Source organism: Fundulus heteroclitus, chromosome 18 (assembly GCF_011125445.2).
Source record: "Fundulus heteroclitus isolate FHET01 chromosome 18, MU-UCD_Fhet_4.1, whole genome shotgun sequence".
Taxonomy (NCBI): domain Eukaryota; kingdom Metazoa; phylum Chordata; class Actinopteri; order Cyprinodontiformes; family Fundulidae; genus Fundulus; species Fundulus heteroclitus.
Window position 1 is genome coordinate 27,632,081 of NC_046378.1, and position 144,179 is coordinate 27,776,259.

Genomic DNA, 144,179 nt, shown 5'->3' on the forward strand with positions numbered 1-144,179 from the left:
CTGTTCGAATCTGTGTTAGCGCAAAACAAAAAAGGGTATCACGTTTTTTGTTATGTCTTTTTAAGTGTGGATGGTCTGGGCATCTGACAAATGTTACAATATATTGGGCAGTTCTATCCACACACCCCATATTTGCCAGATTGAACACCACCTGTTGCCCCCTGCCTAACGTTGTGTAGATCTTCGCTAACAACCTTGCCCGTTCAGCACTGTGAACAAACGAACAGATTTTTTTATTTATTTTTTTCATATTACTGTGGAACATCAAAGATCACATTATTGCTTTACTAGAATGAACCTTCAGGATATTTGGCATTCAGCCTTGTTCTGTTTTTGTTATTAGACAAAAATAATGTCATGTGTAAGGGACACCAGCCTCTAGTAGGAGACAGACGGAAACAGTTTGCCATCTGTCTACTGCAAAAATGCCTTTGTCCCAAAAGAAAATATCAGAATTTTATAGGGAAAAGATATACACATGGAAATGAGACAACAATCTGTAAGGAAACATCAAAATTACCTAAAATGATCACACATGTTTTTGTGTTAACATACAGTAAAGCAGCAATAAGCTGTGTACAATATGAAAACTAATCACATATACATACATATAAAGTTAATCAAACTTGATAATATCTATATCAATTCTGAAAATCAGGTGATTAAAAGAAATATGGTCCATTTTCCATCAAAGTGAGAGAGTTTGAAAGTAAGGCTACATTTTTCTTTTTCCTTCACAGAAAGTTGTCTCTTTAATATTCACTCAATTTTTAATTGTACAACTTTGTTTTCGCTTTGACAAGTAAAAAAAAAACAAAAGTCTACCTGTGTTTATCTGAAACTGAAAGGTCAACACATTGAAAGACTGAAAAAGGGCATCCTTTATTTGTACTTATGTATGCAACAGGGCTAAAATCAGGTTTAAAATAACAATTATTTTTACATTGCCATATAGTGGAGGCCTTGAAATATCCGTCTCTAAATAAAGCATTGATTTTGTAAAGGATTGTTCCACAGTGACCAATAACGCTCATCTTACAAACCAGAGACTGCTCTGCAAAAATAAATTATAGATCCAACCTTATTTATAATTGGGTTAGGAAAATACCAGATTAAAATCTATTGTTTGTGTGAACATTTGAATGTAACTTCTAAGTTAGATATTTTGTATAAATTCAAATAGTGTCTGCTCATCCTCTGCTTTCCTGCAAGGCCATATTTATGATAGAGCCTGTTTTTAGTGTACCACTTAGAGCCTGGGAGGTTTACTGTGAAGGTTGGTAGGTTCTTAGATCCAAGGGTTAAATCTCTAATGTTATGTTAGTTTAATTAATAAGAGCCAAACTGAATATTTCCAGGCCTTTTGCTTTCCTTGTTTTATTGCTGGTTGAGGGAAAATCACAATCTCCTTTTTTTACTTGAGAAGCTGAGATTTTTTTTTTTTAAACTCAACTATGATTTGGTACTAAAAGTCAGCAATACAGAAAAACTGTGTTCTGTGAATCACTCTAAACAATGAATGGCAAATAACCAGCAATCCAGGTCAATTCTGCTACATATATTTCATGAAAATACCAAATTCCTTTGCATTTCTTGTCATTGTTGGTTGTAGGAGGAGGAGGGCCCAAGAGCAGAGAATAGTTGTGGCAAAAAGGAAGTTTTAAAAATAGTTAAAAGGAAAAAAAAAAAACGTAGAAAGTAGTCACAGGTGGAACAGGTGATGAAACAGTCAGGATCATGGCAGGTAAATACTATCCAAAGCAGAAAAACAGAAGAAACCAGCAGAGAACAGTGATAACTCAAAGACTTAAATATTGAGGAAGGGGTGGAGAAATGGTCAATTAAACCAGCTGATGGTGGAAGACAGATTAACACAGAATAGAGATGAACATATGCTGCATATGCTGCGGATGCGTCAGAGCGTCCGCCATGTTGAATGTGGCAAATCTGCAGTTAGACTCAGTCACCTAAATAGTATCAGAGGGACTTTAATCTCAGAATATACTTTATATTCATGATATTTTTATTTTTGTAATATTACAAGTTTATTTTCGTATCCTTTGGCTTCATTCTCCTGACTTTATTCTCATAAAGAATAAAAATAATTATAAGAATCTAACTTGGCCCTATTACTCCAGGACTAAGATAGTTCTGCAAACTGTGACTATTCTGGAAATGTTCCCCCTTAATTGTCATAATATGACATTTTTATCATAATATTACCACCTTTGTATTTTTTTTTACTTTATTCTCCTATGACATTTTTCTCAATAATTTTATCTCTTTAATACTCAAAAAGTCTGTTGCTAATCTGTGTCTATACCAGATTTTAAAAGGTTCACACGGTATGTATATATATATATATATATATATATTTCTCTCTTTCTTTCTCTGTCTCTCTCTCTCATATTATATATATATATATATATATATATATATATATATATATATATATATATATATATATATATATATATATATATATATATATATATATATACATCTATAATCTGGACATTTACTTATATATAAACACAGACCTATTTATTTAGAATACTGCAAAATCTATATATGCACATCGATCAAAAGCCAATCTGGCTGCCAGTCTCTATCAAATAATCTCTATATTTTTTTTACGAGTATATGTAAGCTCCATCTATATCTTTCTATTTTCTAAAAGATAGATTTAGATAGAAGATAGATTTTATAGAACATATACACAGGCAACATAGACGTTCGCTACTTTCTGCCACATACAATATGGTGGTGACGTCGACGTGCAAACCTGCGCCAAATGAGGTGTCTCATATATATGTCTGTGCTCCCAACACATGAATGTTGACATTACAGTTTAACTTGGAGTAATTAAATAAGAAACAGAGACACATTTTGTACGATGGATATAAGTCTAAAAGAACTTTTTTTTTTTTGCTTACATCATTTATGTTTATGTATGCATATCCATCCATTGATTAATTCCACTTAAGCTTCAGTCTCAAACAGGAGGTAAAGTGGTCCATCTGCAAATGTTGTCGTACTCTCATTTAAATGCACTGCGGATGTGGAAGAGGCTGGCTGGAGGTTAAACACCCACCTGAAAATAAATTTCCACTCATCTCAGCAGGTAAGGTTTTATTTGCTTGCATTTAGAAATGTTCTAGACCGTGGACTCACTTTTCAACAGAAAAACACAGAGTCAGTAACACCTTTTTATTCTTCCCCCGCTTCCTCCATTTTATTTCCATCCCCGTGTCATATACTTATGATTTATTTCCCACTTCTGTGGCCTAAAATCCAGAAAGCTTTAGAAACCTGTCCTACCTTTGCACATACAGCCAACAGTCAGGAGGAGAAAATTATTGGATGCAGATGGGCTGCTTGAAAGACAACTCAATATGCAAAAATTATGATAACTGTTATATCTTTCAATCTATACAGCTGTAACTTCTATTTATCTGAGCAATCAGCTTTGGTAAAATGAACCTAGGCCACCATTTAGCTTGAGCATCTCAAACTGACACATTTTTATTAAATAGGCACGCTAACACTGTCACAGTCCTCTCAGTGGTAAAATATGGTTCCGTCAGTCAGCGGCTACCCTTTAGCTACAAAGTGTCAGGCTAATGCAAGCTGCTTCTGAAAGCTACCCCTGGCTAATAACTGTGCATGTTGCAGGCTGATAGAGGCCATTTGTCCTACAATATTGTAATCTCATAGAGCAGGCAAAACGTCAATGCATCCCTGTTCTTTTCAGATCACCTCGGTATATTTTCTAGCTATATAGGAAAGTGTGTTATTTGCTTTTAAACAACAATAAATTCATTGGAAAGATGAAAGTTAGATTTTATGTATTTTCAAAGCAAAAAACATCAAACATGACATCAGAATTTAACCTATCCTAAAGGAATGGAAAAACAACTGAAAAATAAAATCTAATGGCAGGACTTTGACATGGAAACAAGGGAGAATATTATAGTGTTAGCACATTTCAAGAATATTATCTGTGCTGGACTGTATGTGACTGCATCTGAACTTAACCACATTGCTTAATTGGATTTGAATGAATTAAATTAATTTGAATTCAATATGAGCAGAACTGTATTCTCCATAATTGAATATTAATTGGATCTGCTTGTTTTGTAAAATGTCATGAGATGACATTTGTTGAGAACGCTGTCAAGTGGAAATTCACCTAAAATGATGCCACTGACAGAGTCGCTTAACCAACGAGATTCTTAAAAATAAAAGAATAACAGGCGGTCAGATCCTTCATCTTTGACACGTGGGTCATAAATGGAAAAAGTGGGATTGCTCTGACATCTCAGGCAGCACAAAAGACACCACACAATGTCAAACCTTGTGGGCAGCTTTCAAAAAATAAGAAAAATGTGAAAAATACTTTAAAACACACAATAACAGTTGAAACAAGTTGAAATATTTTTTTATGTTTATAATGCCTCAGTTTTAATCATTATGATAATTATTGCATCATCTACATATACTAGTAGAGGGGTGGGATTAGCATGATGTGGAATTGCATGGATTTAACTCTACTGTAGTAAGGAGTTGGGATACACCCATGAGCTCAGCACCAGCTCATGAGTGTATTCCAACCTGGGTTAGTCCCTCAAGTTTGCATTCATTTCTGGATCCATGTGCAAGTATTCAGTAACTTTCAAAAGCATCCACACCCTTGACATTTTTCATATTGCGATACATGCATAAAGCTCAATGTATGTTATTAAGCTTTTCCGTTGGATGACCAATACAAAACAGTTGTAGCTGTGAGTCTTTTGGGGCATGTCTCTATTAGCTCTGCACATCTCAAGACAAGTTTTTGCTCATTCTTCTTCACAAGGTCAAGCTAAATCAGATTGAATAAAGATATTTGTGAACAGCAGTTTCCAAATTTTGTCATAGATTATCAGTTGAATTTATATGTCTGGACTTCAGTTCAATAAAAAAATTATCTATTAATCCCAAAGGGAAATGAAATTCTGGTGTAACACATAGGGGTTTCTTCAACCAGTTGTAGATGGTGATGGCTGCAGGCACGATGGATTTCCTGGATCTGGAGTAGGCTCTGACTGAAGACACTCTGTTGTTGTAGGACAGTATGATGACGAGAATGCTTGGGGTTGTTGATAATGTTCTTCGTTTTATGAAGAATCCTTCTTTGCAAAGTCATCTGCAGGAGTTCAAGAAGGGTCCCCAGAACAGAGCTGGCCTTCTTAAAAGCTTGTTGAGCTTCTTTAAGTCAGTAGCTCTAATGCTGCTGCCCCAACAGATGATGGCACAGGAGATCACACTCTCCACAACAGACTTATAGAAGATCTGCAGCAACTTGCTGCAAACCCTGAAGGACATAAGCTTCCTCAGGAAGTATAGTATGCTCTGTCCTTTTGTTGACAGGTTCACAGTTGCATCTCTTATCCAGTTTGTAGTCCAGGTGAACACTTAAATATTTATACTCCGCCACCACCTCCATGTCTTCACCCAGTATGGTAATAGCGTTATTCCTTACTATTCCGGTTTCTCCTGAAATCTACAATCATCTCCTATGTTTTATCCACATTCAGAATAAAATGATTGTTTTCATACCATGCCATAAAACAGCTCCCTGTACTAAGCTTCCTGTCCATCTCTGACACACCCAACGACTGCAGGGTCATCTGAGTATTCCTGCAGATGACAGGAATCTGTATTGTATTGGAGGTCTGTGGTGTAAACAGTGAAAAGGAATGGCGAGAGTACAGTCCCCTGTGGTTTTCCTGTCCTGCTGACAACTTGGTTAGACACACAACCCTTCAATCTCACAAATTATGGTCTGTTTGTCAGGTAGTCGCTGATCTAGGTGATTGTTGAGGCCTCAACCCGAGGCTTCTGAAGTTTCTGACAAAGCAAATCAGGCTGAAATGTACGGAGCCCTCTAAGGGACATGGGGAATTTATTTATTTATTTGCGTTACCTCGCAATACTTTAGCATTCCCTCGCAAAAACTTTTGCGTTCCCTCGCAAAAGTTTGTGCGTTCCCTCGCAAAGTGCATGTTTCCGAAAAGTGCATGCCTACCGAGATATGTATCCCCTGTCGCGGGAGCGCGCTTCGCTCTGTACAACTGAATATCGACGAGGAAAACGGATTCAAATTTGACCAACGCAGTTACTTGATCTTAAAAAAATTATATCAAAACGTTTTAATATGCCTCTTGTGGAAAGAAACTGTGCTTATTTGGCAGATTCATTTACAAAATTATGGGTGTTATGAACAATATTAAATCCAAAGATTTTATCTGAGGTACGGCTAATTTATAAATTGTTGTCTCTTGTCATTCACACACAACAATAAACCGTGAGAGCCGACGTGAGTTTTGAAACTGCAAAGGTTTCTCTTAAGCGGAAGATCAAACTTGCATCTACACAGAACAGCGCACAGACCAGTGTGATGCATTCACGAGCGTCAGAAAGCTATGGTGCTGCTTTATTCTGAGCAGTGAAAAAACAGATTGTGATTGGATTTGCCAAGATGAAGTCTTGCCTAAGAGATGTATTAGTCTTTGTCATTTTCATTAAAAAAAAGACCAGAGTTTTGTTTTTTGTATAGTAGAGCAGGTGACAAAATGTTGAAAAGTTGGAAGTGTAGCAGGGAGTGAGGCATGATTAAGATCACCAGATACCGTATTGCCAGAAAAGCTTTTGAATGTTGTATTTGTAGCTTATCCACAACTGTGTCGGTAATAGCTGATGGTGGAATGTAGACAGTTGCCAAAATAGCACTGCCGAACTCTCTGGGTAAATAATATGGATGAAAGCTCACTGCTAACACTTCAATATCTAGGCTGCAGAGACGAAACTTCACAGTGACATATTCTGGATGACACCATCTGTTTTTCACCAGCACCACCAATCCACTACCTTTGCTCTTTCTGCCCTTCTTTAAATCTCTGTCAACTCATATGGTCAGAAAACCTGGCAGAGAGACGCTGGAGTCGGGGATATGATCCTGCAGTCATGTTTTAGTGCAACACATAATACTGCATTCCCAATACTCTGGCTAGATCCTTATTAAGGCTTGAAGTTCCTCCAACTTGTTTTCCCAAAGATTTCACATTGCCCATAATAACTGATAGAAGAGATGGCTTAAAGCTCCTGCTTTGAATCCTTGGCGCCTCATTTTCAACTCATCTGGGATTTAGGGATGTAGTTGAACTATTATTCCAGCTTTTGAAATGTTAATCAGCTGCTCCCAGTTGTACAAAACCGACTGGTTCATATGGTTATATATAATAAAAAATGTTCAATAAATGAGAAAACCCCAACAAAAATCCTTCAAGCAGCACGACATTCAACACCAGTCAAGAAAAACATCAAAAAATGTCCACATATATATGGTAGATTAACCCCATCTAACATATAAATATATTTCAAACTAAATCATTCCATTATAGAATTGGCTGTATGATTAAGGGTTGTTGTCCTGATGGAATGTAAATATCTCCCTCAGTATCAAGTCTTTTGCAGACTTTGCAGACTGGCTTTCTTCCAGAACTGCACCATAGTTAGCTACATCCATTTTCGCATTATTTCTGAATAGGTGCTGCAGAAAAGTATCCTAACAGCATGATACTGTCCCCATCATGTTTTACAATGGGCAGGATGTGTTCCAGGTGATGTGCAATGTTAGTTTTGTAGTCTTAAAAGCTTTCCTTACCGGTCAGCTTAGGTGATACTAATATGTTTGCTACAGTCTTTCAATTTCCAGGTGATGACTTGAACAGGGATCTGACAAATACTTATAGTATAGGAAATTGTTTCATCATATAATTGTGTTTTAAACCTGTCTATGACTTCCCATTGTGATGTCTTATTTGTACTTCAGGATGCTGTTTGTTCTATAAGAAATGTTTAGAGAACTGTTTGTGGAAGGTGCTTGGTTGCACAGGATTTTGTTTGGGGGTATTAGAGTAAAACAGACTTACAACAAATGCAAGGCACCCTTTAGATTATTTAGAAGAAAAAAACAATCCAAAAAGAAACCCATGTTTTATTTTCCTTCTACTTTACAATTATGCACCGCATTGTGTTGACCTGTCATATGAAAATAAAATACATTGTTTGTGGTTGGAACGTAACATAACGTGCCAAGCTCTGCACAATCAGAGCTCTTGTGAACTAAATAACTACTGTGGGATAAATTGAGGATTCCTCATGATCCAATTTATATTCTGACTTAGAAAAAAAAGAAATGCTTTGAGGTACATTTTCTTTTTAAGCCGTGAGATGTTGAAGGACAAAATCACCAAGCACATGATGATGTTTTCTGCAAAACCAGAGCTCAGAGAAGGTGTTATTGGTAATACAGCACTCTGGTAAATAGGGTACTTTTCTGTAGGAGTAGAAATACCAATGCTAAACTAAACTAAAAAAAAAAAACAGATGAAAAAGAGAACTGCAGTAGCTCTACTGCATCATAACTACAGTAGAAGAAAAAGTAATAAATAGCCAACAGTACATATTTCTTATTTTCCTCTTTGTTCCCTTAATGGCAAGAGCACAATAGCTGCTCTGTGCCAGGAACATGTGTTGTCCATTAGTTATGCCAGGACACGGATATAAGAAATTGGCAGCTGAGTTGAACACACTGTGAGCCAGAAACACACCATCATGCTGACCAATAATGGAATCAGATTTGCCTTTCCTTTGCTTTGCCACGCCTATTCTTTATCAACAATGTGCATCTGTCTACATCATTTCTGCCATTTAGATACCATATCAGCCTTATTCTTAAAGCACTTTAGACACCAACAGGACCAAGGTATCGTAAACAGAACAAATGACACAGCAGTCACATGACACAATAATTAAATCAAAGAGCTACAAATAAATAAAACATCCTGTATTCTAAAACCTGTATTACAACATTAAAACAATGAAACAATCAGAATTAGGTAAAATGGAATTGAAATAAAAAAAATAATAATTAAATGTATTAATTTCATCAACATCTCAGATGGTGTCAGAGGCCAGGGAGAAGAGATGGGTTGTAAGAAGGGATTTAAAAACAAACAGGGAAAACACTTGTCTGATGTTCAAGGGATGGTCCGTCCATATTTCAGGAGTTGTGACAGCAAAAGCACGGTCGTTAAGTTTGTCTTCAGTACACTCAGGGAACAAAACAAAAATACAGTCAGGCAGGTGACCTGGGGGTTAGCAAGGCGAATAGTGGACTCTGGTGCTCGGAGGCAACGAGAAGCAGGGAGCGGTCAGCCAGACCCCCCCAGAGATTGAATGGAGTCATTGGCCAGATCCCTCCCAGAGTCCTTCAGGGTTACCTTTGGCCTCTGTGCCGACTCTGATTAATGCCATCCTTGCCTGGTCTGTGAATTTTGGTGTGGGGGCCCCTATTGGCAGCTTTGGCGCGGCACCATGTGCTTTCAATTTGAAGATGATGGATTTGATGGTGCTTTGGGGGAACATCAATATTTTTATATCCCCATTCTGAGTTGTACTTCTCAACATCTTTGTCCCTGACTTATTTGGAGAACTCCTTGGTCTTCATCGTGTAATGCCTCAAGCCTAGTGGTGCTGCAGCCTCTGGGGCCTTTCAGAAAAGGTCTGTTTATATGTGACACTTATTGTAGATTGCACATAGGTGGACTTCCTTTCACTAAGTATTTTAAATTTGAAGATAATTAGTTGTACCAAAAGTTTTGAGGAGCTTCATTGCAAAAGGAGTGGATACATACAGTATGCACATACCACTTTTCTGTATTTTTATCATTCTTTTTATGTATATGTTTATTTCTCTTGTCACTTCATGTACTTTGTAAACAGTTGTATGGTTCTAGACCAGGGGTGTCAAACTCATTTTGATTGAGGGGCCGCATACAGCTTAATCTGATCTCAAGAGGGCCACACGAGTAAACTCATTGCAAGATTAAATAGAACTAATAAAAGTGGACTTGTTGTTGATTTTTATATTAAATCAATTTCACTTTTACACAATATATTATGAATTACCTCAGCGTTTTTAAGAAAAGTATGTGCAATTTCAACAATACTTTTACTCAGTTAAACATTTACTTAAGGGCATTATGCATAAGAACTGATCACAGTGATTGTACAATGTTGAAAAACATTTATTCCCATTTTTTTGGAACTTAAAAACCCTGTCCTGCATGACAAAATACATCAAACAGATAAAAATTAAGAAATTATTTAATTTTTTCCACACCTGAAGCTTAATCTGCTAATTAAAACGCAGCGCCCCTCGTGGACAATATAGGAACTGCAGATTTTCAATTTAACGAAGTACATGTTTTTTTCAATAATTGTTTTATCATTCTCTTCCTTTTATCTCCTCTTTTTTTCACCTTTTCCTTTTTTCTTCTTGTTCTTCCTTTCCTCTCCTACTTTCCCATTGTAGTGTCCAAATTATTTGAGATATTCCCCGCATTAATCATAATAAAACTATTCACATTCATTAATCAAGCGGAGCACTATGGCAAAAGCTGACTGCTCCACTTGTGAAAGTCAAATCTGATGAGCTCTTCTTGGCATTAAGACAACAATTCCTATTGCCACATTGCCAGGCAGGACTCTGGATAAAAAAAAAAAAGAAAAAAAGAATTTTCTTTTTATAATGATGATGCATTTAGCCACCGGGCCGGACTAAATTGTTCGGCGGGCCAGATCCGGCCCGCGGGCCGTATGTTTGACACCCCTGTTCTAGACAGACAGAAATTATGGCCATTGTAAGTTGGGTAGTTGGTGTTTTTTTATAATGTAGGCTATTTATTTCTGTAAAAAACAATGTGTGGTGTAAATGTCTTTTTTAATTGATGTGCCAATAATATTTTAGGCTGTTTTAACCGGCTGCTGTGGGGACATTTCTTTTGCTATACCTGCAGACTGCAGTGAAGGACAGACACATTGAACCTGTTCCACTAAGGAATGAGGAAAGTAAAAGGCTGCTGGCTCTTTTTAATGGCTGCAGCTCCAAAAAAAAGGTCATCACAAATAAAATGAAGCTTTGCTGCAACATGAAACGCACAGTTTAGGAAAGCAGTGTCTGATTTATTGTTTTCAATAACGTGAAGACAAAGTTAATGTCTCTGCAGTGCTCTGCAGAGCTCAAACTCTGCAGGCGATCCCATCACTGTTGATGTTATCGTAATTCTAAATACTAAATCAGAACCGGCCAACAGAACAGGTTCTGTTTCAAGGATAGGACCAAACAATTTAAAGTATGAGTGATGTCTTTGGTGGATGTTTTTTAATGGTGATAAAGAATTAAATGGGTTGGCTTACTTTACTGAGAAGATATCATAAAACTGTTCAGCGTGTCGGAGCTCTTGCTAACAACGGGGAGTAAGAACCATGGGGGGAAAAAAATCTATCCTGAGACGATAATGTTTTGTAGCTGCATCTTAGGGCAGATTTAAAACACATTCTTGCCTGAATTATTGCCAGCATGGCATTTCAAACACTGTCAGAACATCTTCACAATTAATTTTGAGTCAAATAAACTTTGTGTAAAGACAAGCCCAAGTAAACCCTACTAAGCAGTGATAAAAAAAAAATTACATCAATAACTGTTCATAAACATATCCGGGTATTTTATGTTTCCCATGTCTATTTCAGGGACCATAAAGCTGGTCTAATGTACTCAGGAAATTAATGGTGTTAAACTGGCAGTTCATGCTCAAAAATCGCCCTATACTGTAAAAAAAAAGAGTGGGACACAATTCCTCCACAGCGACGTAAAAGACTCATTTCTAGTTATTGCTAATGTTCAGTGGCAGGTGTTGCTGCCAAGGATGGCAGGTTGAGGGGGCAGTTACTTCTTCACACTCGCCCAGGTTGGTTTGGATCTATTTTACTTTTAATAAATTAAATCCTCATATCCTGCCAGGTTGTCAAATAGATACAGCTCCTTTTGTATTTACTGTTTCCTATAGCAAGGATGTTTACAATCTCAAAATAAAGATGTCTTTTATCATCGCAGTGTAATTTCAAACATTTTCTGTAGTTTTCTGTAGGTGTGCTTTGAATTTGTTTTTTTTAACCCCCAAAACTATCCAGATTAGTATGTGTTTTAGAAAAAAAAAAATAGGCTTGAGTCCTAATCCAGCCTTATTGGTCACAGCTACAGCTGTTTTAACTTCTTTAATCATCACTTTGACAAGAGATATGGGCAAGTTTTGAAAGTAGCTGTTTTTGTAGCCATTTTCTGTCCTATGAAGATCAATACACAGCTGCCTTCCTTAAATGGTATGCTCTCTCATCTCTCTCTTTTTAAAGACTGGCTAAGAAAAATGGGTCCCTGTGTCATGTCACATTTACACCCCATAGAAACAGGAAGTTGTGGATTGCTAGTAATAAGTTCCTAGAAACTCTGACCATCATAATTTATTAATTTTAAAGAAATTAACGTGCACCAAATATTCTGACACTGTTCATTTAGCAAAATCATTAAAAAAAATCTTAGTTGGCATTAACAGAAGAAATTTGATAGACAGTCACTAGACGGCAGCCACAGATGTAGAAAAATTATGGCCAATCTGGACGACATATCTTGGCAGATCAGGCAGTGACTTCTCATAAATACTTCACAAACGGATACTTTAATGACATGAATCGGAGGCTCTCTGTATTTACTGAGCCAGTGTCAAAAAGCAACAACTTTCAACACCCGAGTGCTCACTGGAGTGTGGTACAAATCAAAGGTGAATGTGAGAACAGGTCTGGAACTGAGAGAAGAAACGAAATGCCAACAAACAAACAAACCAAGTTAGCATTACTGGGGTCATTTCTGCTCATCCTCACGGTAAAATTGGAGCTGCAGTTTCCATAACGATTCAGTGGCAAAGGTCAGCTGTTTTTCGCATTATATTTGGAAAGCATTTGTCTTTATGTTGTCTTTACAAAACTGCAGACCCCAAGTAGTTCTAAGAGAATCCACTTCAGCTTGAACATGCAAGTTGCAGCTTCTTAATTTAGATTGTTTAAACACTACTTGTCTCTTGCTAACTGCTCCTCATGAAGTCTTCACACCTTTAAATTAGCTGCAGAGATCAAACTTGCAACCAATCAAGGGTGGTTTCCACAATCTTTAACAAAGCATACAAAGAGTAAAGTAAAAATAGCAGATATTGACTCATTTACATGTTAAACATTTTTCAACCGTGTAAAGAACAAAGCCATTCACACAGGACAATGTTGATTTAAATGTAGCTTGATCATCTGGAACAAAATCTAAAGGAAAAAGAATAGAATAACAATAAAACAGCAGATGTGCTGAGTCATAGACAACTATTCCAGATATAAGACAAATACAGCATTGCAAAAATATTGATAGTACTTGGACCTTTTCGCATTCTGTAAGATTATAACCAAAAATTTCAATTCAATAAATTTTTTAGTGATCTTATGTAAAAGATCAACCCAAAGTACCGTAGTGCATAATAGTGTGTGTGTGTGTGTGTGTGTGGGGGGGGGGGGGGGGGGGGGGGTGGAGCAGCTGTAACTGCACTGAATGATCACCCTACAAAGTTTTAAATCATCCGTTGCGAAAACAAAGGCATGCCTTACTTTTCAATTTCATTTTGTATTTGTTCAAGGCTGTGCATTATATTCCTTCCACTACATTATCATACACAGTTTTGTGTATAATAAAGTATTTAAATCCTGTTAAATACTTTGAAGTTTTTGCCCAGTTTTGGTCCGCGAGGCAGACAGCTTGTCTACTTTTAAGACTAATCTTAAAACTTTCCTTTTTGAAAAAGCTTATAGTTAGAGTGGTTCATGTTACCCTGAGCTATCTCTATAGTTATACTGCTATAGGTTTAGGCTGCTGGAGGACATCAGGGCCTATTTTTCTCACTCTACTGATTTCTACTGTTCTCCAGTTTTGCATTGCATTACATTGAAATGACTGTTGTCATTTCTGCTTTAACTTTTTGCTCTCTCTCTTTTTTCTTCCTAGTAGGTACACCTGGTCTGGCGTTCTGTTAGCTGTGACATCATCCAGAGAAGACCGATCACCCGCTACTACCATCTAATGTAGAACAGATTACTGGATCAATGAGTGCTTCTGTGCTTTTTTGTCTCTCTTGTTGTGTCTCTGCTCTGTCTTCTGTAACCCCAGTCGGTCGAGGCAGATGAACGTTCATACTGAGCCTGGTTCTGCTGGAGGTTTTTCCTTCCCGTTAATGTGGAATTTTTCTTTCCACTGTCACTCCATGCTTGCTCAGTATGAGGGATTGCTGCAAAGCCATGTACAATGCAGACGACTCTCCCTGTAGCTCTACGCTTCTCCAGGAGTGAATGCTGCTTGTCGGGACTTTGAAGCAATCAACTGGTTTCCTTATATAGGACATTTTTGACCAATCTGTATAATCTGACCCAATCTGTATAATATGATTTAATTTGACTTTGTAAAGTGCCTTGAGATGACATATTTCATGAATTGGTGCTATATAAATAAAATTGAATTGAAGTTTCATAATGTGAAAAAGAATGTGGAACAGTTAAAAAGTATTAATATTTTTCCAGGGCACTGTAGACTAAAAAAAAAAAAGAGCAGCAAGTGAAGCAAAGACAGAAAAAAGCAGCAGAACAATTGAGGTAACATTTATTTCAGACTCAGACTCAGACTCAGACATACTTTAATTGATTTAATTGATTTGTCAGTCTGTGATCTATTAAAAATGTATATACAATTAATTCAGTCTATTCAGCCCATTCTGCTTAACTGAGATCAGTACACATAAAGCAACATGGCAAGGAGGAAACACACTCCAACTCCCCATAGATACTGCCCAGCTCATTCTGGTAGGTCCCAAAATGTTCCCAGGCTCGAAGAAATATGTAGTTCCCCCGGTGACTTCTGGGTGGACACCAGGACCTCCACCAGTTGGATATGCCTTGAAAACCTTTAAAGAGAGGCACCCTGATGAGACACCAGGGCCTTCACAGATGAATCCTTTTGGTGCGGAGGAGCAGCTGCTTTACTTTACTGATGCAAGATCTGGTTGTTTCGATGATCTACATCTCACGACAATAGGGTAGGGTGAAATTGTTGATGAACCCCCTCATTCTTTACCTTGACAAACTGAAGTAGCACTAATGTCACTGAAGACGAGGCCTCATTCCATCTCCATCCTCCAAGCACAGAAGACTCACCCTGTTAATTCAGATGCCGCTGAAATGAATGGTGTGTCTGAACCAGTAATCCCAAAAAACATGCAAAGGGCTCTGGTAGAAACAGAGCTTTTGGGCATACCTTATTTGCGGTGTGAGAAAAACACCCTAATTTGACACATTTTAGCTGTCCGGTAAGCAAACTCTAATTACAGTTGAAACAGCATGCTGATGACCGATAACACACAGAATTCAGCACACATACTGCAGCTTCACATTTCAGTCAAATCAACTGAGAAAACGCAAAATGTAACCAAGCTTGGGCAATCAATAACCACATATGAAGTGCTGATCTACAAACCAAATTCAGTTGCACTCTGCCATGAGTAGCAAAATAAAATATTACTTCAGAAAGTGCTTACTTTCTCCTCAGAATATTAGGCAGACTTTGCTAAAGGGGGTCAAGAACATCTTAGTGGACTTGTGTTTGTCTTACTCGCTGTCATTATTTAAATAGTCCATTTAGAAGTGTGCAGTGTTCTCTGTGTGCTGAATGTTTCTTTTTGAGTGGCATCAGTGGTGTTTTCTCGCCATCTCCGTTGCTCATATCCCTGAAAGTGTGAGGTTTGTCTGAAATTTCAGTCCGTTACATATATCGAAGTAGAAAATGTCTTTTCTCCCGTCGTCTGCCACAGCTGCTCTGCAGTTTTACGCCTTCAGAATAATAAGCATTTGGACATTAACTATTTAACATCCTCTGTTTGCGTTTAGCCAGGAGCAGGTGTATGTCTTGTTTCGCTTTGCTCCATGAGTAACTCAAAAATCAGATTTTTTTTGTTGGTTGTTGTCCTCTGTTTTAAAATGCATCTGGCAGGTTTTCACTTCATGCACTTTCCCAAATGGAACTAAGCTGTTCATTTAGAACGATAATTAAAAAATAAATATATATTACACATTTCCGAACTCCAGCAGAGCGTCCTTTGACCGCTTCTGCTGTTATGAAAACAGGCACTTCAAAGGAACCCTCCTTCAAGCAGATTTTTTGAACCATGCCTGGAGGGAGACTTAAGTACATCTCCTTTAAATTTCACATATATCTACAGTTTTGGGGTATACTTCGTTTTTCAAAAACCTTCCATTTTGGCTTTTTGACAAAAAAAAAGTTACAAAATCCGATTTGTGAGGCATTGTTTGTACATGAGAGGTTAGAGCAAACCCACAGAATAGTCAGAGGATATACTTTGTTTTCAACCAGCATTACATTTATAAGAGCTGTGATAATTCAATTAATCAATAGGAATTGAAAAGCTGTCCACACTAAATCATATAGGGGTTATTTCCTTAGCGGTTATTGGCTGTTTCACTGCCAGGCCTCCAGTAATGCTTATGCAGTTAAATAAATATATAACTATGAGTGAAATTCTCTTTTAGCTGTATGTATATTGCCAATTTTTCCATTCCCACTTCCTTTGTGGACATGTAAACTAAAACATATACTCAAATCAGTACGTAATCAGTTTATTGTTTTAGGAGTTAAATATTTTCACAACTTAGAGAAATAAATAACCATAAAATGTTCAGATCCATGACATCTGAATTTGATTGTATATTATTTGCTGAAAATGTTGTATTACACCACCTTGCAAATGCCTCTGATTCACATCCATTTTTTGTGCTGGTTGACTTCATTGAAGTATGATTATATCCCTGATCAAACCAGAATGACTCTAAGCAACCTCAGGCTGATCAATGTTATTAAACGGAGACAGCATAACCAGCTTTGCTTTCAATAAAACTATGAGGAGATGATCAAAAATTGGCATAAATCATTTCCTTGTCAAGCAGGTCAGGCATCCCAAGAGTAATCATGAGTTGTGGTCGGTATAAAACGCCCTGGAGGGAAAAGACCAAGACTGAAAAAGTATGAATTATAAAGATGCAAAATGACTAACACCCACTTGGGAAAACTCTCCCCAAGTCCCGTTTTGAAAAACTGTGAGTGCGCAAGACCGTCTTACCTTGCACTTCTGGAGAACACGTGAAAAAAAATCTCCCAAATCCACTCTGGTCTTATTGCTTTCTACTGAGGCCTTCCTCTTGTGAGAGCAGCAGAGTTACAATGAGCGGCTAACACCGAAGCTAACCGCTAAGCTAACTGGATACATAAACACCAGAAGTGCGCATGTGCAGCCTGCAAGCAGAAACTAACAAGGAACGTTCACGCACTTTAACATTATGTGAGCGCGTGATTGGCATTTGGGACAACCAGTAGATAAGGCGACACCCCGGAACTTGAGGGACAGAGGGGAGTAATGATTATTTTTTGCTTGATGCATGTAGATTCCACACAGAAATGAGATGTGTGGACACAATGTCTGCAGCATTTATGCTACATGCGACTCTTCTTCAGCTTGTCCGACCAGCCGGGAAATGTGACGTCATTTAGGAAATGTGAAATCAAGGTTTATCAATCATATCAGTCTATATTCAGACTAGTAAACTCAATGCTTCATCAGATACCCTGACTTCAAAATCCAATATGGCTGTTGCATCGTGTCAGCCCGGCAACAGTTCTACAAGTGCCCTTAAATGAACCAAATCACTTTAGTGGCTGACTACGATTAACTTTTGGGTGGGAGGGGAAGACTGATGTAATGCATTCAGGAGCATTAGGAAAACTAAGCTCTTGATGAATTAGATGCAGAGGGGTAAAGATTGCTCTGGAAATTTGTATCCATATTGGAAAAAGGGTCCTTTCATTTTTCACCTGAAATCTCAATACACTGTATTGTGTCTATCCTCAAGTTCTAATTGCATGTAGTTGCAGGTACAAATAGTCTCCGCAGAGATATGAGAACAAAAGCAGTGTTGTCAAAAGCATTATCTTAGCTCACAGGTTAAAACTTACAAGTACTTTTCAATTTCAATCTTTTATGATCACTGCAAAACTAATTATCACTTATGTACCAAAAGCTAAGCAAGCAACATGGGATTCTGTTAGTCTTTACAAATAAAGTTTATAACTGCTTTACAAAATTAAAGGTTTGACTGTTAATTTTTGTATTTTTGCAAAGGTAGGTTTCATATTCTTGATGGGCTTTTAAAACCAAACTCAAGAGCAAAATCTTTATCATGGTTCCAGGGCAGTCCATGCCATCTAGTAGCTACCATTCAAATTTCTTCAGGAATTTATCAGATTCATCATTTATTTTATCCATTAAAATAATTTCATAATTTAGACATTTGTTTAAAAGAAAAGTCCCTTTTTCTTTTTGCTCTTTAGCAGGGTCATCCAAAGCTACTGATAAGAAGAGTTAAAAGTTGGACATGTTTATATTTAGCTATTAGGAAAACCGCTGTGCATTTCATATAACCGTCAATACAAACTGTCAGATACATCTTGAAGGTTATATAAATACAACTACCGAATTCAAACTGTCAAGTCAGGCACAACAAATCCTTATTAGTTCTTATCATGTTTGTTCTGACAGCGTTATTAAGGTAGTCTATGCTTGACTGGAATCCGTGGAGGTAGTTGCTACGGATGAGCGATCTTTCCATATTGGAAACATTTTCTATTGCCTCTGTGTCTTATTTAAGTTCCCCGTGCATTTTGTTTTTGTTTGTTTTTACATGTAAGCATTTATAGTTCTACACTTAAATTTCAACATAAAAATCCAAGTTAGCGGTGTGATGCCTACTTGTTTCACTGGCACACATGCTTGCTGCCTCTGTATCTAAACCTAAATGAAAGACTTGTTAATTAGATTCAGACTTGTGGTCACTTTTCTTCTGCAGACCTGAGCCCCACAGCAAGCTCATTCATATTCTTTTGGACAATAATTCTGTGGAAAACAGCAAGGTCTTGTTATTGGCTGTTATTTTCCACAAGGAGACGTTAACCTGCAGAGAAAATAAAGGTAAATCAGTCCATTATTACTGAAGCATTCAGACCCTCAAAATAAATCATTTTGTATGTCTTTCTTTATCCACTTAAATTAGCATATTTTGCTTTATGGCTCATTATATGAGCTAATTTATTTCCAAGACAACTGATTTAAACAGAAAATATGCACCCTAGCTGTTTTGAATGCAACATAACTTTTACATAATTTAGATGTCTGATTTCAGCCCATGTGTTTCCTTCTAATTAAACTTGTCCACTCTCTGACAGCGGTTAAAATGACCGAAATGAAAATATAAAATATTTTCTTTGTTTGAAAGGCACCCACTTGGAGTTAGGACTCCTACAAGCACCAGCTGAGGGGGTCTACACATTCCTGCTGTCTCTATGAGCTGCGCAGCAGCCTAATTAGCCGCTGAGAAGTTGGTACACAAGGTAATGTATCATTCATGCAATTAATTTATTTATTTTTTTTGCTGCACCTTTTCATCAATGATACATGGGCCGTTTTTGTTTTGCTGTAATTGTGAAGCCTCATTATGATTAACAATTGTTCTCAGAACAAACAATGCTTATCTGTAATTATAACTGGGTATCCATTACAGTCTGTTTGTGCAAACACATTATCTTACACATTAGAACTTAATTTCATTGTCAAATGATACAATTTGTTTAGTTGCATAGCTTCCTCAACAATCAACTTGTCCACTTAATCTTTGAACATGTCCTGTTTGATTGGTTCATCTAAAGGTTAATATATATAATAATGTATAGGGTTGTGGTGCTTAATTTACAAGGACTTACCAAAGTATTAATGGCCTTTCAACCTTTTAAATTTTGCATCCAAACTCTATTATGCGTGAGATTTTATGTAAGAGATCTACAGAAAGCAGAGAATCGTTTTGAAATGAAAGGGAAAAAACGTGTTTCTTTTATTCTTTACAAATAAGAATTGAAGACGTTCGCCGTACATTTTCAGACGGGGGCAAAGAGGCCATGCTCTGAGGGGGCGGCAGACATCCACGGCTCAGGTGGGAAAATATGTCAACAGTTGTGCACCTCATTATTGCTGCCTTCAGAGCAAGTTAAAAAAAAAAAAAAAAAAGCTTGTTAAAAGAAATCCATAAAAAGTCCTATTTGCAGTTTACCACAAGTCATACAGAAGACCCAGAAATGAAAGAAGGTGGTAAGATAAGACTGAACTTTGAGGCCTACATGCAAAACACTATGAATGGTGGAAAAATAACACTTCACATTAAAGGTGGTGGTGGCAACATCATGCTGCAAATAGAATGAAGCTTAATAGAAGGTAAATGTGGAAGAAAACCTGTTAGAGGCTTCAAAAGACTTAACACTAGGGTGAAGGTTCACCTTTCAGTATAACAAGGACCAAAACCGTACAGGCAGAGCTACAACAGAATGATTTAGATTTAGACATGCATGTGTGAGAATGGCACAGTCAAAGAGCAGGTCTAAATGTAACTGCAAATCTATGACAAGACGTAGCAGTTCTCAGGCAACATCCATTCAGTTTGGCTGAGCTTGAGCTACATTGTAAAAAAAAAAAAAAAAAAAGTGTAAGTGTACATAGCTGGTAGAGACACGCTGTACTCTAAATGACTTGCAGGTGCAGTTACAGCAATAGGGGACAGGGGACTGAATACAAATGCACGCCACACAGATTTTTACTTGCCAATATAATTGAAAACCATGTATCATTTTACTTCAGTATCCCAAATATGTGCCACTTTGTCTTTATCTATCACATAAAACTCGAAAACATACAGTTCAATATGTGGTTAAAACAGAACAAATAGAGCAAGATTTCAAAGGCTGTGAGTTATTTTGCACGGCGTTGTACAAGTCAGCATCACTGACCTGTGTTTGTGTCTGTTGGCTGTGTTGCCACCGTTCTTTTTCTCTTCTAACAGCCTGCCGCCAAAAGGAATAAGGGGAAAATGTAGTCGACAAGAGGTGTAAGCAGTAAGAACACAAGCAGGTCCAAATTAGAATACTGGGGTTGCAGTGCCTCGCATGAGCGCCCCCATGCCTGGGAGAACCTGGAGAGTAGATTTAAAATAGGTGGCAAAGCAAACACTGTGGCTTATTTTAAGCGGAGCAAGCTTTAATCACTACAATGTCACTGACTGTGCACCTCCTGAAGGGAATTGTGAGACTTTCAAGAACTGATATAACTCAAACTATGCCTCTTACCTGCTTCTGACAAAGAAGAGCTTCAGTCGTTGAAAAGCGATTGAAAAGTTAAAATGTTCCGATTCATGTGCAAGGTTGTTATCCAGCTGGATTCGTTTTCAAACGGAAAAAAAATCTATTTCTCCCCCCCCTCCTTCTGCTTTTTGCTCTTCAAAGAAACACATTCCTCCTGTCTGGGTGGATAAGAAGAAACATGTCTGGCTGTATGCATGCTGAAGGAATTTGAAATCAGTTTGACACACCCTCCGTGGAGTTAATGGCCCAGATACACACGGCATCTCATGGTAACTGAGTTCCCAATCTATATGGGTCTACCGGCAACTCCCCAAATGCACACAGGCCTGCAGAATAGACGGCAGGGCGGTGGATGGCTTCAGTCACAAATAACCCAAGTCTGTCCAATAACAAACCTTCTTGAGGCATTTTATAGCTTATGACGGGCAGATTACAGTATTCGGGAAAGTAATTGTCCACAAGTGTTAGGAACATGCAAAGCTCATTTTCCACCCCTGGTGATTCTCAACTGTAGAGATTAGGCTCAGGGGGGAATCTTCTCCCTTGATGGAGTGAAGGGGTAAAAAGAGGTCCAGACGGACTCAAACGCACTAAGTATGTGTAGCCAATCAGCTTTCGGCTTTTCCTGTGAGTATCCTGTTCCTCTGGGCCTTTTGATGCGGGAAAATAAAAGTCTCTCCTTTTTCCCCCGGGTCCTGTAATACCTGCGTGATGAGTGCCAGGAAGCAAACTCCATCCCACCATGTGAATGCCCCCACACAGAGAATCCATGGGCGAGACCAGCCAACACTGAAGCTCTTTAGAGCCCCCTGCTGTGCTAATGCAACACAGCGTTTACTAAATCCTGCATATCAGATAAAAAAAAGAGAAGAAAATTAAGCTGTATAACCAGTGGGACGCTTTTTGCAAATTCTAATTTTTTTTAACAAATTTGTAATATCTATTTGGGACTGTGACTAGGAAGAATACAGAATTTCAATAACTGCAATTCATTAAAACACAGAGAATACTGCAGTATTTTGTTTGTATTTAGATTGGTGAGTTAAATGTATCTTTTATCTTAAAGTCAGTATTCAGGGGTGTTTCTTTTTGTCTAACAAAAGCAAAATGGCAGTAAAAACACTATTTAATATAAACGCTACTTTTTTAATGTGTGATAGAAATAAAACAGCTTATTCTGCTGTATGTACTTGCATCATCCTAAGAAGCAGAAGAATAAGTTGATCTGTTAGTATGGGTAAACAGCATTGCGAAGGCGCATCTTGAGACAGACCTCAATATAGACCACAATACAGATACTTCAACATACACTGACAGGAAAAACGTTATTACCACTGACAGGTGGAGAGAAAAATCATGCCATGACTCCTGTCAGGGGGTGAAACGTACACACAGGTAAAATAGGTAAGCTTAACGATTTAAGAAAGTTTGAAAAACCGAGTATGGTTCTGAACAAATTATGACTGCTAGATCTCTTGCTGAGAACATGTCCAAAAACTGCAGTTCCTTTTGGAGTGTACCCGGTCAGCATCGATTAAAGTGGTCCGACAGAGGAACAGCGGTGAACCAACAACAGAGCCAAGGCACAGAGAGACTGACGGCCTGGCCAAATCGGCAGACTAGATTGCCGAAGACGTTGATGCTGGTTCTGATTAAATCAAAGGTCAGTCTCATTTTGTCGTGTATGGGGCTGCTCAGCTGCAGAGCGGCCAGGCTGCCCAGGTTAGTCATGATATTTTGGCTGCTTTTCAGTTACAGTGATTCAACCTTAGATGTTCAAGCCAGAGTTTTGCTCTGATCACCCTCAAGTTGTGATGATATGCTTGCAGATAGCTACGGTAAAACAAACAGTGACAATGACAATGTTATCTTCAGAGCTTCAAAGGTAACTGATATTTTCATTTTCCTATTTTAATTTCTCTGTCAGATTGGTTTCCATGCACGCTCATCCTTTACAGCCCGGGTAAATGTTGGATTCTGCTTGGATCAGTCGCGCTGCATTCAGTTTTACTCTCCTACTTTAACTTTTGTCTTTCTGCCTGCAGAGCAACGGGAAGGTTATTCCCTGTGGCTATACTGCAGGGGCATCCAAGATGGGGCTGACTGGTCAAATTGGACTCATTACAGGTCTGATCATCGTTGTAGTAGAGTCGGAAGCTGATGCATTTCTGCAGAGCCAGCACCTTAATAGAAGGCATCAACCAGACAACTTTTTTTCGGCTCCAAGTAATTGCTGAAGATCAATCTAGAGTCCCTTGTTCCTCTTAAAGACTGCTATCAGTTTTACTGTGTTCCTGAACTTTATACACATAGAGTCCTCACCTCAGGTTCTAGTAGATTTTTATTTTCTTAAGCAATAACTTTCAATAAAATAGCTGAACTAATAGAATATCCAACAGTGGTGTATCGTTCTATGGGTGAGAAAACTATATTTAGCGTGTTTTTGGTTTGTTTTACAGAAAAAATCCAGCTAATAGCTTCAAAAACAAATTTCTTGTTTTCAAGCATTGCGATAGGAGATCACTCAAAGTATTAACTGCAAACCACCAGCTACAGACACCACTATCATGATGCACAAAGCTTTGTTCCAACATTCATACATAAATTTACTGCTATGCTAAATGTTATGTTGCTGCAAGATTTCCACCTGAAGAAGCATAATGATAGATTTGTGCATTGTTTTTTGAAAAAATCTAACACAGAGGCTTCGCGCTGCCAACAGGTTAGAATTGCTTGTGTAGTAGGGTCAGAGTATGATCCGCTTGTGTATGCACGACAGGTCAAATGCCATCCATAACTGCAAATCTCATTTTATAGTTGGTCTTTTATAGTGACTTAATTAGGAATACAAAGGCCACAGATCCTGACTTTGCATTTTGAACGCAGACTTTAATGGTGTCTTGGAACTGCTGTTTAAATCAAAGCTGCTTCTTTATTGGATGAGTGCTTGTCACGGATGATTTACATCCTGCATGCCAAATCAGCCGTCTAAAGGGAAAAACGGCCTCACAGTTGTTCAAAAGATGATCAAGGACAGATTCTGTGAGCCAGTTATGAAATGGAGGGGAGGGGGAGCCTTTATTAATGCAGCCACCAGTCAGCAGTTGTGCTTTCTGTTCAGATTGTCAAAATGATTATACACAATTTGCTGGTTTAAAAACAAGGATTCATTTTTGTTGTCCCATAAGGGTTTGTGGGATATACAAATAATTTTTAATACTTTATTCATTTGCAAATCTTTGTCATATAATATACAACTTCCTATGTTGAGACAAAAAAAGAAAGATGTAATTTCAATAAATTACAATATCATTATTTCAGTTAGTAAATATCTTTTACGCCGAAGTGATATAAGTATTTCAGGTGTTTGTTTCTGTTTATTTGGATTATTGTGCGTATGACAGCAAGTGAAAACCTAAAATTCTGTTAAACAAAAAATTGCAATATTACATAGGACAAGCAAAGGATTGAATGCAGAAATGTTTACTTCCTGAAAGGTATGTCAGTGTACTGTAAAATATAAACCCACTAGTCATAGTTTGTGTGAGTTTTGCATTAGTTACTGCATCAATGCAGAATGCCATGAATGTAATGGCATAGCTAGAGTGGATCCTAGGCTGCTTTAAAAAGAGCCTTAAACTAATCTGCAGTGCTGTGAGTAGTGTCTCATCTTCCTCTTGGTTCAAAACAATGGTTACAATGGTCATTAAATGAAGCATTGATAAATAGCTTGTCATCAGAGGGATGCATGAAGGGCTCTAAAATTTCCTGATCTTGTTTATGGATTCAGGATGGCTTACACATGTAGCCCAGGATAGTGGCTCTTGGAAGCACTGACTGCCGAACAGCCCCAGTCTACACAGTCCAAGCTTTGTGAATCTCCTCCAAACTATTGGTTATGCTTTGCTTCATAATCATATGAACAATGTGGTTATCCCTGTGGCTTGTGCACTATTTTGTATTGCAGTTTTTCCTTCCACTCAACTTTTAGCTAATCTGCTTGGATACAGCTTTTTTTTTTTTTTTACGTGTCCTGTCTGGCAGTGTAACACTCAGAATGGCTTTCTTAGAGCCAAAGAGAGCCCAACAGATTTACTTTCACAAGTGAAGCATTACTGCCATCGCTATAGTGCGCCGCTTGATACTCGTGCAAAAAAAAAACTTTATTGGACATTATTTTGGGATTATTTTAAATTTAATGGACACAGACGTGGCAAGGCAAAAGAGAAAAAAAAGAAGGGAAAAGGAGGGGGAACATGTCAAGAGGGAGAGAAGGTGAGAAAAATAAAGAAAAAATAGAATACAAGAGACTCAATCATAAGCATTATTTTTAAAATTCAGAATTATCCAAAATAATTACTTAAAGTACTTCTGTATGTAGTAAATCTATATGACTTTGATTTTTTAATTAAATTACTGACATAAATGTACTTTTTGCTGCTGTTTTGATTTTTGACATGCACCTCCATGTTAGTCCCCTATTATTCATAAAATAAGTCTCACTTTTCTGGGGGGGTATTTTAAATAACATTTGTGCTCAGTTGCTGGGGTAATGCTCTTCTAGGTATTTGTGTTTTATTTTTGCCTGTCATTAGTGCTTTGTTTTTTATTTAAATACCTGGACTGATTTCTCTTTGGAGAGCTTTTCAAAGCTCTAATATTTTTGTCTCCATGACAACTAATGTGTCAGACTCCATAAAAAGCTCAAAACATATTCATTCTCCCTTCGTTTCTGGAGATTCACCTGAGCCAATTCATTATGGTAATTTTAGTCATTAAAACGGGAGTGGGAGATTAGAGTAGAGACACCCTACCTTTTCCAAACAGCAGGAAAGATAGTCTCATGATTTTTTTTTTTTTTTTTTTTTTTTTTCCTCTGGAAGGACCTGGCGTTTTACATCTTAATTAGAAAGAACGGCAGACCGATCCTCTGGACTAATGAAACCAGGCAGCACAACAGTCAGACTTTGCATTCTGATAATACAACTGCATCACTGGTGACAAGTTCATAAAGGCCACTTTTGAGCCTCTTCTTAAAAATTAATGAGGACAGTTGGCACAGGCTCCATGCAATTTAACCTCATAGGGGAGCCCACAGATGGCTGTGTGACGTGGGCTGAAAGCAAAGAAGAACGATGTAGAATTCAAGACATTTAGGACCATTTCTGAAACACCACACTTTTAAACACTAGCTTACCGGCAGGCTGTGCATTATTAGCCTGAAGTGTAGACATCTGTCTACATGTGGTCATATCGCTGGTAGCAGCTGGATGTGGCGTGCTTTGCTGTACCAGTAATAACACCTGCAGTGACATCAAGAGCTCTTGAAATACGGCAAAATAGTAAGAAGTCGAAGCGAAGGCAGCCAATGCATTGTGTGAGTTACTGTACATCAGTGCAACAAAAAGAGAAATTCAAAAACAATTTGTATCTTAACTCATTTTCTTACAAAAATGTATAAACCAGCATACAAATTCCACCAACTGATTTGTGTCCAGAGGCCCATTTTAAAAATCTTTAAAGGGACCTATTATGCACACTTTTGAGCCCTTAAATCATTTAGTTGCACAGAAAATTTTAATCAAACCTGTCCAGGTGCTGCATAAATATCTTTATATTAGTTTGGATCGTATTGTTTAAGCCATTCAGTTTACTCTTACATTTTTCTGAACAATTACATCACAATATTTGCGGTGGAGCTGCTATACAAGGTCGTGGAATTACGGCTTACCATTTTTGCAGATCCACCAATTATTTCCCCACAATTTTGTAGTCCAGGTTTAAGGAGGCCGAAGTTACACATGGATAAGTGAAAATGTTCAGTTGTTGGCTGCATTAACCCACACAATTTAATACATCGTCCCCCAGCATACTACAAAAGTGGCCGAGTGGGGTGGAGTGGAACGCTTTGCGGACTGGATGGGGCGGGGTGTGAAGAGCCTCTTTTAGATTTAAAGAGACGGCACCAAAATTAGTTGCTCTCAAGCACACTTCAGAAACTTGGCAAAAGAGGGGCTGTGGGGCAACAAAACGAGGAAATAAGACCAACATATTGTAGTTCTACTTTATATATATATATAGACCACAACTGAATGACTTCAATTTGAAAAGGCATTAAAAAGCATTATATGTCCCCTTTAAACCATTGGACATCCACAGTGCATTTTAGAAAGACACATTACAAGCAAACTTTGGTTTAGTTAGTTAAATTTGATGGGACAAAAATGTATAATTGTGAAGTAGAAGGAAGAGTATACACATTTAGCACATAATTTCTTGCGATTTAATCTCAGTCTGATTGTCAAATCAAGTTTATTCGTATAGCACATTTCAGCAGCAAGGCAGTTCAAAGTGCTTTACATAATAAAAGCATAAAAAACATCATAAACACATCAAAACAGTCACTGATTATGAGACCAGTAACAAACATTAAATTGCATCAAGTGAAAACTTCAACACACATCAAATATGTTGATCAATGGTCTTGTTATTATGGGCCGAAAGCAACTCTAAACAGGTGTGTTTTCAGTCTTGATTTAAAGGATCTCAGTCTTTTGGCTGAAAAACAGTTTTCTGGAAGTTGTTCCAGATCTGTGGAGCATAGGAACTAAACGCTGCTTCTCAATGCTTAGTTCTGGTTCTGCGTATGCAGAGTAGGGGTCGTGGACGTCAACATCTGAGTGGTCTGGAGGTTTGATACAGCTAATCCATACAGCAACAAAGGGTCTTTAATGTATTTTGGTGCTAATCCATTCAGTGATTTTTAAAAAACTAACAGTAGTATTTCAAAGTCTATTCTCTGAGCTACATAGAGCCAGTGTAAGGACTTTATAACTGGGGTGATGTGGTCTACATTCCTAGTTTTTAGTGAGAATGCGAGCAGCAGCATTCTGGATCAGCTGCAGTTGTCTGACGGATTTCTTTTGGGCAGACCCTTGAAGACACCGCTGCAGTGATCAATTAAACTAAAGATAAACGCATGGATGAGTTTCTCTAAATGTTGTTGGTACATCAGTCCTTTAATCTTGGAAATGTTCTTCAGGTGGTAGAAGGCTGACTTTGTGACTGTCCTTGTGTCCTTGAAGGTTCAGGTCTGAGTTCATCACTACACCTAGATTTCAAGCCTGATCACTGGTTTGTAGTTGTAATAACTGAAGCTGCGTGCTGACTCTAGTTCGTTCCTCTTTAGGTCCAAAGATAATAACTTCAGTTTTGTTTTTGTTCAGCTGGAGAAAGCTTTGGCACATCCATTCATTGATTTGTTCTAAGCATCCGTTCAGTCCATGGATGGGTTCATGGGTTCGTAATGTAGAGCTGTGTATCATCTGCGTAGTTATGATAACTGATATTATTTCTTGTTAAAACCTCAGCCAGTGGGAGCATATAGATATTGAATAGAAGGGGTCCCAGGATTGAACCTTGGGGTACACCACATATGACTTTTGTCCGCTCTGATAAGTTACCTATTGACATAAAAAAGTCCCTGTTCTTTAGGCAGGATTTGAACCAACTGAGGGCTGTACCAGAGCGTCTGACACAGCTCTCCAGTCGGTTTAATAATATGTCATCAACAAAAGTTAAATTTAATGGGACAAATGTAACTTTTTGGTCCAACAGAACCTCAGCGCAGCACTGTGGGTCTTCCACAGCCTGCATTTATGTGGATGTCATTGAACATTTTGATGAGGGCCGTCTCAGTACTGTGGTGAGCACGGAAACCTGACGGAAAAACGTCAAAGCGGTTGGTCATTGGAAGGAAGCTATTAACTCTTGAAACCCAGATTTTTCAATAACTTTACTGATAAATGGCAGGTTGGAGATTGGCCTGTAAATCAGCACATGTGATTTATCCAGATTTGTTTTTTTATCAGTGGTTTAATAACTGCAGTTTTTAAAGCCTGGGAGAAAACACCTGATGGGAGGGACGAATTTACTATTTGAATCAGGGCAGATGCAATGACAGGTTGGACTTTTTTAAGCAAGGTTGTATGTAGGATATCAAGACAACAGGAGGAGGAGCTTAACTGATTTATGAGATCTTTATGTTTAGAGTTGTTGTTCTGCTGAAAGGGGACCATTTGCCCCGCCTGTCTTTTTCAGGCACTAAAAGGTTTTCTTCCAGGTTTGCCCTGTATTTAGCTCTAACCAACTTCAATGTCTTTGTTGAATGAAAGCATTCCCATGAAACCTCTGCCTCTTTTTACTCTGGGTACCAGGTAATTAGAGCGATGTGCAGCGTTACTTGCTTTGGGTTGGTCTCACAGAGAATACATATAGGTTTGTAGTTGTAATGTGACATAATGTGGAAACAAAATCAAAGGCATTTATATGCACAGCACTGCATATAAATGTCCTAAGTCTAACTCACAGCTGCAGTTGAATTTTACAGGTAATTAACTATGCAATTGAAATCAAAAGTGATCCAATGGGGGAGCCCCAAAAATGTAATTTTTGCCATTATCATCCGCTCTCTATCGCACAAGTTCGAAACTAAGCATCAGAAAGTACAACATAAAGGTAAGAAAACTATTGTAAACTGTAAGAAAACAAATTTATGGATGGATGATGAACAGGTTGATAGACGCAACACTGATTACCACCTGTTAACTATTTTGGGGTGTGAGATTAGGAGGTTCATCCTTATTATCACCTGCCTTCTTAGGTGTGTGAACATGAGTGCGTCTGCAGTTCGTCAGCAAAATAAAAACTATGGCAAAAGGACAAAACTTCTAAACTACTGAGATGGTAGACAAAGAAAAGACTAACAAATAAATAGTAAGTAAATAGACCAGATGTATAATCTGCTTTTCTAGTCATATTAACCACTAAATGACTTTACACTAGAGCCACATTGACCAACTCACAAACACACCTTTCTACAGCTTAAGTTTAGGGCATTTGAAGACTGTTTTTAAAGATAAGCTTAAGACTGAGATGAAATGGTAAGAATAGTTAAAGTAAATTAGCTCAACAATTTAGGAAAGTTAAATTTAAATCCCTTATTGAAAATTAGCAAGGAGAGGGAAATGCACATTTCTGACAACTAAACAAATTGATGCAACTAAGGCAATAATACTCAATGAATGAACAAGCAAACAAGTTTAATTAAAACGTAAATTAAACTTAATATTGAAGGCCAAAAGTGCTACTGTCAAGTATTCTTTTTAAATCAAGAATTATGTTAAATAAATATGTCAGGATTTAAATTCAGTATTTATTTTATTATTGCATATTTCCCATACTGAAGTCATCATGAAATTAGTTAAACTGTCACTATTGCCCAGCATATAAACCCAAGCTTCTGATTGGTTATTTCATCAACTGCAGACCATTTCTCCCTCCAGCGTGCTGATTGGTTGGTAAACGAACAGATTACACAGGTTTGTGATATGTTGCAAAGATGCCTATGAAATAATCATTTTAGTTTAATGAATTTAGTTTAATATAATGAACAAAATGATTCACTAATTTTACATTTCATTATTTATTCTTTTTATTAAATGACTGAAACGTAAATGTTTATGGATAAAATATTTATTCATTAATATGTTTCCAATCTTATTAAAATTACATAATCATTAAATGCTATTATATTTTTGGCTCTTGTTACATTAAGACCTAGGAACGTTTAAAAAAACTTTTTTAAGTTTAATTAAGTTTAATTATCTTAAGGGTTAAGATAATTAAGTCTCTCTAACATCTGGAGCCATTTATTTTGAGATGCCTGTGAAATTCTCATTGCAACAGCAAACAGGCTTGAATCGGAGGCAACCAGATGAATTCGCTCAGTTTCTTTCTGAAAACCTTTGGACAACTATCCAGGAGTCTTTGTCAGGATTTTAAATATTCTTCATATAGGCAATGAGAGCAGAATTAATGTTGGGAAATAAAAATATATTTCCAAAACTCCTTTTCTTTTTTCCATACATTTTCAGACCTGGCCAAACTCGACTTTAATTCAAGACTGCATGCTGTAATATAATGCTAGTCATGAGACTGGCTGGGAATTTACCCATAATTCTTCCTGCGCTACAAATGATGAAATTGTGGATTCAATGTGGCACTAAGCATCTTGAAATTATAAAAGACCAGAGCAGTGGCGACTAGTGATAAAATCAGAGATTCCCACACTAAATTCTACTTTAACATAAATCAAACCAGGATCACTTGCCTGCTGATGTTTTTTAAGTCTGGTTGACCTGATCAAAACCCCGTTATCCGTTTTTGTGACTTTATTTTGTAAATAACCACATTTTCTTTCACTGTGCCCGTCTTTCCTGTCATTGTCTGACTACTGTGTTTGCTGATGCAATATTCACGTCTGAGCATCTAAGCTGCCTGGGGTGTGACTTTGTGTGTGAGTATTGTGAATCAATCACAGGCCACAGGCACAGAGGTCGGCCCTCAGGAGAATCTTTAAGCAACCAATTAGAAACCAGCATAAAGTCACATGGAAGCCATAAGTGTTAGGCTGTACATACACACCCATTTGTATATTGGTATATCTGTATATTATGCTATTGTACATATCTGTAAAACTCTATTTATAGTAATATCCACCTGTATATTATATTTGGTACATATCCAGCTGTAAATTTAATAATAATACTAGTTATCTATATATTATATTCATATGACAAATCTATCAGTAAAATTCTGTTTATAATAGTATCCATCTTTATATTTATTCAGTAAAAACCCATGTCCTGTACTTATGGAACCATTGTTTATCCTGCACTTGCTGCTATTGCACTTCTGGTTAGACCTAAACTGCATTTCGTTGCCTTGTACCTGTACCTGTGTAATGACAATAAAGTTGAATCTAATCTAATTTGTCCGGCACCCCTTGCATCAAAGCAAGAATTTGGAGGCCGACACTAAACATAGACCCAAAATGGAATGGGAATGCTGAACTCTAAGAGTCAAGACACATTTTATGAGAACAGATGTGAGAATTACTTTTTATTTTTGTAAATTATGTTTACACTTTTTCCTGCAATTTTGATGGGGGTGGCACCCTAGCGCCCCCTATTGAGCACTTATATTGACCTAAAACTAAAACTCTCATTGCCTAACAATGCATATAATCCACAACATAGTGCATTAGCTTTCTCACGCAAATAATCTAAAAAAAAAAAAAAAAAAAAAGTGTGGCATGCATTTGTATTCTGCCCCTTAGCTTGTAGAGTCAGCGCTTTAAACAATGTTAGCTGCAGCTCTTCTGGGGTCCCATCTACCAGCTTTGCACATCTGGAGATTCTTTGTAACCATTCTTGTCAAACTGGACTGATAACATCTGCGGTTCAGATCTCGGGCCATTTTACCACATTAATGCTTTGATCCAAACCAGTCCACTAAATCCTTGGATTACCCTGTTTTTTTGTTGTTGTTTTTTAGCTCCATCCACCTTTCCATCAACTCTGAGTAACTTTCCTTTCCCTACCCCCCTCAAAACAGCATCCCCACAGCATAATACTGCCACCACCATTTTTAAAGGCGTGCCAAACTCTTTTCTAATTTAGTTTTAGTCTAATCTGGTCAGAAAGACTTTATTTTCCAGTGCTTGGGCACCGGAAAATAAGTTTGATAAGTTTAATAACCTAAACCTGCTTTAAAATTCTCCACAACTTTATTCCTGACCTGATCTGGTCAGTTCCTTTGTCATCATATTGAAATTGTTTCAGTAATATTATCCAACAAACATTTGAGCTCTTAACAGAGCAGCTACACCTACACGCAGTTTAATTACACCCAGACCAATAACTGGTAAGGTATAAATAATGGCACTGGACCTTATTTAGGGTTATCAGGCTAAAGGGGCTGAATGCAAAAGCACACCAGACTTTTTTAGATATAAAATCTTTTTAAAACAATCCATCTTTTTTCTTTACGCTTCAAAATTATCTATTATTTGTGTTGGTCCAAAACCAAAAAAAAAAAAAAAAAAAAAGTAGTAAAATCTGTGTTTGTTTTTTTTACACATCAAAATGTGAAAAAGTTCAAGGAGTATAAAGACTTCTGCACAGCACTGTAGCGCTGCAACACCTCTCTGTGACGATCGCAGCACGGATGTGTTTCAGCTTCTCAGTGTGTGATCGATGAGCTGTTCCATTATAATCATCTTGATTCATTCCCTCATCATCGGATAATTAAGATGATTTAGTCACACTCGAAGACACAGACGAGACGCAGTCCTCCGAGCAGCGTGAATCTGAAATCCGTTTGTTTAATTCGAGCTCAACATCACTCCGAATGTGCAAGAATCGGTGAGATTAAACGTCGCTTCATCAGTGTGGTTTAGTACAATTGTTATGACATACAGCAGAAATAAAATAAATAAATACAGTGTCGCGTGAGTTTCTACACAGGGCTGTATTTGGTGGTGTCCTCGTGTCCGTTTTTAACCTCGCTTCTCATTCCCACCACGTGTCCATCCGCCGTACTCGCACCTTCTGCTTGTAGTGGTATTCCTTCAAGTGTTTTTTCAGCGCGTTTGGAATGGGGAGCACGTTGATGCCGTCGTACGTGGCGCAGCTGCTTATGACGGCTCTGCAGATGTGCTGCAGGCTGAAGGGGTGCGTGCGGTGGATGGGGTTGGACAGGAGGGGCTCGAAGAACATGCAAGAGTTGGGGTCCTTGTAGTGCTCCAGCAGCCCCGTCACCGTGGGCGCGTGGAAGACGCTGGGGTCGTGGACGTCAAAGCTGAAGTTGTGGTTCCACTGCTCGATGCGCGCGTGCAGGGAGCGGCCGTAGCGGCGGAAGCTGACGGAGAAGAGGTAGTCCTCCTGGGCGGAGTCGCGCAGCAGGAAGGTGCCCTCGGGCTTTCCTTCCAGCAGCGTCTCCGCCTCGTAGCGGTCCATGACGCCCCAGTAGCACGGCAGGTTGGTGATCTGCAGCAGGTCGGGGACCAGGCAGTGAATGTAGTCGATCTGGGTGTGGAAGCGGTAGCCTTCGTGGGATTTCTCCTGCTCGGGCCGAGGCAGTGCCGCCCTGGAGGTGAGGCTGTTCGCCGTCGCCTCCGGGTCCGCCGGCGGCTCCGAGGGCGCCGCGTCGGCGGCGTGGAGGGCGGCGGACGCCGAGGCGGCGACTTCGTCCAGAGTGTCCAGGCAGCTCTGCAGCAGGAGCTGGTGCTGCCGCTGGAGAAGAAGCTGCTGCTGCTGATGGGCGGAGGCGCCGTCGGTCCCGGCCAGCTCGTTCATGCCGTGCGCCAGCTTGGGGCCGTGCTTGTACAGCGGGTTGATCTGAGCCGTCACCTCGAACGTGTGGATCTCGGCGTTGGGAGGGGGCTCCACGCCTTGCTCGATGCTGATGCGCCGGCGCTCCCGCAGCCTGTCGTCCACGTCCTCCACGGCGGCCAGCGCCGAGGTCGGGGCGCTGCACACCACTGCCGTCTCCAGCAGCGGAGGCTGAGTGATGGGGGCGGTGTGCTGCTTAATGAGGTACCACTTCTGGGCCAGCTCGGACCCTACGGGGAACGGGCAGTCGTCCAGCATCAGCTCGCTCAGATGGATCTTCCGCCTGGAGGAGGCGCAGGCGGCTGACGGCGAAAAGGCCTGCGGGGGTGGAGCCGGTGCTGCGGCGCTGTGCGTCTTGATGGGAAAACATTGGCCCATCGCGTCCTGGATCTTTTGCCTGAGAGTGCGACTGCTGCTTGAACCTCTGCCCTCTGCCTCGCAGAGAGCGGGTAGTTCGGAGGCCGAGCCGACCGTGCCCGGACCTTGCTTGGCTGCAGCGCCTTGCCCCGAAGACGACGCCGTGACATCCAAGCCCTGCCATTTCCACGTCTCCCTCAGAGGGGAGGGGGAGGGGGAAGTTTGGCTCTTGGCGTCCAGATCATTTAACAGCTCGCCGTACTCGAAGCCGTCACTGACGGGCCGCTCAGCCGCCGCTTCGTGCGAGGAGAGGCCTTTTTTCTTCCCCTTTCCGCCTTTGCGCCCACCGCCGGAGTCCCTCCTCTCCTCGGAGCGGCTCTGCCTCACCTTTGGGCGGGCCCCCCTCTCTCGGTCTTTCCCTCTGTTTCCTGACTCATTTGGTAATGACATTGTGGATTATGTGGAGAAGCAGTTACAGCTGGACCGCCTTAGAAAGTTACCAGGGGATAACTTGGAAACGCAGTTATCTTTGAGCCAGTTTTCCATCCACATCGCTAGTTTGGAATGTCCCCGTCAGTGTCCAGGCATAGTGGCCGTACAGATGTTAAACAACCTGCAAAAGAATTAAATAAAAATAAAAAAAAATACATTGAAAGCACAGTTTATAAATCAGGAAAAAAAATGATATGTGGATGCAAGCAAATTTATTCTCTATTAAAGATGGATACAAAAAAAATTCTTAAGAAATGCCTTCTCTTTAAATTGGCTACACTTAAAACACGTTAAGAATTTGTTTTAATGATAAAAGATTGCAGATGGCAGACGTGTTTGTACCACCATCGTCAGTAATTTTTCCATCCCATAGTCCTCTGTAACATTTTACGAGGCTGTAGCCTAAAGAGACGACAGATCTTTGACCATTACCGTTTGTACAGTCGCTCTTAATAGCCAAGACCTGGATCGTCCCTTATGTGCTCGTCGCTTCAACTAACCCCACAGAAGAAAGCCGATTTGCTGACCAGTCAATTATTTCTGTGTTGATTTTTTTTGGATTTTAAATATGCAAAAAAAAAAAAAAAACCTATGATGACACATTTTCAATTTCTAGGCTCCTGTCCGTCTCACTGCGAAGATGCTAGTGTATGAAACCACTGGTGGCTCCTGGGTGCTGCGCTGCTCTGTGTTATGAAGAAAAACTACAGACAGTCTAGGTATAGCAGGTCTGTCTCTATATCTGGGGACTTTTCAGACCCCTCTAGCACCTTTTTTTTTTAAAAAGCGACTAGAAACAAATTAATGATTTCTCTCAGTTTTTGGAGATTTTGCAGCTTCACGTGAAAGCAGCAATCTCTCTACCGTTACCGTCTCACAACAACTGCCAGAGCTGTGTGGGGTCTCCCTACTCTGCCTCGTCCTAAAAAGCCCTGCATGCAGTCAGAGCAAAGAGAGCAGAGAGGAGACCTGCTCCGTTTTCACACCGCAAATGTATAACGCAAAGCTGCTGATGATGATTGCGCCCTGGATTACAAATATATAAATAAAATATAGTTTTTAGTCTCTTTTTTTCCTCTGAAACTGTTGCACTAATTACCTGATTACCACACACCTTGAGTCACATATTAACCTCGTTCAATGTGTGTGCCTCTGATTTCTATGTTTTTGGTAAAAATCAGATGCACATGTCATGGATTCAGGCAATGTATACAAATTCATACATTCTTTCATAAAATAATGTTAACGTAAATTGCATTTCAATGAGATTTTAACAACAGTGACCCCCCCTTAATAAACTCAAAACGATTAAATTTGTGATGGCCACACAGAAAAGGCTTTGTCCCTGGCATCACTCACAAACATCTGGTTACGTAGATAGTGTCTGTTGGTCTTCATAGACCCAGCGAGGCTGGGGCGACTGTGGCAAAGTGGGTAGCGTAGTCATCTTGCAATCCGAAGGCGCGCGGTCGATTCCGTGTCGATGTGCCTCTGGGCAAGGCACATCTACTGATCTGTGCGTCGTGCGCGTTAGTGAGTGCGATTGGGTGAATGTGGCTCTAGTTCAAAGTGATTTGAGTGGCCATTATGACTAGAAAAGCGCTATATGAATCCAATCAATCTAAACAAAAAAAAGATGCCACAGCTGTGCAAAACTATATCATTACTTCTTTAGCTAAAAGAAATGTACATAATATTGTTTTTATACCCTGAACAAAAAAAAAAAAAAAAAAAAAAAAAAAAAACAACATGTAGATAACCCAGTTTATAGAACTGTTGATCAGTTTGAATAAAGTAAAATAAGCAAGATGTAAAAAAAATGTGCCAACAGTGATTTTGATAAAAGCAATTTCTAACACTCGCTGCAGGTTCGAAACTGAAAAAGCGTCCTCGAAATAATTCTCTTTTTCTTAGTGTTAAATTAAATGTATTATCAAAATAAAGAGGCAAATAGTTTTTAACGTTTTTTCTTTGCGGATCTATACTAGGGGACGTCAAAGAATGCATCTTTTAACTAAAACGCAAGTGGACATGCAAACGTTTTTGACTGAATTTCACGCACAAATACATAAGTTTATAAAACTTGCCAGGGTGCATGCGTCTATCCAACGATGTTTAATACTGGTTCAGTAGCTTTCAACTCAAACTCTGCTACACAAGTTGATTTTATTAAACGGTCGAGACCGTCTACATTTTCCTACTTCCATTCAAAGATCAGAAGTTACTTAAATTAGTGTGCATAGCCTTGTTCTAATAATCTAATGTTATGGAGAAAACTGAACGGCACACAGACATACGTCCTGATGCGGATCCTTTATTTTACACTCGGTTTAAAGCCAAACGCCATAACGTAAACTTCGCTTTCTGGGGTTTAAACGCCGGGTGCTGTCTCCGCAAATCACACCAACTTACTGTATCGTCGAGAAAGAAAGACTTAGAAGTAGCCCAACTTTATCGCCGTGCATCAAACTAATGTTAACTTTCGCTTGTTCTCACACACCGACTCAGCATTCCCATTGAAAGAAATAAGGGGGGAAATGTTACCAAGAGCCGTTAAGTTAGCATCTAAGCTAAGTCAGCTGATACGTTCGGCAAAAGCTAAGTTAGCTTAGCCGCTAGTTCTCTGCTAACTTGACTACTCTTAAGTCTTGGGAATAAACGACATGGTTGAATTAGGAAATACGTATAAAACTCAACTTTAGCTGTCACCATACAAAATTTAAACATACCTCATGCAGTTGCGATAAAGTTTCCATATGAAACTGATAGTTTTTTTCCCCCAGATTAAGTAAGAACGTTAAACAAGGTAGCTAGCTTCTGTAGCTTGATGAACAGCAGAGGGAGGGGGGAAAAAAAACCTTTGACTCGGAAGTGAAATCCACATTGGATTGTCGCGAATTTCTAAAATAAAAGCATACAAGATAATTTTTTTATATATATATTTAATAAAATGCATATCTAATGTACAAAAGTCAATCAGTAAGTGGACACAAAAAAACAAGTTTAGTTTGAAAAGAACTGAACCTCTTTATTTGGACTGTCATGATCCGACGGCTGTTGTACTTCAGACCATTCACACACACAATGAGTGACAGTAAAAAAGTAGAATAAAGCAGGTGATGCAAAAAGGTTCACAAAATATTAGAAAATGTTTGGGGAGAATTATTTCTGAATTAAATATAAATTGTACACGACACATACGCGCAGTGTGACCTACAGCTGGCTGCAGAATTGAACTATATTATAAACCCTGGGCAACACTTGGTAGATGTCTCCGTATGACACAGGCTCTGTACCTCTTCTACTGGATCCTAACATGTTTATATACACCAGGCTGAACTCACGAAATGCATTTTCCCAACTCATTTCTTGCATCGCTGGAATGTAAACATGGAGTAAACGTATTCCTTGGCCCGTTGATAGTGTTCAGTTTACTCAACACACATTTGGCTCAGATAAGCTTCGTCATCCCCTGCTGCATCAGCATCATAAACACACACTTGCAGAAATCTGTATTGTACCTCTGTGCCCATTAAAGGTAATAAATAGGCTGCTGGAAGCAACAGAGGGCACGAAAAGGATAATCTGAGCCATTTGTAACAACACAGTTGATGAACAACATAGCAGACTGCTAAAAAAAAAAAAACAAAAAAAAAAAAAAAAAACAAGACTGTGTCTTAAAGCCAGCATTATTCACACACTGGAGCTCTTTCTGACAGTGAGTGTAATGGTTTTTACTAAGTCAGATCTATCCAAGAGCCTGCTCTGAAGAAATCCATGACTAGAATGCGACCACTTTTAAAATGAATGTTTTGCGAATGCTGGAGTTTTGCATTTCAGGCACCACATGAACAGTTTATCAGGACATGACAGCTAACAGTTTTAATCACTTGGCCAGAGAGGATGTTCTTTCTGCTTAACGCATCATCCAGACAAGTACAAATCGGGAAAATCTGAGTACCGTTTGGAGTCCACAGATTCGGGGGCAGAAGACTTGTTTTCTTTAGACTCCGCCCACCCATCTCGGTCGTGGGAAGGCTTCAGTTCTTTTTACGCGTTACATAGCGAGACAATAGATTACTCATGACATCAAATATTATGAATCAGGGATCTTCCCAGAAAGATGTAAACAGTGACATTTAGGCGATATGAACATACATTTGTTGCGAGATGACTGGTCTCTAGCTGTTGGTGACAACTGGCACCATCAGCCATCATGTCCTCCATCTACAACAGTGCTGTATTAGTGTGGCAAAACATGCATTTATAGAAAATAAGCATAAGTTATCATTATCAAGAGAGAATAAAAAATACAATTGGAAAAGATATCTGTAAATAACCATCTTTACTAGACAGACCTCCTATGGCTCTGCTGAAATAATATATGAATGGTTATCCCTGCCTTATGAAGCAACCAAAAGTGATCCAAAAGACCATTATCACACAAACATGCACCTCCGGCTCTGTCACATTCAAAGACAGAGGCTGCTAAAAGACTGTTTTTGATTCAACACTGATACCAGATGATAATGTCGGAGCTCTGAGACCGGAACACACACTTAGACACAAACAGAAAAATAAGGACATCGTCAAGCACCTTGAAAAAGAATGATTCATTAAATCGTCACATCGGCCATTTCAAGGACGAGGGCGCTGTGAGATCGAGCTTCGTTTTCCAAAGCCAAACGTAAGGAACCAGAGGGCTGAGACCTTTTTTTTTTCTCTCTCTCTCCATTTAGCTTTCTCAAGCCAGCCTTGGATCGTGAATTGAAAACTCTGGCCTCTTCGCTCTTGTCGATTCAATATCTAATAAGCTCCTGCACAGTACAACTCTCCCCACCTCTTACTAACAGCCCTCCTGGGGATTCCCTGGCCCAAAATGAGATTCATCATCATTTATGAAGTAGGACATTAAAATAAAAGACAAATTGCAGCTGGCAATAACTTTTCACACTGTTTTTTTTTCTTCTTTTTTTTAATTACTCTGCTGCAACTCACTACAAATATCTTTCTCAAATCAACAAAACGCACAACCCTTGTCTTTGGCTTTGTAGACGCTTAGAAGAGGACAGTTGCTTTTACTTTGCGTTGAAAGGGGAGGGAAAAAAAGAAAGAAGAAGGGTAGGCCCTAAAATTGAAATACAAACAATTTCTCTGTTTCTCACTCCTTTTGGTCCTCTCTTTTCTGTTTGTGCAACAAAAATCATCAGAGAGGCAAAAAGGAAAGCCTAATTTAAAGCCCTGACCAGAGCTGCCTAGAGCATTAGTAGGTTACCACCAATCCCCAGGTGAAACCTCAAGAGTGTGTACCATGAGGGCCAATTGCAGTTAGTGCCTAATATCAAAGATAAGTTAATAAAAGTGCCTTGCTTCGTGGCTGGAAATTTTCTGAATCTAGAATGTGTGTGGTGAAGGGGGCTGTCGGCGTGTTGTGGGTAGAAAACCTTGTTCCAAGGCAGTAAGAAAAGAAGAGCAAATTCAGGGCAGAACCCTTGAAGACAGCACCAATCCACTGCTTTTTTCTTTTTTTGTGTTTTTTTTTTCTCCATATCATGGTAAACTGAACCGCTGCACACACATGCCACAGTCCTGCTGCAGGTGGCATGGCACAGCCGACACAGTTAACCTTTTCTCTGTTCTACAATATAATAATCATCTGTGTTCCATTTTTAATAAACTTAGTTGTATATAATAAAGTACAAAAATATTAGAGAACATATACACAGTTTTTTGTCATATTGTAGTGACTGCGTTGCCTGGGTTTATTGAAGCATACATCTATCTTTGTGCTGAACTGAGCAGGCCTCAAACGAAGTGTCTCTTTCCTCTCTTCATATTGTCGATGTCCGGTCAGTTCCATCTGAGAAGAAGACAAAGACACGATTATAAGCGCATATCATCAGCTTCTTCGTGTTACTGCGACTACATCTAGCATTTCCAAACCTTCGCTTTTCTGAGACACTCACAGGCACCATACTCATTTTTCTTACATTTATAAAAATCAATCAAGATGCAAACAAATTGTTATTTTGGTTACAAAAACCAAACACTATATGTTGCAGTATTTATCATTCACTATTATATTAGTCCTCACTTGTTACCTATATGTATAATATATATTATATATATTGTTTTCTTAACTACAAGGATGTTATATTATTGTAAAACTGGCAATATATTCCCAAGGCATTCCAAATATCTAGCTCCGTGCAAGTCATGAGTTTCTGGAGATTTTTGTTGTGATATTGCATGTCCTGCCCAGTAGGTGGTAGTGTACGGAGTTATACTAGAACTGAATAAAGTGGCTTATTTGTGGGGGAAAAAAACAGCTTTTGGATAGCTTTCCACTGCAGTGACCACTGTGAATTAAAAAGCTGTTTTAAGAGGTAGAAAATGTTCCTGATGTTCTCCATGTATAACATTCATAGCAGCGGATACAAAATAGACCACATTCGGTAAGCATGTTAATTTTTTTTAAGAAGCATTTTCTTTCAAAGTTTGAATAAGATTTTACTTTTTAAACTGTTTGTCGCTTATAAAGACAGATAAAAACAGCAAACAATAAAGCAACACAATAGGTTGAAATCACTTATTTTTTAGAGCGGAAATCTGCATCGGGAAAAAATTATTCCAAGTTAACATGAAAATAATCCTTTTGTAAAAAACAGAACCTGTTACTTGATGACAAGGTTATTAGGGATGAACACAAGGAATCCATACAAAAACAGGACCCAGATCTGGGCTGGTCAAGGAAAAAAAAAGAAAAAAAAAAGTACCGATATGTTCCAGGATCTACAGTATCGCTATTGACCCACTCAATCTCTCAAAACGTGTGGGCTTATTCCACCGAAATGAGCAGAAACGGGGAGCTCTGTTTGGCAGGAAGCATTGCTAATGTAAACATGCCCTTATTCAACAAAGAAAACGTTATTTATAGCCTTCAAAAATATGTCTGTAGTTACAACGCCTATACACAGCGAGCACTGGTTTTAAGCACTTCAGTTTCTGAACTCCTATGAATAATACAACACCTCCCCGCACCTCAGGTATGTTGGCAGATCTGTTTGCTTGACTGTGTGATTATACAACGTGCATACCCTAAACATGCATATTCTTCTTAGCTGAAACTGCAGCAAAAAGAGAAGGGAATGATGGGCCAGCAAACCTGGTAGTTGGGGAATATGGCACATGCCCTAGGATACAGGGGTGCAAGCGACATACAGACGTTGCATTCGTGTAGCTGATGACAACAACAGGCATGTGTTGATGTCAGAAAATAAGCGTGGCTTTAAATGTACGAATGAAATTAGTGATTAAAAGTCAGTAATTACACTGCTGCCTTGAAAAACCTCGACACCCGGAACAGTACACTGGCCGATTTCTATTTAGGTTATTCAAAAAGATAAAACGTTAATGATAAAATCACACACTGTGCAGATGAAACGCTCATTCAAATTTCTCATTAAGTACACCCCAAGCTGGTGTTCAGTGGAAGAAGAAGAAAGGTTCACTGAACAAATGTGTGAGGCACTGGTGGCTGGTAGCCGGTGAGGACACTTACCCCCTAAGGCATGCTCCGTCATACTGAGGCACAGTGACTCCAGCGTGGGATTGATCTCCAGGTCAGCCCCTGGAACTTGGCATTCTTAAGAAAATGGGAAGAATCATTTTAGTACTTAAATTTTAAGCAAATACGGTTCTAAACATACTTATTTTTGTTTTGTTTTTTACACCAAAACTGGCCCTATACGGTATGCTTGCATGTAGAAAGAGAATTAACTGCTTTTATATCTTATAATTATGATTTAAGGTGCTTTATTAACAAATATAGCATAGTTAAATGGTGTGGCTCAAACAGTGAATTGCTGGCGCCCCAACCATAACAAGAATAAAAAAAATCAAAATCAAAACATACAAAATATTAAGTTAGATGAAAGTTAGTTGCACTGTGTGTGTGTCTCATCTAACTACGCTTGTTTTCTTCTTTTTCTTTGCAGTTGTATTTAACCCGTTTGAGACGGAGATTTAAAAATGCAATATCTGTATAATGTACATGATATTAAGCACTGTGATAAAACGAGGTATTGGCAAAGACCCTCCAAGTCCCATATTGATAAAAAGTATGTTGTTGTTTTTTTTTGCATTGAAATAAGGACATTCGTGGCTTGTGGGCGATATGATGAGCGTAAAGATAAACCAGCGAAAATATACCAGCCCGCATACGCTACCTTGCTGCTGGAACATGAGCATGGTTTGTGGGGATGTGTGGACAGGGAGCGAATGGGTCCGCTGCACAGAGCTGCGACTCTGACTTGGCATGCTGTTGCTGCCCCCAGGGTTGGCAAACCAAAGGTTCTGTGCAGGGGGGAAAAAACACTTAATCACTTCAAATAAAAAAAAAAAATGTAACCTATAGGTGGAAAACAAGGGAAATACATCTTTGTTTCTCAAAATATGCATTCAGTCCTAATTAGCCAAGCTAAATCTAATATTATATGCTTAAACATAATTCCTGCAACCAAAAATTATGTATGAATTAGTTGACCTTTTATATCAGCAGCCTTGGAAAATTTCCACATTTTGTCACAATAAATCAACTTCAATGTATTTTACTGAGATTGTATGTGATACATTACCACACACTGCAAAAACGGATCTAAAAACAAGTAAAATTTTCTTAAAGTTAGTCTATTCGTCCTTGATTTGAGCCAGTAAATAAGATTATCTGCTAATGGAATGAGTATCTTTGCCCCTAAAATAAGACAATTAGACACCCTGCACTTGAAATAAGATGATGGAGATGAATTGTTCCAATTTTAAGTGGAAAAATCTTATTCTATTGGCAAATAATTTTATTTACCTGCTCAAATCAAGGACAAATACACTCATTTAAAGAAAATTTTACTTATTTTTAGTTCTGTTTTTACTCTGCAGAGTACCGCATAATTGTCAATCGGGAGTAAACTTATACATGTTTTACAAATCAAAATGTAAAAAGTGAGGCATGCATTTGTAATTCAGCTCCCCCTACTCATATATACCAAAACAAAATCCTGTGCACCTACCAACCCTCTGAGGTTGTCCAATTAGTAAACAAAGTACTTAAAGTGTGTAAAGGCTATTAGAGTTGGTCAGTGAACCATCAGCAACATAAAGACCAATTTACACGCCAAACAGGTCAGAGGTAGAGTTTTGGTGAATTTGAAGGATTAGGTTTAAACCAATACCCCAGGCTTATGGAAGAGTGACAAGAAGAACGCCATTGTTGAAATAAGTCCTGTTAAGCCTGGGGGACAAAGCAACAGATTGGAAAGTTTTCTCATTTTATGAAACCAAAACTGAACTTTTTGGAAAATATATCTGAAAAAAAAAAAGGTCTCCACCTCACAATTATCAAGTACTTTTTGACAGACTATCACAAGATCCCAATAAAATATATACGATACTTAGATTTATGGTTGTAACTTGACAAATTGTGAAAGATTTAAGCGGTTTAAATTCCTCTGTGAGGCACACAAATGAAAAATAAATATCACTGCATGACAGGCATGAGACCTCTTTTGTTCACAGGCAGTGATACTGACTTGTCTACCCTGTCCTGCCAGCGCAGGATTAGTGAGCGTGTGGCGTGGAGACACTCCGCCGATCCCACCAGGAAGACACATCCGCCCAGCAGGGAGTCCCCGTGGGGTCATTGGGAACTGCCTCTGGCCCCGTCGGCTTACACCTCCACTCACAGAGCCTGCTGTGGGGAGGGAGTTTGACCCATAGTTCCAGCTGAAACAGTAAAAAAAAAAAAGAAAGATCTATTAGAAATCGACAGCTGAGGAGATTTGTCATTTGCCACAGCTCGCCCATATGAAACGACAGCAATGATTTTAACCAGGAAGGGGGAGTGAAAGAAAAAGGGGATGAATGAAACTAACAAATAGTAAGGATAATGCCTGTGAGAAGCTTTCATTATGATAATGTGACGTCTACGCTGCTTAAGAGGAAGATCAAGGTTAAAAAAAAAAAAAAAAAGAAAGGCTCACCCTTTCTGTCGGTAAGCAGACATGTCCTGGATATTTTTCCGAGGGAACAGGCGCAGCAGCTTGAGGACCTGCTGCTTCCAGGTGACCAGCCTTTTCTTGTGAGTTTCTGTGAAAGCCTGACAGCCAAAGCAAAAATTAAGCATAAATGAGTACATTTTCTAAAAACATAAAAATGGTACAAGATGCACTGCGTGAAAGACACTGACAAAAAAAAAATAACGGTAGAAGCTGCTTCTCACCTCATGTGCTAGACACTTCTCAATAAGTTGAAGGTAACAACTGATGTTTTCTTCATCCGTCCTTGAAACCAGCAGCTGGGTGCACACTGAAACAGCAAAACAACAGCTTAGATTACCAGTAGGGAAACACAGGTTAATAGATATGAGCCATCAAAACATCACAACTGGGGATTTACAAATGCAAACCAGAAAAGGTTGGAATAGCAACATGTAAGAATCTTGCACATTTAGTCGTGTTAGCGGGGATTTCAGATTTTTTTTTTATACAGCAAAGTAACGTAGTTTACAATTTGTATTCTTCCTTACTCTCATAAACCTTTATTAAATCCAGTGCAACTAATTCCCTTAAGAAGTCCATTTATCCATCCATTTTCTACACCCACTTTTCCATGCAGGATTGTGGGGGGCAGGTGCCCATCACCAGCGGTAGGTGGAGGTGGGTGAGAGGTGGGATGCACCCTGGACAGGTCGCTAGTCTGTCACAGGGCAACACAGAGATAACCTGACCCTAGCCAGATGGATGTCGCTCCACCTAGCTTCACTCACATCCATCTGGGACATCTCCCATAGAGGGTGATTTCTTCAACCAATTTTATTGTCCAGCCAATCAGGACGCAGGGCTGGAGTTTCATAGATGTGACGTAGTGGAGAAGCGACCGTGACGTGAGACTGTTTTGATTCATTTAACAATGGCGGCTCGCATCGAGGAAGCAAGCGTTAACATTAATGCTGCTATTTCTTCCGTGTTGTCCAATCTACCTAATATTGTTTCATTAAAAGAACAGAGAACGCCTCTGAAGGCTTTTGTTGGTGGAAACAATGTTTTCGCCCTTCTCCCGACCGGATTTGGCAAGTTTTGTTTTGCGGGGCGTTCCCGTGACGGAGCGGTTAGCGCAAACCAGGTTAGGAGGCCTTTGGTCCTCGACGCGGTTGGCCCGGGATCGACTCCGACCCGCGGCGCTTTGCCGCCTGTCTTCCCCCCTCTTCCTGTCAGCTCACTGTCAATAAAACGCGTGCCACTAGATCCGCAAACACGTTTAAAAAATAAATAAATAAAATTTTGTTTTTTCCTGCGTCGCTCTCATCAGCATCACGGGTTGGCTTCGGTGTGAGTGGTTGAAATAGCACGTCGATAAAGACGTGCTTATCCAATCATATGCAAGGATTTTTGATAAGGCCCAGCCTTCAGTAAAGGCAATTCCTATGGAGAGGTCCCAGATGGATGAGTGGAGCAAGGCGGAGCGAAAGTCATCTGGCTAGGGTCAGGTTAACACAGAGACACACAGGACAAACAACCACACACACACTCACACCTAAAGACAGTTTAGGTTAATCAGTTAAGCAAACAGTCATGTTTTAGACTGTGAGAGGAAACCGGAGTACCCAGCGAGAACCTTCGCATGCATAGGGAGAACCTGCATGCTGCAAGGCAACAGTGCTACCAACTGTGCAGCCCCTTAAGGAGTCGCTACTAGTAAACAAGAGTCCACCTCCAGCTTAACGCCAGTAAAAATACAGCTTTCCTGTGAAGGCCTGACAGGTTTCTCAGAGAACATTAGTGAATCAAAGGGTGTTGACACCTTACAATGGGGGTTAGGTTATAAAACAATATTACAGGATTTCAACATTCAATCAATCCATCATGTGAAAATACAAATACTATGGCCCAAATACAAACCTACCAATACATGGCTATCCGTTTAGACTGAAATCCCAGGTTAGCAGAGCAATAATCAGAGAAACAGCCAAGAGGCCTAAACTCTGAGAATTATGCACAACTTTATTTTGCTCTATCACATAAAATCCCAGTAAAATACATTGAAGATTGCCATTGTAATGTGACAAAGTGCTTTGGGGATATAAATCCTAGCACAAACCAAAGTAAAGTATTCTAAGTTAATAAAATGCGATTGATGACAAAACGTCAATTATTTAAGGGTCACATTGTTTGCAGTTTAAAAAAATGAAGTCAGTTAGATGAAGTTACCGCTTTTCTTGTACAAAATTTGACTAAAGTTTGAGTTTTTTCATGAGTTTCTTTAGGTTTCTTTTCTTAATCTGCGTTTTGTTGCTCGGACAGGGCAACTATTACCCGTTTTGAAACTTAACTCAGGTTGTTCAGTCCAAATCGGGCCACAATCTGAAGCCGAGAGGTTTAGAGTCTCACCTTTCCCCATGACACGAGTGAACTGTCCTGCGATGTCCCCGTCTGAGATCGGCGCGACCGAAGAGTCTCCGTCACAAGGGGGTGGGTTGTGGGACTGAAATTCCTCGGATGGTGGTTCTTTGTCGGCTCCCGTCTTTGTGCCTTCTGTCGAGGAAGCGGAGGCGTCCGGGACCGGTTGTGCTGCGCTGGGTGGACTGTGGGCCTTGATGGGTGTGATGATGATCTGCTGAAGCTCCTGGAGGGCGTTGCGCAGGTTTCCCCCTTCCAAAATATCCTGACAGGAGATGAGTGCGTAGCTTTTGTGTGAATTGAGTGATTGTGAAGCTAAAAATGCATTTTAACAACCATGTGCTCCTATGAATTTCTATCTACATTTTATTCCTACTTGCTTTTATTCTGTTTTAATTTGCTATATTTTATTCATGTAAAGCACTTTGCATTGTCCCTGTACTGAATTGTGCTATATAAATAAATTTTCCTTGCCTTGCCTATGAATCTCCCCACTGTTGTGTTAAATGCCTGCAGCCAGCAGACATTAAGCACAACAGAGCTAAACCAACTGCCACAAGATCGTCACAGAATATCTACAAGCGTTTTGGATCAGTAACAGGAAAAGGTCATTCGGAAAGTGTCTGTTGCCTTTTTTTTTAGCTTCAGAGGAACCTTAAATAATCACCTTCTCTAAAGACTTTAGAACACTCTGTCTCTCTCGCAGTTTCTGGATACTCAACGCGATCTTGTGCCGCGCTCCTTTCGTGACGTTCTGAAAAAGACAAGGGGAGAAATAACAGGATGGTATGAGAAGTCTTGTCTTGAGGGGTAAACTGAGCAATTTACACAGCCACTAAATAACAAACCTAATCACCATCTGTTTCAATACAAGCGAGGAGAAGGAAAGGGGCGGAAAAAAAAAATACCCTCCCGTCTGTACTGTGTGGGACTGGCTCAATATAACTGTAGGGTGCATTGTTTAATTTCATGCCTCATTGAAAGCTGATGGATCACCGGGTTTGAAGACTCTCACAGAAATCACGCTCTGAAGACAACCAAGGTAACAGAACCATAGAAAAAACACCTGAGATTCTAGATGTTGCTCCGTGAGTATCATCATCTCCTCGTAGGTCATCTGTGAGAATAGGGATGCATATTTATGAAGGCGAAGGCTCTTCAACCATGCAGGAACATCTGAAAAAGTAAGTCACAAAAATTAGCCATGTCGAGTTATTAAAAACATCTTAACCTCACTGCTGAGTAGGGGTGTCCTGATACCATTTTTTTTTCCTGGACAGAGTACAAGTACTTCAGTTTAGGTACTTGCAGATTCCTTTTACAAGTAGGAGTATGAGTACTTGACGCTGGTATCGGGACACCGCTATTACTGAGTTAAGAGTTTAATCAGATATAATCTAATATTACACCAAAAGCCAAACCCTTTCCATTTGTGGAAGGTGCCATTAAAGCTAAAATATTATTCTAAGGAGATAAGGAGTGTGAGTGTCGACAGAGGGGATTGAATTAATCATAGCTTGTCTTGTGCTGCTTTAAAAAGCAGCAAAACCTGTTTTAACAATTTGATCGCCTCTAGATTAAAAGTAAAAAAAACTGAATTTTATTTTCTACTCCCCAGCTCATCTACCTCATGTTCTTATTTTGTGCTGACAGACGATGTCGATACAGACTTGAGATCCGACGCTGGGACGTGTGGCATTAGCATTACCATCTCTCTTAGCCTGACCGTCGTCTTTATCATTAGCAAAAATTACCCAGGACCAAAATGAACGCAATATAAAAAAAAATAAAAAATGCCATCTTAAACGCTTTTACAAAACATAAAAAATCATGGGGGCTATCAAGCTTTAAAAAAGCGGTGCTTAAAATCATGATCCTGAATCAGTAATGCACGAGACTTAAGTAAAAGGTTTACACCATTTACCTGAAACGCTACTTATTTTTCTGGAGGTTTGTGTGTTTTTACCACCAACCATGCAGCTATTTTCCTAAAAGCAACTCTCCTTTGAACCAGGGTGCTTGCTCTTTTTCCAAATTAAAATTCCAGACTTTTTCCAGACTTTTTTAAAACTGATATTTTTTTCCCCAAGACCTTAACTTTATGTACTTGTATACTTGTGTGCCTACTGCCTACTTCATTGGTTGAGATTGTACAAACTGTTTATTAGAAATGTTAATTTTTATAGGCTAGTATTCAATGAATAAATGCATTATTCACAGTAAATTATGCATTTACTGATGAAAATGTTTCAAAACATGAAAATCACAAGTACATGAATTTCACATCAAACAAGCGTTTGATTCCATTAGGCTAATACAGTACGTGACCAGTTAGTAAAATTATAGTTTTATAGCCTACCTTCCTATTTCACAATGTCTTTGAGCATACTGTAAAATTCTACCATACATTTTTTTCCCATACTTTATTAAGACTTTCACACAAAATTCAAGACTTTTCAAGGTCTGGAAAACAGTGTTTCAAAATTCCATACTTATTAAGACTTTCAAGACTTGCGCAAGCACCCTGTTGAACATAGGGCAGAAAGATTACTTGCTGCTTATTTATACAGCTAACAAAAATTACAGCACTGTCTAAAACAGGCGTGTTATACCTTTGTGATTGTAACAGCCATTCTGAACCGTAACCCTCGACATAACAAATGTCTAGAGCTGCCAACGGAGCAAAATACAGAACTATGCTGGTCCCCTTTGTCAAAACGAGAGACAGAAGAGATAACTGGACAGTGCTTATTTTAATAAGGCTTTAAAATCAAATTTAACAGGAGACGGACCGATAAGTCTTGCCCTGGTCCGTACCAATGGTGGTTTTCTGCTAGATCTGACCTGTAAATTCAGATTTTTTTTTTTTTTACAGATTCCAAATGTTATCTGTAAGAGCTATACAGAGTGAAAAAAAACACATGCTGCAGCTTTCCTTGACAAAAGTGGTGGCAGTTATGCAGTATTTTTGTCACTGACAGAAAATAAAAGATTCTCTTGATTTCTGTATCAAAGCAAGTTCTTGATCTTTATCTGATTAAACTCAAAAACTGCATGATCTGGAGATGAATAGGGAACACAAAACTCTGATTTTCCAGCATTTCACTGGCCTGATCTGGGCTGATCAAGTGAAAACTGGCTTATTGATCTCTTCCACTGATCTTGAATTTGGATCTATAACTTAATGAAAACCTGATCGTAATCAAGATCAAAGGCTGTTATGCTCAGTACGGAACGATATGTTTACATATCTGTCTACATATCTGCTAATATTTTCTTTTAGCATAAATGTGACAGCACCATTAAAAGAAAGGCCATATTACAGTGTACAATGCAAGTCAGCGAATGTAGACAGGTTTTACCGGGACTTTGCCAAGGAATTCATTCTGACCTTTCATGCCGCTGCCGTCCTCCAGGAAAGTGTTGCGAGCCGAGCCCTGCTCTTCCGTCTGCTCACTGCCTGAAGACGCTATGCTGCTCTGAGGGGAAAGAGGCGCGTGGTCTGTGGAGAGGAAGTTCTGTCGCCCCACGCCGTCGTCCTGGCTGCCCCACTCTGAGCCACACGCCTGGGAATTGGAAGGAATGACCTGCATGGGCTTCTTCAGAGGGCTTGGCTGCATCTGGCCAACCAGACCTGTCAAATACAACAATTTACAACATTCATCGGCATCTTAACTGCGAAAGCGGTTGTCTACCACATTTAAAACTAGGGCTGAACGATTTTGGAAAATAATCTAATTGCGATTTTTTTTCTTAATATTGCGTTTTTTTTCCCAGTTTAATTTATCATGTTTTTTAAACATATACAAAGAACAAATCATTTTGTTTCCTCGCTGTGCAGATTAGTTGCTAAAAGACCCACAGCATCTAAACTCAGAGCAGAAATGATTGCGTTCTGCCTACAATATATTTCAACCAAAATTGCAATTTTGACTTTTCTCTGCGTTAACCACAAGCAACAAAAATGGCCTCTAAATAAAGACGTTTGTAAACAAGGACTATTCAAAACAAGAACTTTTAATGTTTCTATTAATCAGAATATTATTCAAGAGAACAGCTTTTAGTTGATTTGGACATCAATCCTTGTTGAACATAAAGTGCAACCAACAAGCAAGTCTATGTATTAAACTGATTGACCTGTACTTAATGCTATGTACGATTATATAAACTCTAAAACAAGTAATAAAATTAGATTATCTCACTGCTGCAACTGTCTTCCCTTCCATGTGGGGCAAACCCACTTTAAACATTTTACCAACACCTAATGGACGTGTCTAATTCCCTAATTGTTACATAGCCAAAAATTGCAGACTCTGCGATTTGGAAATTGCGTTTTTTTAAATCGCGATTATATTGAAAATGCGATCAATTGTTCAGCCCTATTTAAAACTCTTGCTTTCTCCCCAACCCAGAAGTAGAAACGTACGGCCGTTACCCGTGTTATTGCTGTTAATCGGTGAGGACATCCCGCCTGGGAAGGGCAAGTGTCCGTTCTGGCCCGCAGGAGACGTGCTGGACGACGGCGACTTGTCTGGCCACGAGCCGCCCGGATCGAGAGCTTCAGCCGTGCTGGGCCACTCGTCAGAGCCCTGGCGCGGGTGGTAAGGGCTAGGGGGCGCCCGAGATGCATAACCGCTGGACAGGTGCTCCTCCAGGTGGTTTAGCCATGAGGCAAGTGAGGTGCGATCGTCCAGGGTGGTGGCGGGGTGAATGAGTGCATAAGAGAGCAGCTGCCTGCTTTCTTCCACAAAAAGGCTACTCTCAATAGTGTGAGTCAACACCTTCTGCAGCAGCTTCATGTACTCACATTTGGCCTCACAGTTTCGTGGCTGCAGCAGAGGCAAGTGGGACAACAGCAAGGACACCACCTTCTCTTTTGGCTCCTGGTGCCACTGACTGACAGTTGCTGACAAAAAAAAAAAAATCAAAACAAAGGAATGTTTTATTACTTAGGGAATAAATTGATGGTGATCAGTTTGAAACACTCAAGCGGTAAGTCTGTGTTACCTGCATTGTTGGCCTCGGCTTCAAGGATGTGGATCTCAGTGCAGTCTGCCAGCCAATGCTCAAGGCAGATGTGGAGAAAACGAGCCTGGGTGCGCGACACCCTCTTCAGAAGCGACAAGAGCGCCACTGTCTGTTCACACTCATTCCAGCCTTTGAACCAATCTGTGAGGATACCTACCTGATCTCGGAACATCATGGCGTGTCTCCTAGGTAAGGAGAATGGGAATGTGCGGATGGGGAGGGAGTTGTTAGTTTTGCTGCTCGCTCACACAGAGACAGGACGAGTCCTTCCCCGCACAGCGGGGGGGAGGGGAGGGGGTGGGGTGGGTCGTCGTTTCAAAGTCCAGGGATCCCCTCAGATCGCACCGAGGGGTCCTCACATGGTTCAGGCGCTGGAGGAGCTGCAGACGGGAAGTTCTTCCTGGATTTTCTGGAAGATCTCTTGATGCCCACCGAGTGTCAGCCGTAGTTTGTAATGGCTCACAGCGGAAGAGCTCTTTCACTTCACATCATCTGTGCCCTATTAAATCGACAAACAAAGTTAAAACAATTCTCCAAATGCCGCCCAGGCCTGTTAAACAACTGTATGTTTTTTTTTTATCTGAAACATTTTTCCCCATACAGTGCCTTGTAATAGTATTCTTACCCAATCTGTCACATTACATCCACAACCTTCAATGAACTTTTTTGGGATCTTCGATAGAACAACACATAAATTAATAAATTAAATTGGAAGGATGACTCAGAAGTTTTAAAAATGTTCTAAAAGGAAAAAACAAAAGAAAATCTAAAAAGTATTATTGCCATTTCTATTCCACCCTATACTGAGTTAATCTAAATGAAATCCAACCAATTGCCTTTAAAGTCTTTGCCTGTGCGTAACGTAGCATCAGTATAAATACAGCCACTGTCTGAAGACTCCAATGATTCGTTGACAAATAGTAATAAGCGTCACAAAGACAAAGGAGGACACCACACAGGACAGGAAGAAAATTCTGAAAAAAGTTTCAAGCATTATTAAAGGTAATATATCCTAAAAACTGAAACTCCATTGGCACAATGTTCAACCCATTCCACTATGCGTGGCAGAAAGCTAAAACTCCACATCACCCTGAACACACCATCCCCACTACCAAGCACGGTGGAAGCATTGCATCGTGGGTAAACTCTTCTTTGATAATGACAGGAGAGTTGGTCAAGGTTAAAGGGAAGTTAGAACCATTTACAGGACAATTTTAGAAGAAAAAATATCATAAGCTAACAAAGGCTTCCTACAGGACACAATCATTTATTGCTCAGGAATGGAAACTTGTTAACAATAAAACTGTAGGCTGTGCACACCACAAATCTGGCCTTTGCTGAAGGCAAAGGCCATCCTTTCAATGAAACATGGTGGTGGCAGCATTACGGCGTGGCGATGCCTGTGCTCAGCAGGGACAGGGAAGCTGGTCAGAGTTGATGGAAGAATGGATTGGGGGCGAGTTTTACCTCCCAGCGGGAAAATGGCCTTAAACAAACCCGCCAAAGCAATAACGGAACGGTTTATATTAAAGCACGTTCATTTGTTAGAATGGCTCAGCAAAAGTCCAGAGGGAAATGTAATTAAGAATCTGTTGCAAAGACAGAACTTGGTTATCAATCCAAACAACTGAACTTGAGCTTTTTCATTTTTTTTGGGGGCAAAATGTTCAGGACTTTATATGTTTAAAGCTGGTAGACACACCCCTAACAGACTAGAAGCTCCAACAAATGCACAGTACCATTTTCCCCATTTTAATCTACAAAACGCCTCATTTCATTCCACTTCCACACTTCACAGTTATGTGCTGCTTTGCGTTGCTCTAGCACATAAAATACATTTATGTGACAGAGCAAGGTGTGGCGTGACAGAACACTGAAAAACTCATTGGGTATGAATGCAATTACTAAGCACTGGAGGGTCTTCCCCTGTGAAAGCAAATAAATCATAATGATGATAGCTCAAAAAATTCATTTAAATATTTTTTTAAAAGACTATAATGACATGGCCTGCAAACAATGGCAGGGACAAAGAATGCAATGTCAATAGAAGCATTCAAGTACAAGTGTTACTTAAAAAGCAGTTTAAGTATATGTAAATAAACCTACATGTTTCACGCATGATAAGAAATGTATGTCTGAGGAAACTAATGAATCCACTGTTTAGGGAACTGGGCCATGTATTAAATTGTGATTTAACAGCGACATAAGAAAAAAATCCGTAAACTACACATCACTTTAAATTAGATTGCCATCATACAAACAAGGATAACTTTAAATTATATCGATGTTGGTAACGGAGGATTACCAACAACGAAAAGAAAAGAAATGTAACAGCAAAGGGAATGTGAGACTGAAATACATGTCATAGGAGCTAATGGCTAATGGTATCTCTCCCTTAGCATTGTGCCAGACGGCGAAAAAAAACAAAGCTCTGTACAGTAACTTAGCACAAGCATGTGTGTGAGGAGTAATTTTTTTAACATTTAAAGACAAAAAGAAAAAAAAAAACGTTTCTTAGGGCAGGTGAGCTTTATTAAAATAGCGGTAGACTGAAGTTAGCCCAGTCGGCCGAGTCTCTGCTGAGGGATTCGGGATTTGTATTGTTTTGCGTTGACGCTGCTCCTACACATTTTCTCCGTTGCTGCTTGGAAGCATTTGCTAATAAATAATAAAAAAAAAAGCTCCAATTAAACGCAATCTGCCCAGAGGCGAGGCAGCGGCGAGACAGCAACACAAACACTCACAGGCTGTTACCTACACCACATGGAATTAAAACGTGTGTTTACCTTTCTCGGATGTGTCTGGTTAGCGAGCTAGGCTAAAAGTGCTAATCCACGGCTAGCTCGGCAGAGGTGTAAGAATAGTTCTGCTAACGGCTGCAGTTACGTTAGCTTAGCTGGCAGCAGCGTTTGTTTTCGTCCCCGCGCGTAGTAACCCTTAAGGAGCGTCATTGACAGCAGAGGCCGGCTGTTGTTTTAAATGGAACATTTCTGGATAGGCGTATGTACAGAAATGCTAGTTGGGATACAGAAAACAAGGAGTGTACGCCTGGAGAAATCCACTTCGATTTTGAGTTGACGTAAGACGTGGGCACGGCGTCACACGTATTTTCGCGTACGTATGCTGGTTTTCCGCCCACTGTTCCGGGTAGTTGAAGGCTTCCACTGACGGGCGTGTAGTCTGGTTTGTAGGTTAAATCAAAATTACCATCAGACGGGCTTATAGTGGCCACACTTATTCCCCTAAGAGATTCTGTGTAAGGTCTCAGTGGAAGAGTAGAGTATCCAGACATTTTACTCAAGTAAGAGTAGCACCCCTTCAACATATTTCACTCAAGTAAAAGTAACAAGTAGTCCGCCAAGAAATTACTCAAGTAGGAGTAAAAAGTATTCATTAAGAAGGCTACTCAATTACTGAGGAACTAATCATAACAGTTGATGATTTAAAAAAAAATTTAAAAAGTGAACTGACAGACAAAAATATAAGGTTGTGTGCAAATTGTGTGTGTTGTTTTTTTAAAAGAAAAAATGTAAAAACACATATACAAAGAATAACATAATTGTAAAATGCATTCAGGCAGAACAAAACAGTTCTCTAAAGCATTTTACAACATTAAACTTGAAACCAATCCATCCATCGTCTTCCACTTATCCGGGTTCGGGTCGCGGGGGTAGCAGCTTCAGTAGGGAGGCCCAGACGTGCCTCTCCCCAGCCACTTGGGCCAGCTCCTCAGGAGGAATCCCAAGGCGTTCCCAGGCCAGCCGGGAGACATAGTCCCTCCAGCGTGTCCTGGGTCTTCCCCTGGGCCTCCTCCCGGTGGGACGTGCCCAGAACACCTCTCCAGGGAGGCGTCCAGGAGGCATCCTGACCAGATGCCCGAGCCACCTCAACTGGCTCCTCTCGACGTGGAGGAGCAGCGGCTCTACTCTGAGTCCTCCCCGGATGACTGAGCTCCTCACCCTATCTCCAAGGGAGAGCCCAGACACACTACGGAGAAAACTCATTTCAGCCGCTTGTATCCGGGATCTCGTTCTTTCGGTCACGACCCAAAGCTCGTGACCATAGATGAGGGTAGGAACGTAGATCGACCGGTAAATCGAGAGCTTCGCCTTTTGGCTCAGCTCTCTCTTCACCACAACGGATCTGTACAGCGCCCGCTTCACAGCAGACGCCGCACCAATCCGCCTGTCGATCTCCCGCTCCATCTTCCCCTCATTCGTGAACAAGACCCCAAGATACTTAAACTCCTCTACTAGGGGTAGCACATCCTCCCCAACCCGGAGAAGGCACTCTACCCTTTTCAGGCTCAAGACCATGGTCTCGGATTTGGAGGCACTGATTTTCATCCCGGCCGCTTCGCACTCGGTTGCGAACCGCTCCAGTGAGAGCTGTAGATCACGCCCTGATGAAGCCAATAGGACCACGTCATCCGCGAATAGCAGAGACGCAATCCTAAGGCCACCAAAACGGATCCCCTCAACACCTTGGCTGCGCCTAGAAATTCTGTCCGCAGTTAATGTTATAATACAGTATGTTAGAGCAGTGCAAAGTATTTCCAATGACAAAGTCAACGGTTTACGTTCATTCCTCTCCAAACAGCTCAATGAGCTCAGTAGATAGAAAATACCTTTAAAATAACAAAACATGTGCACAAACGCTAGGGTTCTGTCTCTCTGGTGTATTATTTGGTAAAAACAAGTATGTTCTTTATTTATCAAGTTACTCACAGTAGATAGAGTAACCAGAAACTATACTCAAGTAAGAGTAGCGATACTTGAGTAATAATATGACTCAAGTAAAAGTCAGATGTACAGTGCAGTAAAACTACTACTAAAAGAACACTTTGTTCAAAAAGTTACTTAAGTAAATGGAACTGAGTAAATGTAACTAGTTACTACCCACCTCTGACTGTAAGTATGTAGACTGGGCTGACTCACTACTCCATGAACTCCGTACATAGTTTTTAAATTATTATAACAGGTTCAAAAAAAAGGTCCAACTCATATAAAGAAAATGTATCTTCAAATCAGTACAATACAATACAGTGCAGCCGTTTTGACAGATTAAAATTCAATTCCATTCAATTTAATAATAAAGGTTATACTCTCCTACTGGGTCAACTGATATGTTCAGTACCTCAGAGGTTGATACTGGTCCCCTTCCTGTTTTCAATTTACGTACTTCAGGTTACCCAGTTCTTCCAGAACGGTGGTGTACCATTCTACTTTTATGCAGGTGCCTAACAGTTCATCATCTGAAAGAAACCCTGTTTCAAATTGTTTCTGTTCAATGTAACAGCACATTTACATTCACATTTTAAGTACATTTTTAATAAATAATTTTAAGTTTCATGCAATGCACAGCATTACAAAATGATGACTATAAAGCATGTTTTTGTTTGTTGAATACCCCGCATGGTAACACATGTGGGGTTCCCCAACGGTCCATCTTGGGTCCCCTCCTGTTTAATATCTACATACTCCCTCTAGCTCAGATCTTAAAAAAACAAAAACATGGTGCGCTGGTGGCGCAGTGTGTAGCGCGACCAATGTACGGCGGCCTTAGTCCTCGACGCGATTGACCAGGGTTCAACTCTGACCTGCGGTCCTTTACTGCATGTCTCTCCCCCTCTTCCACCCCCTCCCTCCTGTGAGCCTACGGTGTTAAAAAACAAGCCACTAGAGCTGTGAAAAATCCCCCCCAAAAAAACAACATAAGTTATCATAACTATTGCAAATTGTTAAGGGGAAGTTGTGGCAGAGTGGTTAGAGCAGCACGCTTACACTCAGAGAAGGATGCAAGTACCTGGTTCAATCCCTAGTGCCGGCACTCTGGCTCCCTGAGCAAGACCCTTAACCCCAGATTGCTCCCCGGGCGCCGCACATGTCATCCCACTGCTCCCCAAGGGGATGGGTTAAAAAAGCAGAGAACACATTTTGTTGCTTTGTACTTGTGACAGTGCAATGACAATAGAATTGAATTCTATTCTAATTTCTATTATATGCAGACGACTCACAACTCTACATCAACATGTCACAAGGTGACTATGAACCCATTCAAGTTGAAGAAATGCATGCATGGATGTGCCAACATTTTCTACAGTTGAATAGTAATATTTTTGGACCAATAGAGGAGCGATCAAAAGTTAGCACACAGCTTCAGCTACTTCAGCTAGTAAACACTGATCAGGCCTGAAATCTGGGTGTAGTGATGGACTCAGAGCTGAACCTTTAGAGACATCTAAAGACAATTACAAAGTCGTCCTTCTATCATCTAAAGAACATTTCCAGGATTAAAGGACTAATGACTCAACAAAATCTTGAAAAACTAATCCATGCATTTATCTTTAGTCAATTTCACTAAGACTAAGAAAGTACAACACATCACCCCAGTGCCAAAGTCCTTACACTGGCTCCCTGTATCTCAAAGAATAGACTTTAAAATTCTTATGTTAGTCTATAAATCCCTGAATGGCTTAGCACCAAAATACATCACAGTCTTACTGTGAATAAGACTGTCAACTGTCCAGGCCATTCAGGTCTTCTGACTCAAGTCTACTCTGCATTCCCAGAACCAGAACCAAACACAGAGAACCAGCATTCAGTTTCTATGCTCCACTTATCAGGAACAAACTCCCAGAAGACTATAAAAGTGCTGAAAGCCTGAGTTCGTTTAAATCAAGGTTAACCTATTTGTTTAGAGTTGTTTTTGAATGTTATAGTTTGTAGTCCAACTTATATGCCTTGACCTGCTGCTACTGTTCCACTGCAATGCACTTTTCTCTGTAACATTTTTTTATTATGTTCTCTTCATGTGCTATACATGAAGAGAAGATAATTTAAAAAAATAACTTTGAATTGTCTTGTTCAATAGACCAAACTTATATAACACTTTTTCATACTGCCCACTCAAGGCACTCTACACTAGAGCCACATTCATTCAATCACACACATTCACCAATAAACAGATCAGTAGGGATCTTCCCCAAGAGCACATCGGTGGAGGGTGAGCTGGAATCAACCCCACAACCTTCTAATTACAAGACAACTACTCTACTCATTGAGCCACAGTTGCCCTGCTGAAACATGCTATACAAATAAATTTGCCATAGGTATTGTGAAATATCGTCTTTTGGTGCAATTATTTTGGATGGATAATATGTTTCCATTCAGCCAGATATTCTTTTGCCTGACACTCATTTAGTGTGCATGAGTAGTGTGTAAGTTGAGAGACGACCAGCTTAAAGCTTGCAGGCAAGTGGTCTACAAATGTAACAATGCACAAGGCATGTGATCAAAACTTTCCGTCCTTAAAAGATTTATGATGTATCAGGTAACACACTTAAAATGGCGACTGTTTAACCTAATTTTATTTGGACTTGGGGGTGAAATATAGTGCATTGCTCAGATTTCAGTTGTTTGCCTAGTACTGGACGGCATTTTCTGTTGTCCAAATACATCTGCAGGGAATTGGGAAGTGAAAGTTATTCACAACACAGTGATAATACATTAGAGGGTGAGGTAAAAACAAACACTGTGATATATTTGAAAATACCTCTGTTTGGTTTTTGTGTTTTAACCTTCATGCATTCAGCTATAAAAAGACAAAATTTCCTTGCAACATAAAACTCATATTACATAGCTGTACTTGAGCAATAGAGAGATCTTGTGTCAGCAAAAAGAGGAAGAGTCCCGCTACAGGCTTTAGCTGTGTCTGCCCTCCCCTCACCGTCTGAAGGAGGATCTTCTGACAGTCTGAGAGAAACTGACTGTTTGTTGCGAGCAGTTTCAGCAAGGTGGTGCCACAGAGGACAGGATCCTTTGAAAATGGTAGGTACAGTTAATACAGTGTCTTTCATTTCTAGCTTAGCCTTACTGGACTTAACGAAGTTCTTGCCATAAGCATTTTACAAATATATACATATTTATTTGCCTTTACTACTAATGCACGAGTCGTCAACTTGCCTCACAGTATTCAACAGGAAACTAGATTCATGCTCATGCAGAGCAGCACTTCCTGCTCTTCACACGTTAGAATCGTCAATTTGTTATGAAGGTTTAACCTATCTACGCAAGGCGGTCTCTTAACCTCTCTTCAAATTTGCCCTTTTAGTTTAAGTTAATCTTGTCTTAATGTAAGCATAACAACATGTCTGTCGTCGACACATTTTGACAATTTTTTTATTTTATTTTTTGCCAAATATTTGCAGTCAAGTTCTTTGGTTGTGTGCGAAGTGGACGAGAGTCTGAAAGAAAAACTGAAAAAGTTCAGATTTCGAAAAGAAACCAACAATGCAGCCATCCTGAGTAAGCACTGCATAGTAAAAGTTTCGATCTTTTCCAAATAAAATGGCATTTGCACTTCCGTTCTTCAAACATTATAAAGAGGAAAGCTCATTTCTTTATTTCAGTGAAAATAGACATGGCGAAACAACTTGTTATCCTTGAAGAGGAATATGAGGTAAGTTACTTTATTATATTTTTTTATGCCTGAAGTATGTCTGACTGGAAGTAATATTAACATATTGGAGCACACCAGCCAGAGCCTTGACTTGAGTCTGTGGAGGGAGCTAAAGATTAGGGTGATGGCAAGGAGGCCTTCCGACCCCAAGGATTTAGAGCTCATCGGCAAATAAAAATTTTCAATTTTCATTATGATAATTTTAATTCTCTTTTTAAAAAATTGTAAATAAAAATAGATTTTGTTCATATATATATATATATATATATATATATATATATATATATATACTCCTGTTTTGAAATAACTTATCACAATTGTCTTTCAGGATATCACACTGGATGACCTGAGAAATGAGCTTCCTGAACGCCAACCCAGATATCCTTACTGAATGTCCAGTCATCAACAGTCTTTACCTGTTTCACAGAGAGTTAGCGTTTGCTGAACCTGACACAGAGAGTTAGTGGTCAATTCCTGGGAGCACCAAATATAGAGAGGGTTTTACAATCTCCCCTGTCTTCAACAAACTGTGTGCAAGTCCAGGAAGAGTAGTACACTAACTCAACCACAAAGGTTCGCTCGCTGTGTTCAGTCCAGAACTTTCACAATATAAGAACAGTTTTTATCACTGCACAAACATACAAACCGAGAGGTTGAACTTTAGATTAAAAATCTGTAAAATGTATGAAAAAAGTCCACAAAAAACGGGGGATCTTCCTTGACAACACCTCACATATATTGTCTACAGCTACAAATATATCCATGCTGATGGAAGGGTGTCTTATCCGCTCTGCTTCATTTTCTCAAGCCCAATGGGTAAGTACTTAGAATTTCACAAATCAACAACTTTTGTCTTTAATTATTATGTTTATTTAGTCCTACAAAAACACGACCAGCATTAGTGAATTGTGTGTGAGTGGGAATTTACATGTTCAGAAAAACACTGTTGTTACGATCATGTTTTTATAAAGTGTGAAGCTATTGATTCAACAGCAAGAAAATTAAATAAGAAAAAGGCAAACACACAATTTACTGAAAGAGCAGTTGACAAAAAACTGCTTCTATGTGTTTCTTTTATTTATTGATAATTCAATTCAATTCATTCTTTTTTAGTTCAGTTTGGTTTTAGATAATAGCACTCACGAGGTTCTCTGCAATCCGAATGACATCGTAGTTCTTTCCAAACTGATAGATGTGAGTAATGTGGGTTGCCGGCTATTCTTATTCTTCAGATCGGGATGTGATGTGTTGCTTTTTCAGAACTTTTATCTTACTTCATATTTTCAGACAGGTTCTCTTTACGGGAAGTTTTCGTTATACAGGTCAGATGGTAATTAGACCTGGGTGTGGCCAGTGAAACTGAACCAGAACAGCAGATGCGGCTAATCAGAGTTAATGTTATATATATATATATATATATATATATATATATATATATATATATATATATATATGCACATGATTAGTTTGAATGGATTTGTTTCCTTAATAAATGAAATCCTCATTTGAAAACTACTTTTTTTTTAATCCATGTTATCTTTGGTAGATGTTAAAGATTGTTTAGGATTTGAAACATTTAAATGTGACAAAAACAGAACAAAATCTGTAAGGTAACAAATACATTTTACAAAATACTGTGTTAATTTTATCCCCATCTCATAACGTCAGGGTGTAAGCCAGAGCAGCAGATGATGTACGCAGGCAGCAAGAATCGTCTGGTCCAAGCTGCGGAGCTCACAAAGGTAATTAGTTTGAAAGGTAGAAAGGTAGATAATTATTTGATTTCTTTACCTAAAGATGATGAAAAAACAGCTAACACAGCACAACATTTTTCGGTAGCAGTGTAGCCAGTTTTTCATGTAATACTAAATATCTTAATATTTTGCTATTCTTGCAAACATCTGATGAAATGTTTTAACATAAAAAAACATTAATTTAGCTATTACAGAATACTTGATAAGATTTAACATTTATATGTGATTTTGAAGATTTTATTAATAGTGTGTTTCACTCTGAAAGGTCTTTGAAACCAGAAATGCTGATGACCTGACAGAAGAATGGCTCAAGAACCAGCTGGCATTCTTTCGCTGAAACTGCATTTCCTGCCATTTTAAAACCCGCTTTTCATTTGACTTCCTTTTTTGTTCATTGTGACAATAAAAGCATTTACCTTTGGCAGCAGAGTTGTGGTTTTTAAGTAATTATAGATGTGACAGGTTACCTGTTTCCCCCCCAATATTTAAACACAGGATGTCTGCAAGTTTCTGTTCGACCTATTTATATTATTCAAAAGGACTTACATTGAAAGGTGAGCAAGTTGTATATAATTTTATCCACGGAAGTGGTTGGTTTTCATTTCTGGCATGCGACTCCAGTGCATTTACATCTATAGATTACACCATGTAACATTTCGAAAGTGCTCATTAAACATCATTGTTGGTGGGTTTTAACCAATTGCTAAAGTCCCTGAATTTAAAGCCATTTATCATTGGTAAATCTATTTTTTTCCATCACAAATTAGCTGTTAAATAATCGACAATAAAGTTTAGTTTATTTTTCAAAGAAATGAACAGGCCAGTTTTAGAGGCTAATTTTTTAAAGGTGGGTCCCAACATAAGTCAAAGCGTAGTAGTCACTGTAGCACATGCAATGAAAAAAAATCTAAACATTTAATTTTATTATATATTGCCAACTATATACTAATTTTATTTTTTTAGATTATACATGGTTATGGAAAAAGCAAAAATATACAAACATTTAAATTTAAGAAATTATTTAATTTAAAACCTGTGTTGGAAATCCAGGCTTATTTAAAACTTTTCAGGGCACGCAACTAAAATGTTTTTAATACTTCTGTTAAACCCAACAGAATTAGGTATAGTATAACAGGTTATAACTGGATTGAATTGATGCATACATATTTAAATAACTGAAAACAAGTTTTTGACCAAAGTGAAATTTATTGTTCATTTCAAAAAACTTTACCAGTATAGTAGGTCATATGTAAAGAGAACAAAGACATTTTTACATGATCTTACAGCGATAAGTGGTGGGAAAAAAAAAAAAAAATCCAGCTGCTACTGAGTCATCTAAATCTACAAATAAAAACTTGCCTAAAAAGAGACGGATCGAGTTCATATGCAAAGAGCATTTCGCACACACATTTATATTTATCAAGAAGCTACAGATATTGAAAAACACCATATGCTCACTGACGGCGTGAGACGGTCAAGTTTTCTGAGCCCAACGTTGAGTTTAAGCAGGCTGCAACACTTATTCGCTGTCACTGGCCTCGGTGGAGTCCGATCCCCTCTCGCTTCCACTCTGGGCGTGGGTCTCTGAGTGGTCGCTGCTGCGGTCGCTGCGCGCTGGCGAGGCGCTGGGGCTCCTCCTGTTCTCCGCTTCGTCCTCGCTGCCGCTGCCCTCCTCCCCGCTGCTCCTGGCCGAGTTCTTGGGCTCGTTGTCGTCGCTGTCGTCGTCGCTGCCAAAGATCTCCTCCTCGTCTCGCATCTCGCGAGTCCTCTCCTCGCCGCTTTCGCTCCCGCTGGCGCTCGCCTTCCGCCGCCTCTTGGCTCGGTCTTCGTCCTCCTCGTCTTCTTCGCCGCTCTGCTCCTGGTCCTCCTCTTCCCTCTCTGATTCACTGCCAGAGTTCTCGGCCTCGCTGCCGCTGCCCTTCTCCTTCTCGTCACCTGGAGAAACGATTGGAAGTTTTAGCTGACTTTCCCAAGCTCTAAGCGCGCCCACATTTTAACTGCAAATTGAAAAGGTCCATTTTAAACGAACGAACCAGAATCCGCCATGTCTTTGTCCATGTCCATGTCTTCCTCCTCATCTTCTGGCTCATGGTTCTCCAGCTGTGCTTTACGTGCCTCCTGAAAGTCAAAGCAGGTCAAATCATACGTGAGCCGTCAAGAAACCAAAACCTTTTGTGAACGTAGGCTACATACAGTAAACAAATCACAAATCAGATAATTGTCTTCAAATCAGATAATTACTAATTCCAATAGGAATGAAAATAAACACTTTTCTGAAACAAAAAGGGACACCGCCAAATATAGATTTGGACGTGTTCGGCTGTCTATTGTGTTGAACACAATACTTTTTGACAGAAAATTGTTTCTTTTTTCCCCAACTGATTGGAACGTGCAAATCTGACCGACACGACAAAACATGGCCCCTACAGCTAGTGCATGCGCTTCTGCCATAATATATTGGTCATACAATCAGTAAGTATTAAGCAGGTGTTGGTTTCCTCAAAGATCTACCACAAAAGGTAACATATGGAGTCCGAGATGTGTGATAGACGCTGTCCTCAGAAGAATGTTGAGACAACTGCATTGCAGGAGCAAAGTTAATCCACACAGTTAAACTTTTAGCTGCTTCTAATCACTGTTGCTATGTTTTACATAACCAGTCCTCAGCTCGCAAATTCACGAGCTCACAGACGATATTTCTCCTTAATGTCTTCACTCTGCACCAGCTGTTAGCGCCGTACTTGGCTGCCTTGGGCTTACTCGGTTCACCCTAATTACATATTTCCTGACTTCGGACATGGAAACCAACCTCACTGTCAGTCAAGATGGCGGCGCGGGTCACTGCTGCAGCTAAGGTGCTCAGGCTAATTATTATTTTTTGCCTTCATTACATGTAATGTGAACTGTAAAGTGAACCGGAGTGGCCAAAGAGAAATTTCGCTGCGGTGACAAATAAAATATACTGATTCTGATGATTATTGTGAGCTACAAGGTCAAACGCAATTAAAAGAAAATGTGAAAATCCTGATAAAACCCTTAGTCTGAGAGTTTGGTCACTAAACTATTGTGCAGTAAATGGTTCCCGACCTCAGTTCTATGCCTCAATGTGTGCTCAGACATATATATTCATACAGATATAAACAGAGCAGCAGACTCACCTGGGCTTCCAGTTCCTTCTCATTCATATCTCTGTGCTTACACACCAGCACAGCGTTGGTAGTGGACTGTGCTCCAGCCTTGGCTCTCCTTTTGCTTAGACGTACCCTAAAGGAGAAGAAATAAAAAAAATTAAGAGGAATGAAGCAAGCCATTAATCTCTTTTTGAAAATAGTAGGTCACTGTCTTGAGAATTTACCTAGTCTCCAGCTCGTTGTAGTAAACCCCGTCGCCATCTCTGAAGATAAAGAAGTAGTTCTCCTCATAACCTTTGCTGGCTTTGTTCTTGACATTCCAGTTGTATTCCCTTGCAATCTTGTAATCATACCTGAAAGCAAAAGAGGAGATTTTTGTTTTATTACCTCTGACTTGTCCACATAATCTGAAAACAGGTATTTTGTTTCTTATTGATCCAAGGCTTTCACTTACAGGTCCTCAGCCATATAATCAACCCCCTCCTCGCAGTCTCTCTTCCGCTTGCGAAGTGTTTCCTCGTTGGGCAAGAAGTAGGCCACAAACTGATTTCCCTCCTCATCCATCATTCCTCTGTGATAAACGCACATCACGCAAAATGTTGAAGGACAATAGTCTTGCTGGTAAACATTCAGCACAAAGAAACCTGTAAGCAGTACCTGATCATGGCCTGAGACATCATTTCCACGCCTGCTGGCGCTGATATGTCTTTAGGTGCGGGATCAGAGTCAAAGATGACCTGAGCGCATGGGTTGATCCACATCTGAAGGTAAAATGTACAAGGCTCATCATTCAAATCTGGGACCTTTATATTTTTTACATTTATTCTTCACTTTCTCAGGGCACCATTGAAATCATTTACAAAGACCATAGAATGACGATAAATGCAATAACTAATGTGCAATAATCTATTTAATACACTGTGCTATAACCCGTGCAATAATCCTGAAGTAAATCACTGAATGTAAATAAGACATCATATGCCCATTCCTATTTCTTTTAGTATTTTTATTCTTTTTGTATTCTTTTTGATCTACTGTATATATTAAGACTTAATGTATATAACTGATGCACCTTTCCTACTTTGCACCTTCTCTTATGAGCCAATGTGGCAAGTGAATTTCTCCAATATCTTAAAATAAATCAAAAACTGAAGTCGTTCACTGAGCAATAAACTCACCTTAAAGTCAGGGAACACAGGCAAGACCTCCACAGGAGTGACTCTGGGTTTACTGTAGTGCTGTGTGATCTGCAAAGGACAAAAACATTTTATTAAAAACAAACCATACCTTAAAAACATGTCCATTCACCCTGTTTTTTCTCTGCTCTGCATCCAATAATATAGCATAACAACATAGCTCAACAAAACTGCTTTAATGACAAAAAAAAAAGTCATTTGAATGGAAAAAGGTCAGATGCATGTGCAGCTATTTCGGCTCACCCAGGCCTACTTCAAATAAATAAACAGCCCAAAGCTGAGGGAAGTGGACGCCATACAGTTCACTCCAGGCAGAGTGAGCAGTCAGAACATTGAGCGTTTACTTTTGTATGTCCTCTGTGAGTACCGTATTTTTCGGACTATAAGTCACACTTTTTTCATAGTTTGGCCGATCCTGTGACTTATATTCAGGTGCGACTTATATATCAAATTTAAATGCTAATTCATATTGACCAGTAAGAAACCAAGGAGTAAACATTACCGTCTATAGCCACAAGAAGATTCACTAGGCTTGTGAGGCATTTTCCTGTACCACTTAAAAATGAATTGAAACATTAACATAACTTTAAACAGTATGCATGCATGCAGCAGAACGCTGTGTGGTGCAATTTGAAGGACCCAGACCACGGCAGGAGAACCCTGTTATTAGGCTATCCACTAAGCTAATAACAGCTAGCGCTAGCTTACAGGTCTGTTGTCTGGGCGGTTTACAACTTTGCTGATGTACATGAGCTTTATGTTGCTCTGAAACATCCATATCGTACTGTTAGCTTAGCACGTAGCACGGTTACGCTCTAATTCAGGCGTATTTTTGACAACTTTCAGCATAACGGTCTGTAACGGTCTGATATACGCAGGATAAAACGTTGCTGAGTGGAGTAGCTAATTTACCCCATTCATCTTCCGAGGTATGCTCCATGTCCGGTTGTGGATGCTGCTGTGTAATTTAATAAATTGGCTTACCAGATTAAATGTAAGTTTTTAGTCTTGGATTGTGTGAAATAAATGTCTAAATAAATGCTTATAGTCTGGTGTGACTTATATATGTGTTTTTCCCTCTTTGACGCATTTCTGATTGATGCAGTTAAAAAAAATAAGGTAGCAATATGCTGATGTGCACAGATTGTGTTACTAAATAAACTGGAGGCTTTCCTACAATAGCTTGGGCTACTTTTATCCTCAGTGTCTGAGCCAGATGAAAAAAGGAGTGTTCTCTGATTGTATTTTGACACTGCTTCAATGTACCGTAAGTAGCATTGTCCAGATTTGGCTTTTTAGAATCAAACAACAAGCTACTGCAAGAAAAAAATGATTGCCAACCGACTTATAGAGTTTGAATGGCATGGCAGATGGTGTCCTTAAAGAAATAGCTAACATTAATTCAAGTTGAACGCTTAAAATAAAATATAGTTTGAGATTCCACGCGGAGCCCTAAAGTAAAAAAGGCCCCAGTAATAGCTATGGTTGAGGATACCATGAAAACGTTTCCCCCTTGACACTCCCAGAACCGGAGGTACCCACCCATCACGTTTTTGCACAGAGGGTTAATCGTGTTTTGTCTGCTTCCTAACAGGCGTCGCCCTAAAAATATGCCCACTCACCGATTTCTGTGCATCCTCAAACGTCTTCTCGATGGCAGAAATCTGACTGTCTCGATCCTTGTAGATCTCTTCTTCTGTAAACTGTTGTTTGACGGACACTCCAATCCTGAATACAAAACATGTCTGACTTCAACTCCGAAACACAGAATGTTCAGGCACTCCGAACCGCATCGATGCGTGTCCTTCATGGAAAAGTCTAACTTACTTGACTTCCACTTTCTCGTTAGAAACACCATATCTGTTAAACTCTGTGGAAATATATTCTGTTTTCCTCATCCATGGCACAACCTTGGCGTGTTGCTGCGACCTTAAAAGGGGGGAAAAAAGAGAAAAGGGTGTGTTTTTTTAAAACATTTAGAAAGAAGGTAAAACCTTCGGCCCCTTATTTAATGAGCCTTGCCTTTTGGAGCTGGATGGAGCCTGGATGTCCTCTTCCAGCAGCTTTTCATCAGCGGTGTCCAAAAGAACTGGAAATGTAAAGTGTTTGCTTATTTTACGTTTATATTTAAGATATTCAGTGTTTCTGTTGTACAAGAAAAAGGCAAAACTATCTGTTCTGTGTGTTGTACGTGCGCGCCCTTCATGAAACGTACTGTTGGGGTCGATACGGTAGGTGTCTGGATTGATAAGGTCAATGGTGACGCCCAGGTCTGGTTCGGTCAGGAGCTCGTGTTTATGCTGTTTCTCAAGGGAAGTGGCTTTATATTGGACAAACCTGCCAAAAAAACAGAAAGAAAGCGTTACTCTGGATAAGGCTGGGTTCACCAGGGAGGCAGACGAGTTGGTAAACGAACTCACCTGTGCTGATCGAATGGATAGGTGATGAATTTGGGATCGAATGGGATGTCGGGCAAGCTGTTGCAGTACTTCACCCGGCAGACGATCCCTGACCTGCGCCGGATTGACGTTGAACATGACCGACTTCAATTTGATAGATATGATATAAATTACAAAATAATTAATCTGCTTACCTCTCCGGCACGCTTCTGTGAGAAGACGGGCGGCTAGAAGAGAAACAAACATGTCAACATTTAGATGTTACAATCTCCAATGAATGACTGCCAATTCCCCTGTCATGGTAAAGAGTCGTTACCACTGCCTTGGAGATTTCCTAGGCTTTTCAGTCAACGCTAAAACCACCGGTAAGACTTTTGAAATCCTAATATAATGTCAACTGAATAGTAAAAACCTTCCCTGGAATCTGTAGCTCAGCAGCCAATTCAAGCTTCCAGACAGTCGCCTCATTGCATCTTTGGGTTAGACCAGGCATGTCCAAAGTGCGGCCCGGGGGCCATTTGTGGCCCCTGGACTGATTCTGTGCCCCCCCCCCAACTGCATTTGGTCTACTGGAAAAATTTGGCTGATGAAGATGGAAACATTTTATTTCTATTAGGCTAAAATTAATGCAGACAGGTTTTCATCTTACAACTGAAAACATCTGGTACAACACAATATATTCATGTATTAATAACCACACTTTTTACATTTTTTTAATTTCATAGTAAATATGACCACATCTGTCTGAGGACTTTAACTCAGAAGCAAGTTTTTGTGCATTTAAAGCTTTTTTCCCCCCCATCAAATCATTTATTAAAATTACCTAAATATAGTGTTTTAAAATAAATACTGACCCAAATCCTGTTCTCACATTGCAAGAGCAAAAATAATTCAGGTTTCTTTTATTTTCAGTTGAGTCTAACATAATTTGCAAACTGCTTGACCATCTTTTAATAAAGCAAATGTGCAAAACCTGTTTTTAGCTTTGGATTTACAGTGATTTTACATCCTTTTCCTTCAGAAACTCAGAATAATTTGTTTAATTGAAATCATATTTTGTGAAGCAGGTAAAAGAATCACAACATCGTTTCTGGGTTATTTTTATCGTTATTATTATCCATTTTTTGGCCCTCGAGTACTTTTGACTTCAGAATTTCGGCCCACATGCCAAAAGGTTTGGACACCTCTGGGTTAGACACTGAACCTTAAAGGTGCATAGCCACGTCATTTGACTCTTTTTTTTTTTTTTCTTATACGTCAGTAGCTCAATCTGGTTGCATACAAAGTCTTTTATGAAAGATCATCACGTCCTGCTGGTGTATTAGTTTATTATTCTGGCATTTTACACTTTGCCCAATCCTCTCAAATTTCGGTTCCTGCAATTTATTTCCCTCAAAACCATTGCTTGCTGTAAGTTTAATAATTTTTAGCAGTGAAGACTGCAAAAACAGTGACGGCCCCGTCATTTTTGGTGTCACAGAGGCGCAAGTCCATGACATAAATTGACCTTGCCTCTATTTGTTATATTACATGTCATCTGTACACTTGCCAAACAGAAACACACGAAAAGGAACAGGAGAGGCACCAGACCCAGCAAGGCAAACCTCGCGTTATTTTGAAACCTCGAACCTGTTTAATAATATTTATTCAATATTACAACTATTTTTTAATCTTCCGCATTATCCTCTTAAACTGAAACAGAGCATTCAATTTATTTTGACCCATTACAAATATATATATATATATATATATATATATATATATATATATATAATTTTTTTTTTTTTTTTTTTGAGCTAACTGACACTTTATCCGTTGTAGCTAGTTTGATCGAATTTTTTATGTTAAGCGGGAAATGCTAATGTTTGTTTCGGCCTGTACAGTTTAAATTAGTTAACGCCTCTCGCTGATATAAAAGTATAGCGGTGGTGTTGTCGTACCTGTGGCCGTCTTCCCGTTGAGCTTGAGTTTGGATCGTTGGAGCCATGTTTACGGCCAAAAAACCCCTCACAAGTCAAAACAAAGCTGCTTCTTTACGGAGACGGTCGATCTAGATCCGAGTGAGGCCAGCGACAATCGTCGGCTTCACGCAACTCCGCAACGCGTGAATGCGGCTACAAACAAAGCGACAAACTACACATTTTCTTCTTATTTCCCCGCGATGAAACAGGACGAGGAGCAAGAGGACCCGGCGGTGAAAACGAGACCTTCGAATCCGAAGAGGCTTCTTTTTTTGTTGCGAGCGACCCCTGCTGTCTCGGGGTGGTAGCGACTGTAGCGTTATCAAAGAAAAAAAAACACAACTCGAATATAGTTTTGTTTATTAACTCGGTATACAGAACACAAACATTGTGTTTCATAGTTAAAAAAAGACACACAAAAAAATCATGAAGGGAAAAAAATATGATCCACATTTTGATTTTAGAAAATTAAATCATTCTACAGATGCGGTTCTGCTTTACACAAGCACCTTTGTCACCAAACGGATATGTCCCATCTGATATTTTAAAAGTCAACTTGAAATTTTATTTCAAGCAACTGAGCGATTACAGAGCAAAAACAAGAAGCAATAAAGTACATATGTATAGAAACAGGTACGTGGGAAATATTGTCGGAGAACAATCAAGTTCAAATAATACATTCATTTCTACTGCTTTTCCGTTGAAACTGAGAAGATAATGAATATACTAGTGCAAAATAGAAACTCTCATTACTTTGCAAAAACACCCCTCAGTCAAGTACAATGTTTCTTTCTTTTTTTTTTTTTTAAAGATATGTTTAAAACTTGTAGGATAGAATAAAGATGAAGTCCAACATCAGGTCGACTTCAATCTGTTACTTGAAAACACAACTACAGCTGCAACTAGCAAACATTGCATAGAGAAGGTGAAGGACAAAAATCATCTCAGTGCAAGTGCAACATGGAGTTTTAAAGGAAGCAAAGAATTAAAACAGAGCTCATATGAGAACCAAGATTGCATATTTTATATTTTTTGTCCCAGCTCTCCAGAAAACTGAGAATGAATTTGCAGTGGAGGACATAATGAACTATTATTGCACTTTCACAAAAGTTTAACCTCCTTTCTCCCTATCAAAAGTGTGGCTGCGGACCTCATTGTGAAAGTGAATGGAAAAGAAGAGAAGCAATTGGCTTTGTTCATTAGCTCTTCAGTCACATGACAGCAACAGTCCTGATTTAAAAGTCTTCTTCAAACTGTTTGATGTATTTCCATCTCAGGTCTGTACCTCGGTCTCTGCTGGGTTGTCAACTCTGTAAAAAAAAAAAAAGACAAGAGTTTAGAGTATGCAAACTTGTCAATAAGGTTAATTCTTTATAAATAAAGCATTCTACCTTTACTTATTGTGAGCTTAAACTTCCTACCTGCTCAACATGTAAATCCTCTGCCCAGGATCATCGGCAAGTACCCTATAAAATCAGATATATGCTTGAGAAAATGCATCACCAACCAGTTTAGTTCCAACTCACTGATTAAGATCAGGGCTGGAGGCGCTACATTTTTCTTCTAACATTTTCATGTTTCCAAGTGTCAAAGACAAACAGAGGAAATCTCTTACCCGTCTCCCCAGTGGTAAAATGCCTGATCCTGGTAAAACAAGGACAAAAACAGCCACACGCTTATTGTCTCGGCCCAGAAGATCACAAACAGGAACCATAGTGACGACAGAAGGATTTCACACAGCATCGTTGAGATCTGGAAGAAAAACAGTCAAACGCATAAAAATGGGACACCGATCGGTAGAAAACAACTCACATGAAGAAAACAAAAACATCCCTGGAAATTAGGATTCTTTCTCAGATTGGAGCTTTCAGACAACATGAAAAGGCACAATGTAACGAGTCCTCATTCCAACTCTAATGGGAGCAGCATCATATGACTCTTTGAAAATTTGAGCTCAATGCTCCGCTAAGGATTTCAGTCATTTTTAAAGGAGAAACGGCAACTGTCTATGAGCTGGTTTTCTTTTAGCTGTGCTCTGTTGAGAGCATCCTGACATGCTGTATGAGCTTAGCACAACAGCAGCACAATGTTACAGAGGACAGCACTTCAGAGGGTCATTTAAAGCGCTCCGACGGTCGGCTACCCTGTCCTCACACTGGAGGAGTTGCATGGATCCTGGTTACTCACGAAGGCAAGCAAAAAAATAAATAAAAAAACATTACAAAGAACATTTCTGTCTCTGGACACCCACTCTTTGAACTGATCCCATCAGGGAAACGGTAAATGTTTATAGAAACAAGGACAAAAACACCAATGAGGAGTTTTTATCCCGGTGCTTTTGCCACACTTAAAGCTATATTTGGTGATCCTGTTCAGAAACACTTTTTAATCATACTGGGTAAAATCATCCTTCCATGCTGAAAGTAGTAAGTACATTATTCAGAAAAAAGGAGGTTAAAAAAAAAAAGATCTATGTGGGAGCTGCAGGCCTGTAAAAACTCTGACCAATCACTGCTCTTTGCACCGAAGGACAGGGATTTTGTCATAGTTTTTTTCCTGCTGTCGCTCTCAACTGTCCCTCAAGTTCTGGGGGTATCTCCTCATCTATTGGTTGTCCCACATGACAATCATTCTGACGCGCGCACACACTGGCTTTACGTGTGCACGTTCCTTGTTAGTTTCCACTTGCTGTCTGCGCATTTCTAGTTTTTATGTATCCGGCTAGGTTAGCTTCGGTGTTAGCCGTTCATTGCTGCTCTCACCATAAACTTTGAACATGGCTGACAGCCACATGAAGCAAGCTACGATCAGGTTTATGAGAAGAAGAAGAAGAAGTAGGCCTAAGTAGAAAGAAATAAGACCAGAGTGGATTTTGGAGATTTATTTAACACAATCCCTCTGAAGACCGGAGGAGCAAGGTAGGGCGGTCTTGCGCATGCACAGTTATTCAAAAAGGGCCTTGGGGAAACTTCCAGAAAAATCGCCAACCCTAGCTTTAAAGGAGCATCTAAGTTCCAGGATTGTTACAGAAGTTTTGCCCCCTTGCAATGCAATTAAATTGTTGTGAAACACAGCACATGTCATCTCAAGGCACTTTACAAAGTCAAATTGCCTTGGTCAAAAAGTTTCCTATCCAAGTAAACCCAGTAGATTGCATAGAGTCTTGATAAGCAGCATTCACTCCTCTTGAAATAGCGTAGAGCCACAGGGACAGTCGTTTGCAATGTCGATGGCTTTGCAGCAATCCCTCATACTCAGCATGCATGAAGTGACGGTGAAGAGGAAACCTCCCCTTTAACACGGAGGAAAACCTCCAGCAGAACCAGGCTCAGTGTGAGCGGCCATTTGACAAGACGGACTGGGGTTCAGAGAAGACAGAACAGAGACACAAAAAAGCACAGAAGCACACATTGATCCAGGAATCCTTTCTATGTTATAGGGTAATGGCAAATGATTTGCCCCCATGGATGGTGTCACAGATAACAGAACGCCATACCAGAGTCTACCTACTATAAAGAGAAAAAATACAGAGAGAATATAAAGTTAAAAGTTGAAATAACAACAAACAATGCAAAACTGGAGAACAGTAGGAAAACTCAGCAGAGTGAAAAAAATAGACCCTGATGTCCTCCAGCAGTCTAAGCCTATAACAGCATAACTACAGAAATAGCTCAGGATAACCTAAGTCACTCTAACTATGAGTCTTGTCAAAAAGGAAAGTTTTACACTTGTGGAGCTAATAACTAAAAGATCTGCCTCCCATTCTACTTTTAGAGACTCTAGGAACCACCAGTAGACCTGCAGTCTGAGAGCAAAGTGCTCTGTTAGGAACATACAGGGTAATCCGAGTTCTGATGTATAATGGAGCATGATTATTAAGGACTTTATATGTGAGAAGGAGAATTTTATATTCTATTTAAAATTTCAGTGTTGTGCACGCGCGTGGGAGAAAGGGAAAAGTATCTGCCGCTGCACAGTTCTTTAGTTTAGAAGCGTAATGTCTTCAGAGGTAAGAAAGCTTTAATCTTTAGTTAGCCCGTGTTCCCTCGCTAGTGCAACGATTACGGCGGAGACTCAACAATGTAGCCGGGTGTCCGATGAACAGAGGATTCGGCCCAAATCACTGTCAAGAACCGAATATCCAGCCTATAGATAACCCTTGTCTGCAAGCTGGATTCTTGCGGTATTTGTACGTTCACAAACACAGGAGAATCCATCTGGTACTGCTCCCGTTTGTCTCCGAACCAAAAACGGTTCGGGCCAATCACGTTGCAGTATTTTGGTTTAAGGCGGGACATATCGCTGCAACGAAAGCACGAGCGGTTGAGCCCACAGCTGAACCAACACAAACATGGCAGCGCAGGAGGAGGACGCACGTGTAGCTGCTGCTATCACATCGGTTTTGCAGTAAGAAGTGCATTGATTAGCTTACCTTCTTATGCTTCCTCTTAGCAGCTGCTGCTTACGTTTTCATTTGATACCATGATTGGCTAAAATCAACCTCTGGTAGGCGGGCACTAGGTGACGCTTCGCCCAATCAGAAAGGAGCGAGTCCTGCTCCTTTCCCCACACGGTTTTAAAGGGAGCAATCCCAGATTGATAACGTGGAGGACCTAGAGTGCTATACATCATTAATCCTATAGAGGCAACTGCGGTAAATAAAGCTTAATTAACAACAGGTCGGGCAATTATAAGGGCATGCATGGTGCACTGTGCACCTTTAACGCATCCAAAACATTAAGATCAGTGCAAAACTGCTCATAGGTATGTTTGTGTGTTTATAGGCTTTCTTGCCTTGTGCTTTATTAACGCAATGATTGAATGATTCAAAGTCACTGTATGCGTTACGATGACAACAAAGAGAGGTGGGTGCAGAGATAGGCGGGTTTAGGATAGAAGAACTTTGAACCCTCAGTTTTTTTTCCTTCACACAGTGCAGTTTAGTAAATCAGTGAGTAAATCTAGATCGGTAAAATTAATTAATTAAGCGTCGTGTTCATTATGCCTATGGGATAACTCCTGAGATGTTACGCACAACATTAGCCGGAGAAGCACGACGTGAGCGTGCGTGCAACCGTCTAGCTGAGGTTTGCGTCTAGTTACTCCTACCTGAATATCCTCAGGGAATCATTAATGAGCAGCATAACAACGTCGGCTAGCGTGGCTCCTGAGTTAAGCAACAAATAAGTGCACAACAAAGCTAGCTACGCTTTTTTTTTTAGATTTGTCTCTGTCGCTAACAGGACCAAGTGTAACGCCAGCAACAACAAACCATTCTCCTTTACGGCCACAGTCTGGGCCCGATGCCTGCGACGAGACGTAGAGAGCCGGACTCAGCAGGCCCACTTTGGATTTAAATCTGAATACTCACTCAGGTCAAACACTGTTCAGCCTGCATAACTTTTCCAAGCTAGCCCGTTCACTTTTGTTTACAGCCGCTCGTCACATTTGACGTCAGAGGCACTTCCGCTCATGCCTCGAGGTCATTGGATGATGCCGAGGTTGCGGGATGGGACTTTTTGTCAGCCCATTTTAAAGGAGCCGCAGAGCAGGATACGTCATAACAAATTAAGTTTATTTTTATTTTTTTTTTCGGTACTTCAAATTGTAAAGCGAATGTCGTATAAATAAAACGATTGTGTGGCATTTTTATGATTCTGGCGTACAATTAATGAAAACCTTCAAGTTCAGTCTTACACAATTAGACTAAATTAAGACCAATATTTTTTTGACATTAATTTTTTTTTCCATAATTAGGACATTAAATCTTAAAGTTTATATCCAAAGTTAAATGCATTACTTTAAAGCTCCGAGGTTGTGACTTTATCACATAAGTATGTCTTTGAATGTTGATATTTGGACTGAATCTCATAATGATATTGGAAATCAGATGAATGACTTTAATGGTGACAGTTATGAGTTATGACTTTAAAACTCAAATTTTTTTGTTTGGATTCCATTGTGTAAATCTCAAAATTAAAATTTTAGGTCAAATGTCTGACCTGCACTGTCATAACCATAAATTTGAAAGCAATAAATAGGACTTCTTAGCGCTGACTGACAATTATGACATCAAAAGGCAAAATCTTTATTTTAAATCTAAAAATTATGACCAATTTTCATAACTAACCTTGAAAGTAAAAATTATAACACTGCATCTTTTAATTTAGATTTTGAAAGTAAAACTCATAGGTCCTGTATGTTTGTATGTCTTAAAACACTTGTTTATTTTACCTTTAATGATTAGAGCTGAAAAATACATTTAATCACAATTGACTTTGCAATATTAATTTGCACAAATGCAAAAGACTGTTTGAGTGCAATATTTGATAGGGTAATACATTGCTGGTGCTATGAATTAAAACTCTGCAAGTCAGTAATACATTTGCCCACTTGCCTGGATTTTATTGCCCTTTAACCACACATGTGACACAGATCTCAGTGGAGGGCATTGTAATGATAAAAAAGAAATCTGGCTTCATTGCAAAATTCAACAAACTTGTATTGTTTTCCTAATGTGTACATCAGGATTTCAAATTATTTCTGTTTTTAGAATTAAATTTTTTTTTTATTTCACTGAATTGTGTTTTATGTGTCACTTTTATATCCACTCCCCGTCACACATCTTTTGGAAACTGAAAATCAACAGATAAACTCTGCAGCTACAATTAATGCCTTTTGTCATCATTCCTTGAGGATTGCATTTAAAACTACAAAGCATCTCAACATGGAGAAAATGTTCTTCCTTGCAGTTCTCCCTTTTGCGTGATGATTTATACCAGTTATCTTGCTCAAATTCTAATTAAATATGAACAACATCTATGGTGCAAAGAACTAAGCTCACTTATTGTTGATAAGCAGCTTTGTAGCAGAGCTGAATATTTGATTAAAATTATATTGAACCGGCTTTGTAATCAATGCCTCTTTAGCTATGTTAACAAAAAAAAAACAGTAGACAAATTATACTAAAATTACTTTATTACAGCTGATTTCTGTTCAATATCCCTCTGCCAACACAATAAAATGGTAAATACAATACAAACAATATAGTAATGGATCCTATTTGTTTTCTTTTTGTTTTTGTACACAATTTAAATCTACTTTTAGTACTTTACCATCTCTCATGAAGTATCTTCACAACATCTGACATTCAATAAGAAGCTCCACCATCTATACATTTTAATACAGGTTATAAGTTGTAGTGGTAATGTGCCAAAGAATACTGACATCTTCAAAGAAATGCAATCTTTTCATCATTTGTCTGTAACTCCACCATTGCTTAACTGACCCTTTTTTTCTCCTTTCGTTTCTTTATTTCTTTTTAACTTTAACCCCAAAGCCAACAGATCTTTCTGATTCATTTCTAACCAACAGTCCCCCAAGAGGTGAAAACTTGGGAGAGGAAACAGATGCACTGATGTTCGGGTTTGGCGACTCCGGTATAAACAGTGTTTGACCGTAGAAAGAATCCTGTTCAGGTGCCGATTCACAATCCTCTCTATCCCACTTGCTTTCAGTCAGTAGGACATAAAAAAAACTGAGTTATATGAAACAATAAAAAGTATAAAATAAAGTATGGGGTTGTGAGGCGATTTGACTGACGGTAAAGTCGAGACTTAGCCCCATGTGACATTAAAGTGAGTCAAATTGTCCATATAAATGTAAAACTTGGCATGTGAGGTTGGATTGGCTTAACATTCAAACACTTGGTCTTGGCTTTTGACGTGTGGTAAAAACTCCCAATTATTAGTATGTTCGGATTTAAATTTGTTTGACCAGGTATTAAAAGGAAAAAAAAAAAAAAACAATCAGAGGAGAATTGGACACAACTTATTTGGATACAGTAGCAGTAGGCATAAAACAGGTTTTGGGGCCATATATAGCATTATGTTACTTTATATTATGCAAATGTTCTGTGGTGACATATGTACAAAATTTAAACTTCAACCTGATTTAAAAAAAAAAAAAAAAAAAAAAAAAAAAAAAAAAAATCGAGATACCAGCACTTTGTGTTCTCGGATGTAACCGGAAGATGACAAAGAAGAACATTCAAGAGGAGCCAGAATCCTGTTTAATAACAGCTCTGAATCACGCTGGAATGAAGACAAAATGCTTGAAGGTGTGCGGGCAGCACTGGGGGAAAAAACATTGTGCAGCAGTCATGCTCAACTCTCTAAGTGGCATTTAAAGGAGATGACGGTGAACGCTAGAATGACGAATCGAGCCTGGTACCAGGGATATCTTTCAAATAAGCTTCGTCCACGCAAACGAATGAGACTGAAGGAAGGAAAAGGTGGATACTGTTACACGAAGTTAAAATAAACTGAACTTATTCTTCAAGCATGCCTTGAAAGAATAAAAAAAAAAAACGTGGATATCCCCAACTGAGTCACAGATGCACACGGTTACGTTCAATTTGTCAAATTACTCTTGAAGGCATTTGAACCTTAAACTTTATGGAAAATTATCACTAACGAGTTAAAAGGTGCAATGTTGTTAACTAAGAAGTCCTAAAACTGATCTTAGGGCATATGGGATCATTGCCGACCTAAATGTCACGCAAACGTTAAACAAGGTGCTTGAACTTTTTCCAGATTTTGTCATGTTACAACCACAAACTTCCAAAAATATTTCATACAGATTTTATATCTTTTGACCTAAATATAACCTAAAAAAAATTGATATCCACAACCAAATGCCTTCAGAATTCAGCTATTAGGTATAATGCCAGCTGGAAATGTAATCAGAGAAGCGGCCAAAAGGCCCACGGAAACTCTGGAGGAGCGGCACAGCTCAGGTGGGAGAATGTGTCAGGTGATAAGAGGACATTTACGGATCCAGCAGGTGGAAGTGCTATCCCATAAAACCCCAGTAAATGAACTTTGTGGTTGTAATGTGACAAAATGTGAAAAGGGGGTATAGATGCATTTGCAACATGCTGCATCTAAAAACCTACATGCCCTTACCACAGAGAGCTGGGTGACCTGAACTATTACGTCTCTCTACTAACTTAGTGTTTTTTTTAATTCTATTTATTTAGGCCTCCACATTTTATTTTATGTAGTAGTGTTTAAGTTCAGCAGCGCCAAGCCTGTTGTCTTGGTCAAAAACTCCCCGTCTGCACGTGAAATATTTCTCAGCTAACTTTGTTCGGTTGGTTTCACGGAAACTGTCATCTACGGTACACATAATATCTAAAAACACTGTAGCATCCTCACATATTCTGGTCAGTCAGCGTCACGCAAGAAAACAGACTCAAAAAAGGCTGTGAGATTTAGAAAAATGCTTTCACACATATTATACTGTCTATTAACGTCTGAAGGATTCTTGCTGATGCTCCTGAAAAGAAGGGGAAAAAAAAAAAAAAAGATCACAGCACAGGTAAGTCTAACTTTTCGACATGCGTACCAATGAAACATTAATTCACCGGGAGCTTTGAGAAAAGAAGTCAAATATTAATCTTACACTCGTCAAGCTGTATAAAGTGCTTTGAAAAAGGCAGCAGTATTAAAAGGCACTAATAAAAATAAAGATTTGCACTAAGATTGTTTTTGAAGGCTGATAAGTTTCGGAGTTTCAGTGACATTCTCTGCAGAGGTAAAGTTTACCCCTGAAGTACCACTCTCAGGGATTAAAAAAAAAAAAAAAAAAAAAACCCCACCTACATGCAAAAAGTAGCTTTAAATTTGTTTCTCCATTGCATATTTTGTCAATATTTTCTTTTTTTTTTTTTTGCAAAACCATCTGGGAGCGGTGGAAATAAACCCCCAGCTAAAATACCATCTACTCTAGAGACCAGAGGTCAATGAAGAAACTTAAAATATCTGAAACCGAGTTATCAAAGCTTAAAAAAAAAGAAAAAAAAAAAGGCACAGTGTTAGTAGAAGCATACGTCTAAAGCAATTAGGTTTGTTTGGTTCTGTGTTTGTGAAGTTCTGTTTTTGGTTGATCTTTAAGTAATAAGATGGAACAAGAAAAAAAAAAAAAAAAAAGGAGGCGTGGTCTAATTTCTCACAAAAAACCATCGATGAGCGCTACAGCAGGCACTGGTAGACAACAGCAAAGCGTCCCCCAGTTATTCCTCGGGGGTTCTCTACCGTACCACAGGAAAAATTTTGGCCAGTGCATAACTCAACATGAACCGGAAGATTAAAGTGATGATGGTCCTAAACTTAAATCAGTTTAATGCGATTGTTTGAACCTACGTTTTAAACACGTCAAAAGGCTTTAGAGTGGTGTTTTATGTGCAAAATGAGAGCAATGGCTGTGAATAGCACAAACATGTTTTTTTTTTTGTTTTGTTTTTTTAGAAAATATTCTCCACAGAAGAGAACTGTAAATAATAAAAAAAAAAAAAAAAAAAAAAGAGACTTACTTGTCGATACTCATATGCTTTTGTAACATGCATTTCAAAATCTGTATGTGTGCTGATAAACTGCCGTGAGGAAGGGCGGGGTCTTTCCCCCGCCCCTTTTGACCTGAGCAACATTTATTTCACCACACATCCACATCTGTACAAGGGAGACATTTGGGGGGGTAGTGTCACAGGCAGAGACAAAGGACCAGAGCCAAGCCAGTACTCTTTCCTGCTCTTAGATTTTCTATATAAAGTGACTCGATGGCAGACGGGGGGGCCAGGGGCGTTCAAGAGAAGGGGCGATGCGACCCGTTGGATATTTGTGAGGTGACGCTGGAACTCCTGCTCATGCCCCGATCGTCGCGCCCTCCCATCGCCTGCGGGCTGCGAGACAGCAGGGCGTCGCCTTGCGGGTGGCCCCAGGGCGTTTGCACGCCTCCTGCCGGCATGCCTTGCCCCCAGCCGTGCTGCATAGGCGACCCTCCGAGACTGGCGTGATGTTGGTGGTGGCTGCCTCGGTGATTGGAGCCGCGGCTGCCCCAGCGCGGCCCCTGAGAGCTCGAAGAGGGCCGCAGCTGCTGATGCTGCTGACTGTAACCTCCTGGAGCTCCGGGAAAGCTGTTGCTGAGCGCCTCGGGGGAGATGTCGGCCAGCACCATGTTGCTGAAGCCTAGGCGCATGCTCTCGGAGTCGAACGCCTCGACTTCTCTGGCCTGGCGTTCCAGCAGGCTCTGGATGCGCTCTGTGCGTTCGTTTTGTAGGGACTGCATTTCCTCCTCGATCTACAGGAGGCAAAAACGAGAGACAGAACGTTATTCACAGCTAAGAAATGGAGCAGATAACGTAGGCAACTATGATATTTAGAAACTTTATTTAGGAGGTGAGGATTTACTTATATGCTGACCCCACTTTCAATTAGTTTACCTGCAGAATTTACCAGGACATCTGAATAAAAAGTCAGTAATATTAAAACACACTTTATGCTGGTGAAGATTCTCAGTCATCCAGGTCATGGTCATTCCAAAAAAAGTAAAAAAATAATAAAAAACAAAGCAACTGGACTTGTTTTCCGTAGTTGAAGACGTTTCGCTTCCTCTCCAGGAAGCTTTCTCAATTCAAAAAGTCTGGAGTAATGTTAGGCAGTAGTAGCAGTAGCAGTACAAACAATGACTAACACAGTGAAAGTATGATCAGGGTTTCCCGCAGCGCTATCTTGGCGAGGCGGCCGCATCGCCAAACTCACGCTACCGCCTCGCCAACATTCAAAAAAATAAATAAATAAATAAAAAAAATAATAAAAATAATAATAAAAAAACTCGATATGCTTGCATGTTTATTTGACGTTAACACGCGGTTCTTTGTTGCTTTCGCGCGTGCATATAGTGAATGGCAGGGCAAAAACACATGGAGTTCTCGCCGTAAAGCAAGACCGACTCTCGCAGTCTTGCACGAGACTTCTGAGCCTGTGGGTGCTGGCCGAGGGCTCCTGCAATTGCAAGTACATTATTTCCCCCACAGACCACCAGGGCGGCCGAGAAAACCTTTGTTCGACCTGAAATGACTCATTTAATCATCCAAAACGGTATGGAACACATTAATTAACTGAAAAATGTTGCATAGTATGCCTTTACTAACACAGAAAGAGCCTTTGGAAACTCCGCCGTCTAAAGAGCTCTCACTGGTTCTTATTTCCATGTCCACGCTTTAACCCAAATAATAAGTTATAAAATCGATGACGTATGCACTTTGATGTAAACAAACGTTCAAACCTTCTGCTCCAGTAGTCCTCTTCGAAGCGACACCCTTTGTTCCAGGTCGTTCTTCTCACGGTCATGCTGGGCCTCCGTCTGCATCTTGATCTTGCTCTGGTAGGCGTTGAGCAGCTCCAGCTCCTGCTGCAGCTGGATCTGTAACGCCTGGCCCTGAGATTCCTGAGTGGCGTCCAGGCGTAACTACAGACAGGAGTGAACATTAAAAGGTGCAAATGAATAATTAAACAAAGCAAACATTGCCCACCTTGAAACTACCGGACTTACCGCCTGAGAAGAGAGCATTTCGTTGATGGACTGGTCATACTGCTCGGCCAATATGGCAAGTTTGCGTTCGCGCTCCAGCTTCAGCCGTTTCAGGACAGCCTTGTGCTCTGACTTTGGCGTGGTCTCCAACAGGTGGTTCCTCAAGGCTTTATACTGCCGGGTCTGGATCTTACATGTGTCTAGAAACTGCTTTTTGATCTGGAGCTCTTTGGACTTGGAAACAGAAAAAAAAAAACAAGTATTAACTTCACGACATTACAAAATAGTAGATGAGAGAACCTATTCCTTTTGCCAGACACAGAGACAAAAAAAAAAACTGGTTCAGTCAGTCTTAACCGTATAAATGTTGAATACGTTTCAACATTTGGTCAGAAACGAACCTTGAGGCTCTTGGGTTGCTGGCGAACCTCCGTGGCGTGTTTGCGCCGGAGCTCTCTCTCTCTCCTCTTGTTGTAGTCCTGCTGATTGGTGAGCTCCGTCTGATGCTGCAGGCGCGTCAGCTCGGCCCTCGTCTTCTGGATGGTGTTGAGCTGGCGGAACTGAAGCTCCTGCATGGACTCGTGGTGCCGGAGGAGCATGGCATGCTCCAAGTCCTTCTGGGTCTGACGCTTGTTCAACTCCTATCACCAGGTGCACAGAGGAAATGGCGAAAACGACAAACACTTAGTTCCAAAGATGGAAAAAAAAAAAAAAAAAAAGAAAGAGAGATTTTAATTTGTCAACAAGCGTTATGGTGACGCTTTAAGCAGTGCTGACCTCTCGCAAATGCTGCTGTTCGATTTTGTGGCGAGCCATCAAGATCCTCCTTTTGAACCTGCGACACTCCAGCTCCAGGTACTGCCTTTGTCGGCGCTGTAGGTTGGCCTCTTCCGCTGCTTGGAGGTTTTGGAAGTTCTCTTTCTGCTTAGACAACCACTCCTGCTTCTCTTTCTTGGGTGTTGACTGATATTCATTCAGTTCCTAAAAGAAAAAAAAAGAAAAAAAAAAAACACATTTCACTTTCCTAATGAAGCTGAATTTAAGGACTTGATTATTTTTCAATATGTATTGTCAGTACGATGACAGACATTTGTAGGAAAACAGTGCGATGAACTTTCTAACCTCTTTCAGTTTCTCCTTGCGAAGCTTATATTCCTGCTTTTGGGATTCATGGAAGCTGTTCAGCTCTTTTTTCTGCTGACTCTGGATATGTTGTTGAAACTTCTTTTCGTCGTTGTTAAATGTTTTTGCCTAGTGGAAAAAAAACACACCAATGTCAATCTGATCAATGCAAAACAACAGCTAATATAAGAGCATCTGTTCACTACAAAAACAGACTAAACTAAACTAAAAATAAGTTAAAATCTTCTTGAAATTAGTATATTTGTACTTTATTTGAGCAGGTAAATAAGATGATCTGCCAATGGAATAAGATTTTTGCACTTAAAGTAGGAAGAACTAATCTCCATCAACCTACTTCAAGTGCAATATATCTGATTATCTTATTTTAGGGGTAAAATTACTCTTTCCATTGGCAGATAATCTTATTTATCTGCACAAATATGCTCATTTCAAGAAAATTTTAGTTCTGTTTTTACAATGTTGGACTACATTTTATGCAAGCATTCAGAACTTATATTCCAAAGGAACAAGGTATCAAGATATTTATAGGAAATGTTTTTGTTGGGGACTCTGAGATTTAAGGTAGATAAGTAATTGAAAAATAAATACTGCAGAACAGAGGGTGGGGAGCAAAACTATATCGCTAAATATAGCCATCTACTGATTTGCAAATGTCGCACTGGAAAAACACAAACATTCTGCTGTCAAGCAAATTCAAAATACCTGACGTGGATAAAAAAAGAAAAAAAAAATAGAGAGGTTTAGAAGCAGCAGTCAAAAGTTTGTTTCTTACATGAAAACTTTGCTGTTGCCAAGCATAAAAAAAAAGGTTGTGGGGTTCAGGAAGACTATTGGTCATAGTTTCCTTACCTGTAATGTTCTGGATGATGGTAGCAATTTAAAACAACTTAGCAGTCTACAATTTCACTGCAGACCATTGTTAACTTTGGTGTAATTTTGTGTAACCTAACAACGTTCATTCTATGGTTATCGGTTAAATGTTCCTGTGCTTTCTAGGTCTCCTGGTAGTTTAAAAATTATCCAGGCAGACTTTCGATCAGCTGATTCACCAAATGAGCGTACGTCTAACTCGCTTGTTAACCTTCCATAACTGAAGAGATTTACCAAGAACCTCATAGGAAGATATTTTATTTACTATTGGTTAAGAAGACTTTACGTCACAGAACCTCGCTTCAAAAATATCCAAATCAACCCTTTAAGCAGTTGCTTCTGGCGGGAAACAGATCTCAAAGTGAATTCATGCATGTGTTGGAAGCCTACATCTTTCTCCATGGATGCTTGGTGTTTCTTGACCAGCTTCTCCAACTCTTGGGCAAAGTTATTCCTCTGGGTCTCCAGCTCTTTGTCCAGACGGAGCCGGTGCTCATCCACCTCAGTCTTCAGCTTGTTTTCCAGAGCCACCAGTTGTTTCTGATGCTGCCGTCTCATTCGCTTGTAGCCCAGGATCTGCTCTCGTAACTCCGAGTCCTGCTCGTGCTCCTTCATCTGGCGTGTGAGCTGACAAACACAGGAGATTTTAATTATTATTATTATTATTTTGACATAAACATGTTTTATATGTGCAGTTGATATCTCAACTGAGCCTTGTGGCAACACCTTGATCAAAACTAATGAAAAATGTACTATAGCCCCATACCTAAAATCTGCTATGTCAAAGACATGCTACTCTTTTAGAAACTCAGCAATGAGCTAAAAAAAATGCTACTTTTCTTTACATTGTGAATAATTCTGAATTATTTTTAATAAAGTGTTTTTATATAATGGAATGAAAATGAAATGATATAAACTTGGGAGTGATTCACATGCTTGGTAAGAAAACAAACCAGAGGCAAATCAGAAAAGTGCAAATATAACAGCAACAGTCAGCGCTGTAACCCGCATGCCCGTCAGTCTTTCTGAATAAATATCAGTAGATCCACATGATCAGATTACAGCAAACTGCACTGGCTTGTAAAGTCCCAAAATACACAAAGATATTTATGTTACACTTGCGGTAGTTTTCCCTTTTCAAAAAGGTAGGTAAAAATCCACTCTACAACATACATGGCAGCAACAGAGCCTAGGGCTGCAAAAATAATCTATATGATCCATGGAAACCTAATCAGCTGAATTGATCACAGAAGAAAATATGATGCAAAATTAGCAGAAACAGAAACTGAACAGGTCTGCTGCTACATACGTTCGTACAGACCAGATCCACAATTATTTTACTTAATAGCAGCTCAGTTGCCCTAATGCACTAATTAAGACACAGTAAACTGTGTCAATTTAATTTATTATATTTTTTCAGATTTGTTTTAGGAACTTAGGAAAGATTTTTCTTAGTAGTGTTGTGATGGCCTTCGTAGAGCCGTACTGGACACGTCTGTCTGGAGAGAGCAAGACTTACAGAAGATAACAGGAAGGCTGAATAGACAGCAAATGTACCTTTATGGCGATATTAACGACAGTTGGGAATTTAAACTTAATCACGACTTTGTCCTAAATTTAGAGCAACACCCTGGTTTACAGCAACTCCTCTTAAACAGCAGTGTGACTGTGGGCTCAATCGCTCATGCTTTCGTCGCAGCGGTATGTCCCGCCTTAATCCTAAATATTGCAACGTGATTGGCCCGAACCGTTTTTGGTTCGTTCACAAACGGTTGAAGCTGGAGTGGTGCAAGATGGATTCTCGTGTCTTTGTGAACGCACATATACTGCGAGAATTCAGCTCTAGGCAACGTTAATACTATAGCCCAAATAGAAAAATCCAAGAAAAATGATAGTTAGATGCATACCCAGATTTTACAGGTTAAAGAAATGTAAATATTTGGATCCAGAATTTAAGTAAAGATTCCTTTCATTGCAGATGCTCTACAGGTGCATCATCTTCATTCATTTAAATGGGTTAATTCCCACATCCCTAGTAAGGATAGAAGGTATTTTTACCGCTGAAGCTGTGCGTATAGTTGCAAAGTCTTCACGGTTTCGTCTTGGCCTCTGAGTTTGTGCGGGAGGAGATTGTGGCTCTGTTGTGGCTTTGCTGTGAGGCTCCGACTCTTCATTACTCATCTCTGGTTCCTGAACATAAAAAAAAAAGAAGATATTGCATACCAACCAGAATCCAAAATATATATAACAATAACGGTTTTGATGAGCGTAACGACAAAGAAACGCTACAGAGCACTCTTGGGACTTTCAACTTACAGGTTTGAGATTGATCACTGAGCTGTTGGACATCACTGTGCCGCCTCCATCCATGCCCGGCTCGCTCTTGTCGTCGCCCGCATCGGTGAGGCTGTTGACGGAGCTGCTCTGGGAGCTGGCACTGATAGACATGCTGGGTATGGACTGGTTGCTCCCGGTGCTGTTCACCGTGCCCGTCCTACTCACGCTGTTGTCTGTCTCCTACATGCATGACACAGGCGACGATAAAAGGTTACAACAATGGAGGCTAACATTAAATCATACAGCGGTTGACACAACGAAGAGGCGGACCTCGTCTTCGTCTTGTGCTTCAGTTGTGGAGCCGTTGTGGGCTTCCTGAAACAAGATCTTCTTCATCTTACGACTCTGCAGATTGTCTAGTTCCCTCACGGCATCTTTGGTCCGATTTATCAGATCTATTAGCACTGATTCCGGTCGTTCACGCTGGATAAACGCATGCTGGAGACCAGAAATGCAATCAAGGATTAAAGTTGGTAAGTTCTGTCAAGGTTTAAAAAAAAAGAACTGATCACAAAAGCTGTGACATCGCCATTTTAAATCACTCACCTGTAGGAGCTCCTCAGAGTTTGGCCTTTCCTGGGGAAGTTTTTGAAGACAAGAATCTACAAATTTTCGAAAATAATCCGTCCTAAAGTTGAGTGAAAAGAAATACATAAAGCTTAGATTACAGTAGCCTACAGAACATCTTGTTTTTAATGCCACGTCGCAAACAAGATGCTGAATTTCATCGACAATTTTCACTCACCATTCACTAGACTGCAGAGTTGGGCTGTCATTCTGTGCTATGTGGTATAAGGCACTCATCGCGTTCATGTTGAACAGTGGAGGCTTCCTCTCAGCTAGGAACCAGGAAATCAAACCAGTTTAGAAAGAATCCACAATGCAGCTCTTTTTATTGAGGACCAATAAATAAAGGTACAACCATCTGGTTGACTTTTACTCAAAAACACTTTTGTGCAACTAAATCTGCTTTTAATGGATTTGTTATAATTGGCTATATACAGCATACAGGATTTTTATGAAAAAGTTACCCAAATCCTCTTCTTAATGCAAAAAAAATAATAAAAAAATAAATCTAATTTAAAGTTGAGCAACAAATCACAATACAATTTGTGACTTTAGTTTTTTTTCTTTAAATTAATATATTTTTAGCCATTGAGTACTTCCTTGTTCTAAACAGGTTCCTTTGTCATATTGAGACCATACATATAAACAAACAACAACAACAAAGCTCACACAGCACGCTTGGTGCTTTCCACTCCTCTTGAATCCTTCATTTACAAGGTTAAAGGAATGCAGACTAATTACATGCCAATGCATTGAAAGCCTTTATTAGTTATGTATGACCCAAGTCACATCAGTGGCAACAAGGCATGTAAAGTAAAGGCTTCTGCTGTTCCAGGAAACAGCCTAAACGGCATAAAGTTATGTTGACTGACAGCAACAAAACTAAAATACTGAAAAAAAAAGAAGAGCCTTTGGAGTATTGACATACCTAATTCAATGCAGGTTATTCCCAAAGACCAGATGTCCACCTTTCCATCATACTGACCCTCATCCATAGCTAATATGACTTCCGGGGCCATCCTGAGAATAAAACATATGTACCAACATAAGCATGCAAATAAACACGTGAAAAGGTATATAACTGAATATAAACAAGCCAAAAACAGATTAACACATAAATACAGGTGCATCTCAGCGAATTAGATAATCGTTACAAAAATGTTATTTAAAAAGCAATATGATTAAGACTGTAGCATTTGAAGGATTTATTCTTGCTAATTTTGATGATTATGGTTTAGAGTTAATGTGGAGGAGGGCTCTAGCCAAACATAATGAAAAGTTAAGTGGAAGGAAAAACACAAGCACTGCGCAACAGAGCCATTTGAAAGTATGGGGAGATTCACAAGACCCAGAGTCAGTACATAAAGAGCCACTCCCCAAAAAACATATCTGGACCATGGGCTACTACAGTCAATTTCATTATGATAAGCCAATCCTGAACCAGACTGTTATTCAATGGCTGCAATTAAATACTATGAAGTAGGACATTTCTATATATATAAAAAATAAATAAATACAAAATTAATGGTTTATGCAAGCAAGAAACTGAATTTTGGGTGACCTCTCCCGAGCATGCTTGTATCTCGGCCAATGACTAGTGGAAGGATGTATTTATTTTTTTCCTGTTGAATGACTAAATTTAAATTACCTGTAATTTACTGAGATGCAACTGTACATGGCCGTTTACATACCAGTATGGGGTCCCAACAAATGAATTTGCTGGAGAGGCGATGGAGGCTGAGCCAAAGTCAGCTAATTTCACCTGACCCGGTTCTGTCAACAAGATGTTTCCTGCCTTGATGTCACTGCGGAACATACAGAAGGAAATATGTCCGGTTTTCCTGTAATGACAGAAGCCCAAGAGCATTTGCCTGGAAAAGAACTACCCAAACACTCACCGGTGAATCATGTTATTGGAGTGGAGATAAGCCAATCCTTGAAGAGCACCATGAGTAATTGCAGCTATTTCCACTTCTTGCAGGGGTTTCTTGTGAACTGGAAAGTATCAATCCTCAGTAATGATGCAAGTATGAGAAAAAAATGGTAAACTTACAAAGGGGAAACAGAATCGCCACGTAGTGACTGAGTTAACTCACCTTCTAATAAATCTGAAGCTGAGCCTAGACAGTACTCCATTGCCAGCTGTTGACAAATAAAGAGAGTTGTGAACATTTGTTTTTTGCCTTCGTCGCTCAGTTTATGTTCAAAATCTTTTAGCTGCAACTTATAATGCCATGCTATTTTTCTGTTTTTACGTTCGTGCAAGTGTGCAAAATATTTTAGTTTTATTTTATATCTTGGCATATTGTGTTTTGCATCTATACTCCTGCTTGGCTCTGCAGCCAGTCAGCCAGCCAGCATTGACGACAGCCAGCAGGTGAGGTAAACAACTCCGCCACATGGCAGGTGACGCATTAATCCCTCGACAAAACGAATCAACAATGACATTCGTTTGCAACACATTAAACTGTCGGTTTTTATTAATATTCATCAGTTTTATCGACTCGTTGTTGCAGCCCTGAAGTAAATACTTTGTTGCTTTGGGGAAGTTTGAACAAAAATATGAGAGAAAATGTTGTTTTCAAGGCATCTAACTTATTAAAGCACATTGTTTCCCTTTACAGTGTGCACATTCGTTTTAAATACTGGTGATTTTAATATTTACAAAAACACTTGATTATAGCCCCATTTACACTACCCTTGTTAAACCGATCCGAGGCGAGACCAGTCCGAGCTTGGATCAGTTAAACAAGCCGAGCCTCGTTCTGACGACCGTTTACACACCACACTATCTCGGTTCCTTGGTTGCTCCTCGCCTCCTAGTGACGATCTGCGGTACTGCTGCTCTCTGGGATTGAAGGCGGGACAGAGCAAATCAAAACGGCGGCGCCCGTAACATTCAGGATGTTATGGTTGGACAGAGTCGGCTTTTGGGAAGTGGATAAGACAAACGAACGTCTAATAAGGATTTACAGACGCAGGAAACAACGACAGGCGCTGAGGTTCATCACACTGCCAAGCAGAATCATCTCTGGAAACCGTGTGGCACGGTAAGGAAACTAGTATTATTATGAATGTCTGAAATTTGTCTGAACGGAGTGTGAATCGGGACGTGCAGCCAGAAACGCCGGAAAAACCGCGGACAGTCAGCTGACTGTAAGGGGATGACGCGGTCTGCTCATGCGCTCTTCGTTATCAGATAACCGGGACAAAAAAAAAAAAAAAAAAAAAACAGGCCGAGATCTACTCAGGAACTGGTCTGCATTTAGGGCGGTCCGGTTATGTCTAGCTCGGTTCAGTTCAGTCTGCTGACCATTTACACACATGAGTTATCTCAATTACCGAGCTTGGACTGGTCTCGGCTAAAAAAAGTGTAGTGTAAACGGGGTATAAATCTTTTTTCCATGATCAAGCAGCCCTGGTAACGTCTCATTTTCCCAGATTTTTAAACAGAAAACCTTACCCAAGCAGTATGCTCTCGCAGGTAACATCCCTTGTACTCTATGCTGTTAGGGTGTTGTATTTGCTGCAGGAATTTCACCTCCTTGATTATGTCTTGCCATTTCTGTGAAATCACAGCACACAGAGTAAATAAAGAGAAAAATCAGAGGATCGACATAACACTTCATAAAAGATATAAAAGTTTTATCATAAAATTGTTATTATAAAAAAAAGGGGGACATTTTTACCAAGTAATTAGTAAAGAAAACAAAAAAACAATTGTCTTACATTACACTGTATGTAAGGGAACTGACAACACTTTGAAATAAATGTATTGTTTTTGCATGCCATCGTCATGAAATATGATTCCACTGATATCCAAAACCTGAAGCATAACATAACTTTACATTTGCACTGCATGGCAACACATGCACAGTTTTTCATTATTCTGACGGCAACAGAAAGCCCTGGAGTCATATTTCTGTTTATCCACGTTTTGTTAAATAAATTTAAGAATATCTCAGTTTTTAAACACAAACATATTAATTTCAACACAACACTGTTACAGTGTGAACTGCGACAGTTGTTTAGTAAAAAAAATAAAAAGATGCAGCAGCTGAATGTTGATATACTACGAACAGCTGCCTAGAAAAATACAACAGATTTTGTTTATAAGTACATAAAGCAGTTTGTTATTTCTCATGGCATTTGAGCCAAATCACAGAGAGAGAGGTTATTTAAAGTATTTAAATTACATATTAAAGCTTTTACATTTCTGTCCTTTTGTATTTCTGATTGAAAATAAAAAGCCTGAGTCAAAACCCTAAAAAAGCTAAAACAGGATGCTACTTAAGGGCATAACATCAACTGTTAAGTAAGCCAAAACATAAAAAAGCAAATATTTTACGCTGTAAAAACCCTGCGACTATATTCCATAAAATAACTAATTAAGAATAGGTGGTTCATGTAGAAGAACTTCATTAAATGCTGCATCTTTAAAAGGTTGACAGTACTCTTTTCTTTTTAGAAATCTCAGGGGTCAGCTGGGAGAAGATTTTTATATATATTTTTTTAAATCCATTATACCTCATTGGATTGTTTCCCACTGTAGGACATCTTCTTGATGGCCACCACATCATTGGACCGCACATCCCGTGCCTGTAAGATGAGAACACCTAATTGAGTTTAAACATGGCAAATTAACAACTGTCCATTCACGGGAAGAACCAGAAATTTGTGCTTTCAGATTTTACGCTTCATGCAGTATTTGTACATTCTCCACTTTATCTTTATGCATGAACAGATCCACAAAATGCCAAATGCATTGCCTTAACTGGCAAACCAACAGTTTGTTGCTACTGAACCATTATAACGGCAACATCTGATGTTAGCTGACTGTAAAAAAAACAAAAACAAAAAAAAAAAAACACCCAGTTTTGCTTTGAAATACTGATCTTACAAACTCAAACTTAAAAGGCTTTATTAAAAAAACAACAACAACAGGACACTAAATTATGAAAGAAACAAAATTATCAAAAAACTAAAACTAACGACCCAGGAGATTGACGGGTAATTTCCATCTGACTTGGAGTGTGCCTGGAAGGATGGGCCACCATGGGCTTAAATACAGCAGCGTTGTCTCCGATTTAAGCCCGTTTTGCTGTTGTCATGACCCTGATAACTGAGAATTTGCAAAGGCATGACACATAAATAATGTTTTAACCATTTAGAAGCAGTGGAAATATTGTGATGGGAATACTCAGGAATGTTTATAAGCTACTAACAGCCCTCATGTTACATATGTAAATTATATTTTTTTGATAAACATTTGAAGGTTTAATCAACACTAGCTCAAGAATTTTAACACCATGAAGCCAACATCCTGAAAGATAATCTTTAAAAAGCTCACAGACTAAAATACACTGACAACCAGCTCCCTCTTAGAATTGATTCAAATCAGATTTGCCTTTTTAGTTAGCTGGATGAAGACGGTGTTAAAAACGGAAATGAATGCAGATGCTGGATTTTCTGCGATGCCTTTTCTGCAAAAGCTCTAATATCAGACTGAAAAAGACTTGAACCATAATTGTATTTATAAGGATATTTAAAAGTGTAACCTGCTGATTCCAATTTTATTCAATGAACATTTGTAGAAACCTGGTTTTAATTTAACAACAAAATACAAACCATTAAAAAGATGTGCTGTAGGATTTTTGATCAAAGTGGCTGTTAGTTCAACAGAAAAAAATCCCCATCAGAGTATGCTGCTTGTTGATGCATTTATACAGAAATAAAAAGAGGACGTTTTCAGTTTGAGGTGAATAATGATCAAGAAAAAAAAGAAAGAAAAATCTTCTTTTAGAGACGATTAAGGGAAAGTAAGTGGATTTGATCACCGGGTGACTGACTGGTGCATCGTTATGTATCCAGTAAAATACTCACAAAATATACAGCTCCAAAGCTGCCATGTCCAATTTCTTGCAGATCTGTGAAGAGCTTTTCTGGATCCTCTCTGAAGAAGAGTTCTGCGATATCGGGATCCTTCAGGTTCCCCACCCGGCTGTTGTTGGGCATACTGGGGGGTTAGGGGGCAATGCCGCTGTCGCCAGGAACTATCTGGGTCTGGGTCTGCGACAGCGACGAAAAAGCCGCCTGTGACGGCTCATCTGCGGGACAGTGATTTCATGTGTTCAGAGCTACAATAAAAAGGAGAAATAAAGCGGAATGTTAGAGGTTTTTTTTTTCTTCTTAAGATTATGACAGCCTCAAATTTAAAAGCACAATGTGCTTTTAAAATTTGGGGAAAATATGGACAGAGGAATACACACACACACGAGAAAAAGTTTTTCATATAGGTAATATTAGTAAAATGAAGGAATGGCGACATTCATGTTTATGCATCCATTCCGAGCATCGGCTGACAACTTAGAAAAGTTAATCAACGCGCATGTTGCTGGTTTATGAATTTACAGATCAAAAACAGCGGAAGTTCACTGTTTTTAGCATTTGATAAACAGCACAGAAAATTAAATATTTCAGTATTTGAGCTGCCAGTCACCATTCCAAACTGATTAAGGGCAAACTAATAGATTTGTTTCTTTCTTATTAATTATGGAGGAAAACATTAAGCTTAATAAAAAAAACACTCAGATTTTACATATAGTCTAATTTTGTTGTGCATTACCTCATATTATTCTCATTATGGTTCTAATTGCTGTTCAAATGATTTGACTAATATGACACCTTATGACTCATGATCAATAAAAAACAACTCTTAAGCATCCTCGACTCAAAGACTATGAGTGAATTATAAAAAATTGCTTGTCAAAACAACCCCAAAGCAGCTATGACTTGACATACTGTCAGTGCAAAAAACCTCATGGAAGATGGCTCCCATTGTAACTGAAAAAATCTGACACGAAATTATCAAAACTGGCGACGTGGGAAATGAACAGTACCCAACACAAGTAGCAGTTTACGAAAACACAGGTAAGCGTACCCATTAAGCCCAGGCACCATTTAAGCCCATTTGCCAATTTGAAGTCAATTTAAAAAAAAGAGGGGCCCTGTCTAATGCTATTCATTATTTTGTCCAATCACACAATTTCTTAATTATATGTCAGTTTTTATTTGGCACCAATCACATTTGTCAATATTAAATAAGGCCCGCCTACATCCGTGCAGTCTCAAGGAGGCTCAGATAAAGTCGCTTCAAAAACTTTTATTTAACCTTCCAACTGTGTAATAAAATTGTTTGCTGATAAAATCTCAATGGCAGTTTTCTTACTTAGATATGAACACACCTTAGATTAAAGTCTAAACTTTCATTTTAGACTCTAAATGTAGCTTTATGTGAAGTCAGAGAAATAAAGGTTATAAATGTGTCACTTTAGTAAACTCAGCGTCAGCGCACAGACACTGAAGATTTTAACACATTAGAGTAAACTGGGGGAAAAAGCACATTACACATTATATATATATATATATATATATATATATATATATATATATATATATATATATATATATATATATATTTTTTTTTTTTTTTTTTTTTGGAGACATACAAGAAATCACTCAGCTGTTTGACAGCAGTCACATCTAGTTGGAAATTTTTTTCTTTAGTGTGTGCCATTACGCGCTGCACACAGACTACTGGCCTAAAAGAGTGTGTCCCAATTAAATCCTATCCAAAAGTCATGTGAGAGAAGCTGTTCTTAAAACATATCTTGGGGATATATCACAGAGTTGGTGGGATCAGATTGCTTGGTACAGATGTTTGAACCAGACCTAAGTTGTTAGGAGGAAATGGAACTATTTTTACCAAAAGGGAAAGAGAATGAAAAATGTTTCAGTTATGAAAACAGTTCCTGATCGAAAACAGCAAAAATGCCGGAAGAACAGCGTCACACAAACGTGTCCCGACAAGAGAAAACTTTTCAACAACACTAAGTAATTCAACAGTGTTTTCAATTAAAATCTTCCTTATCTTGATCATGATAAGAGCTTGTAAAAAGGGATGATTTTTTTTTTTTTTTTGCTTTTTGGTGCTCGTGATGCCTGTTCAGAAGTTATGTAACTAGAGTTCTTGTGAATAAATCGCTCCCAAAATGTACTATTTGGTAAAAGCCCCCTTTATTCAACAAATAAATAAATAAAAAAATAAAGAAGCACACCTAATTGGAGGTAACCACAAATCCACTGTCGAGTTTTCCATCAAATTCCATTACTTAACCTTTGTAATAACAGCGCTACTAATGTAGACTGTAAAAGATCACTGAGGAAAATTTACTGAGTCCATGCAGCTCAAATGATCAGTTGCAAACAGATGCAGAGCTGACGCTAGAGTCACAAGACTTCTTTCCCGGCCTGAGAGAAACAGCCCCCGGTTCAAGCAGACATCTTTTGTCTCACAACAAAACTGAACAACCCACTATTCTACACAGATGCAGCCACAGCCATGAAATAAAGCCTCATTACCATGCAAGACTGTGCCTCTTTACTGCCATTGTCCTCCATAACATTGGTGCTACTCAATGAGCTTTGTTGTCATATGTCCTGATACATGTTTTTCGACCACAGACACGCGAGGGAAAGAAAAAAAAAAAAAAGTGCCAATAACCGATACCTTCATGAACCAGGACCAGCCTTTCAACCGGCGCTCACAAAACGCTTAAGAATGCGGCAGGACAGGACAGCGAAGCTGGAGGGCTGGAATTCTCAATGTATGCCCTCACTGCGACGCATTTCTCAGCACTTCCTGTTCGCACAGCCCCAGCAAGGTAGGAATGGGCCCTAGTGACAAATCTTGACAAGTTACATCTAGCATCCCTGGTGCAAAAGCAAGAGCAAACATGCGCGGAAATATTTTTACAGCAAAAGGGGGAAACTCTATGGCTAAAGCATGACAGACAAATCTGTTGTCTTGCTTTCAGTTTTGAGTGAGACTTCATTTCTGTCTATAAAAATAATGTTTAAGTACTTATTCGTTAAAAAGAAAATTGAAAATTGATTTAATACACAGTTAAATGGCCTGTGCTGTGTTCAGTTTCCTTAAAAAAAAAAAGGGAAATTGTTTTTATCTTACTTTCCTGATTTAGCTATGAAGTTTTAATCTGGAAAATAATGTGAGCGGAACATATTTTTGTTTCAGACGTCAGAGTTTAGAAAGTGCAAAAATACATTCTTCCGTAGCAAATGTAACATTTAGGTTGAATAAAGAAACCATTTTAAAATCAATACACTGATATCTATTCCGTTCAGTGAAAAAGCTCAACACACTTTCAAGATTGTCGAGCAATTTATGGCAACGTCTATTGTTTTTCTTTATTTTTCTTCAAGAAAACTAGGAGACAAATTACCCCAGAATTTCAGCTTCCACAACACTGTTGCAGTTGTTGCAGTCTTAATTCTGGACCGTAGTGTCATTTGGAAACTCTCATATTGCACTTTACATTCAAATTAGAAGGGGATTAGGATTAAGAATTTGAAATATATATATATATATATACACACACACATATAGGTCTATGACATTTCTAATTTTAGCCTACATACCTTTAGGACCTTCCCTTTAATATTTGAAATTAAACAGATGACTGAGCCACAGCAAAAATAAATAACAAAACAAACACACACACACAGAGAAATGCAGTAAAATTCAGTAACTAAGTCTTACATTTTCCTTTTGGGCTTTGGTAAATACAGCATTATTACTTCTCTGAAAACGGAATATTTAAAAAGTTTGCTGCAGGTGAAGCCCCGGTGAGTTCTTCTGGGGCTTGGCCAGCATCGTGTCTTACCTGGGCGTCAAAAGCCCATGTCACCAGCGACAACTCCCCTCCTTAACAAGTCAGCTATCAGTCTTCACGTTGCTTAGTTTTTCCACCCGTCTTTTGCGTGCCATCAAAAGACACCCCGACACGTTTTAGTAAACCAAGACGTAGATGTAGGCTCTGCTGTGCGCATATAAATCAAACTCCCCAAAAGAGTCCTAACGTTGGTTATAAATATAGCTAGCTCCAAACTTCACGTTAGCCAAGTTACGTGTCACAGGAGGAAGCGGTGTTCAAACTGTGTTAACACCCCGAACGGTTATGTAACTCCACACAACAACAACAACAACAACAAGAAAAAAAAACGTTGATTTAAACCACAGTTCGGTTTTAATCAAGCTAAAGCGGAATAAAAACAACGAGCTAGCGTTTGCTAACTTAGCTTAGCCGGTTAGCTGGAACTCACCCTGCTCTGACAGGCCAGTTCTCGCGGAGCGGCGTGCAGTTAAGAACTGTTCGGGATTATCGGACACTTTCCCAGGCTCATTCCCCCCAGCGCGGCCGATTCGTGAGCTGGATCCCCCCGCGGCCCTCCGCGCTGTCAGCCCACTTCGCCGAGTGCGCGAGTGAAGTTTCCTGGAGAATAAAAATGCCCACCCTTGAAGTAAACTGGGGGTGCCACAGCGGCCAGCTCCCACTCCCAGCCAAGCTCCAAAGATGGCTGCCGAGCGCTCCGCCGCCGCCTCTCTTGGAGAAAAATACGCTGGGGGAGACTGCGAGAAACGCTCAAACAACGCCAAAAAAAAAAAAAAAAAAAAAACTCCCGCACACCAGGTTGTGGGACGATTTACGAAGTTGTTCGGCCAACGGGACGTTTAGCTCGCTGACACCTGGATTATGAAGTTATGTGAAGGTCTTCTCTTCGACATGCAGTTCCGCCCTGCCTGTTGCAATAAACTCTCCCTGACCCAGGAACATCCAGAGGCGGAAACTCTAGAGCCCAATACAAAAACACCAGACCTTTAAAGGTTTGCCTTTTAAACACAACGCTTTAAAAGACCCCGAGTAGTAAAGCAATATCCCCCATGTCAACAAAAGTATGTATTTGTTGGAACAGCTTGTAGCCACTGATTTACCTAATATCAATATAAATATTGTTTATATTTGGATAATTACACCTTAGCCCTGTTGTGCATAAGTTGTGAGGACATTTCCCCCCAGTGTCATCATGAAAACAAAGTCTGAAATACAGTTCTTCAAGCGCCATGTGGGTAGACAACATGGGTTTAGATTTTAAAATCTGCAATGTTGAAACCAGAGGTTTACATAATGCAGGTGAAATCACAACATTTCACTTACACCAAGGCAAAACAACTCAACCACACGGCTTCTTTGTGGGCCATGTGGAAAAAACAAAAATAAATCAGACAAGATATGCGCAAGAGAATGGTGGACCTACAAGTCTGGTTCATTCTTGGGTACAGTTTATACTCTAAGGTGCCACAGTTCGAACAAAAATACACAGTTATAAACGGCATGGGGATATCAAGCCATCATAACAGTGAGGAAGGGTTCTGTGTCCCAGAGATGTCCGTGTCTTGGGGCAAAATGTGCACAACCCCATCCCAAGAGCCAAAGACCATTTCAAGATGAGAAGAGTGTGTTATGCAGTCAAACAATGAAGTCCTATACTGATCTGACTATATCAATTTTGGACCAAAATTCCATCAAAAACATTGTCAGAAATTGTGGAAGGATACCCTAAACTTTTGATCAAAGTCAGACAGTTCAAAGGCAATCCTAACAAATACTAACATGATGTATGTAGACCTCTAAATAAAAAAAGTAAGGTTTTACAAAAAAAAAAAAAATTTTTTGGCACCTACCGATAATACATTATTTTTGTAATCCTAATTGAAGGAAAAAAGGTTAATTTTTACACTGTACATGTATGGTTTCATGTGAGAAACAACTATATCATACTGTATTGAATGAGAAGTAAACAAATAAAATACTTTAAACTGTTTGAATAGCATGTCCACATATACAGTTTTCTCAAAAAAAAGTTCTGTGTGATGTTCTTGACTCTTTAGACACTCCTATATCAGGAACGCTTTAAAACAAAACAGCAAAAAAAAAAAAAAGACCAATGGCCAGTGACACATCTACCTGAGTTCAAAAATCTTTCTTAACAGCTAATGTGCTGCTCTAAAACAGGTTATTTTTTAGCTTACATAGGCCTACAGCTTATCTGATATTTTGCTTGCTTTTGTCTGTGATCTCTGTCAGATGGCAAATCATACACTTCTTACACAGATTTAAGTACTTCATTAGCCTAGAAGGAGTGACTGGGACACATTAGATGTAATTATGGTGGACATAGCCACTTTCAATAGCCTCATATTCATTTGACTGTGATCACACTTCCAATATCCCACCTGTAGGTCTCTCTTGCACTCAACCGTATCCAATAAAAAGACTCCAAACTGAGACTAACCTGCTGCAAACATTCTTTTGATTACAGAAAACTGTAACGAAAACCAGTTTATATTTGCAGATACAGTTACTGCTTTTGAAATATCCCCACGAATGTAATTCTATGTGGTAAAAATGTGGTAAACTACCAGTTATGTGTGATGTAACTACATTTAAATAGACAGATTATTAATCAAATTTCTCCCAAGATAAAAAAACTCAACATTTAACAATAAAATTATTGCTTATACTAAATTTGAACTGTACTTGTACTTAATTGTAAATTGATGTTACCAATATGTTTATCAATGAGTGTTTCACACAGCGGAAGGCTGTTTTTTTTGCATGTACACTAGCTGGCCAGTAGATGGCAGTACAGGAGTGACACACTAGAGACCACGGGGAGTGGCTTATATCCAAGTTTACCATTACTAACTTGAAACATTTGACAAGAGCAGTTTTTGAAAAGTTAAAGAGAAGGGTTAGATTTAGATGTAAAATTTAACTCCACTTTCTTTAAAATGTGTTACCGGGAAATGTGTATATTTTCATGTGTATAATTACATTTTGGATGCAATTTGATTAGGTAATTTTACAGGCAAAAATAGATTGGAAATAAACAGATGACATAAACAACTGATTTAGAAATGTTTTTCTTTTTGTGAATGTTAACATTTCAACAGCAATATCGTTGTTGTATAAATGTGGCACAGAAGTGGATTGGGACTTGAAGGCTGCTAGTCATTTATGCCTGGTCATGATTACCAAGAAAGGAATACAGTGATACAACATTAGTCTCGGGGATCAGCTACCTAAAAAACAGACCACAGTTTGTGAGACTGAAGGGTGGCGTATCTATCCAGGTAGTCAGCAGCACAGGAGCACCACAGGGGACTGTACTCTCTCCATTCCTTCAGATTTCCAGTAATCCTGTCATCTGCAGAAATACTCAGATGCTCTGCAGTTGTGGCGCATATCAGAGACGCACAAGAAGCCGAGTGCAGGGAGTTTGTGAACGCTGCGTATTAAACAAAGAAAATTATTTTAGATTTCAGAAGAAACAGATATCGGCCAAGCACAATTTCCTTCATGGGAGAAGTGGAGGTGGAGAGTGAGTGTAAATACCTCTGTGTTCACTTGGACAACAGAGCCTGGAGATAACTGTGAAGCCGTCTACAAGAAAGGACAAAGTGTGTCTTTAGGAAGCTGGGGTCCTTTGGTATTTGGAGCAAGATGCTGCATATTTTATAAGTCGGTTGTGGAGAGTGAGCTCCTCTGCCAATATCTGTTGGGGCAATTGACTTAAAGAAGCTCACCCAGCTAGATGGCTCTATTCTGGAGACTCATCCAGAACCTCTGGGAGATGATAGTGCAAAGAAGGATTCTTCATAAGATGAAAAGCAGAATGTACAACCCTGCGATGACCCGGATAACTGAGAATTTGCACAGGCATGCTCTTATCAGATTGTTAGGAAAGAGTGTTTTAGTCAGAGGCTTCTGCAGAACTGCTGTAAGACATACTACCAGAAGATCCCTCCTGCCCACTGCCATCATTATCTACAACAACTCTTTGAAGAAACCTGCCTAATATGAGTTACAACATTTAGTTTCCCTTTGAGATTATTAAAGTAATTTTGAGTTAAATTTAAATTGAATTATTATTATTTTTCTTTAGAAAAATAACGTTGATTTTATTTTCTTACAAAGCTTTACCACGCAATATGTGAAACACAAGTCTTACATTCGTCTTCGGTTTACAATCCAAGTGTTTCGTAATTATGTTTCCGGCTTTTATTCTGAAGGGAAGAAAATGAATCTTGAAGGTACGCCTCTGCTGTGACGTCACAGAAATCCGGAAGTAGATCAAGTCCGCTTCGCACATGGCGAAAATGGCTGCAAATGGGGAAAAACAACAAGGCCACAGACCCGGCGTTTACAAACAGAAAAACAAAGGACACAAACATGGCAGACATAAGACGAAAGGTGAACTGGAAAGAGAGAACAAAGGTAAGTCGTGATCAGCGGCGAAGTCTTGCAGTTCTCGTTTAGTCTCTTTGCAGCTGTTGCTTTGATTAACACACGTGTCTTCAGTCTGAGGGGCTTTGGAGGACAGAATAACACATTTTCACTAAGATCAATTTATGCCATTAGTTTTCCCGATCGTGTGTTGAGTCTCACCTCGGGTAAATTCGGGGATTTTTTTTAAAGTTCTGCATTTGATCCACACGCTGTTGTGGTTTACGGATTACAGTCAGATAATCAAAGATTAGTTCTCTTGACTGACAGCAAACATTTGCCCTGCAGCTTGTGATCGCAATTTGCGTCATGGTTTATAATGCATGTGATGTAAACTGTAATTTCTTGTCATTTTATCTAGGACTTGTATTTGATTGTGTCGCTCACAATCCAAAATCCAATGCATTTAAGTTCTGTCAATCTGTCAGTAGCAAGAAACGGAGTTCTTACAAAATCGTAAGATTTTAAATGAACTCGCATGAATATATTAATCTAACGATTGAAAATAAATGTTCAGTTTGTTTATATGTCTTTAAGAATTAATTATCAAGGTGTAATGTTTTGTATAGAGAAATAGTTTATGTGTGGTAGTGTTGGATCCTCATGAGCCACAGCTCTTGAGGCAATGATTAGGAATGCAGTGATTAGCATACACTGATTATAATAGTATAAGAGGTGAATTATACAACACTGGTCATTTCTTCACGGGTAGGATCTATCAGGCACCAAGAGCACATTTTATTCTAAGAGTTTATGCGTTTGAAAAAAAGTAAAATGGGAAAGTGCAAGTGTTTGAGTGAGTTTGGTAAAGGCCAAACTGGGATGTGTGGACAGACTGGGCCAGAGCAACTCACCTCCAGCTATCCAAAAAAAGAATAGCGGTGAATCGACAGCAAGAGTCATGAATGCCTGCTGGAAGCATAGGTTTTCTGATGGGTGTATTCCACCTTTATAGCCATGTATTCCATTAATTTGTCTGAGAGCGGAAAATTGACTCTGCCTGTGGCTCTACGCTTCTTCAGGTGGAGTGAATGCTGCTTGTCAAGACTTTGATGCAATCAACTGGGGTCCCTTATATAGGACATTTGTTGACCAATCTGTATAATCTGACCCAATCTGTATAATCTGATTGAATTTGACTTTGGAAAGTGCCTTGAGATGACAGGTTTCATGAATTGGCGCTATATAAATAAAATTGAATTGAATTGATCCACATTCAGTCAGATTCATAGATTCTTGTACAGCAGCAAATATATTAAAGAGTAGTTGAGCTTCCACAGTGCTTCTGCACTTTACTTTAAATTTTTTTAAAATAAATAAGCATCAAGAAGCTTTATTGTCATTATGTGTTACCATAATGAAATGGCTTAGAATTCACATAGTTACACATATTACGCAGACACAACAAGACATGACTTTTTTTTTAAGTTGATCATACTGGCCAACAACAACAGGGAGGCTTAACCTTCCGCACAGTCATTTGCAGCTAATGGAATCATTTTCAAATCAAAAAGTTAGAATACTGACTAGAATACTGTGCAATAAATTTAGTTACAGAATTGTGCAATTTGCATGGATATCTAAATGTGTAAGACAGTGAATGACATAGTATTTAATAATAATACAATGATACTTTAATATTTTAATAATCCCTCTGGGATTATTAAAGTGATTCTGATTCTGATTTCATTTTTTGCATACATTTTAGATTATTCAGTAATTACCTATTTAAAGAAGTGGTATTGATCAGGTGCCATTTTGTCCTGATTTTTAAACCTTTTAGATGACAAAAAGCATAGTGACTAGACATGAGTGCAATGTCATGGGCTCATATTCCCGGTTCTTCCCAGTTGTTTTCCTTATCTGGAAAAGCTGCTTTAACATCCTTGTTCTAAATTTCCTTCTAGGCAGGGTATCAGTGACAACCCTTACCAAAAAACAGAGGAAGGAGTTGAAGAAGATGGACAGAAGACATAAGGCTAACCAGCTTCGGAGAACTAAGAAAGACCAGGTACTTTGCGTGCACATCAGTGACAGGAACTTTAAAATTCTCAATTGTTGTTGCAAAATTCTTCTTTTTTTAATTTTGTCTCTGTAGGTTCTGACAGAAAAGCGGCGTCTTGGCAGCAGAGACGGTCCTCCTCATCTGGTGGCCGTGGTGTCCCTGCATGCTAATGCCGATGCTGGCGCAGTTACCAAACTGCTACGTGGAGAGGGCGCCGGGGGCGTGGTGCACCAAGAGCAATGCGTCAGCGGTGTCAGTGATAGTTTTGGACTGATTCTGCCTCGCTTCAAACAGAGGTTCACATTTCTAACCCAGAGCACCGGTAAGCTTTGTTGAATGTGAAATAGAACTTTTTACAACTGAAATTCAAATTTAAAATGTCAAATAAATTAAATAAGTAAATGTTCTTGAATCCCACATTTCTTTATTTGCAGTTGAAACTTGACATAATTCTCTCATATTAAATCGAATCCAGAAGTTTAGATACTTAGATTGCTAGACCTTTTAAAGAATTTTGGAAAGCCCAAAATATGACATCATGCCTTCCTACGTTTCTGATACCTGACACCTTAAACACAATGCTTTCTTGTGTGACATCATGGAAATGTAACAAAAATGTTTGCCAAGATTTTACAAAGACACAAGTCTGGTTCATCCTTGGGTCTAGCTTTCGGATGCCTGGTTGTGCCACATTTATCTTTTCTAACGATTGTATCTCAAAGGAATGTCAAGCCATCGCGCCTTTAAGGAACAACATATTTCTGTGTCAACGAGATGACCATGTTTTGGTACAAAATGTCCATATTAACCCCAGAACAAAAGCAAAGGACTTGTTGTTGTGCATGACTAAAGCTGATAAGGTCATATGTCCTGTAGCAACATGGGCTGAAAGGCCACTCGGTGAGGAAGAAGCCACAAATTCAAAAGGAATTTAAATGTCCCGTGGTCTGATGAAATGGAAACTGAAGGGTTGCAGATAATGACCATGGTTACATTTTAGGAAAAAGAGTGAAGCTTACAATCCTGACAATGTCACCCCAGCGTTGAGGGGTTGGGGCGGCAGCATCATGTTGCAAGGGTTTTTTACCACTGATATACTTCATAAAACAGTTGGCAAAACGAGGAACGAATGTTATGTTGAAAAATTTAAACATCCCAAGACATCCACTGGAAAGTTTATGCAGAAATGGGTCTTCCAATTGGACAACTCCTCTAATCAGATCGCCAAATGTGTGGGCCATCATTTAAGGCCAGGTATCTTGATAAAACTTGTGGAAGATACTCAAAACTCATAGTTAATTCTACTAAATAAAAGACATTTATTTAAATATTTTCTTATTAATGTAATGTTTAACAAAGAGAGGTGATCTTTTTTAGCTTCATTTAATGCAGACAGGGTGGCAATACAATGCTGATGTATTTTTATAGTGTATGTAAACCTCTGGTTTATACAGTGTGCATAAATATCTTGTTTCAGCTGAATTAATTTATTAGGAATAAGATATCACTTTTTTTTCTGATGTTGATTTTAGCTTTTCTTTATGTTCTGACCTACCCAAGTCCAGTCCTTGAGGGCTACTATCTTAAAGGTTTTAGTAGCATCCCTTCTCAGCTATGACCAGGCCTCTGCATAGCTGAATGACAAGCTAAACAGGGAGTTCAGCCGCTTGATTTAGTTGTTGGAGTACGAATTCATCTAAAAGTTGCAAGATAGTAGCTCTCGAGAGCTGGAGATAGGACTATAACATATAAAGGAGAAAAACAGGCTGCAGGTTTTGTGATCGAGGCAGTTGTTTTTAATTCAACAAAAAATGAAGGAGTTGTGAAATAATTTTTCCATTAATGCATCAAAGCCCAAATCCCGTACCCTTCTCTGATTATTATTATTAAGATCAAAAAGACGCCTTTAACGTCGATTCGGTTGTTGTGTTTATAAACTAAAAAAGGTGGCTGTGATTTTTCGTTCAGCTTTTTCTCCCATTCTCAAGCTGCTTTTGTCTTTTTGTTCAGCTGACATGCACTCCCTGCTGGACGTTGCAAAGGTTGCAGACAGCCTTGTGTTTGTCCTGGACTCGACTGAAGGTTGGGACACTTACGGAGATCATTGTCTCTCCTGCCTCTTTGCCCAGGGCCTCCCCAGCCATGGTCAGTTCACATCTTTGCTTGAATATGTGGAGGATTTGACACCTTTATATATGTTTTTTTTTTCCTGGGTTGTGTTTACTGAGCTCTAATTTCTCCAAAAATCTCCCCCTGTGTAGCTGTGGTGTGTCAGGGTTGGTCTGACGTTTCTGTGAAGAAGAAGGTCGATTTCAGAAAAGCTCTGACAAAGATCGCTGAAGTCCGGTTCCCAGATACCCGTCTCTTCCAGTTGGACTCGGATCAAGATGCCACTCTTCTCCTCAGACACCTAGGAGGTCAGAGGCAGAGAAAGCTGGGTTTCCGTTCCAGACGTTCTCATCTTTTGGCTCAGCAGGTCAAGTTTACACCGAACAACCGGGGGGAGGGGAGTGGCGGTGGGCCGACCGATCTGGGGACCCTCTGCGTATCCGGGTACGTCCGAGGTCGAGCTCTCCATGCTGACAGACTGGTGCACATCAGCGGGCACGGAGACTTTCAGCTGAGTCAGATCGATATTCCTCCAGACCCTCTGCCCCTCCACCTGACAAGACCAACAAAACCTGGAAAGGGAAGAGATGCAGAGATGGAGGTAGGTGTTTTATTGACATGCCTGTTAAAGATGTGTAAAATCCCCTGAAATAAATGGAGCAGGGGTGTTAATAAACTTAAAGGGCCCAAGAGAGAAACGCCTCCTGGGGATGGCTCTAGCCCCCCCTCCCCCGGCCTTTTTGCAACATTGACACTTGGTAAACGATAAAAAATAGATTATAAATCAAACATAGATAAAAGGATAAAATACAAATAATGTTTCTATAACCGCTGCTCTGGCAAAGTGTCAGGCTTTGACTGCTCTCCAGCTGCTTTGAGGCACCTCCGCAAAAGCCCCCCTCTGCTGCCCCCGGGTTCTCTGAGTCTTATTACAGAAAGCAGGGAAAGGCAGACAACTGCTGTGTTGTGCTGAATGAGGTGGATGGATGGATGGGCACTTCAGAGACAAAACTCTAACAGCTTTCAGCGTGAAATTAGAGAAAGCCTCGATAAATCCACAGATCTGATGCGACGCGTCTGGATATAGAAAGCTGAAGTGTCCTTTTCCCTTTTTTGTTCTTCAGTTGTAGTTTATGGTTTGAAAAGAATAAGATGATATTTTGGTTTGACCCACTCATAGTGGACCTTTAATATTAATGGGTCACTCTTCAGTTATTCTGGACTTCCTCAGAGAAAAACCATCTCATTTTTCCTCGGCCAATCACCGAAAAGAGGTGTGTTCACGCAAAACTCCTATCGGGAGTTATGAGCCGGTGGAACTGAGCCTCAAGAGACCGGAGAACAATGTCTGACATACCATATTCCATCAAAAAAGATGCCTTTAGTTCTTCACAAAACTATTGTTTAGTTCTTTCTATCTAAAATAATGAATTATTGTAGCGGTAACTGAAATAAAGTCATGATATAAATGGAAAGTCTTTAAATTCTTATTTAATTTCTCTCAATTAAGGTTTTCACTGTAGTATAAGTAAATGTTCAACCTCTGAGTCAGCATAACATCTTCTCATTTATTTCTCCATGGTTGTTGGCTGCAGGACGGAGATGAAAGTGAGGTCCCGGTGCGGGTGTTGATGAAAGCGGACCCGTCCACCCGGGAGAGCCTGCAGACGGAGGCTGAGGTGGACCCCATGGACGGAGAGCAGACGTGGCCGACGGAACAAGAGCTGCTGGAAGCTGAAGGTTAGGACACAGGATCAATGCACTGCGAGCTAAAGAGATGAGACGATAATTGGAGAAATTAAGATGATAAATCCCAGACGCCACACTGAGCTCACATAGTTTATTTTGTGATGAATCTTATGGATGTAAAGTTAAGATAGATATGATTTTCAGTTTTCCATAATGACATCACATCCTGATATTAAACTGTTGCGTTGATGAAAACAAATGTGCATCTTTATTCAACTAAACAAACCCGTACAAAACAGGCATGTTTATGCCTACACATACATGAAAGCACTCTGCATTTTCTTGATTTTCTGTTCGTTGTTTAGAGGCCAGAAAAAACAAGCGTGTGATGAAAGTTCCTAAGGGAACATCAGACTACCAGGCCACATGGATCATTGATGAAGATGAGGAGGAGAACGGTGAGGCAGATGAAGAAAGCAGCGACGATGACGGCGATGACATAATGGACGAAGCCATGGATGGAGACGATGAGGAGATTAACTCTCAGGTAAGCATTTACAGAGTGCCAAAGAAAACTTTCATTTAGATTTTAATGGGATTATAATACCTTAGTTATTATAGCTGAGCTACACTCCTGCTAAACACGAACATAGATGTTCTGTCCAGGATTTGACCGCACACACACACCTGGAGGAACTTGACCCGCTCGTTCTAATAAGAGGTCTAAGGATTTAATCCTGAGACTTAATGGAGGTCAGAGTGCCAACTTTTATCCTGTACTAGTCTGTGAGTTCCTCCATGGATATACCTCCCCAGACCAACACGGACCCACCATCAAACCGTCACGTCTGTCACAGGAGCTCAGAGTAAAACTGTTCTCATCTAAATGGTAAATGGACTGAACTTGTATTGTGCTTTTCCAGTCATACTGACCACTCAAAGTGCTTTACTCTAAAGCCACATTCACCCAATGGTACTCACTGACGGGCACGCTTTCACACCCCGATACGCAGATCGGTAGGCAACTTGACAGAGTAGAAGTCAAAAGTCTGTCTCTTTTGGTTTGATCAGAGACAGGAGGTCAATTTTTAGGGCTCTGGCAGTTCTCATCCTGTTCTTCCTGCCAATGGGTTAAGGACCTCTGACATCCCTGTCTGGCTCTCTTAGTGCAGTTCCCTGTCTCCTGGAATCTCTTCTATGCTCTTGAGACTTTTCTGGGACCTGCAACCTCCTTTATGATCCAGGTATCTCCTCATGCTACCAGTAGTGACACTGACCCTGGTCAAAACTACTGAAAAGCATTAAAAAACAAAGAGGAGGAAGAAATGTCAGTGGCCTCCATCTGAAGAACTATTCTTCTTTTTGGGGTCGTCAAATTGTTCACGCTAGAGTACACCTGTAGTTAATTTAATTAACCACAGGTGCTGATTATCAATAAAGTACAATGCAACTGACTACCTTCAGATGTCGTCTGATTCATTAGTAGTGTGTACTTGCTGGGTTCTCGACAGCACATTTCAGCGTAATAGACTGTCACACTGAAAGTTGTCAAAGTTACGCTGAATTTAGACCGTCAGGCTAATTTTTAATGAGCGTAATGGTCAGTACGTCACATATGTATGAGAGCAACATAGAGAAGTCAGTCAAGCTCTTGAACAATCGCAAACGTGTGAAAGCAAGGCAAGGCAAATTTATTTATATAGCACAATTCAGTACAGAGACAATGCAAAGTGCTTTACATGATTAAAACATAGGAAAATAAAACACAATAAAAGCAAGTAGGAATAAAATTTAGAAACAAAAAAAGAATATTAAAAACAGTAAAACAGTTTAACTAGAACAGTCAAAGGCAATCCTAAACAAATGTGTTTTTAATCTTGATTTAAAAGAACTCAGGCTTTCCGCACTTTTACAGTTTTCTGGAAGTTTGTTCCAGATAAATGGAGCATAGGAACTAAATGCTGCTTCTCCTTGTTTGGTTCTGGTTCTAGGTATGCAGAGTAGGCTGGAGCCAGAAGACCTTAGTGGTCTGGAGGGTTGATACACTGATAACAAGTCTGTGATGTATTTAGGAGCTAAGCCATTCAGAGATTTATAGACTGACAGAAGTATTTTAAAGTCTATTCTCTGAGATACAGGGAGCCAGTGTAAGGACTTTAGAATTGGGGTTATGTGCTCTACTTTCTTAGTCTTAGTGAGGACGCGGGCAGCAGCGTTCTAGATTAGCTGCAGCTGTCTGACCCACTTTTTAGGCAGGCCTGTGAAAACACTGTTGCAGTAATCAGTTCTACTAAATATAAACGCATGGATTAGTTTTTCCAGATCCTTCTGAGACATTAGTCCTTTAATCCTGGAAATGTTCTTCAGGTGATAGAAAGCCGACCTTGTAATTGTCTTTATATGCTTTTCGAGGTTCAGCTCTGAGTCCATCACTACTCCCAGGTTTTGGGCCTGGTCAGTGGTTCCTAGCTGAAGCGACTGAAGCTGTGTGCTAACTTTTGCTCTCTCCTCTATCGGTCCAAAGATTATTACATCAATTTAGTTTTTATTCAATTGAAGAAAATTTTGGCACATCCAGGCATTGTTGTTCATCTAAAATGTCAGGCTGTGTTATTATAGCATTAGTCAAGCAGCCAAGAGGCTCATAGTGTATCTGGGGGAGCTATAGAAATTTACAGCTCAGTTGGGAGAACCCGTTAACAGACAACTTTTAGTTGTGCACTCCAAAGTGAAAAACATATTGAAACCAAAGCTATGTATCGTTTTCCTTTTTAGCAATTAATTCACCACTTGGTGTCGAGTTTATCATTTAAGAATCCAGTAAATTGCTTCCAAGTTTGGTTGTGACAAAACGTGGAAAAAAGCACTATAAGGCTCCATCGGAATACCCTTAATAATATCTCCTGTTCCTTGACCTTTCACGGGGTCAACATTAAGAACTGGAATACCTTAAGGGTTCTTTGCGGCAGTAAGGGACATTGAGGGGTTCCTAGGCAATCTATCCACGGGATGAAGCATTCAGGCCACCTTTCCTACCTCCTTCCTTACGCTACGGCTGGAAGAGTCCTTACTCTGTAAGGGTATTCGGATTGATCCCAAGACTTGAAGTTGCCCATTTACAACAGGTACCAAGAGGACACAATTTAGACTTGAGGGAAATTTCCTGAAGCCGGCCAGAGACATGTCCTCCAAACCTTTAAAAGTAATCAAGGTCACAAAACAAGCTTTGCTATCGTTGAGTGAGGAAAAGCTTTTACTACTCCCCTCAAATGGCTATACCAGTTGAACACAACCTCAGTTTGTGCTTGTAAAATGAAAAACTGAAAAAAAAAAAATGAAGGGTTACGGATGCTTTTCGAAGGCACTGCAGACACAGCGATCATTTTGATAGCGATCAGGACAGTAACCTGTGCCGAAGCCACAAAGCAAGCCACACTTCCAGGCCCACAGCGGTGCATACGTGACCCACGGATAGTGCACCTCTCTGCTGGGAGGCACTGTTTGTTTTCTGTGTCTGTCTCCAGCCTGCAGTGCCAGGCTGCTCACCACATCACAACAATAGTGTTTGGAGCCAGAGTCCCGAGAGAAGCCTCCTGTCTTCCTGTCTTGTGAACAGAACTTCCTGTCTGGACGCAAGGGAGGGGTCGACCATTTATTTGTCTCCAGCGCTGCTTAAAAAGAAGTTGGGGGAAACTGGCCTTATGAAACGGGTTCATTAGGACCCGTAATTGTTAATAGCGTCCATTTGATGTCGAGGTTAGCGAGCAGGAATACGTATGTCGTAGAGGGTAACAATAGGCGAAGGGGCACTTCAAATGATAGTGATTATTATTACTGCAGCAAGGATGTTGGAGAGGTTGTGAATCAACCACATGCTGTGTGTTTTCTGCTCATGTGTCTGACTTCTGATGTAATTTGCCATCGGCGCGACCGCTGTGCAGCACGGCCCCTTTGATGATTCATTCCTCCCACGTGTATCGCAACAGGAAGTGGGATCTATAGATGCTGCGATTAGGGAGGATGTCCTGCCCTGTCCATACGTTGCATCCTAAATGGAGTCCCTACTTTTTAAATGTATGCAAAGCATATTTCCAGCAGGTTTAAGTCTGAGACGTTCGTCATTCCTGGTTGTTTGCAAATATCGATGCAAACCCCGGAATGAAATGATGAAAATAAACACTTCCCTGAGGAAGTCTAAAACACACCAGGGCTTATAAGTTTGAAATGGATCATGCCAGGAAATAAAAAGGCATTTTGACATTCAAATTCATGCCTACTCCGATCTATCGAGGACCTCCGACAGACCAACACAGACTTCAGGAAGCACTGCTGTACAAACAATATTTTTGAGTATACAAACACAGCTTGTTTATTGCCACTCAGTTAGTGTTGGCAGTAAAACAATCCCAGCCAGTTTCTATTCTTAGATTCTGTCTGAATTTACTTGTGCTCACAGAATGGAGTCCTGGCAAATATCACAACCACGGTTAAGGAAGCAATACTTCCAAAATTATTCATTCTCTTTCAAAGGTCTTCATTATTTGGGCACTTTACAGCAAGCTTCGATATATTTTATTAGGCTTTGAAGTAAGTGATGGATTGATACAAAGTGGTGCACGAGCGTAAAGTGGAAAGAAATGGATATATGGTTCTCAAACATTTTTACAAACACAAATCTGGAAAGTGTGGCGTGCCGTTGGATAAACTCCTCATGTGTATAAAAGTTTGAGTATCACCTTTAGTGGGTTTAAAGGTCAGAAGGTTGATTTTTGTGCCCATATAATATATGTTTTAAATTTGGATCTGGACTTCAACAAACGCCAAAACCGGACTTCCTACGGTTTTATTTGGGAAATGGTTTTCTCTGTGCCGGTCTTTCATCAGGTTTGTGGAGTGCATGACTGTCAGCAGATTATTTTATCTGAGCTGTTACCTCGACTGCTTTCCTGATTGCTCTCCTTCCCCGGTCTGTTCGTCTAGATGGACAACCATCCTTTGGTCGGTTTGTTGTTTCGTCACACTCACGTTTGCAGATGGTGGAATGAACAGTGCTGTGTGGGATCTTTATATCTTGGGTTATTTTCCAACTTAACTCTGCTAAACCCTGGGATTTTCAAGCGGCCGCAAGCCTTTACAAACCCAGCATCTAACATAACAAACTAAACAGGCTAAAACAGCAAATTCAGTTACTCCATCCATCCTTCCTGTTATCTGCTGAAGCCCACTTTCTGTTGCAACATCATGCGTCTGTAGAGAAAGCCGTTTCCTTCACTTCTTAGGCCTTTTGTGCTCCGTCAAATTTTTTTTTTAAATGGCTAACTTTCTCTCAGTAACAGCTGTGCTGCATTTACTGATTAAACAAAAAAAAACATCAGATTTCTGTGTTTCCAACCGGCTGGGGTCTGGTCAGGATTAGTGAAGTTCCCCTGATTCTGGTTACCAGCTGATTTATTTGTGTGTCTTTATTTTTTTTTTTTTTTTACATTTTGTGTTGATCATCATTAAGTAATTTCCTATTTAGTTAAACAGCAACAAGATCAAACAGCTTCTGACCTACAGCTTAGTTTAGAATCTAATTGGTGTAATTTTTTGTGTTGTAAAACCCTTTGATTGAACTAAAGGGTTTAATTAAGGATATTTGTTTCTACTGTGAAAGTAGTTTTACACATTTTCTGTTTTGTTTTAAAAAACGGGAAACAAGAATAGTTTTTGTGCTTCTCAAATAATGTAAAACGGTAGAAACATTTTCGGGCAGGTAGCATTCTCTGTTGGCACCTACGTATGGCGGTCTGATGTGCCCCGTGTCCATCTTGTCCAGGAGCCTGGTTCCCATGCTGCTTCAGAGGAGGAAGACGACGACGACGACGAAGAGGAGGAAGAGGAAGTGTGCCCCACAGAGAGAGCGGGAGCAGATCAGCGATATGACGACAACATGGATGAAGCAGCAGAAGAAGAAGGCCTGAAACGCTACCGTGAGGCTCGATCCCATGAGATGTTTCCTGACGAGGTGGACACGCCTCGAGATGCTCCAGCTAGGATCAGGTCAGTGAAATTTTTTTGCAGAGTTGTCACAATACTAAAATTTTAAACTCGATACTCATACTAAGAAAAATACTTTACCATTTTCGATACTGCGGCAACATTTTTTGAAGACACAGGGTTCTTTCTAGCTTAGGGCAAAATTATGGTTATTTATAATATGACAAGAGTTTAACTCCCTTAATTAAGGGAACTCAAAAAGTAGAGCAATTCTGCCCTCATTTAGAAAGGTATATAGTCATAAGTGTCGCTTCCATTTGGCAAAACAATAAACACAATAACACTTAGTATAAGTGTTAATATCCTTTATGGAAGTTTGTACCTTTGATTCAGTCTCATAATTGTTTTATTGTAATGGCTTCATTTTAATGGGCCATTGTGTGCCTCCAGTGGCCAGTTGATGCAAATAGATGTTACTACTTAGGGACAAATATTTTTACAGTGTGAACAAGGATCTGATCCATGCAACTGTAATCACTGGCAGCCCTGTAAATTTCTGTCTTTCTGGTAATTTTGCACAATATTTTCTCTAATGATCTACTGTCCCTCTGCGGTGTAGCGAGCTAAGTCTGAGTCTTTGAAATCGGGGGCCTGGGTTTACACCCCGGTTGGGTCAGCAAGGGCCTCCAGCATAAAAAAGCCAAGTCTGTAGGGAGTAGCCAAAGGCACACACGTTTTCTTTTAATGACCAACGACAGCAGGAGGGTAGGTTGCTACGGGTTCCTACCCTTTGCTGCTCTAAGTGATAGCATTAGTCCGGCTCCACCATTTATGTTTACCTGTGTTATCATAAGCCACATTAGCTTCCCATGCCTTTACAGGAGGAACGGAGGGGTATCTAGCAGCTTACTGAGCCGTCATCTGATTAACATTTTCCGAGGTTCTGTTCCGCAGCAGAAGGGAACGTTGTGTGGTTAGGAACTGTGCACCTGGGAAGCGCATCAGTGGGGGAGATCAGACCGGCAGGACTCCTTCACTAAGCTATCCTTGAAACTAAAATTTAAGCAGCTTAGCATTAGCTCCTCCATTGAGGAGGTTTACTGACGTTTTTAGTTTTCTCTCAGATATCAGTGTTGTAGCATTAGCGCAGCTAGCATGTGACATCGTATAGCATGTTGTCCCCCCCCACCCCCCTGCCAGTCTGCTTAACGGTGAAAGTACCTTCAAACAACGATTTAGTGTTTTTCTTGTCTGTTAAAGAGGGTCACACATGTTTTTTGATGTTTTTTTTTTTTTTTTTTTTCTGGCTCTACTCTCCTTTTGTGAGCAGGGTATAAAATGTCCGGCAGCAAACCAGTAGCTATGTTTTACAGGGACATAAGTAATTAGAATAAAGGGCCAATTGAAGTAAAAATGTGAGATGTAATCACGGCAATCAGAATATTGTGATCGGATTAAGCTCAAGCGAAATTCAATTATATTCTGAATGAGGTGAGTCATTTGTGACTAATTTTAATCTGAACAGCGTCCAGCTAAACACTTGTTCCGGTTACGTCATTTAGATTGGGGCAAGCTACCCTGACTATGCATGTGTGACGTGATGTAAATCCGCCATCTGTACTATGTCGGGGTCGCAAAACTGGTCTGTTGGTGATACAACCTTTTTATTAGAAACTTAAAATAGCTCAAAGTGATCAAACACGTTGATGGGAGGCATACTGGCACGTGTCCATTTTGGGCGCTCAGACGACACCAAAACAAACGCACTTCCTCGCTTGTTTGTTTTTTCAGCACAGATGAAAGTAAAACTTTTTTTAGGGACTTTTTTACAGAGATTTGACAACTGCGTCTCAAAGCGCTTCTCTTCTGAATAAAGCCTGATGCATGTAAGCACACGTCATCATTGTATTATTTGATTTTGTGCCCATATAATATATGTTTTCAGATAATTTTATCAATCCAATTGAGGAATTTTGCACATGTAAACACTCTGGTTCTGGTCAGGTCTGGTGGAAGAAGTATGACCATTTATTCAAATACCCATCTTTAAATAATTGGTTTAGTATCAATTATATTGAAATGTTGATTATTTGACCCTTTTTTTGTAGGATGGCATGTAGTTTTTATGGAAGAAAATGACCCTTTGCATATCCTTGTTTCTGTTTGAATCATCACACAGATTTCAGCGTTACCGCGGCCTGAAAAGTTTCCGCTCCTCACCTTGGGATCCCATGGAGAACTTGCCTCTCGACTATTCACGTATATTCCAGTTCCAGAGTTTTGAACGCACTCGCCGTAGAATCCTGGCAGAGGCTGCAGCTGATGAGGACGGAGCCATGGTATTAAAAAAAAAAAAAAAACAGCAGCTGTCTTAAACTGAAAACAATAGACATTTCCTTTCTGACTTTGTTACGTCCTTATTTCCAGGACGGCTGGTATGTCACGCTGCACATCATTGATGTTCCTTTCTCTGTGATGGAGAGCGTCCAGTCTGGCAAGCCCCTGGTGCTGGTGTCTCTGTTGCCGCACGAGCAGAAGGTATTGGCATCCCAGCGCCTCTGTTTGAGACACAGACTGCACAGCACGCTCATTTCCAGACTCATTATAATTTCCCATTTTGAACAGATGTCAGTGGTGCACCTCTTGGTGCAAAGACACCCCAGCAACACGGAGCCCATCAAAACTAAGGAGGAACTCGTGTTTCACTGTGGATTCCGAAGGTTTCGGGCCTCCCCTATATTTTCTCAGCACACTACAGGTAAAATATGTAGTAATCACCTCAAGTACAATGCCTTTAAAACATGTAACACATTTTGCCCTATTACAATATCAATTCTTGTCATGTTTCATTGGGATTTTATGAGATGGAGCAACAAAAAGTAAAATATACTTATCAATGAAAAGTCTATACTTTGGTTAAAAACCCTTTGCAGCTTCAAGTATTTTGGGTTATATTGCTACAAGATTTTCAAAATGCCTAAAGCTCAGTCAGATTAAATGAGAGCATCTGTGACCGTCAGTGTTTAAGTCCTGCCAGAGATTTCTAATTATGTTTTGGTCTGAACATTGCCTGGGACATCCTAAAACATGAATGTTTGATCTAAACCTTCTGGCTGCATGTGTAGGTTTGCTGTCCAGCTGGAAGGTGAAAATGCATCAGTCCCAAGGCTTCTGCAGCCTCTAACACTGTTTGCACTGTATCTAGCTCCATCCATCTTCCCATTAGCCTGGGCTCAATCTGAATACTGTTATAGAGCAAGGACTCTAGCCAAAGAGCACCATGTTCCAGCGTGGCGAGAGTGTGTTCACCATGATGGGAAGTGTTGGTTTTGCGTGTAGGCAAAAAAAGTTAGAAAAAGTTAGATTTTTGGGTCGTCTGACCGGACCATGCTGCCTCTACCTGTTGTTTTCAGTGTTAGGCGTCGAATGCTTATGTCAAGGAGCTATGCTGCGCCGTTCATGACTAATAACTTGAGTTCAGAATCAAATCCTAAGGAGAAGACGTAATAATCGTCTGGCTACAATCAAAAATACTACAGGGTTCACCAGTCTCAGTTTTGTAGCCAATTTTTAATCTTCGAGTTTTGTACAGTTTTGACGTGCTGCCATTGTTTAACAATCAATTAATAACTTTCAAAAATGTTCTTCTAGTCTTCCTGCACCAATTGGTCAAATTATATTTCTTTTATCACACAAGGATGGATGTCTTCACCTCCAGCCTTCTTAGCTGCTTCTCCAGTCCTTGCCCAGCCTTGTCTGTTTAGATGGATGGTTACATGTTGGTTGGTTTGTAGTTGTGCCATACTCTTTCCGTTTTCAGATGATGGGTTTGACAATGCACTTTGGAGCTGTTCAAAGCTTGACATATTGTTTAGTAACCTCAACCTTATCATTGAGCTGTCTAAATGTATCTAACTCTGGTTATTAATTTGGAGAATCAGGTAGACTGAATTTAATGTAGGGGTATCAGAGTAAAAGAGTCTCAATTCAATCAAGTGCAAACGCTTTTTTTTTTTTTTTATTTGTAAAAGATCACCTAATCATCTATGATTTTCCTTTAACACACTTCTTCGGTTGCTCTGTCACATAAAACAGAAAATGCATTAAAGTTTGTGTTTGTAGCGTTACAAAAGGGAAAAACCTTTTTATGGGTTTGGATAATTCTGACAGGCTTTATACATCTGTTACCTTTGTGTGTGTATATATATGCAAGTGGAAATACATAATAATGGTAATGTGCTGCACTTCAGCTGACAAGCATAAGATGGAGCGCTTCCTCAGGCCGGATGCCCCCACTGTGGTCTCAGTGTATGCCCCCATCACCTTCCCCCCAGCAGGAGTGTTGCTGTTTAAACAAAGAAGCGACGGTGAGATGATCACTCACTGTTTATTATTGTAAATCCTGTATGTTGGTGGAATTCCTGTCTTCAAGGAAAATTCTCTCGGGTGGCTTTATTGGATTATGCTCCTAATCGAGTTCTGAGTTCCTTTTTTTTCCCCCTCTGCGTCTTTTGCAGGCGTCCAGGATCTGGTGGCCACAGGGAGCGTGCTCAGCTGCGACCCTCGGCGCGTCGTCCTGAAAAGGATCGTGCTGAGTGGACACCCGTTCAAAATCAACAGGCGTTCGGCCGTCGTCCGGTACATGTTCTTCAACAGAGGTGAGCGGACGGCCTAAAGCTCTTTTCCTTACTCTGTCTGCACAAACGTTAACTCGAAATCGTCGCGTCTCTTCCTTTGTTTCTGCGACAGAGGACATCATGTGGTTCAAACCCGTGGAGCTGCGGACCAAATGGGGCAGAAGAGGCCACATCAAGGAGGCTTTAGGTGAGAGAGCAGCCAAACGCATCTCATTTTCTGAAGCCCGTTTCCCCCATGTAACTTCTAAATGCTTTGCTTTAATTCTTTCAGGAACACACGGTCACATGAAGTGCGTTTTTGATAATCAGCTTCGCTCCCAAGACACCGTCCTAATGAATTTGTACAAGAGAGTATATCCTCGCTGGACCTATGACCCGTACGTGCCCCCACAGCTACCTTGGTTCAAGAACGAGGTTACTGTGGAAATGGATGACTTGGACATGGAGTAGAAGAAGGTTAAAAGAGCTTACAACATACAGAGGATTATGGAATGTTAAAAAAGTGAAAAAGCTATTAAATAAACTAAGCATCTTGCAAAGTATCCGTTTCATTCTGATTTGCTTTTACATTTAACTTGGTGCTAAACGTATTTAAGCCACTAGATGGCAGTCATGAATAAGTATTCTTAAATCACATTTTTACTCTTAAAATGAGCTTTGTCTTGATAAAGGTGGAAAAAAATTTGAGTGACGACTTGTACCAAACAAGTGTTGCGTTATTGGTACTTAATGATTAAGAAAATGCAGGACCTGTTGCCACAACAACTTGTAATAATTCAAACATTTAGCCATCCATTATGCTCGTTTCACTCTTTGAAGTCACGCATGTGTGGCCGAATGCCTGCAGCCACATTAAAATGCAACAAGGACAAAATAATTATACAGATGATGTGATATTTGAGGAAGTGCAATCATGGAACAAGAACTCCCAAGTTGTGCTTAAAGTACAAATTCTAGTCTGCAATCTATCATTGAATTATGTTTCAGAATTCGGACAAATAGCAGCTGTCAGGTTTTATTTATTTATCTTTTATCACATCCATGCTTCAGTGGATTTTGGTCCCGAGGAGAGAAAAAAAAAAGAAAAAAGAGAGGCTATCAGGGTGAAATAAATCACTGGTTTCAGAATGAGTCTGATGGAAAGTTCAAGATTAGCCTTTTAAGCTGTTTCAAAATACACGACAGCGCCAATATTATGTCACTATAAAGGCGGCGGAAAAAAGAATGGAAACATGAGGCTTTTCCGGGCACACCGTTCTTACACAGCGCCTTTCAAAAGCATTCACACTTATAGCTTTTTCACATTTTGTCACGTTACAACAAACTTCAATGTATTTTATTGGGATTTTATGTGATGATCTATTAGGAAGAACTGCATATCTGCAAAGTGGAAGAAACTTTTTTTTTTAACAATAAAGACTTTCTAGGAGCACGTTCTGCTGCCATTACATCTGCATACCTTAGGGTAGGTCCCTACTAGCTTTGCACATCTAGAGGCTGACAATTTTCTCTGTTCTTGATTGGAAAAATAGCCCAAATTCTATCATGCTGGATGGAAAACATCTGTGAACTTCAGTTTTAAAATTTTTTGTCACTCATCCTCTCTTTGCATGGCCTTTCAATTTAGGTGGACCATCATGTCTTGGTAGGTATGCAGTTGTATCATACTCTTTCCATTTTCAGATGCTGGACTGAACAGTGCTCTGGGTTGTTCAAAGCCTGGGATATTGTTTAATAATCTAACCCTCTCCACCCCTTTCTCCCTGACCCGGTCTGCTTCCTTTCTTGGTCTTTATGATGCTGTTTGTTCCTCCTGTTCTCTAACAAGCTTTGGAGCCCACTGAATGGGGGACTTTTGGACCACAGTTGGTTGCATTGGATTTTATTTAAAGGTATCGGAGTAAAGGGGGGTTAAACACAAGTTAATGCACCACTTTTCAGATTTTAATTTGAAAGCATTTTTTTAAAACCATGCACCATTGTCCTCTCTTCACAACTGTCTGCATGGATGTTTCTGGTTTTAATATGAAAAAGTTCAAGAGGCCTGAATACTTCTGTGAGGGATTGCACACCACAACATCCTCAGAACTGAAACGCTGGCTTCTTAAGTTGTTCTTATAAAACTCTGTCTCGACTCTCTCTCTCTCTCTCTCTCTCTCTCTCTCTCTCTCCGCGGTGGTCTTGCCCTGACCCATACCCCTCTCCTCAGATCCGTTCAACACGCACCCGCGCTCAGATCACGACCTCTTTGTTGTTTTGAAACTCAAGCAGAAGCGCTCTCCAGTTTTGTGTCCTTCCCCGGCCCGTACTTTCCTTTATAGGAAAACACTGATTTATATGACATGCAGTATTTATCATAAAAAAAATAGGCTGAACCCTCGCATGCCTGCAGCTACATGATTCATCCCCGCGCTGAATCGGGACTGAACCGCTGAGGCATGCCAATATGTCTGGGAAATCAAAAGGTGAGGACTTTAGGAGAAAGGAAAACGAGGGGAGTTAAAAGTTCACTTTGTCCGTTTTTTATTTAATTATAGCTGGAAAAAGTCGGGAGAGGGGGAACAAAGATAACAGAAGGAAGGAAGAAATGGCTGCATGGCCCAGCAGCGCTCAATCTACAAGCAAATATTTAAAAGCAACTAGACGCATCTTTTAAAGACAGAAGAAAAGGAGGATTCTCTGCTTGGTGGCAGTTCGTGTAGAGGGGGGAGTGGGGTTTTGAGTTTGACATTTTCTCTCCCCGACACTATCAATTTAAAACAGATAAACATTTAGCTGCCTTGGGGACCAACAGCGACGTGGTAAGACTGACTCCAGCCCATAAGTGAAGTGTGTTTTTGGCACACGCTCTCGTCAGAGGACACGAATGCCGGTGACTTAGTGCTGCTGGGATCAGGAATGTCCTGCGGTTCCCAGTTCACTGCCACCACACTCAAGTTGGCTCTCACCAGAGATATAATGGGTGAGAGGTTTTTCCGTTGGATGTGGATAAAGAAGCGGAGGGAGAAGAAAATGAGGGGGGGGGGGCAGGGAAGGACTGAGAGATAAGGGATGTACAGTGTGAAAAGGAGGGAATAAGAAGGGGGGGGGGAAAAACAGGATGTGTAGAATTGGGGGAAATTAAAATAAAACATTAGCGGGCGACGAAAAGAGATGGAGTGAAACGGATGAGTGTGAGAGTCTGAGGCGATGTGGGCGAGGGAGCAGAGGAGTGAGAGTGGCTGGCGTTTATGGATTGCAGATGTGGCGCGCTGGGGTTTTGGCAGGGGCCCTGACTGTGCCTGAATCCTGCACCGGCTGGGTGGCACCAGGGTGAGAGGGAGGTCACTGCACCGCAGCGCACAGCCCATAAAACACTGAGGAGGGGGGGCGGGGATGAGAGAAGGGTCTCAAACCCTCACCGTTTCAGCACTCCAGGGCAATAAGGACAAGCGGATTACACTTTGTGTTCAGTCGCGCACAAGAAGACCCGAACTACCAGCAAAGCCACAGGTTGATGCAAAACACTTAGAATGAGGTTGATAAGATCTTAGATTTAAAAGGATGATCCCTCTGCTGAAGTGTAGCCGCCGGACCATGACAACTCGTTCTGGTTTCCCTGCTGCAGGAATCATTAAAGCTGAATTTATTAACAGTGTTCGAGACAATCTGAGATGAAACAAGTCAGTCAGGCACAGAGCAAAAGTGTTTATCTGTTAACATGTCGTTTCTCTTTCTGTCCTCACTACATTGGGAATGCTACTGGAGTTAATCCCAGGAAAGCTGCCTCACACGTTCTTGTCATAACTCACACATTTTCAGTTTTCCAAAGGAACATTTACCAGCGGAACTTTTCGGAGTCCTTAGATAATGACAGATAAAATAGGTTTCTATATTAATTCATGTAGATAGGACAACGATTAAATTAAACTGGGAATGATTCTTCAGAAGGAAACCACACAAGGAAATTCTGCAAAGTATTTGAACACCTTCAATCCGTAATGACACAATGACCATACTGTGAACAACCACAGGATGTAAAGAGTCACTGATCTACCATGGTTTACAAAAAAACAACAACCATAACACCACAAATCACCCATAACACACCAGCTTTACCATGAAACATAGCAGTGGCAGCATCAGGAACCTGATCAGAGTTGGTGGGAAGCCAGGTGGAGTTAAACACAGGGCAGTGTTGTAAGAAAACCCTGCTGGAGGCTGCAAAAGGCTGAAGTTCACTCTCCAACTGGACAACAGCCCTAAACATTCAGTCAGAGCTACAATCGTTTAGATCAAACAACTTTTGTGTCTTTGAATGGTCCTGTCAGAGTAAAGACCTACAGTAAATCCAATTGGCAGTCTTTGGTGAAACTTGAAATCTGATGTTCACGCTGCATCCAATCAGATTAAACCTGAGCTACTTCGTAAAGACAAACCGTAAACGGCTTTAGTCTCTCTATATAGCCCTAAAGACCTACAGCTGTAATGGCAATGAAAGGTTGTTCAGCAACAGAATTGACAATTCAATTCAATTCAATTCCTTCAGATTCTCATTTGTAAAAAATCATGAAAACACTGTAGCATTCCAATTACACTTTGTGCCTATCAGAAAAAAACACAATAAAGCACAATGACGTTAAACCCTGTTAGATTTTGGATGGACCAATATGCCTGTTTCCATCATCAAAACATTGAATGAAGGAACAGCTTTCATAGAATCTCTGTGATGACTTGTCCCCAATCTGTACTTGTAGTTTTGCAACTTTAGATGAGCTACCATGTGTTTTATTTTTTATTTTTTAGTGACCACAAGAAGTGTTTTCCCTCAAGCAAATTTTAAAGCATTTTAAACTTTAATAAAAAGTTTCTGTAGGCCCTTTAACTAAAGGGTAAAGATGCAAATGAACAGACAAACATGGTGTATTTCACAACCAGCACACTAGCCTCTGGTCAAGAAAAGAAGACCATTTTCTTCAGAGTTGATCTATTTTTTTTTTTAAAGGATGAGTTTGATATCTAAAACTCATGTATGCATCTGTTTTTTTAACTCACTGCAAATAACTATTTAAAAACATATAGCTAAGCCCGAAAGAATTCATACTCCCTGGCATTTCTCAGAAGATCAGAAAACAAAGACTATTGGTTTCTACAAAAATCCTATTTTTTCTGTTTCTATTTAGCTTTTATTAAAAGATGGCATGTTGAAAATAACAATATTTCTATAAGCAATACAGCAGTCAAACTCTTTTCCTTATTCCCACTGGTGTTTATACTGTTTATCTTACGCAATGAGCTCAGTCTTTGGAGTTGTACGGTCTCTTGCCATCACCCTAATCTTTAGCTCCCTCCTCAGATTCTTCATCAGATTTAAGTCTGGAACCTTCCTGCCCGATTCTCAACGTTAATTTTTTTTTCAGAAGGAATGTACATTCATTTGTGTTGGTTTGTCACTGCAAAAATACTCTGATGCTTGCAGTTGTAACATGTAAATGGGAAAATGTTGGAAGGTACCCGAAATAAACACGTTGACTCCACATAAGAAATTACAAATGCGTTTTTGTCCCACAAAAGACTTTACTGTAACCTTTACTATGGGTGAGGATGTCTTCCACTTAAATGCTTAGATATATACCTGATTTTAACACAACACAGATCTAAATGGCAGCAAATGCAGCAAACAGTCACAAACCAATAAAAGCTGTTTTAGGCTTTTTTTTTGTAAACCCTTTCATGAATATCTCGTTTGCTCTCCAGAATGTGTTGCTTGCTTATTAGCTCTACTCTGTTTTACCCCTTTCTTTTGTGATATCCTTCCCTCCTCTGTTCCCCTTTTTTCTCCCTCTCAGCCTGGTCTTGACTCCCGGCTTCCTGGGGCTTGGCCAAGGCCTGTGTCCCTAGAGGAGCCAGGGAGGAGATGGAGAAGGGGGCAGCAAGGGGGGAGAGGGGGCGCAGAGACCGACTCCAAAACCACAGCTGCTTCAGCCCCTCTTCTCCTGCCTTCTCCTCTCTTTGCTGCTCTCGCCTGGCACCGAGGGAAGGGTATTTTCAATGCCTGTGTGTTTGTGTGTACTACTGACAGAAGGTTGGTGGAGTCGGTCCTGATGGAACGGAGAGCAGGATCTAACAACAAAAGCCAGAGAGTTCACGCAGAGAACAAAAGGGGGTGGGGAGGAGGATGACAGAGGAAAAACCTGGTGACCAGATTGGAGCTGCCAGCGACAAGGAGCGGGATGATGTGCAGAAGTTTTCAGCCCAACAGCCCAAAAAAAAAAGTCTTTAGATGCCTTCAACCAGCTTTGTAACTCTCAGAAATCCCCTAACACTGAGATGCTTCTGACATTTTTTGGACAAAAGTACCGAAGCTGCACCTGCGCGAAAAATGTGCAATAGGTTCACTCGGCCAACAGTCCATGACCTGACATGTTAGCAAATCACATCAAGATTTCCTTTAAGGTGTAGATGCCTCTCTCCCTTCCCTGATTATCCAGGTGGGAATCAACTCTGAATGAATAAATAAAAAAAAAAATCCAACCTGCTCTGCTTTCACCCCCCCCCCCCCCCCTTCTCTCCCCCAATTTGGGCCTCCCAGAGTGCTTTTCTGGTGATATCACTTCACAGAGACCTGGCAAGCCAATCTCTCTCTCTCTCTCCGCTGCTGTATCATTCGCTTCTCCCTGCTTCCTGCCGTGATGATGTCACACTCCATATGGTTTTCAGCAGTATGAAGCCGGAAAAGTGATTTTGTCAGTGAAGAGGAGAAGCAGAGTAAAGAAGGAGGGCTGGACATTAAAAAAAAAATACACACACACACACACAATAGTTTCCCTCTTAAACCCTTGTGTGCACTATAAGTGGAAGCAATGGGGGGGTGGAGGTGAGGAGAGGGGTGAGTGCGTGTGCTGCATGAGGCTAATGAGGAGAGACCAGAGTGCAGAGTCCAAGCGTCGGACAGCCATGTGCACAACAGACACATGCAAAGAGAGGCACGCATTTTATAACATGCTCCCTGGTACCAACACTGCGAGGAACCACTGGAAAACAAGGTTGCAAGCCCTCATTCCAAGTCACTGATGATAATTGGATTTCAACGTGGCTGTAATCAATGCTCTCAGGGGGTAACAAAATTGCTTTTATTGAGCATCAGTTACTGGTAGTAATGCACCTAATAGAGTCTCTCATTTTTAAAAAAATTTTCAGTCCATTCATTCGTTTAGCATTGCTGATACCTGCCTTCGTTGGACACCGCATAGGGTGGCTTTGTTGGGTGGAGATCTGTTGACTGAGAAGCTGTGACATGCTTTACGCTAATGAAAACCCTTCATTCAGTGACACTCCTTGGAGGATTGGCATCTGGGAGTTGGAAAACATAGGAAGTGAGTCATCGTTCTGAATAAAATCTCAAGGAATATTCCCTCTATGTTGGAGGACCTCAACAGAGCCAGCAATATGCATGCCATATTGTGCCTTAAAAAGGCTCACTTGTGTTCAATTCTTTCCCTGCCAGCAAGAAAAGTCCCTGAAGCGGTCAGGAAATCTTCTGCTGTGATTCTTGCTGAGCTTTTGGTCCCATGAAATGACGCTTGATGCCGTGATTTGTCGAGAGGAGAGAAAGATCAAAAAGCATGTCTACAGTTTAACTACAGCTGGAAAACAAAATCTCCACCAGCTCGGCCAAATGCTGGCTAAGCCTCAAGAGTTGGCTCTTAAATTTCAGACAAATTTCATTTTCTGCAGTTTTTCTAAGATGCACAGTTGTTGAAAATGATGTTTGTTATCAGATCAAGCTAAACTTTTACATTTTACACCTGGATTTCATTTGCCATTGTTGTGAGTGAAGAATTAAACAAGAGCACACTTCATACCAGTTCACCGAATGTTTTAATTTTATTTCCTTCATTGTTCAGGGCTTCACAAAACCAACCTACTTTTAATATTTGGAATTTCAGAGAAGTCCATCAGATTTCTGACATTAGATTTGAGAAGATCAAACAGGTACAGACCAAAAAATTTCTATAATTGTTAACGATTTGCAAGTGTATTCAAAGCCCTTTGAACCTTTGCACATCATGTCACATTACATCCACATATTTCAAATGATTTTATTGATATTTTATAGGATAAACCAACACAAAGTGATGCATAAGCTTTCAAAAATGTTTACAGGCAGTCTGAAAAGTGCAGCATGCGTTTGCATGCAGCCCCCCTGAGTCATTATTTTGTAAATACACTGTAAATACACCTTTTGCTATGCTACACGTTTCTCTGGGTATCACATTTCAAGTCTTACCACATATTTTCAATTATATTAATGTCTGAACTTTGACTGGACCAATCTAATGAATTGAACAGGGAAGCTTGATATTTTTTGTATAACCTAACCCTTGGTTTGACTAATCCACAACATTATCCCTGACTTCACTGTTTTGTACACAATATTTGTATTTATACTGGGGCAGAATTTCACTGGTAAGACTTAGTCACAAGTTAGGTCACTGGTACTGAGTTTAATTTAGGTCTATCAATGTAAAGATGGCGGAATACAAATGAGCAGCCCGCTTTTCCGATTTTTGACTGTAAACTTGACTACATTGTTTAAAACTAGGATTTAATTGGAATGTAAGTAGTCGACATTCAATCTGGCAATAGGATTGTATTATATGTTTGCTTATATGAATGTGTTTTTTTACATTTTTGTAAAATGCCTTGAAATGAAATGTATTTTTATTCGCCACTAAAGAAATAGACTAAACTGAATTGAAATTAAAAGCATGTATAATTTTGCTGCCACTCCACAATCATGCACCACTGTGTTGGTGCATCATATCAAACCCAAATAAACTACATGGAAGCTTGTTATTGTAACAAGACAGAATATGTAAAAGGATAAGTTATAAATACTTCTGCAGACTACTTAGTTGTGCCGTTTGCTCTTTGGACATAAAATTGACTTTCCATCCCCTGATTTTGGCAAAAAAATTAAAGGCTTATTATCCAAAAATAATCTTTCATTGATGTTTTATTTGTAATTTCGTATTTATCAGAAAATTTGAGAGACAACTTCTTGGACTGTGCGCTGAAACACCGCAGAAACATTAAATCTTCCTCTGATTAAGAAAAGATGAACACAGGATTTCGTTCAAGTGTCCGCAAACCAGAAACTATTCGACGAGCATATTTCCCTTTTACGGATAAAAAAAAGTGAAATATTTCTTATCTGGCACTAATCGTGGCATGATAATTGCCTGTCACCACCAGATGGGCAAACTAGAATAGCGACCGAATGTGCACAAAAGCTCCACTCGTTTAAAATGACATGCCTTGCACGCCCTTGCACTAAAGCTGTCGCAAAGCCGCTCATTACGATGAATTAGGAGAGGTCTGTGCGTAAATGTTGAGCCTACCGTTCAATTTCTGGTGGCGAAGGGAATATGAAGCTTGAGGGGTGTGCGTCTGGTATGGTGGAGTGGTCACAGCAATCATCTGGAGATATGTGTGGCCTTGTCCTTTGGAAAAGAAAGGAACTCAAAGAAGGATGGTTATTGGAATGAGAGAATAGCAGGAGAGCCAAAGGCCTGGTGTGATAGAGGTTGTGAAAAGTGCGGAACATCTGTTTTAAGGTGATAAAATCACTTTTAGTCAGTCCTGTCTATTGTTCAGCAACGCTCTGTCTGTGTTCTGGCAGGCACAAATGGAACAATAATAAGGTGATCGAGTTATTCATCACTATAAATGTTGAAATGAGGTGGCCCGGGCCTTGGAGACACAGTGACCCTGCAACATGTGCGACCGCAGATTCTGCTACAGTCATTCAGAGCGCGCAACCCTTCATTGTGTTTCCATATTTGCTGAGATTCGGCAAGACATATGCCACATGTAAAAGCTGCAATCCTCACACTTGGAGAAACAGTGGAAGAGGTGTGTGATTTAGAGGGTGAAAGCTGGCTGTTAAAGGATTTAGCTATGCTCAGCCTGCCTTATCTTCAGCTCTGGTTCCTGTTTGAAAGTTGGCTCCCATGAACAGGCGGTACGATGGGCTCTCTCCAGGCTGCGTTTTAATTAAATAAATGCTTACAATCAGCCAGTCGAAGGGTTTTTTTTTTTTTTTTGGTTCATCAAAGGTTCAACATTTCAGGTTTGCTGTGCTCCAGATTACAGTATGTTAAATTGTGTTTTGACAGGCTGAAATGTAATGTCCAGCACAGGCCTCGAGGGGCTGATTGACTGGAGAGATAAAGCAAGTCTGGGAAGACAATGGCTTCACCCAGAGACGTGCAAACCTACACAAATTTGGCAGTATGTCTATAATAATATATATTTTTTATAAGACTATTACTTTATGGAGCACTTTTTGCCTTTAATGGGAAAACTGGCAGGGAAAAATAACATGGGGTTATAAAGGGGTGAGTATGGTACGTATAACAGCCCTCCAGCTGGAAATGAACTGGGATCTTTATGAGTCTGTGAAGACTCTTTAATTATCTCAGATACAGCCTGCATGCACTGTTAATCATATCACAACTATTTGATTTGTCTTAATCACATTTGTTCATGGCTGCATGCTGCCGTTTAGACGTCTTCTCCGTAGATCTGTTTGGCTGCAAGTGATGTTTTCATGCATCATGCAACATCCATACAAAATGTGTTTTTTATTTATGACCATGGAAGCTGTCTACATTATGTTGTCATTATAAACCTTTATCCTGACATTAAAGATACTTTTAACAGCCATTGCAATGATACCTTTTTCCCAAGGTGATACTAGTTTCATGGTGTAACAATAAGAAGCTTAATATACAGGAAGGAAACACAATAGTACAGTACAGCAATATGTATCAACCGCAAACATCATTGTGATTCATAGACCAAGACAAAAGAGTGTATAAATATGAAGAGAAAGATAAAGGATACATGTTTCTTTTTTTAAACAGCTTGAACTGCACTTTTCTCTGGTAACCCCAGATAAAATTCAGTGGGAAAAAATGCTTTCAGAAGTTAATCAGAGCAGAAGCCAAGAAAATGTAGGATCTGAGGAGCTGCAGAAATCTGTTTACAGTTTGCCACCAATGCTGGGAACACAGCAAAGGTTCGATAGAAGGTGCTCTGGTCAGATGAGACAGAACTGAACAGGCTGTAGCTGCATGTAAAACATCATGTATGACGTCCAGGACACTGCGGCCATCATAATAGACAGAGGTGCTGATCAGGGTTGATGGGAAGATTTATTGGAGCTAAATACAGAAAAATCTTGGAAGAAAACCTGTTAGAGGCAGCAAAAGACTTGGGACTGGGGCGGAGGTTTACCTTCCAGCAAGACAACGACCTAAACATCAAATTATATGTGTCAACACTGAAAATGCATGTATACACACTCGCCATGCAAACGGACTAAGCTGGAGCTAGTTTGCAAATTCAGTCATTAGCTGTGCAAACCTAGTAGAGATATACCCCCAAAACACTTGTTGCAGTAATAGCAATGAAATGGTTTTCTACAAAGTATGAGTTGCATCATTTTCTTTCACTTTACAATTATGCTCTAACTCGTCATGTAGTCCCATTAAATAAGTTAAAGTGTTAGGTACTGGCATGACAAAATGTAATAAATAAATAAATAAATAAATATAAAAAGTATGCTGGATGAAGAGGGTGACGATTTTAGTCTCTAAATGTTCAAAACTTGAAGAAACGAACCCCTAAAAAACCCCAGTAATTGGTTTAGGTGGTTCGGGTCAGGTCAGGTTGAGTACTACCCAATATTGACTCAAGTGGGCTGAGTACGACCCTTTTTAGATTATTATTAGTTAAAAAATATGTAGAATATCTTTTATTCTTTTTCTTTACAAATATGCAACACTTTCTGTTGGCTGATCACATAAAATCTCAATAAAACACGTTGAAGTCTGTAGTTATCAACATGTGAAAATGGGATACTTTTGCAAGGCTCTGTCCATACATATGAAAATAACCAGTGAACAATAATCCTTAATTTTTATACAAGCCCAAAACTTGAGCTGACTGTGTTAAGAAAGCAACCATTAAATAGGTTTAAGTTTGTCTAAATTAATAATAATAATAATAAAGAAAAATACCGTCCTAAAGACCTGAGCATCAGCATAATGCATCATTACGTTCTTCCGCTGGCAGATACTATTTTTGGAGCCTGAACTGAAACAGCCACATCCTTGATAGAAAATACCTATTCTTCAACACGAGCCTCTTCTACCTCCGAGGTTATCACCAGTTCATCGAGGGAACATGGAAGCGAGAGACAATACCTTGCCTCAACTTCACCAGGCACTTGAGGTGGATTGCATCATTTCAATGAAACCCCAGCACCTTGAACTCTGCATAATTTGTAGAGGAAGAGACCCTGCGTCCTTTATGAGATTGTCAGATGCTGTTGTGATCAAAACAGACATGAATAGACCTTGGCGTGGCCAATACTTCTCTGGATCACATCAGCTGTGTGTCTTCCATTGTGATGGGAAAATAATTAGTTTCATCAGCCTCAACCTGTTGTCCTTCACGCAGCTCTGTTTTTTTTTTCTATGGATAGACGTAGAGCCTGAAAATGTAATTTGTTCCGATGCAGTGCTCATGTATGAGTTTGTGTTTTAATAAAAGCTCCCGGCACGATAAAAATATGACAGTCATTACCGGAGGCTATTTTTATTCCTAATTGTATTCCCATAATACCAATTTATAATGTTATTTAATTTAATAATAGTCACTTGAAAACTCATTCCATGGAAAACTGTAGTTATTGCAGCTTTTACTAACAATATATAGCAAACATACAACGCATTACCTTACAATGCTGCAGAGTGACCTAAACATGCCATTTAATCTCATAAAATCTGTGGGATTTTATGGGGTTTGTACGTTCATTGGCACCCCTGATAAAGTTGTATTTAAATCACATTACCTTAAACTTTTAATTTGAGTGTTTTAGGTCAAACATTCCCATAAACACACTCCAAAACGTTCTGGACAGCCTTCCCAGAAGCTGTTATAGGTTGGACCAAAGTCATATTAAACCCCATGGATTAAGATTTGGATGGCACTTAAATTCACATGCGAGTCAAGGCAGGGGAGTGAATACGTCTGGCAATATGGTGTATATGCATGAATGTCATATTAATTGTGGACCTATAATGATACTTTTGAACTGTACTTTTTGTATGAAGGTGGAATGATCATACAACTGAATGGGATAGAATAGAAATGTCCTTTATTGTCCCTTAGTGGGGAAAGTCAGGTGTCCCAGCAGCAAACTGAAAGGCAAATAGACACAGGCAGATTCACACTTGGGTAAAATATAAATAAATAAAGACATATGAACAAGAGACTGTACAGTAAGGGCAAATTTACAGCATAAGAAAAACAATACTTTGCATTTATTAAAAATAGCATATTGGCACTCATATTAAAAATAATTGTACAACTGAGTAGGGTAATTGAATTTTTTTTTTTTTTTTTTTTTTTTTTTTTTTTTTTTTTTTTTACAAAATGTGCATCTTACATTGTGTATAGCAAAGACAAACAGCCTATTTCTGAAAGGATTAAAACGGTCCAAATAACATCAGGGATGTAAATACTTATGTTGTTTGTTGGGAGCAGTGATGGTTATAAAGTCTAAGTGCTGATAGGAGGAAGAATCTGCAATAACTCTCCTTTGTGCATTTAGGATGCAGCATTCTGTCACTAACGGAGCTCTCCAGCTCTGCAAAAGCTTCATGCATTTGGTGGAAGGCATCCGTGATTTTATTTTAGCCAGAGCTCTTCTGTCTTTCACCACTAACACTGAGTCAAAGATGCATCCTGGGACACCACTGGCCTTCCTGATGAGCTTATCTAACCGTACCTTATCAGTTGTAGATGAGCTGATGCCATTACAGAGTCAAAAAGGTCCTCAGAGCACACCTGCACTAATAAAGTTCTTGCAGGTTGTCTGCTCTGACCCTTTCTGTAAAGCGCATCAGTGGACTCCAATCCAGTCTCCTGTTCAGGTGAACACTTAGGTACTTATAAGAGTCCACTATCTCAATGTCAGTTCTCTGGATGTGCACCAGCATCAATGCGTTGAATCTGCACCTGTGGAAATACACCACTACCTCCTGGACTCGCGTTAAGATATAAAGTGAATTACACATACAGGTGCAGATAAATATATATACCCCCACTTTTCCTTAGCAAGTTGGATCTTGACTACACATTTTTTGTAGCCATCAACAAGCTTCTGGATTTTTTTTATACCAGTCTTATCAGTAATGGTGAAAATCATTTTAATACATTTCCTGACTCGGGCTTGGCTTTTAAGCATAGCCCATGAATAGGGTTGTGGCCAGGGTCAGTCCAGAAACTTAATTTTGGGTAGCTTTACTCATTCCAAAATGAATTTGAATGTGTGTTTAGGACTATTGTCGTCTTGAGACACTCAGTTGTGTCCAGGTTTCAACTATCCAACTGACCACATATGTATGCCAGTATCCCTGTGGAATACATACATACATACATACATACATACATACATACATACATACATACATACATACATACATACATACATACATACATACATACATACATACATACATACATACATACATACATACATACATACATACTACTATCACTATTACTACTATTACTAATAATAATAATAATAATGGGCATGCCACGTGATAAGTACAAATAGTATTATATTACAGTATTATTTACATGTCAACACTAAGACAACTAATTGGTCACAAGGTTAGGAGTGCTTATAATGTGGGTAATTTCGGTGCATCCTGAAACAGGGCAGCTTAGTCCAACTTGGGCTTTTATTTTCACTTTATTTTTCATCGTAAGGCGGGAAAAACAATAAGTTAAACCCCTATTTAAATTCCTCTTTTTGTCAAGTAATATAATGCCAATAAATCTACTTTGTGTTTCGTGTTATCTCCATAAAAAGCAGAGTCCCAGATCTCCAGGTTCTTTGCCCTCCTTGCGCTTCCCTGCCCGAACAATCAAGCCTATGAGGCGCACCGCCGTTGGGTGTCGCTGTGCGCGAAGACTCGCTGCCGGGTCCCCGTGTTTGGTCCGATCGGACCCCAAAAAATACAGCCCAAAGTGTCAGGTAGTCTCGTTAACATGTGAGAAAATCTGACTGTGGAAGACGCCGAAAGAGAGGGAACCGAAACAAGGGCACACAAACACAGAGAGAAAGAGAGTCCTTTTTGCGCAAAGTGCGCAAAGGAGACATTTATTTCTATCTTTTTTGAGTTTGAGCAGGACTCGCAGGGAGCGGCGGAGATTACGGGAGGGGGAATGCCGACAAGGAGCGAAGACGCGCGGCGGGAGCACCAGACATGAGTCCGAGGTAAGAGCGGGACAGGGATGGCATCCACCACAGAGAGTTCATCCAAGGGCTTCTTATATGGTTTTCTTTGAAACTTTTGAATGAAGCTGATGCAAACTGAGCATCTGGATTTGACTATCCGCTCATCTTTAAAAGAAAGCAAACAGATACGTACGCTTGCCGAAAAATCATCGAGAACATTCAACGTCTGTCTTGTAAAACAATGTTTGAATTCAAAATTAGGGAATTTAAGAATATATGAATTGAATAAAAATATTGAATAAAAAATAATATTCTGCAAAAGCGATTTAAATAAAAGGGAAATATATGTGTATGTTTTTTTTATTATAAATGTTACCGCAATGTTACGTTATTCTCTTAGAAGGCCCTTTTCATAAAGAAGGTAGCGGTCGAGTCTTCAGTCTCAGGTGATGACTGGAGGACTTCACTGCACAGCAGGTGTCCAAATGAAGCCTCCTCCTGGTTCCATTCACAGCAAATGAATCATTTAAAGCTTATTTTCAGGGGATCTTTTACACACTTGTGAGACAGAGGAGGAAGACATTTCCCTTTCAAGTATTAGAGTAATAAAAGAACACAAATACAGTGAGATAAAACCCTTTTTTTTGGGACGCTCTTTTCAAATTATTCCCCAACATCTTCAAGGTTTTACCCTCAGATAGACACAACAGCTGCCTGTCCCTTTAAGACGATGTGTTGAGGAGTTCACGTCGGGGTCACTAGAAGTTCCTGCCCTCGATTTTACCTTTTAGTTTTATTATAGACTGACATCACACGGGGCGCTAAAACACTTAAGGCGCACAGAGGCTCCATTATCATCTCGGTCCGCGTTATTGAGCAGACTAAAAAATAGCTAAGGAAATTTAGGAAGACAGAAAAAAAGGGAGAAAAAATAGGAAAATTATGCTGGTGTAAGCACGTTTGCGAGTATATACATATATATATATGTCTGAGTTTTTTTTTCTTTAAGAAGAAGGAAGAGAGGAGGGGCAGCGAGAGACTGGGAGGAAAAAAGTGGGTGGGAGGGAGGACGGACCCAAGGAGCGAGAAGAAATTCATATCAATTAATAATCATAAAAAAAGAAAAGAGAGAGAGAAAGCTGGCAGACGCGTTCGGAAAACTGGCATGGGTTTTTGGAGGCTGGCAGTTTAACGCTGAAACGTCAGATATGACTCCCAGATACTGCTGAGATGATCATTAAGGGAGACTTAGATCGGATGGCAGAAGACATCGGGCATGCAGGTAAGAGCTGAGCCGCGCAGACAGCAACCCACAGGGAGGAAGGATGACATTTATGTACTTTAATTCAGAAACTGCAGCAGCGCACAGTAGGTTTAGCTTATTTTATTATTATTTTTTTGGTTTTATTATAAGCGCTCGGTTTACGTTCTGCAGCGTTCCTATTCGTGTTGGAGTTGATCAAGAGGTTGCGCTCATTCTTTAACGTGAATTTTAATCTGGCTCGTTTTAAACACCGTCCTTTATTAATGACGGACAGACAAATTAACATTAATTTAATAATTTGTGCACTGTTCAAGATAATAACGCAGATATGTTAGATGCGTATCAGGATCATTACACAGAACGATGTAATTAAGAATTAAATACATCCTTCTTTAACTCTGTATTTTTAACATCTCAAAATGTATTTTCTATTAAACGTTTTTTTTTATCCCCCCATCACTTTTTCTTTTTAACCGTGTAACAAAAGTCATACAGTGAATGACATGTTATGAGAACGACGGTCATTGCGCGCTAATACTTTGACGCACTTGTGGAGCCTATATTGTTTAGGTTTGCTTTGGGCATTGCGACATTTAAAGGGACTTCTTTAGTGTTAATGACAGCTCTGAAAGAGGGAAGAGCTGCTTTCAACAGCCTCACCTCAGTGCTCAATAAGCTGAGGAGTTTTTTTTTGTTAGATAGTCCAAGCTTTTTAAACCTTATTCTTGCCCAGTCAGTGATAGGAAGACATAGGGATGGGTTCTGATCTGGGAGCCGGGTCCACTCGTGATTCGGTTTACTGCACAATAAGTGAAGCAGAGTAAAACAGATTATGGAGGCTGAGAGGAGCGCTCCTCTCAGCGACACCCAGGGCCAGTAAGTAGCAGCCCTCTGTTGTGGAAGTGCTCTTTCTCAAAATCTCAGACGATCATTTATTTAAATTAATCCGCAAATAATTTTTTTTCTAAAAAAAAATAGTTTGATAATTGTTGATAAATGAACAAATTAAAACTAAATTAAAGGCAGAACGTTTACACTGTTATAATATATTTTTTAAGCCATCATAGACATTCAGTCTGTTCTGGTTTGACTTGAAGGAAATTGCAGGTTTTAAATAAATGGGCCAGTTTTAGTATCTTAACTTATCTTAGGTTAACATGTTCCTTTAATAGCATCTCAAACATGTGTGATGAGTTTTACATGCGCTGACATTATAGCAGGAAGCTGATTCTGATCTCTGCTGACCAGACTTAAACTCTTAACAAGAACTTTCTGGACACTTAACTTACGCTTGCACGGCTGTAACTGATGTTAAATCTCCCAAGATTAGTTTTTGAACTGCAGAAAGAAAACACGACAAGTGCTAAATTGGCTTTTAAACTTAGCAGGGGTGTAGAAGCGGGTACATTCAAATGAAATGTCAACACAATGTTTTGAGCAGATGTTCGGAGTGTTTAATTACTTCGCTCCTTACCCACAAAATTACAAAATTGGAACAATAATCTAATGCAAAAAGAGGAATGTCATTTTAGTACCCTACTTCGCAGTCCTCCGATTCACGTCAAAATGTTTAGGGGGGGTCATGAAAAAGAAAGCCTGTCTAAAGATCCCACAGAGAGAATCTACTTGGCTTCTATGCAAGCTTGTAACATATTTATTGTATTATTATTTGTACCATAGAAATTAGATAACAAAACTCAAGATTTTATTTGCATGTTTTTAAAAAAATGCACTTAAAGCAGTACGTTTGTGTTTAACTGTGTTTTTTTTTTAGTATTAAGGTTACGCTCAGATATTTTTAAAGAGTCAAGATGAAGCTTTCTCAAACAGATAAAGATACATAAAAAAAAACTCTAAGTTATGTATGGTTAGACCACAGCTATCAAGCTTGCTGTGACCACAACACATAACCCCAAATAATGTGTTGTTAGCACAACACAAGTCAGGGGCACATAAGGATATTGAGGTAGTTGATTTAATGTCCGCCCTCATAGATATAAGTCAGGACATAAAAAGGGTGGTTGTTGCTTTCGATGCAGCCGCTGCTTGATGTGCCTGCTGCTGAGAAAGCATACAGATACTATCTGAGTTCGACACCATGCACCAATCACTGATAACGAGCTAATGAGCAAGTATGGAAAGTTAAGCCGCGCTTTTATCGCATATGCTTATGAGCACAACATATCTGACAGACGTTGGAACGTGAAGTAAAATCAATGGGTAGTGAAAGCCGGATAGAAAAAAAAGAAAAGAAATTGGAGGCGGTAACATAAGGAATGACAGCTCAAGACTTGATATTATGATCCTATTCCTATGTTCTTTTTTATGTCTAAGTATTTACTGTCATAGATAGGTCATTTATGAAATAGGACCATGTTAGAATATGTAAGAAAAAAAAGGAATTCTTAAAATTATGTTTAAAATAAGCTGTTTTCTCTTACGTATTGATTTTTGTTCTGTGTGTCTGACTTTTTATTTTGTTCTTTAACATGCTGAACATGCATTAGCAAAAAAAAGAAAAGAAAAAAAAAAGAAATCTGCAGAAACTGCTCAGAAGTTTCCGTGAGTTTCAAGAATCTGCTCTTTTTAGAGGATAAAAATCAGCAGGAGATTTTTGCTCACTGCTCTTCATGAGTTCCTCCTCTATGAGTTTGCTTGTCAAGGTTTTTTAAAACTTCATACTTCCTTTTTCTTATTCTGAGAGCTCACACTGTGGGTGAAATAAACAAGAAGTGAATGAGCTGGTGTCAGGAAGACTATGATCAGACGGATGACATGATATTTATTTAGTTGCTTGTTTCCCATCAGTGATACTAAGCCCCCAGGGGACGGTTTGAGACGCTTAATCTCAGAAGTAAACTGTCCTCGAATGCCGCTGCTTGAACAATACAAGGCTTTTCTTGCATGCAGACGTTGTCGTTTATTTTAGGCTTGATGGAACAATTAGTGTTGATGTTTAAGTGTGTGTGTGTGTTTCTGCACATTAGATTCCTGGAGCCTATCTCAGTGCAAAGTATTGAACCGTCTAACACTGATTTACACCTTGTGCGCTCCGTGTTCCTTATATGACTGAGCAGAAAGGCGAGCTGAAGCCCTATCTTTTTTTGGATGCATCCTTCCTCCCACCGGTTTATACCTGCTGTTCATCACACTTGTGAAACGTTCATCTCTCGCTTTGTTTAAAGCTCTGCACTGCTCTTCTGGAATACCTTAGCAGGAAGCTGGCAATTATAAAATAAATGTGTATCTGAGGTTTAGTAACTTAAACTCTCTCTCTCTCTCTCCTTTTGCTCCCTGAGTGGGAGGTCAATGTAAAGACTTGAGTTTCTGCTAATGAGGAAACCATTGCAAGTGCTCACCTATAGTAGTAGTTCAGTTACTAAGTGGCTTTCAGGAACACTTCCAACACACTTTCCTTTTGTTCCATCTGGTGGAGTCAGTAAATCTCCCTAAATCTGAATCAATTAATAAAAAAACAACACAAATACACAAAAACATAATAATAATAATAATAATAATAATAATAATAATAATAATAATAATAATAATAATAATAATAATAATAAAGTTATTAACAAAAATCTGAATTTTGTGGCCAATCTCCAGTTTATGTGACACTGCTTATTCTAGTTTTGGCCAATTGATATTTCTCTTCAAAAAGTGTAATATGAGGGAATATAAGAACAACATTAAAAGTATAATTTTTTTGTCCTTTAAGTCAGGGAGGACCATTATTTAAAATAGGAAAAGAAGCCATGAAGCCACGAGCCTCAGAGAGAGCAGTGACTACAAAGCTGGGCTTCACTATTTTAAAACAAAGATAAACTGCTAGTGGAGTTTACATTGTAAGTTTTCTTTAGCATTTTATATTAGCCATTAGCAGAGGTAGCATCGCGAAACAGCACGAAACTTGTGTGCGACTTTGCTGTTCTTCGTCCAGCTTTCCTGTGATCTGCAGCAGGTTTTGCTCTCTCGCAGCCTGAATGAACTGCAAACAACAACAACAAATCAGTTTCCTTTGAAATTGCTTCTAGGTTTATATCTCGTTGATACTGGGAAAGGCTAAGTGAGTCTTCCTCCTGCAGTAACAACTTTCACAATGTGTTGTTACAGTGATGTGCAACTTGTCACATGTGGTGTGTTTCACTGATTGGAAAAATATCAGATTTCTGACTTTCCAACCTGCCCATTACCAGTGATGATGAGGTTAATTGAAAGTGGATTTGTGTGTTAGAAATTAAGCATTAATTTCATATGCAAAATTATTTTGACTTTTTTATACTTTCTTTTATCCTATACATTTTTCTCTGTGTATTGCTTGGTTTTATTACTATTTTTTAAATTAAGTGCAATAGTGAAGAAAACGATGTGTTAAAGGATTTTTACAGACTTCAAAATGACACCTTCTGCATGAAATTTTACAGATATTTACTCTTGCAGGTGGTGGACTGAAGACAATGCTGGATGCCATGGATGTTCCAAGTCATGCTAGGGATCTCCTCCTGCAGCTTAACAGCCAACGCACCAAAGGCTTTCTGTGTGATGTCATTATTGTGGTGCAGAACGCCCTCTTCAGAGCTCACAAGAACATTCTGGCTGCCAGCAGTCACTACTTGAAGTCCTTGGTGGTCCATGACAATCTCATCAACCTCGACCACGAGATGGTGAGTCCAGCGGTCTTCAGGGTAATCCTGGACTACATCTACACGGGGCGCCTCAATGAAGGAGACCCCACCTCCTCCACTGAACCCAATCTAGGCGCTGTCTTGGCAGCAGCCAGCTACCTGCAGCTGCTCGACTTGGTGGCTTTGTGCAAAAAGAAGCTGAGAAGAAATGGGAAGTATCCTCCCCGTCCAGGTCCTGCATTTCTACCTTACCCAAAGATGGGGCCCAGCGGCATGGGTTTAGGAGTTGGAGGCAGGTATAGGGTATCTACCCCCGTGATTCAGTCCTGTCCTCCTGGGGGAATTCTTAATACGCCCCGAGCACCGTCACTGGAAGAGCTGGTTCCCCATCGAATAACCATTCATAGCGGTGAGCTGTATGCTCCCATTTCCAACCAGACCTCTCAGGTGTTCCCTTCTCTGCCTGCCCAGCTGGTACGCACTCCCCACTCCGATAGGAACTGCTCCCCCAGCTTTGGCCTCGATCTTTCTAAAAAAAGCCCCACCTCCCAGTCCCAGCTCACACCCTCTCAAACCCATCTGGCGAACAGTCACAGCAATGAGGAGCGGGATGGGACTTTAAGTGGAGCCACTAGTCCCATTCCAGGGACAAATGGGAGAGCCTTTGTGTCAGAAAAAATGGAGTCTGCTGACCAGGCAAGTTCCCTTACACCTCCACCTTTTAGCCACCTAAACCAGCCTTTAGCCCCCCACCTCCCTCATCTGCCCCGCTCAGGTTCCCAAGGGACAGATCGCTATGCATGCACCGGCAGCCCTGAAACCCCGACAGAAGGCGGAGAGGCAGGAAGAGATATGAGAAACATCTACCGCTGGGTGAAACACGAGCCACTGCCATACGCCGGCGAAGATGAGGACGAGGATGATGACGAAGAGGAAGGGGGTGAGAATGGAGACCAGCATCACAACCATCACAAGCCAGGGGAAGAGAGCGAAGGAGTAGACGACAAAAGTGGCTCTGGCACGGAGGAGACAGGCAGCAGCGAGGGCCGCCCGTCCCCTACCGGACCACTTGGGAGATTCCACATGCCGTATGAGCCGGAAAGCTTCGGGGACAACTTGTACGTTTGCATTCCCTGCGACAAGGGCTTCCCAAGCTCAGAGCAGCTCAATGCACACGTGGAGACGCACACAGAAGAGGAGCTGTATGTCAACTCCGGTGGGGAAATGGGGAACAGTAATAACAGCAATAACAGTTTAACCAAAGGCATGGGAGGTAACGCAAACGGTTATGGAAGCCTCAACAGCAGCAACGCGCCAAACAGTATGTCCCACCTGGAGACCAAATCTGACCAGGGTCTGAATTCAGGAACCATCGGGGAGATGATCAGACCTTATCGCTGTTCCAACTGCGACAAGTCTTACAAAGATCCAGCCACCTTGCGCCAGCACGAGAAGACCCACTGGCTGACGCGGCCTTACCCCTGCAGCATCTGTGGCAAGAAGTTCACACAGCGTGGCACCATGACGCGCCACATGCGCAGCCACCTGGGCCTCAAGCCTTTCGCCTGCGATTCCTGCGGGATGCGCTTCACCCGCCAGTACCGCCTCACCGAGCACATGCGTATCCACTCCGGAGAGAAGCCCTACGAATGTCAGGTGTGTGGCGGGAAGTTCGCCCAGCAGCGCAACCTCATCAGCCACATGAAGATGCACAGCGGTGGGGGAACTGCCGGGGGCCTGACGGCAGATGGGAAACTGAAGCTTGACTTTGCAGAGGGCATTTACCCCCTGAGCAAGTATGCAGCAGAGCACCTGGGGCTGAAGCAGGAGAAGGCAAATGAGCTTCTCATTCAAGCGCAGCAGCAACTGGTGGCAGATGCCAAGGCCATAGAAAGCCTCTACCCACTCAGCAAGCTGGCGTCGGAGCATCTAGGCCTCACCCACGACAAGATGGACATCATAAGCCAACCACTGCCCCCTCCTCCACAATCAATCTCTGACAGTCGAACCATTGATCGCTACTCACCCAGCTAAGACAATTGATATTCCTAGGTGGCAATCACAGACAAGTCTGCGTGCACTCACAGTTTGCAGTATTCAAAAGCCATTCACCTCAACTCCATATCTTCCTCTGCACCTCAGACTCAGGCCAAGTGGAACTGGTCTGCTCATGCACACCCAAAATGCGTAGAACTGTAAGTGCCTTTCTTTGCATCTAATGTGTCTTTTTAAGTCCTTCATAAAGGAGCTCTTCTTTCTGTGACCAAAGGACACTCATTGTAAAGAACTTCAGTATATTTGTACAGTCTATGCAAAGAAACCTTTGTTTTTTTTATTATTTCAGCCATTGAGCCATAGTGACTAAGTCAAAACCAAAATGAATTTCTTTTATTTATTTTTTGTATATGATGAAATCCAAAGAAAACATGTTGCAAAGAGACTTTGCAGTCTGCACCCTAAACCTGTGTACTATTAATCTATGTGTAAAACGAAAGACAAAGCACATAAGGAACAGCATTCAGGGTTGTAAAGACCTGAGCAGAACTTTTACCACACGAATAAGCAAGTCACCTGGATCTTTTGTACAATCTTGGGGTACGGGATACTTTGTGTGTCTGGATTCATGCTTTCGCTCCCCCTCTATGTGAAGTTACCAAAACGTAAAGGCCTTACTCTTTGACTTTTCGCCTCACTCCCCCCCACCCCCGGGTGTTCGTGTGGGTAAATGCTCATCCTTTATGTGACAGCAGTGGTGGCTTAATCAGCTTTACACCCAGCTCTCAACCACTCATGAGCTAAAACTTCCTCGGCAGTGTGACAAATGGACCTTAGCTTTCAGCTGTTTGGAAGATGCAGTTTAGCAAAGCCCTGTGATCTCATAAGTGGGACACGATTGCACATACCCAGCTGATGACACACTAATCCCTGTTCAATGACGAGCGCCTCTCCGACTCATGGGTGTTGGTTTACGCTTTTGTAGAAACAGCTCGGTGAGGAGGAGGAGGCCGAGGCTGCATTGGTGATGAAGAACTCTGTCATTTACCGACAGAAGTTGTTTATAGGTCAGTAATAGGGTGACAATTGAGGGTGGAGGAGGCAGTGGTCAAGGGCCTTGTTGTGGACACTTCTTTACCAGGATCAAGGTAAACAAAGGTTTACACAAAATGTTTTTTTTACTTAAACATTCGCAACAGTTTAATTTACTCCTAAGAGATGTGATCACCAGAGTGATCAGAGATCTTTCATTATCGTTAATCTCTGATATCGTTACTCAATATTAGAATATAATGAGAACTGTCATACTGGCTGATGGCGACTTCAGTCTATAATCATCC

General features: G+C 39.9%; 7 protein-coding genes across 12 annotated transcripts in view; 3 read left to right on the forward strand and 4 right to left on the reverse strand.

Annotated features, from left to right (window-relative positions):
- Positions 1–32,221: 32,221 nt before the first annotated feature.
- On the reverse strand, positions 32,222–38,211 carry socs9 (suppressor of cytokine signaling 9). Of its 2 annotated transcripts, none has more exons than XM_012874563.3 (2): positions 38,088–38,211; positions 32,222–35,479 (listed from the first exon to the last, which is right to left on the reverse strand). In XM_012874563.3, exon 2 carries the CDS (start codon positions 35,314–35,316, stop codon positions 33,688–33,690), a length of 1,629 nt encoding a protein of 542 aa, XP_012730017.2. In that variant the 5' UTR covers positions 35,317–35,479; positions 38,088–38,211; the 3' UTR covers positions 32,222–33,687. The 2 variants fall into 2 exon arrangements, with proteins under 2 accessions (XP_012730017.2, XP_021178268.2); XM_021322593.2 differs by lacking the exon at positions 38,088–38,211 and adding an exon at positions 36,718–36,974.
- A 149-nt stretch (positions 38,212–38,360) lies between these two features.
- Positions 38,361–55,922, reverse strand: LOC105934524 (protein Smaug homolog 2). Of its 2 annotated transcripts, XM_021322591.2 has the most exons (14): positions 55,622–55,922; positions 52,993–53,334; positions 52,815–52,917; positions 52,243–52,713; positions 51,199–51,441; positions 48,874–48,983; positions 48,475–48,561; positions 47,799–48,072; positions 45,632–45,717; positions 45,393–45,508; positions 44,943–45,135; positions 43,587–43,713; positions 42,920–43,003; positions 38,361–41,218 (listed from the first exon to the last, which is right to left on the reverse strand). In XM_021322591.2, exons 2-14 carry the CDS (start codon positions 53,008–53,010, stop codon positions 41,190–41,192), a joined length of 1,941 nt encoding a protein of 646 aa, XP_021178266.2. In that variant the 5' UTR covers positions 53,011–53,334; positions 55,622–55,922; the 3' UTR covers positions 38,361–41,189. The 2 variants fall into 2 exon arrangements, with proteins under 2 accessions (XP_021178266.2, XP_012730016.2); XM_012874562.3 differs by having other exon boundaries at positions 52,815–53,334.
- Positions 55,923–60,531: 4,609 nt separating this feature from the next.
- Positions 60,532–63,473, forward strand: gmfg (glia maturation factor, gamma). Its single transcript, XM_012874559.3, has 7 exons — positions 60,532–60,664; positions 61,045–61,141; positions 61,246–61,295; positions 61,624–61,673; positions 62,029–62,111; positions 62,964–63,037; positions 63,315–63,473. The coding sequence occupies exons 1-7, from the start codon at positions 60,662–60,664 to the stop codon at positions 63,384–63,386; spliced, it is 429 nt and encodes a 142-aa protein (XP_012730013.1). The 5' UTR covers positions 60,532–60,661; the 3' UTR covers positions 63,387–63,473.
- A 762-nt stretch (positions 63,474–64,235) lies between these two features.
- Positions 64,236–71,998, reverse strand: paf1 (PAF1 homolog, Paf1/RNA polymerase II complex component). The gene is made up of 14 exons (XM_012874587.3): positions 71,716–71,998; positions 69,970–70,002; positions 69,797–69,889; positions 69,592–69,713; positions 69,399–69,465; positions 69,204–69,305; positions 68,999–69,104; positions 67,359–67,427; positions 66,838–66,941; positions 66,635–66,751; positions 66,405–66,533; positions 66,208–66,313; positions 65,083–65,167; positions 64,236–64,984 (listed from the first exon to the last, which is right to left on the reverse strand). The coding sequence occupies exons 1-14, from the start codon at positions 71,760–71,762 to the stop codon at positions 64,569–64,571; spliced, it is 1,596 nt and encodes a 531-aa protein (XP_012730041.2). The 5' UTR covers positions 71,763–71,998; the 3' UTR covers positions 64,236–64,568.
- A 6,698-nt stretch (positions 71,999–78,696) lies between these two features.
- Positions 78,697–99,715, reverse strand: taok1a (TAO kinase 1a). 2 transcript variants are annotated; one of them, XM_021322602.2, is made up of 20 exons: positions 99,399–99,715; positions 94,909–95,162; positions 93,553–93,624; positions 92,489–92,590; positions 91,122–91,167; positions 90,924–91,020; positions 90,717–90,830; positions 89,954–90,045; positions 89,204–89,297; positions 89,005–89,086; positions 88,729–88,896; positions 88,438–88,638; positions 88,180–88,311; positions 86,512–86,748; positions 85,231–85,359; positions 84,886–85,089; positions 84,510–84,749; positions 84,130–84,342; positions 83,863–84,045; positions 78,697–82,875 (listed from the first exon to the last, which is right to left on the reverse strand). In XM_021322602.2, exons 2-20 carry the CDS (start codon positions 95,038–95,040, stop codon positions 82,381–82,383), a joined length of 3,033 nt encoding a protein of 1,010 aa, XP_021178277.2. In that variant the 5' UTR covers positions 95,041–95,162; positions 99,399–99,715; the 3' UTR covers positions 78,697–82,380. The 2 variants fall into 2 exon arrangements, with proteins under 2 accessions (XP_021178277.2, XP_012730020.2); XM_012874566.3 differs by having other exon boundaries at positions 99,208–99,715.
- Positions 99,716–103,063: 3,348 nt separating this feature from the next.
- On the forward strand, positions 103,064–120,193 carry tsr1 (TSR1 ribosome maturation factor). The gene is made up of 15 exons (XM_012874575.3): positions 103,064–103,223; positions 105,140–105,243; positions 105,331–105,559; positions 107,248–107,382; positions 107,499–107,947; positions 108,942–109,086; positions 109,401–109,582; positions 114,854–115,077; positions 117,194–117,353; positions 117,442–117,552; positions 117,640–117,772; positions 119,265–119,381; positions 119,532–119,672; positions 119,764–119,838; positions 119,923–120,193. Exons 1-15 carry the CDS (start codon positions 103,097–103,099, stop codon positions 120,099–120,101), a joined length of 2,511 nt encoding a protein of 836 aa, XP_012730029.2. The 5' UTR covers positions 103,064–103,096; the 3' UTR covers positions 120,102–120,193.
- Positions 120,194–134,707: 14,514 nt separating this feature from the next.
- The window catches only part of hic1 (hypermethylated in cancer 1), a 15,847-nt gene continuing 6,375 nt past the window's right edge, over positions 134,708–144,179 (forward strand). The window contains exons 1-2 of one of the 3 annotated variants that reach the window (XM_012874590.3): positions 134,708–134,994; positions 140,660–144,179. The exon at positions 140,660–144,179 is cut by the window's right edge and continues 6,375 nt beyond it. In XM_012874590.3, coding sequence (XP_012730044.2) covers positions 140,677–142,878 — 2,202 coding nt within the window. In that variant the 5' untranslated portion in view covers positions 134,708–134,994; positions 140,660–140,676 and the 3' untranslated portion in view covers positions 142,879–144,179. Of the gene's footprint in view, positions 134,995–135,632; positions 136,238–140,643 lie in introns of those variants that run through there. The other 2 variants (XM_012874589.3, XM_036150298.1) reach the window with 2 other exon arrangements.

Bases quoted from the DNA above. Each gene is read 5' to 3' on its own strand.
- socs9 (XM_012874563.3), bottom strand. From the start codon at position 35,316: ATGTCATTACCAAATGAGTCAGGAAACAGAGGGAAAGACCGAGAGAGG.
- LOC105934524 (XM_012874562.3), bottom strand. From the start codon at position 53,010: ATGATGTTCCGAGATCAGGTAGGTATCCTCACAGATTGGTTCAAAGGC. The intron at 48,562-48,873 runs GTGTTTTTTCTA...TGTCTTTTTCAG, and splicing joins AGCAACATCTAGAATCTCAG to AACGTCACGAAAGGAGCGCG. The intron at 48,073-48,474 runs GTGATTATTTAA...ATCTCCTGTCAG, and splicing joins TTCTAAAGTCTTTAGAGAAG to GATATTTTGGAAGGGGGAAA.
- gmfg (XM_012874559.3), top strand. The intron at 61,142-61,245 runs GTAAGCACTGCA...TCTTTATTTCAG, and splicing joins CAACAATGCAGCCATCCTGA to TGAAAATAGACATGGCGAAA. The intron at 61,674-62,028 runs ATATCCTTACTG...ACAACACCTCAC, and splicing joins CTTCCTGAACGCCAACCCAG to ATATATTGTCTACAGCTACA.
- paf1 (XM_012874587.3), bottom strand. From the start codon at position 71,762: ATGGCTCCAACGATCCAAACTCAAGCTCAACGGGAAGACGGCCACAG. The intron at 69,890-69,969 runs GTAAGCAGATTA...AATCCGGCGCAG, and splicing joins CACAGAAGCGTGCCGGAGAG to GTCAGGGATCGTCTGCCGGG. The intron at 69,714-69,796 runs GTGAGTTCGTTT...TTTTTTTGGCAG, and splicing joins TATCCATTCGATCAGCACAG to GTTTGTCCAATATAAAGCCA.
- taok1a (XM_021322602.2), bottom strand. From the start codon at position 95,040: ATGCCCAACAACAGCCGGGTGGGGAACCTGAAGGATCCCGATATCGCA. The intron at 91,168-92,488 runs GTAAGGTTTTCT...ATTTGTCAACAG, and splicing joins TGCGAGAGCATACTGCTTGG to CTGGCAATGGAGTACTGTCT. The intron at 85,090-85,230 runs GTTAGAAAGTTC...TTTTTCTTTTAG, and splicing joins GCAAGGAGAAACTGAAAGAG to GAACTGAATGAATATCAGTC.
- tsr1 (XM_012874575.3), top strand. From the start codon at position 103,097: ATGGCGAAAATGGCTGCAAATGGGGAAAAACAACAAGGCCACAGACCC. The intron at 105,244-105,330 runs GTACTTTGCGTG...TTGTCTCTGTAG, and splicing joins GGAGAACTAAGAAAGACCAG to GTTCTGACAGAAAAGCGGCG. The intron at 109,087-109,400 runs GTTAGGACACAG...TTCGTTGTTTAG, and splicing joins AGAGCTGCTGGAAGCTGAAG to AGGCCAGAAAAAACAAGCGT.